This window comes from Electrona antarctica, assembly GCF_951216825.1.
Source record: "Electrona antarctica genome assembly, chromosome: 9".
In the NCBI taxonomy this organism is placed as follows: domain Eukaryota; kingdom Metazoa; phylum Chordata; class Actinopteri; order Myctophiformes; family Myctophidae; genus Electrona; species Electrona antarctica.
The window spans coordinates 44,604,018-44,748,196 of NC_136790.1; the positions used below are offsets into that span (position 1 = coordinate 44,604,018).

At 43.2% G+C, this 144,179-nt stretch overlaps 2 protein-coding genes across 2 annotated transcripts in view; one reads left to right on the top strand and one right to left on the bottom strand.

Annotated features, from left to right (window-relative positions):
- Positions 1-20,009: 20,009 nt before the first annotated feature.
- LOC306930489 (CTTNBP2 N-terminal-like protein) lies at positions 20,010-70,802 on the bottom strand. Its single transcript, XM_079511484.1, is given in 8 exon segments — positions 20,010-21,159; positions 21,161-21,595; positions 22,165-22,335; positions 25,897-26,085; positions 29,301-29,408; positions 32,396-32,644; positions 62,008-62,115; positions 70,724-70,802. Coding segments are annotated over 8 exon segments (1,968 nt in total). The 5' UTR covers positions 70,730-70,802; the 3' UTR covers positions 20,010-20,457.
- Positions 70,803-122,949: 52,147 nt separating this feature from the next.
- Positions 122,950-144,179, top strand: part of LOC306930486 (A-type voltage-gated potassium channel KCND3-like) — a 169,443-nt gene continuing 148,213 nt past the window's right edge. The window contains exons 1-2 of the mRNA XM_079511481.1: positions 122,950-123,127; positions 124,468-125,639. Coding sequence (XP_079367607.1) covers positions 124,534-125,639 — 1,106 coding nt within the window. The 5' untranslated portion in view covers positions 122,950-123,127; positions 124,468-124,533. The remainder of the gene's footprint in view (positions 123,128-124,467; positions 125,640-144,179) is intronic.

The following is a 144,179-nucleotide window of genomic DNA, read 5'->3' on the forward strand; positions in this document are numbered from 1 at the left end:
GCGGAACTGTTGCGGCTCGAGAATCCACCATTCCTGAATAAAGTGCCTGGTGCTGGGAGTCTGGTGCAACGCACAGGGCCTGACCTGGTGAGAGCAGGAGTGGACCTGGTGAGACGTAGGAGGGGCCCGGACAGGAGTCAACCCACAGAGCCTAGTCCTTCCACGCGCCAGAATGGTACCTCCCAGTCCCGGCAGAGTAGTTCAGGAAGAACGGATTGTGTGGCCCTGGTTTTTCCCTAATGGGACTGATCGAGGGTAGCTACTGGGACGTAAGTCGGGACTTGATCACCCCGGCTGGGTCACCTGAGTGAGGGGTATGATGTTGGGAGACCCGAAGATGACCTTAGGATACATCACTGAGGATACGTCCCAGGTGCATCCATGTATGTATGTATTTTGTTTAGTTATTCTATTCATATAGTGACTCATAGGAATAGACTACGTGACAACCAGGAATAGTCTGGTGACCACCGGAGAGACGGGTGGCAGCCGGAAATTAGACGGCACCCGGGAGCAGTATGGGTTGGCGCCCCAGCCTGTGTCTTCCGTGAGGAAGAAGCCCAACAAACCCATGGTGAGGCCTTTAGGAGGGCCATTCAAGCCTCAAGCGGAGCCTGCGGCACCACCAAGGGCAAGGTGGAGCCTGCGGAACTGTTGCGGCTCGAGAATCCACCATTCCTGAATAAAGTGCCTGGTGCTGGGAGTCTGGTGCAACGCACAGGGCCTGACCTGGTGAGAGCAGGAGTGGACCTAGTGAGACGTAGGAGGGGCCCGGACAGGAGTCAACCCACAGAGCCTAGTCCTTCCACGCGCCAGAATGGTACCTCCCAGTCCCGGCAGAGTAGTTCAGGAAGAACGGATTGTGTGGCCCTGGTTTTTCCCTAATGGGACTGATCGAGGGTAGCTACTGGGACGTAAGTCGGGACTTGATCACCCCGGCTGGGTCACCTGAGTGAGGGGTATGATGTTGGGAGACCCGAAACCCCGATGACCTTAGGATACATCACTGAGGATACGTCCCAGGTGCATCCATGTATGTATGTATTTTGTTTAGTTTATGAAATGTAAATGAAATAAACTGAATTAATTAGTATCATTGAAACGTTTTTATCAATCAATAATCAATTCAAATGTATTTTAAATCAAATAATCATGTTCACTGTTCCAATTGGCCATCATGTTTCCTTTAACTTCAAGTCATCACAGACAACAACAAACAATAACAAGTGTCCATGAACTGGCATGCAACTGGCATGATCTGTAAACAAATAAACAGTTCTGTCTCACCGGCTGTCTCTCCAGCTTTTATATGGCTGCACCGTTCTGCTCTGATGTTTCAGTGTGTGTTGCTCCTGTTTGGATGCACACTGTTGTTCCTCATGGAGGTTTGTGTAGGATGCCTCTTTCTTCCTCTCTTCCTGTGTTTGGCCAAAGCCCTACTCTCAGGTGCAGTGAATGCACTGACACTGATTAGTCAGGCAATTGGGGAGTGATTGAGTGACAATCAGCTGAGTGTCAGTGGCAAATCAGTGTCAGTCCAGATTTTAACCCCTTGCTCTCCATTTCTCCAAGTTGACTTCACAGACACAACATGGAGCAATCTGTACAGGTACATCAAGAACGAGGCAAACGGGGCCACGCAAACAAATCCAACTGATATTGATATATCAATATCCCCCCACTTAACCCTCCGGACAGTCAATCAACATTGATATTGCCTTGATATTGTTAACCGACTGGGAGCCGAGTCCCGCTGGTGCCTTGAGGGAAGGAGAGGCGGAGAGAGCGATGCCACTAGCTCACAGATGGAGCAGGGGCGAGTACCTGTAAAGGTGGACCAGTTGCGATACCCTTATCGTATAACACATTTTGTATACAAGCCCTTGCAGAGGCATTGGAACAGATTTTGCTGCTCATAAACAATAAACTGTAGTTAAAGATACTGTATACTCGGGCGCCCGCTGGCCTAGTGGTCTAGGCGCAGTTGCCACATACTGTATAGGCTCTGGCCTGACAGCGTGTCGTGTGTTCGAGTCCCGTTCATGACAACCTTTGCTGCGTGTCTCTCCCCCTCTCTGCCTCCCTCTTTCCTGTCAATCTCCACACAGCCAAAAACAAAAAGATACTGTATACTCTTTAATCTTTCTTTCATTTTGGGTGTTTTTGTAACCCAGGGAGGGTACATAATGGAACCAAATGGACCCGGGAACATTTACATCCCAGAGTTAAATTGACATTGGTATATTAATGTCCCTGTGTGTACATGTTCTATCTGTTGTATATATATATATATGTTGCATCTCAACAAGCCCATGAATTGGTATTTGAGTCAACAAACTGCGTTTTCTACCGACATGACATTTGGCTTGTCAATATCTGTGAGAAAGAACACGAGGACTCATGCAGGGAAAAAAATACCAAATACAATTTGTGGAAAAAGTTTGTAAATATATTGGACCCACTAGGAGAAACCCATTTTGGTTTATATATATATATGGGAAAAAAAAGTCACAATGTTTGTTCATACTGTACAATACAATGGAGACAAGGAAGCGAGGATATTTTGGATTTACTCATTTACTTGCAGGTTCTAGACTAGTCACACGAGAAAGTACAGTTTATGAACAGGTTATGAATCAAGAGAGACAGTACTGGTTCTGCAGCTGTAATTCCTGGACATAGAGTTGGATTGTGCAGTGGTTTTCAACCCGTTTCATTTCAAGGCCCATTATTTATTCGGCTTTCGAGCCACTACGGACCACCATTTGATGAGATTTAGCCTCTCAGACCCAAAACTCAAGAATATGTTGTTGTCGTTGGTTAAGATTTTGTCCACAATTCCATTCTTTTGGCAAACGTTTATCAAAATAACAATTCTTCTACATTCTCTAACTGTGTAGACTTCTTGTAAATGAAGTAATGCAGATGTTTAACCATAATTTAACTCTTGAGAGCGTTTCACACTTACAGGATCCAATCAGGGCCGTAGCCGTAGCCAGACCCCAGAAAATACAGAGGACAAATCAGCGTGGCCCCGCCAGCTTTCATTTTTTTTGGGTGTAAATTAGCGATGTAAATGCTTCAATCTGGTGGACTTTGAGATCAAAATTAAGAGGCTAGATCTATAAAGAACTACACACATCATATTAGATTATTATCATCTTTACTGTGATATTGTATACCTAGTGTTGTCACAATACTGTTTTTCTCAACTTCGATACGATATTTGGAAAAGTATTGATATTTCGATACAAAAAACAAAAAGGCTAAAGGCTGCCTTGAAAAGACACTATTCTCTCAGGCTTATGACATAGTTTTTTTTGGTGGGAGGGGGTTTGTTTGTAAAGCGACCTTCGGTTCATGAAAGGCGCTATATAAATCCAAGCTATTATTATTATCATCATCATCATCATCTTGGTTTCTATTCCTCCTACTCCTCTGTAGACCTGTCACATGATATGCAACGCTAGGTTGTCATGTTGATTAGCATGCCAATATAGCGTTAGCTGTGGCTAACAGGACAACAACAACAAAGTATTGGCTTGCAACTGTAGTTTGGCTTTCCGTGTTCATCAGATTCAAGTCCAAAGTATTACCAAACGAGCCAGGTGTCCAGCCTGATTCGCTGCGTTCCATGAATTTGTTTTGTTGTCACTTCGAAGTGACGGAACGGGTTCACAGAGTCCAGCGAATCAGGCTCGAAACCAGGATATGTCCAAAGCACTTCTACATCTAGAAATACGAGCGACGATAAGAAGTTCAGAAAATCAGAACGCAGCAGAGGAGGATAGGAGGAAACTCAGGAGAAAAGACAGCGGTGTGTGTGTGTGTGTGTGTGTGTGTGTGTGTGTGTGTGTGTGTGTGTGTGTGTGCTCTATGCGTGTGTGAGCGACAGACTGTCACAGACAGAGCGAGTAGGGGAGGGGCTGCATGCAGGGAGTCTGAGGGCAGCGCTGCTCCTGTGTACGTTTGTAATATCTTTGCCCCACCGCACACCGCACGAATATATATTTTGGGGGTCAGGAAACTATGGTAGCTACGGCCCAGGATCCAATAAGGGTCCATATGGTTATACCAACTCTCCATCATTTGGCTGGAGACCACCTGGAACCCATTCAAGGACCACTGGTGGTCCACGAACCACTGGTTGAGAACCACTGATCTAGGACACCAGCATCAAACGTAGAATCTGTCAAAGAACACGGCATGGCATCTACAGTGTTAACTAGAAAAAGTGCCCTTCTGGGCACAGGTCTCCACCAGGAGGATAGGAGTGTGTGTGATGTTTGGCAAAATGTTTAGGAGTAATATAAACTGTAAAGTGACATTTATTCCTCAGAGTGCAAAACATACTCTCTCCCCATGCCTTCGGCCTGGTGGAGACAATAACATTCTCAACATAACATGTGTCGTTAAGCGAACAGCATGTCTATCAGATTAACATTATTTATTGTGAACAACTAACCAATATCTGCATATTACTAGTAGAATTCTATTCAGACATGACCACACATTTCAGGTGTGCCCAGTGGTGGAATGTAGCTAAGTGCATTTACTTAAGTAGGCTACTGTACTGAAGTACAATTTTGAGGTACTTTTAATTAACCCTAAATATTATCAATTGTTTGTACTTTAGTTACTACTTACTTTGTGGATTTTGATTATTATTACAAAACACAAACCACTATGTCATTCTGCCATTTGAAAATAGCAGATCTACAAGCTCACAATGTGTCTTATTTAAGTAGATTTTGATGCCAATACGTTTGTACTTTTACTCAATTACATTTCGGACTTCTACTTGTAACAGAGTACCCTATATCTACATTGCGGTATTGATACTTTTTACTTTAAAACATATAGTACTTTTTCCACCACTGGCTGTGCCTGGCTACTACTCCTCATGGCTGTTTTGCTGGGGATTTGATGCAGAGGAAGTTCCTTCTCTCCATGCAGTCCCTGATCTGCCACTGGGTGCTGTGGTCTTTGGGCCGAGGAAGAAATGCCACTGGAACATTTTCAACTCAGCCTCATCACGCTATAACTGGCCGATTAGTGTTTTTACCTCTAACTGCACGGATCTGTGTAAAACTTTGTATTCACACTCCCTAGAGGCCAAGGAAAAACCTTTGCCTGGAATTTTTTACGCAAATCGGTACACATGCTCTCCATAGTCATGTTTGTTTGATTTCTCATAATCCATCCTGATTGGCTACGATTGGCTTCTAAAGTTTTCAGGAGTAGCCCGCTTTGTACCCGTTTTGTACAAATCGCCACAACTCCTTAACTCAGCGTCCGGTTGCGGTGAAACTGTGCATGCATATTTCCACTATAGGCTGAGGAAGAAATGCCACTTGACCGTTTTCAAACCAGCATCATTGTGACGCTACAACAAGCCAAGTCGCGGCACGCACGCACGCACGCACGCACGCACGCACGCACACACACACACACACACACACACACACAAAACATGTTTATATTACTCCTAAACATTTTGCCAAACATCACACACACTCCTATCCTCCCGGTGGAGACCTGTGCCTAGAACTTTTTCTAGTTGTATTTGTATCACATGATACAGATGAGATCTGTAACCTTGCGTTGTCAGTGGCCAGGCTTTCAGATGTTGGGGGCTGGAGTTGTTTTGGACGAAAATGAAGTAAATTAAAATAGTGCAAGAAAATGTATGGTGCTTGCAAGCAGTGCACATTGAGGCTGGAGGACGGGGCTGTGCGGCCTTTGCTGCATGTCTCTCCCTGTCTCTTTCCTGTCCGTCTTCACTGTAACTATCAATAAAGGCATACAAGACTAAAACAAATCTTTGAAAAAAACATGATGGTAATTCACCCAATACAGCCAAACAAGTCATTCAAAGGTTTGTCATTTAAATCTGTCCTGTCTCCATGATGCTTGGGTTGGGTAAATCAAAATAATACAAATGGAGGGATTTGAATTTATTTGGTTAACAGACGTTAACGAGACCTTCATTCTAATGTCCTTGTGCTGGCAGCCCTTTGTTACAACAACAAGAATGCCATGTGGACAACATCCATGAAGACACGTGGAGATTGAATTTGGGTATTGATGCAAAACTCACTTTGTTTATACAATACAGTCACCAGAATAACTTATGTGTGTGAGCGCTGAGCGCTGGTCACTGATGACCTATCAAGGCAATCGAGGGCATGGCACAACCTTTCGTTCAGGACATGATCCAAACACCCACCTCTTACTACACACTTATTCAGCTACACTCAATGTGTTTTCTTACATTGGTCACCTGTGGGTATACAGTATGTATTAATCATTTCTTGTTTAAACACAAGCGTGGACTGTAGATGTGATTTATTGTAAAACTCTTTAACTGTTCACAGAAAAAAAGACAATAAATTTTTTCCCACAAGCTATACCATATTAACCTGACTCGGCCAGACGGGGCAGCAGAGAGTACACTGGGTTCCCCCCTCCTGCTGCTGCCCCATCTGGCGGAGTCAGGTTAATACCATATAGCCTGTTAACCAATTGTAAAGGTGAAAATGCTCAAAATTCTTCGAAAATGAAACTTTCAGAGCTTGTGGGTTATTTTCACTTTGACATCATATTGCGACAAAGTTTAAGATAGGCCTTAAACCATTAAAGCCAGTTAATAAAGTACTATCATATCATATCATATCATATCATATCATATCATATCATATCATATCATATCATATCATATCATATCATATCATATCTAAACTAGAAAAAGTGCCCTTCCGGGCACAGGTCTCCACCAGGAGGATAGGAGTGTGTGTGATGTTTGGCAAAATGTTTAGGAGGATGTTTTTTTTTATTTGTTTTTGCAACAATTTTCTTAATTTTGTTGAGGAAATGCAGAGCCAGATCACTCATAGCATCTCTGAGGATAGAATTCTGGATGAGCAGGACATGTGCAGCATTTTGTACAAAACGGGCCACTCCTGAAAACTTTGGAAGGCAATCTTAGCCAATCAGTGTACAATCTGAGAAATCCAACAGACTCGTCTTGATCACATGACTACAGAGATCATGTGTACCGATTGCCATTTCTTCATACGCCTTTGATGGCAATTGGATGATTTGAGGCATTTTGTTCCAAAAATGTGTTTTGCAAAAATCAACCTGTTGGTGGCGCTATAACAGGCCAATATGAAAAGGGTGGGATATATTCCTCAGCCTGTGTGAAAGATTTCATGTAAATTGCATGCTGCGTTCATGATTTGAGGCTTTTGTTCAAAACGGGGCAATCTTGCAAACTGTGAAAGCCAATTATAGCCAATTAGGATGGAATATGAAATATCAGACAGATCCAACTTGAGCACATGACCATAGAGATACTGTGTAACGATTTGTGAGATTTTTGGACAGAATCTGGAGGAGTAATATCAAAAAATGTGTTTTACAAAAGTCGGCCTCCTGGTGGCGCTATAAAAGGCAGATGCGGAAAATGCAGGTCAAAGGTTTGTCCTTGGCCTCTAGGGAGTGTGCATGCAACGTTTCACGCAGATCGGTGCAGTTTTAGGTAAAAAGTGTGAAAAGCTGCCTCATGGTGGCGCTATAACAGGCCGTTCTGGAAAATGTGGGGCAGAGGTTCATCGTTGGCATCCAGGGAGTGTGTGTGCAAAGTTTGGCATCGACCGGGTTAACGGTGCCGGAGATTAGCTGGTAACGGACGGACGGAAGGACGGACGGACACACACACACACGGACGGAGTGCAAAACATACTCTCTCCCCATGCCTTCGGCCTGGTGGAGACAACTATGCAGCTTCCACCTGAGGAACCGAGACGCGAAAAATGAACTGAGCGTCACTTGGGATGGTCACAAACTCTCCAACCATACACACACCATGTAACTTGGAGTTACACTGGACAGGACTCTCCTTCAAAAAACACCTGGAGAACACAAAAGCCAAGGTCAACACCCATACCCGTGAAATAAATGTTTACACACCTCATTCAAGTTGCAGGCAGGCAGGCAGGCAGGCAGGCAGGCAGGCAGGCAGGCAGGCAGGTCCATCCCAAAGCTTCCCTCAGGGAGCCCAGCTAGCCAGCAAGCCCGCCCAGTCAGCCAACGCAGCCAGCCAGCCCCGCCAGTCAGCCAGTGTAGAAAGTCAGGCTGCCAAGCCAGCGCACATCAGCCCTTGCAACCAGCCATTGCAGCCAGCCTTGCTCAGTCAGCTCAGCCAGGCCTCTCTCGCGGCCTGGCTCTCTGACTGCCTGGCCCGGTCTGCCCCGCCTTGCCTTGCAGCAACAGAACCAGCCGGCCTGGCAAACCAGCCAGCTCAAAATGCGAGCCCAGAGAACGCAGGCAGGCAAGCACGCAGTCAGGCGAGCCAGTTTCAGACAGGCAGGCCAGGACAGACAGTTTGTGGCAGACCGAGGCAAGCAGGCAAGGCACAGTTAAGCAACAAAGTGCAGGCAGGGGGACTATCCGGCCTAAGGCTGCGCTGCAAGGGTTGGATCCTGGCTTGCTGCAAATGCTGGTCTGGGCTGGCTGGCTGTTGGCTGCACAGGCTGTCTGGGCACCCTGAGTCTGGGCTTGTAAAGTTGTTGTTTTTATGTTTATTTTTCTTCTCCTTCTTCTTCTTCAACTTCCACCAAAAATTGCAGTTCTGACTGAACGGTGCAAACGCGGTAATCTGGTAGAGGACCATGCCAAACGGTGACTATGCGAAGCCCATGACAATTGGCCAAAGGGTGGTGCTATAGCACTCAATTGAAAATGCAAACTTTGAACGTGCATATCTCATGAACCGTTTGACCGTTGGTAATGACACTTTGATACACATATGTGTCTCCTCATGCCGAACAACTTTCGTGTTCTGACTTTTGACCTCTGACCTTTAGATCACCCGCCATTTTGAATGATATGAAAAACATTTAAAATGTATCACCTCCCAGGATCTTTGATCAAAATGTACGAAAACTTCTACACATGCACTTTGGACCTATACGGACAAAAAAGTTTTTATGAGCCAATGAATATTGCTGGTTTGTGAAGATTCTTCTTCTGCCTCTAATTAATACATGCAGCATCATATGCTTATGTCACTTTAAAGTATAGTAGAGGGTCATGCCAAATAGCACTGAAAGCAGTCTTACTCCAATTGGCCAAATGGGGGCGCTATAGCAATTTTTTGAAAATGAAACCTTTGAACAGTCATAAATCATGCTTTGTTTGGTCAAAATTCATGGCACTTGTTTCCACATGTTCCTTGACTCATGGGGAACACATGTGTCACATTGACAAGTAAGCTCCGCCCTCAGATTTTCCACCATTTTGAGAAGTTTGAAAAATGCTTATACCTGACTTCCTGCCTGTTTTTTTGAGCAATTTGCGTGAAACGTTTTACACACAATGTATGGACCATTATCTGAAATACCAGTTGAAGAGAAGTTTGTACGTGAAAAGAATTGCAGCAAAACACACTGTAGTAATGGATAATGACATGCCCAAAATGAGGACACACTTTACGTTACCAAAACACTGAATGATGTTACAGTTTACAATGAAACAACTGACTGTCCAGATAGCTCAGTCGGTTGAGCTCTCACCTTCAGACCACAAGGTTGTGTGTTCAAATCCGGGTAACGACAACTCAGCCTGTGATTCTTATTTGTGCATATTGTTCTTATTGCGTATTGTCTTCTTTCTTGGTCCCGCCTTATCGCTGCTTGCAGCTATATTGTTCCAGTTCTAATTGTGTCTGTTACATTACAATCTCAGTTGTTTAATCTGTATCCTGACTGCGTTCCTGATTGGATAAAATTGCAGTTTCAGAAAATGCTTTTTCTGTTTAACAAAAAGCTGGAGAGACTGGGAGACCTCTGTTACTGAACAAACACTATACTATAGCAATGATTACTGTCACAATACAGAGCAATTTAAATTAGGTAACCAAATGGACCCCAGTAGTAGATCTTTACACTCTCAATAGTTTAATTGTTGTTAAGCTTCTGCTTAATTTCCAAAAAACTACACAATTAGAGAATGTAGAAGATTGCTACTTTTGATCCTTTGTTTGTACAATGCTGATGATATTTATATACATATATTAGTATAGTGGTTAGTGACTCTGCTTTATTAACAAAAGTGCCCGGGATCGTTTCCCGCCAATTTCAAAGAATGTTTGTTGCTTCCCGCCAATTTCACAGAATGTTTGTCCTTTTACCAACCAAACAATACCCTTTTCACCTCTAGTCGATTATTCATTCAGCATTTGAGCCACGGACCACCATTTGAGGCCATTTAGCCTCTCAGACCCATTTGAGCCACTGACCACCATTGTCACTTATGAAGTTACTTGTTATAATGTTTATATATGTTACCACTACTTTGTACATCCGGGTACTAGTAGGCACCAGCTCCGGTCCGCTTCTCATTGTCCGCTTCTCATTACAATGACGTAATTTTTCAGAATGGAAGCCATTGAGGGTTAAAATGGGCCTTAATGCTTCCAACTCGAGTAGAATTATTAACGTAACTGTACAAGTGTCTATGACAAAGAAAATATATGATGTGGAAGCTTCCTTAAGAAAGACCCGGAAGTGGCTCTGGAAAAGCGGGTTACGTCATGGCTTAAATAGTCAATACAGACACTGATCCCCATCATGACAGTGTCCTCAGTGGTCTAGTGGGCTAGATATGCGACTTTGAGTCCTAACTTCATAACTTAATTGGTTCAAACCATTCTAATGTTTTTCCAACAACCACGGATTACTTGTTTTTGTGAGGTTATGGTTAGGGCGAATTTGACATGAATTAGTCCACGGTCCACGGACCCCCATTTAATGGCATTTCTATCTCTGGGACCCCCAATTTATATTGTGAAATCAAGGTTAATTTAACTCTGAGGGTGTACAAATGGAACATTCTGGCGGATTCTTTAGCTCAACGGCTCAACTGCTGATGAACCACTACTGATCGAGGTAATGATATTTCTCAACGCGCTGTGGCGCTGTTCTGAATTTCACTGCCAACTGACTTTTGTGTTTTTTTCCTCTGCTGTTCTTCTTCGTCACCTTTTAGTTCCTTTATCACAGCCAACAATCAAACCATTAAATGCATTAACTGACTTTAAACAACATTGATTGATTGATTGATTGATTGATTGATTGATTGATTGATTGATTGATTGATTGATTGATTGATTGATTGATTGATTGAATTACAGTACATTTCAAGCACAAACTCAATACAAAGACTGTTAACTGTGAGTGGACGACCCAATTAAGCATTACACTTGTTTACAAAAGGGTCCACCTTGTTCAATTCATCAAAACATTTAGAGACGTACAAATAGACACTTCTATATAGTCAAAGAACATTAAATTAACTTTGTCACTAACTTTGCCACTCGATCTGCCATTCACTTTATGTATGCGCATACCCTCTATACAGACATAGATGCATCTTATGGCAGTGATTTCAGTGGCCTAGTGGCCTGAGCATTAGCCTTGAAAACCATACTAGATACCAGTCCAGTTCAAGTCCTGCTCATATGAATATTTTTTTTTCCAAACAACTCCAGATTACTTTTTTGTGAGATTTAGGGTTAGGGTTAGTTTGACATTTATTCTATACGGACTCCCCATTTAATGGCATTTCTGTTTCTGGGGACCCCCAATTAATATTGTAAAATCAATGTTAATTTAACTCTGAGAGGGTACAAAGAGTGTACAAATGGAACAGATCAACAAATGGAACAAATGGTACAAATTGAGAGTTACAGACCCATAAGCGTCCATTTGGTTCCCAACTATCATTTAGCTGGGGACCCCCTGGACCTCCCGGCCTAAAGGGCCCCGGACCCCTTTTTGGGAACCACTGCATTATTATGCCATATGAAACGGAACCATGGGCGCCCACACTTTGTTATACTGTAGGTCAGGGGCGCCCACACTTTGATATACTGTAGGTCAATCAGGGGTGCCCACACTTTGATATACTGTAGGTCAGGGGCGCCCACACTTTGATATACTGTAGGTCAGGGGCGCCCACACTTTGATATACTGTAGGTCAGTGGCGCCCACACTTTGATATACTGTAGGTCAGGGGCGCCCACACTTTTTTTACTTGAGAGCTACCTTCAAAATACCCAGCTAAATGAGATCTTGCTGAAAATACATTAAAACAAAATGTACCTTTGGAATAGTTGCGTGGCGTTGATGTCACATATAATAGAAGGGTGAAAATGGAATTGGTTGTTTTTTTAGTAGGCCTATATAACTTTGTAATGCTACTGAGGTACTGCTACAGGCCCTTTTTGATGTCAAAAGTCAAGTCGCCTTAATTCAAGTGGCAGATGCCTATTTTAAAGTCAAATTATATATTTTTAGGGGCATCATGTGATCTACCTGCACAGCCTTTGTGATCTACTACCTTTTGGGCACCACTGCTGTAGGTCTACACCTAACATCATCTTAGCATTATTACAAGTTTCTTGATTCAGTTCCGATTCTGTTAAAACACACCACCAAATTATTGTTGACAGACGATTGGTATTAGCTGTTCAAAATGATTCCATCTTCAACCGCTTATCCGTAGTCTGGTCACGGGGGCAACAGCTCCACCAGAGTGTTCCAGAGCAACATTAATTCAGAATTCAAAAGTTCAAAATTCTTACATTACCATATTTCCCCAAATGTGTGAAAAACAAACTTAAAAATGACAACGCATGGTATTAATATTAGATTTTATTTTGGAAAACAGGTCAAACTATTACTTTCTGAACTGTCCATGTGTCCACATGCCTCCCGAAGTCACATGGTTTGACACAACATTTTTGTTGTACGGCTTTCGGCTGTGTTTCGACTCCCCCCCTCCCCCTCATACAACAAAAATGTTATGTCAAATTACTCTGGAAATTAATTGCGAGCTTGCATCAGTAAACAAATCTCATGCATCAGTTATACAACAATCTGTTGTGACCGTGTGAGTGAAGCCTTACCGTGAAAATCTTCTCGTTGTTGTTGTTGTTCTTCCTCGTTCACAAATTATCACATCGTGTTGTTGTTGCTGCTGCTGTGTGCACAAAATTGCAGGCAGGAGCAAAATAAATATATATAGGCTATAGTTGATATACTTAGGGGTTTTCTGATTGATGTGTGTAAACAGTTTTGCAAATAAATAACACGGTGCCAACACTTTAGGGCCTAAACGGCTTCCCATACTATGGACCTCATTGAGTCCACCTCGGCTGTGCTTTCCCATTATGTGCAGAGGGACACACGTGCATCTCGCTCATGGGGGGAGACAGAGGGACACACGTGCATCTCACTCATGGGGGGAGACAGAGGGACACACGTGCATCTCACTCATGGGGGGAGACAGAGGGACACACGTGCATCTCGCTCATGGGGGGAGACAGAGGGACACACGTCCATCTCACTCATGGGGGGAGACAGAGGGACACACGTCCATCTCACTCATGGGGGGAGACAGAGGGACACACGTGCATCTCACTCATGGGGGGAGACAGAGGGACACACGTGCATCTCACTCATGGGGGGAGACAGAGGGACACACGTGCATCTCACTCATGGGGGGAGACAGAGGGACACACGTGCATCTCACTCATGGGGGGAGACAGAGGGACACACGTGCATCTCACTCATGGGGGGAGACAGAGGGACACACGTGCATCTCACTCATGGGGGGAGACAGAGGGACACACGTGCATCTCACTCATGGGGGAGACTGAAACCACATTTTAGAAAGGGAGCTTAGATATGAAATCCATCAATGAAACAAGGGTTGGGGTGCAATCATGTAAGGTCACCTTGCTTTTTTCTGCAATGGAACAATGGTGGATGATTTGAAGCCGGAGGGGCTACACACAGTCAGAAGGGGAGAGGGCAGGAAGTTGGGCAGTATGCAGTGACAAGGGAAACTAAGCATAATAGCTCACTCCTATTACATACTGACTACTGTATGTTCCTTGGCCTATAGGCTATAGAAAATAAATGTGAATAGGCCTACATGGTGGTCAACATTGTAATTCATTATGTAGATATTTAATTAAGGTATATATGCCTGTATACCTGTACATACAATACATGACAACATGATAATAGTATGCTATAGTTTTATTTTAATATTCTTTATCAGGAATAACATCCTGAATTGAAAGTATAACTGTGGTAAAAGTACAACTCAGATCCCACATTGCCATCTAGTGCCGGCACCATGTTACTGCATGCAGTACACAAACTAAATGAATGAATGAATGAATTGATACATACAAGCCTTATAATCATGATAATCAATGTATTGATTGAAATATTACTTTAACAGTAATATCCTACTTATTACTTATTACTTGAAAAAAAAAGGAATACACTACTTATTACTCCCTGAGAAAAGTAACTAGTTACTTATTACTTTACTTATTACTTTTTTCTCTCGCCTCCAGTAATTCCATATTTTGTCCCCAAAAGTCTTACTTTGCATTTTCAACATTAGCAGTCCCCCCTCCCCTATTCTGCAGTGTTTATTTAACTCTAAAAAGTGTACTGTATAGTGTACACATGATGTACGATGATGGGTCTATTTGTACACTAAGACTTTTACTGTGTATGAATTAATTAATTACAGTCTAAATGAAAACCACACCTGGGCAAAATATAATGAAACGCAATCTTTGAACAACTTCTGTTGTCACAAAAAATAAACAAAGTGCTATAGGGCAATAAAGGCCCTGCAATGCATGTCAACTTGACTGAAATAAACGACACAATGTAAAAACAGCAGCAAATGTATGCAGTAGTTTTATCCTGTAGTTTTATCATGTAGTTTTATCCTGTAGTTTTATCATGTAGTTTTATCCTGTAGTTTTATCATGTAGTTTTATCCAGTAGTTTTATCACGTAGTTTTATCCTGTAGTTTTATCACGTAGTTTTATCCTGTAGTTTTATCATGTAGTTTTATCCAGTAGTTTTATCATGTAGTTTTATCACGTAGTCTTATCCAGTAGTTTTATCATGTAGTTTTATCACGTAGTTTTATCCAGTAGTTTTATCATGTAGTTTGTAGAGCGGATCAGCAGTCTGCAAAGCAACTTGACCCCTATCCAGTCTACCATTATAAATAAACACTCAAACCCACAGTTCCACCAAGGCTCGTGAAAATAGTAATAATATTACTTTTGGGAAAAAGTAAATGTAATATTATTACTCAAAATGTGAAAGTAACTAGTTAAGTTACATATTACTGGAAAAAAGTAATAATATTACTGAAAGTAGTATATTACAACCAACACTGTATAATATAGTATATAACACTGTTGATTGAGCCACTTTCCAGCATGTAGGTACTGTATAACATTGTAAAATGATAAGATAACACACATAGTCAGTAGCCTAAAATGCTTCATCATCATACTGTAGTATAATTTAACTTTTATTCATAGTTCCTTATAAAAGACAAACATGGGTATAATTCCTCATAAGACCCTATACAAGCTGAATGAATCGTAGCGCGCCACTCGATGCTCGCTATGAGCTTGTAGATCTGCTATTTTTCAATAACATAATGCAAAAGGGGTTCCCACCCAAAAATGGGTTAAAACCAAGTGATTAACTAATATTTGGGGCATGTCATTGTAGGAAAAAAGGTTCTCAAAGTAAAAAAAAGAATCACACCTGTGTGAAGTGAGGGGCGCTCTATCATCGTACATCATCATGACGTAACATGTCGATTTGCTCGTCCACATAAGACGTACATTCTCCATTCATTGTCAATGGGGATTTAATGTTTGTGTTAAGACGAATATCAACGCTACTAGCTGACTATAGGAGGGGCTAGCGCCCCTAAATGCTTGCTGATTGGCTGCTCACAATACTAAGTATATATTATATATATATATAGGGCAGCGGTTCCCAACCTTTTCTGGATCAGGGCGGACTTGGATATCTTGAAAACAATATAGCGTAGCCCATCTGACCACAATATTCACCCGTCTCCAAAGTATTCACCCGACTGACCACTTTCAAGACCCTGCAAGACTCACCGTTGCGAATATACAACCATTTATATTTTAATTAATTCATTATTATTTTTATTTATTTCTGTTCTTTTTTCACCTAAACATCATCATTGATGTTCATTGCAATGCCAATGCCATTGGTCATGATATTTGCATATAAATACCCCCCACAGAGGCAGAAATTCACACAACTTCAAAATAGCTGGACTAACCCTAATACAAGTAAGTAAAATGCCTATATATATAGGCAAATTATGAATTTATTATTATTATTTTAATAATTATTATAAATGTGCATACAATTAGCATTTTTTTCTTTTCTTTTTTTTTTTTTTACATAATTTCCTCTACAAAGTCCTATAGTAGTACACGTAGTAGTAAGGTTGAAATCTCTTTTTTGCAAGTAGAAATATATCCGGGTCTTGCAGGGTCTGATAAGTGGTCAGATGGGTGGGCCAGTGCACTTTCAGAGCGTTCTCATTTTAATGATGAATCATTTGACTACTTGGCTATTCTCCATATGCAGACCGCGGCCATCTTTCTTACCATATAAGTTAATGGCAAGGTGCTACCTAGGTGCAACTTACATTGGCAGCCCATTCATCCAAACAGAAAAGTCCTATATAATTGTATTAAACAACGTCAAACTCATCAACATTGCAGCTGTACGGAAAGCTTGAATTATTCTCTTTCTATCCTCAAAGTGTTTATTTCATAAAAATCCACTGTATACATGTTATGAGCTACTTTGTGTCCTTGCAGGTGATTCTTTTTCTAAGTGCTGGAGTTTGGAAGTGCTCGTTAGACATCACTCAACTGCCCTGCGTACCACCTGGTTTGAATTGGCACATAATGCAGGAGGCAGCAGGACATTGCTTTACTGAAAACGAGTGCTTCCATACTCTGATGGCAAGATGGTCACGTCTGCAAATGGTCAATAGGCTACTTGGATCAATGGAACTAATAGTTCCTATTCATCGGTATGAAAATGAAAACAATGTTTTAATGTTTTTTACATATTGTTTTAACATTATTCTTTTCATATCAATGCTATATTATTATAATCTTTAATAATATAACATTGGTTTGCCAATAATTATTTAGAGGCTCACACAGGTTGGGAACCCGCTGCTCAGACTAATGCTTCGAAAGATTGGCTATTTTTATGATGCGTCATACAGAATATAAACACCAGAGGGCAGTGGTTTCCAACCCTTTTCATATCAAGGCCCATTATTTATTCTTTATGTGAGTCACGGACCACCATTTGATGGGATTTAACCCTGCAGACCCCAAAATGAAAGAATATTTTGTTATCGTTGGATACGATTTTGTCCACAATTCCATGCTGTATTGATGTTGGTACCATTAGGAGAGATAAGAGGCAAGCGTTGCTCAAAATAACAATTCTTCTACATCCTCTAATTGTGTATAGACTTCTTGTAAGTTTTGTAATGCAGATGTTTAGCAATAATTTAACTCTTGAGAGCGTAACATTTTGCACACTCAAGAGTTAAAGATCTATAAGGGTCCATTTGGTTACCAACTCTCCATCATTTAGCCTGGGGACCACCAGGAACCCCCCTCAAGGACCACTGGTTGAAAACCACTGCCGTAGGGCTTAACCCATTCAGGGACGGGGACCCCTTTTGGTGTTGTAGGCATTATGTTATACTTTAGGTGTTGAAAAATAGCAGATCTACAAGCTCATAGCGCGGCACCGAGTGCCGCGCTACGAGCTTGTAGATCTGCTATTTTTGAAAAATCGTGAAAATGTGGCGCAAATCTTTGAATAGAGGGGGGGTCCCTGGAACAACATATTTTCAGATGGGGGTCCACAGCCAAATACAGATAATTCTGGGGGTCCTTGACATAGAAAAGGTTGAGAACCACTGACAGAAAGTCAGAATCATCCTCGGGTCTAAAGGAGTTAAGTAAGTCTCTCACCTCTCCTATACTTTTAATGCATGAATGAAGCGCAGTACAAAATAATGAATGCTCTGTACAGACTATTACACACAAATCACTGAAAAAGTAGTAAAAAATAAACTATACATTCTTATAAAAAGAACAGTTGTGAGTGCATACTCATTTGTAACAATATACAAAATTGGTCCAAAGGCTATTTGGTGTAATACGAGTAATATTAAGTAAGATAAAGTAGGTGAAGAACCATATAGATTTTGGTTGTTTTTCTATTTCTTTGGAATATAATGACACCATCAAATACATGATTAGCCGTACCTGCTTTATACAACATTATTTCATATTAAACACAAATAATATGTATATATTTTTTTATATGAAGAATGGTATACATTAAAAAAAAAACATTCCATAACCCAAGGCTAAAAGGAATCAGTTTCTCAACCGTATACCAACTCAGCACAAATTACTTCAACAGTCACTTTACAAGAAAACTGCATACAAAAACAAACAAAATAAATATGAATAAGAATTAAGCGGACAGTGTTTAAGGGAACTTGTGCTCATGACGAGCATAAAGATAACACAGTACCGTAATCAACATGATGAGATATAGATCACTGTTTCTCAACCTATAGGTCTGGAGGACAACCAGGGATCCAAATGGACCCTTCTTTTTTTCTTAATATGTTTTGTCCCACGATTTTTGTAACCCATTTTTCACCCCTGTGTCAATTATCTAATGTGATCCTGGGCTCTACACACCCTCCGCCAACCTAGTCCCTATATGGGGGACATGGGGAGAGCAACGGACTTGAACTCATGCTTCCAAATGGACCCTTCTGTATCTCTCACAGCAGAGGTTCCCAAAGTGGGGTCCGGGGACCCCCAGGGGTCCTTGAGGGAGTTCCAGGGGGGGTCCCCAGCTAAATGATAGTTAGGCCCCTAATGGACCCTTATGGGTCTGTAACTCAGAGTGTACAAATGGAACCAAATGGACCGTTTGTACACTCTCAGAGTTAAACTAACAGTGATTTTACAATATAAATATTGGGGTCCCAGAGATAGAAATGCCATTAAATGGGGCGTCCGTAGACTAATGCATGTCAAACTGGGGGTCCTTGAAATTAAAATGCTAGAGCTGTAAAAACCTTCTCTTGTGGAGGTCTCTGGCATATCTCTTCAAACGGGGGTCCACGGGCTAATTAGTGTCAATTTGGGGGTCCTTGACGCGAAGAAGTTTGGGAACCATCTGTCTCACAGTTTACAAAAAGTACCACATGGTCGGTAAGGGTCCATTTGGTTCCATTTGTACAAAAATAATGTCTAATAATGAATGCATATCAAACTGGGGGGTCGTTGAAAAGAGAAGAATGTTGAGAATCACTGATATATAGATCGCATCACATTTCACAAGCAGAACAGCAGTTGGCTAATGGGCTCTATATGCACACGCGGCCATTTTGGAAAGAACTTGGGCCCCTTCCCTACTTCCTTCACAGGTGTTACCCATGATGCTAATGAAGGCTCTGTTCCATTCTGGTCAAACGGAGTCAGGGTGCTGCTATTGTGTCATGTTGGCTCACTGGAAACACTGCTACACCAGTGGGTCTTAAAATGTCCTTGAGTGGGTTCCAAATGGCCCTGGCCATACGGGTGCGTATTGTAACTAGTCTGAGGGTGTACAAATGGAACCAAATGGATCCATTTGTAAACTCTCAGAGTTATGGGGGGTCCTTGAAATTAAAAAGTTTGAGAACCACTGCACACTAAATGGAACAGAGCCTTAAAGGTGTAGGGAAACGGAAATGGTGGGCATTTTATTTTGAAGTTTCAGACGGTTTCAGCTTGAAACACTGGCTCTGAAGTTTCTGAACCAATCAGAGCGTCGCATCCCTTCAGGCGATGGGACGGTAGCTAGGGGCGGTAGCTATGCTACACACAGGACGCATGGAGTGTGTTTGTTTACAAGTCAGATAGTCAGCCAGCTGTACCAGTTTGGCTTATTTCTACCCTATAATGTTTTCAGATACATATTTTAGCGTGATGATTAAGTTGAAACCGAGTAATACACTGTCTGGATGTTATCTTGAATGGGAATAAAAACGGAGGATTTCTGTAATCAGTAGCAGCTGTGTTGGACAGTGTTGGACGGAGGCGCAGATATGGGGAATCAAACGGATGAGCTTCATTTTTATTGGCTTTTATCAATGTGGGCCTCGACACGTCATCACACAGTACGTTTTCAGGAAGTAATTAAAATTCGATTTTATGGACTTTTGATATAAAAATATACAAAAATGTACCCATTTTCTTGGCATCCATTGCTAGGTATGCTCATATGATGACCACGGATATGGTCTAAAAGTGTGAAAAACATATTTTTCATTTCACTACGCCTTTAATTAGTATCATCGCCAACACCTGTGAAGGAACTAAGGAAGTGGCCCCGGAAGTAGGAAGAGTTATTCTGTGTGCATATAGCCCATTAACTGACCCATCAGTCACTCGGTGGTCAACTCTAATTCGAGGAGACCACCATGTCCAGTTCCTTGACCGCCTCCTGGCTGGAGGTGACGAGGCCACAGCTGGCCGAGAGGGGGCCATCAGAGAAGTGACCGGCCCCGGCGGCCGACCGGGGCACTGGGGCAGGCGAGGCCGGAGCCTGGGCCTGGGCCAGGCCGGGCTTTTTGGGGGGAATGGGCGGAGGGTTGCCCCTGTCCGCCCTGGGGATGGTGGGCGACCGAACGCCCTGAGGGGGGAGAACGGACGCGGACGCCCTGCCGACCACCGGAGACAAGGGGGCTGCCAGGCTGCGGTAGTCCGTGCCGAAGGGAGAGTTGTTGGGCGTGCTGGTGGTGGCGGCGGCGGCGGTGGTGGGGAGCTTGGCCACGACGCTCTGCTGCACCGTGGTGAAGCGAGACAGGACCTGGGTGACGGTGCTGCGGGCCAGCTGCTTCACCGGGCTGGCCTCCGCTGCCGGCGAGGGGCTGGGGGGCGAGGGCGAGGGGGAGGCTTCCTTTGAGGACTGGGCAGATGATGATGATGACGCAGGCTGGCTGGCCTGCAGGGGCTGAGGCTCGCCGGGGTCCGCCACCGCCGCTGTGCCCTGGAACTTGTGCCGAGCGGCGTGGAAGCGCTGGTTGATGCCCGCCTGGTAGGAGGACTGGTAGCCTCCGGGGAGGAGGGCGGGGCTGCCGCCGCCACCCGGCGACTGCTTGTCCGGGACGGGAGAGGAGGCGCAGGGGGGGGGAGGAGGAGGGGGTCAGAGAGGAGGTGTCCGTACCGCCGGGGGAGAGCGAGGAGGTCTTGGTGTGTAGGACAGGAGTGTTCTCCGCACACGGCGGGTTCTCCGGGAGGACGCTAGTTATATCGACGTCAGCACGGTGGTGGCCGTTGGTCTCCGTCGCGGGACAGTGGTGATGACCGTTGACACCGCCGGCCGGCCAGACGGGCAGGAGGCTTCCCTCCTCCTCCTCGATGTCCTCCACTTCAACGCCGTCTGTTCTGGTCTTGGCCAGCGGGACTCTCCTGGTCAGCTCCTCCTTCCTCCCTGCTGCCTCCTCCGCTGACGCCTTCTGCTCCTCCGGCCTCACCGGTCCTCTTCCTCCTCCCCTCTCTGTATTGGCCGCCTCCAGCGTTCTCCTCAGCTCCTCTACCTGGTCGGGGGGAGAGGAGACGACACCTACGGTTAGGATAGCGACCTCCATAGATTACCTTTTCTGACGTCTGAGTCTTCATCAGGGCAAGTATGATGATACTTGCCCTGATGAAGACTCTGTTGGAGTCAAAACATGTTGGCTTCTTTTAACTTTTATAAATAAAGTACATCTATTTTTATCCACCATTTTTAACCTTTTGAGTGCTCAGGTCGCCGCCTTTTCTGTAATATTTATGTTGGTACCATTAGGAGATGCAACGGGCAAACGTTAATCAAAAATAACAATAATTTTACGTTCTCTATTTGTGTAGACTTCTTGTAAATTAAGTAATGCAGATGTAGAAGCAGATGGACCCTTACAGGTCCATTTTGGTTTCATTTTACGCTCTCAAGACTTCAAGATTTATAAGGGTCAATTTGGTTACCAACTCTCCATCATTTTTTGCTGGGGACCAGCTGGAACCCCCTCAGGGACTACTGGTCTAAGGCACACAGGCGGTTTTGTTAATGATATAAACCGACTGGTGACAGTGCGTGCTGCTGTCAACACCAACAACATATTCATACCTGCTGCTGAAGCTGGCAGCAGTGAGCCTCCTCCTTCTTTAGCCGCGAGCGGAGCTGCTCCCGCTCCGTGTCGAACTCGGCCAGCTGCTCCTCCACCCTGGCCTCCATCCGCAGGGCTCTCCTCCTCTCCTCCTCCAGCTCCCTGCGCACGGCCTGGGACGCCTCCTTCTCCTGGAAGCAAAACCACCTTGAGTTGAGTTCAGTTATCCCTTTTCGACCTGAGGACGATTCTACAAATGTCTTCTAAATCCTGACAGTTTTCTGAAGAACCCATGTTTCTATGTCAGTGGTTCTCAAACTATTTCATGTCAAGGACCCCTAGAATTATCTGTATTTGGCCGCCGACCCCCATCTCAAAATATGTAGTTCCAGGGACCCCCCAGAAGCAAAGATTTTAGTTAAAAACGTTCACTCTGTAATAATATATATTCAAAGATTTGCGCCACATTTTCATGATTTTTCAAAAATAGCAGACCTACAAGTTCATAGCGCGGGTGCCACGCTATGATCTTGTAGATCTGCTATTTTTCAACAGCTAAAGCATAACATAATGCTTAAAACACCAAAAGGGGTTCCCGCCCAAAAATATAGGCCTGGGACGCCTCCTTCTCCTGGAAGCAAAACCACATTGAGTTCAGTTATATAGGCCTGGTGGGATGCCTCCTTCTCCTGGAAGCAAAACCACATTGAGTTCAGTTATATAGGCCTGGAGGGACGCCTCCTTCTCCTGGAAGCAAAACCACATTGAGTTCAGTTATATAGGCCTGGAGGGACGCCTCCTTCTCCTGGAAGCAAAACCACATTGAGTTCAGTTATATAGGCCTGGAGGGACGCCTCCTTCTCCTGGAAGCAAAACCACATTGAGTTCAGTTATATAGGCCTGGAGGGACGCCTCCTTCTCCTGGAAGCAAAACCACATTGAGTTCAGTTATATAGGCCTGGAGGGGACGCCTCCTTCTCCTGGAAGCAAAACCACATTGAGTTCAGTTATATAGGCCTGGAGGGACGCCTCCTTCTCCTGGAAGCAAAACCACATTGAGTTCAGTTATATAGGCCTGGTGGGGACGCCTCCTTCTCCTGGAAGCAAAACCACATTGAGTTCAGTTATATAGGCCTGGAGGGACGCCTCCTTCTCCTGGAAGCAAAACCACATTGAGTTCAGTTATATAGGCCTGGAGGGACGCCTCCTTCTCCTGGAAGCAAAACCACATTGAGTTCAGTTATATAGGCCTGGAGGGACGCCTCCTTCTCCTGGAAGCAAAACCACATTGAGTTCAGTTATATAGGCCTGGTGGGGACGCCTCCTTCTCCTGCAGCAAAACCACATTGAGTTCAGTTATATAGGCCTGGAGGGACGCCTCCTTCTCCTGGAAGCAAAACCACATTGAGTTCAGTTATATAGGCCTGGTGGGGACGCCTCCTTCTCCTGGAAGCAAAACCACATTGAGTTCAGTTATATAGGCCTGGAGGGACGCCTCCTTCTCCTGGAAGCAAAACCACATTGAGTTCAGTTATATAGGCCTGGTGGGGACGCCTCCTTCTCCTGGAAGCAAAACCACATTGAGTTCAGTTATATAGGCCTGGAGGGACGCCTCCTTCTCCTGGAAGCAAAACCACATTGAGTTCAGTTATATAGGCCTGGAGGGACGCCTCCTTCTCCTGGAAGCAAAACCACATTGAGTTCAGTTACCAGAAAGAATACACAGGGTTCAGAAATCAGTGGTGCTCAAACCTTTTCATGTCAACAACCGATATTTTGTTCCAGGGACCGCCAGAAGATTTGAGTTACATTTTTGAGTGGTGTAAACCACTCCTACAACTGGCTTTGTTAGTTTACGTGTCTGTTCGTACCAAAAAATTAGCATGGTTGCTATGGTCACCCAGTTCACACGGGTGTGATTTCATTACGTCAGACATTACGTCAGACCACAGTTGATCAGTCTATATAAGACCTTACACCACAATTTACAATTTAGGCATTTAGCAGACGCTCTTAATCCAGAGCGACTTACATTAAGCAAGAACAAAAAGCATGGGAATACATCACATATGTAAAATGCATTTATCGCGAAACATGCGTAAGCTAAGAACGTGACTAGAACATATCTATATAATGACACTATACATATAAACTATAACTAGAACATATCTATATAATGACACTATACATATAAACTATACATATATGCTATACTATGCTGTACATATATACTATGAAGTGCTATGACTACATACAATGCACTTATTGTGCTGTCTACATGACATGCTATAAGTCTGTTTCAAATGCTATATAAGTCTAAGAAGTGCTGTCTAAGGGGGTAGGGTAAGTGCTATGGGCCATGATGGAGTCTGAAAAGGTGGGTTTTCAGACTACGGCGGAAGATCGGGAGTGATGCTGCAGTTCTGATTGCAACGGGAAGTGCATTCCACAGTTTTGGGGCCAGAAGGGAGAAGAGTTTGGGACGTGTGGAGCGCTGTCCCGGCGTTTTTAGTGAGGGTACTTCCAGCTTCCCTGCGTTGGCTGATCTGATTGCGCGGGAGGGTTTGTAGGGTTCAATCATGCTGGCAAGATATGGGGGAGCCATACCTTTGGTTGCTTTAAATGCCAACATCAGAGTTTTGTATTCTGTGCGGGCAGCGACCGGGAGCCAGTGCAGGGAGCGGAGCAGGTGGGAGACCTGTGAGAATTTTGGCTGGTTGAAGACCAAGCGAGCTGCGGCATTTTGGATCAGTTGGAGAGGCTTCAGTGCACAGTGCACCACTCAGTTCACACGGGTGTGATGTTTTAGCTTGTATTCAAAGATTTGCATGAATGTTCAAGATTTTTAAGATTTGTATATCTGCAATGTTTGAATTATACAATTACCCTTAAAACGAAGAGAATCGCAAAAAAAATCAATGACAGATGTGGTCACTACGACCACAAATGTCCCAAGAAACTAGCTAGCCTAGCCACAGAGTCTGCTGCGCTCTGAGAGAAAAGCACGGCTGAATTCTTTGTTTTGATTAGCCGTTCCTATATCGTGGTGTAATCACGGCTAGAAAGCCGGTTCAACCAACCAGATTGCTTCCTCAAAACGACCTGTTGTATAATAGACAAAGTGTCAAAGGTTAAAGTGGTTAAACTCTAAAAATCACACCTGTGTGAAGTGAGGGGCGCTAATATATTAAAGTCTAACTCATGTTGATTAGGTGATGTAATGGTGATGTAAAACAAACACAAACATTAAACGCACATTATGACTTAAATTTTCTCTTCATTGTCAACGGCGTTTATACAAAACAAACATTGAACTAAAGACAAACATTAAACCTGTGTATAGGAGGGGCCCTCAAAAAATGACACGGATGCTTTCCCCGGTTTTAACCCATTTAGACCTGAGGACGATTCTACAAATGTCTTCTTTCTGAAAAACCCATATTTCTATGTCAGTCCTTCTCAAACATGTTCATGTCAAGGACCCCCAAAACATATGTAATTGGCCGCTGACCCCCATCTGGAAATATGTTGTTCCAGGGACCCCCCCAGAAGCAAAGATTTGAGTTAAAAACGTTCGCTCTGAAGGAATATATATTCAAAGATTTGCACTATATTTTCACGATTTTTCTAAAATAGCAGACCTACAAGTTCGTGAGCTTGTAGATCTGCTATTTTTTCAATAGCTAAAGCATAACATAATGCTTAAAACACCAAAAGGGGTTCCCATTCAGAATGGGTTATAATTCACCAACCTTGTCAAGCTTCCGGTTGAGCTCGGCCACGCGCTGCCCTTCGTCCAGAGCCCTGGTGCTGGCCCACTTGCACTCCTTGGCCAGGGCACAGGACAGCTGCTTGTGCTGCGTCCGCTCCTCCTCCAGCTGCTCCGACACTCTCCGCTGATCCTTCTCCAAGCGCCGGACCTGGCTCCTCTCAAAGTCCAGCTGCAGAGACATAATAATAATGATAATGAATTACATTTTATAGCGCTTTTCCAAGTGCTCAAAGCGCTTTACAATGGTTCACACACATGCAAAAAAAGAATGGTGCATTTATATAGCGCCTTTATCCAAGGCGCTTTACATAGATTGTGCATTACATTCACCCATTCATACACTGATTGCGGCGGAAGCCATGCAAGGTACCAACCAGCACATCGGGAGCAATTTGGGGTTCAGTGTCTTGCCATACATTGGGAGGTGAAGCGGCGAACAGTCGGCGCCAGCGTCCTCACTTCCCACATTCACACACCGACGGTGGCGAGCTCACACCGACCGACTCATTGGAGGGAATGTAGGGTTCAGTGTCTTGCCCAAGGACACTTCCACATGTGGACGACAGGAGGAGCCGGGATCCATGACATGATGCAATGCAGCAGCATTCAACCCCCTTTCTCCTTTCAAAGACCCACAGTTATTAGGCCACGTACAGAGTCTGACCCCCATCTGATTTAGAGCTACCATCGATTCTACAAAATGTCTTCTAAAATCCTGACAGTTTCCTGAAAAACCTAATGTTTCTATGTCAGTCATTCTCAAAATATTTCATGTCAAGGACTCCCAAAAATATATGTAATTGGCCGCCGACCCCCATCTGAAAATATCTTGTTCCAGGGACCCCCCCCAGAAGCAAAGATTTGAGTAAAAAAATGTTCGCCTTGAAAGAATATATATTCCAAATTTGCGCCATATTTTCACGATTTTTCAAAAATAGCAGATCTACAAGCTCGTAGCACGGGATCTGCTATTTGTCAATAGCTAAAGCATGACATAAGGCTTAAAACACCAAAAGGGGTTCCCGTCCAGAATGGGTTCATCTCTGGGACTCCAATCAAACCTAGTATCTGTTTAGATAACGTGCTATATAAATAACATTCTTAGCCTTTGTGGTCAACAAAAACTCTAACTCTTACAAGCTGGCTCTTATTTTGAAGGAAGGAGGAAGAGGAAGTCTGTTTCAGTTGTAGCCAAGCTGCCATGACAGTCCCCATTGTTTTGGCATCCATTGTTAGGTATGCCCATGTGGTGACCACAGATATGGTCTAAAAGTGTGAAAAAGCATATTTTTCATTTCACTAGGTCACTTTAAACAATGTACACACTTTGGATGTACGTTAAACATGGAACCTCCGCAGCATTAGGTGAGTAGGCCTAGTAGTAGTTCATTGTATGAGTCTCATGCTGGCTCACACCGGTACAATCATCAATAACAACAGCTGCCCCCCCAAAAAATAGGTAGGCTACAGTACAGTACTGTTACTGTCACTGCCTGCAAGAATGTGATGTTATTAATTGAAGTTCACTTTAGCCTGCTTATATGCATGCCCTTAAATAGTGCTTGTACTTGGAACTGCTTGGCCGCCGTGCCAATTCTTAATACACATGTTGGTTCATTCATTGAAGTGGGTCCGCCATGCACTGTGGACACTTAACTCTCAAATGTTTTTTGAGTGGTGTAAACCACTCCTACAACTGGCTTTGTTAGTTCACCCTGTTCACCCGGGTGTGATTTCATTACGTCAGACATGATTTCATTACGTCAGACAGGCTATATTACACCACTCAGTTCACACGGGTGTGATTTTTTGGAATGAAATGGAATTTGTGTGAGAGAAAACTGCAGGAGCTGAGGCTTGAGGGGGGGGGGGGGGGGGAGGGGACAACTCAATACCCCACGGTATTGAGTTGTTCCGCCAGTGATAGTGGTTTTGTTGAGTCAATTGCGACAGTACGTCAATTTACGTCAATTTACCAAGAAAAGTGCTGTATGAATTGGATGCAGAGCCGGACTTACCGTTGGGCTAGGGTGGGCTGAAGCCCGGGGCCCAAAAATAAATAAAAAATATATATATATATATATATTTTTTTTAATTATAAAATTGTAAAGTGAAATCCAATTCAAGTGAAATGTGTGTATTTAATAGCCCAATTTTTGGGCTAAGGGGGGCCCTCAAATTTGCTCCAGCCCGGGGGCCCTCAGCAAGGTAAATCCGGCTCTGATTGGATGTTATTATTATTATTATTATTATTATTATTACTAGAGCGGTGCCCGTTGGGCACTGGCCTACATGGAATGATGCAAGTTGGAAATCCATGCCCCACCCAGATATTAAGTCTGTGTCCGTTTTATGCCCATATATGGAGTTCTTTGTCAGGAATGCCAAAAATATGGAGTCTATGTAGACATCAGAATGATGTCAGAAAAGGCCAGCTCCATATATTGACCCTCAGTGGGCAGGGGCCCTGTCCAGAGCCCGGGCAGAGGCCTTTTTGGGGCGGTTCTGGACAACCGTGGGTCTGACCGACTCAACACCGGGCACTGCCCCCCCTGTGGTGGTGTGGAACAGGCGTGTCGAATTTGAAGTCGGTGGGGCGAACGGTTCTCGAGTTACGTGGATTACACACGTAACGTACGTACACACACACACACACACACACACACACACACACACACACACACACACACACACACACACACACACACTTGGTGCATTTATAGTAGGGATGGGTCCGATTCATCGATTCATCGATAATCGTTAATAGGACCTGAAATCGATTATTAAAATTAATAATCGATAATCGTTATTGTTTTTTATGAAAATCTGTTGGAAAGGCAATATTGTCATCCAAACAGGACAGGGCTATAGGCCTACCAAAGTGTGCCTGGGATGTGTCTATGTAGCTGCATAACTGAGAGGAGTGTGAGTGACTGAGTGTGTGACTCCAATCAAGATACAGGTTTGGAGGATTTAGCCGTTGTTGTGAATTCACCTAATCAGGCCTAGGCTGGGGTTGCTATGGTGATCAATTGGCTCAACACTGGTCCAGGGACCACCAGTGGTCCTTGAGGGGGTTCCAGGTGGTCCTCATCCAAAAGATGGAGTTAGTAACCAAATGGACCCTTATTAACTCTCAAGAGTTAAAATTATTGTTAATCATCTACATCAGGGGTTCCCAAACCTTTTTGGCTTAGGTACCCCTTGGGGGGAAGAATTCTTTATTTGTAGGGTTCATAAAAATAAAAAAAAGTCTTAAAAAAAAGGAACCCCCCCCCCTCCTCCAAACGATGAATCGTTAATATTTAATTATACAAATCGATTTTCATTTTGGACACATTTACACATCCCTAATTTATAGTTAGATTATTATTATTATTCTACCTGTTGATGTAAGCGCTCCCGCTCCTTCTCCAGGATGTAAGTGACGTCATCGCCCTCGGCCGTGTCCTCAGCATGCCTCCTCTTCTCCTCCTCCAGATCCACAATTACCTGGTACAGACACACGGGGGCGACAGAGGCAGTGTTGAGTTTGACAGCAACATTTTGATTTTAGTTCAGCCATAGTCTCTTGAATAGATTTCATTTAGTTTTAGTCACATTTGAGTTTTTTACCTGGAATGTTTTAAGGTGCGTTCAGACTTGAATAAATATATTCGCCTCGGTTCGTCTCGTTTGTACCGCGCCAGGTCGCACCGCGCACATTCGCGCTATTCTAGTCTTTGCATTGACTTTGTATGTAATCGCACCGCTCTAGTTTTAGTCGACTAAATCTACAGTTGATTTGGTCGACTAAAATGTATTTTGGTGGGCCTTGTATTGATGCCGTCTTAATGACAACGCGTTGTGCTGTTGTGAGCTTGTGGATCGGCTATTTCCGTCCTGCAAACATGTGTAAAATGACTTGTGTCTTACTTAGACTGGATCTATAGACTGACACGAACCATGCGTCAAGCTGTGACTCCGCCCACCCCCGGGGGAAGTTGTGATTTGCTCTCGTTCACTGCAATGCAATTTGCGGCATTTTCAAAACAATATTGAGCAGAGTAGCGATTATCAAACGCATTTGCAATGCCATACGTTGAAAGATCTGTTGCCCGTGGACAAGGCACGCTACCTCCGCAAGTTAGATAGCATCGGCATAGATGTTTGTCCGTATGTGATTAAGGATTGGACCAAGTTGCATTGGCAGCCATAGAAAATATTAGAAGAAAAATTTATTCTAATATAAATAGAAATCATCTAAGCATATAGCTTGTTGCTTAGCAGAAAATAAAATACAAAAATAAAATGTAAAGATATTTTAAAATATATTTTCGTGAACGGATATGGCAGCTTCCTTACTCAGCTCATGGGGGCTATATTTCCGACTATAGCCCCAACAATATATATAGGCATTCGGAGATTGTGGAATAGTTGTCTGGCTACGCGAGACTACTGGCAGAGGCGTGATTTCTTTCTACGTCCGAGGCTAGACAGAGAGGCTAGACCCCGCGCGTCTGATTGGCCAGAGCTCGTGGTTGTCAATGTCAGAAACAGTCAGAGATGGCGGCGCCCTGTGACAGATGATGACAGATACACGCGCAGCGTTACTTTCTAATTTTCAGTGTAAATTTGTAAAATGAACAGAATGGGACAGAATGTCGTAGTATTCGAAAGGCACAGATGACGCTCCAGAATTAAAGGCAAACGAATATTGTTTATGCGGTTTGCTTTGATTGAATGAATTGTGATTCGATCTGGGTGTTCTAATATATAAAGTGTTTGTGGTGATTAGCGTATGTCCGTATTCGGTCTATGCCATAATGTGAATAGGGTGAATACTACAAAGGGCGGGTCTCTGTCTAGCCTCGGACGTAGAAAGAAATCACGCCTGGCGAAGGGACACGAATGGAATAATACATCTGCAATGACCCGATACAGACACATGGGGGTGACAGAGGGACACAAATGTAATAGTCACTCCCAGCAGCAGCACTGACTGGGTCTGTTTAGTATTATAGTTCAATTATGGTTTCTTTGAAGCAACATAATTACTGAGCGGTAAACAAAGATCGCGACAGCAATTTAGTTAAACAACCGTTTAAAGTTGAGCTAAAATGAATACTACGTCCCAAGAAGAAAAACAAAAACAAACATGGTCTGAGTTCTTTGCATTCGGACTATTTTGCTTAATGCAGGATTAATACAATTTCAAATCAGTTCCTTGAAATCAAATGGAAAATATTATAGGCTATAAGAAATGGTGGCATTTTATCATGAACCAATTGAGGACCAATATATATATATATGAAGATAGGTTGAAAAGTGGTGAAGTGGTCCAGTTTAAAGGAAGGTCTGAACTATGAAAAAAGTATTATAGCACTGTCACAGTCATTTCAACCTGACGTAAAAAAAAACTATTTCTATAATCTACAAAGGCAGCTAATCCTCTCTCTCACACACACACACACACACACACACACACACACACACACACACACACACACACACACACACACACACACACACACACACACACACAGAGAGAGAGAGAGCGAGAGTGAGACAGTGGCATTATAGGAGGTAGAACGGGCCACTTGGGAATTGGAAGGTTCCTGGTTGGATCCCTGCTCCACACTGCTTAACTATAAAAAGTGCCCCTCGGGGCACACGTCTCCACAAGGCCAGGTCAGGTTGTGGCCTCCCGGTGGCACTATAATGGTCTTACACCATTGATTTGGATTGGATGATTTGAGGCATTTTGTTCCCAAATGTGTTTTGCAAAAATCCACCTGTTGGTGGCGCTATAACAGGCCAATGTGTATAGGGTGGGATATATTCCTCAGCCGAGTAGGAAAGTCTGTGAAAGATTTCACGTAAATTGCTGTATTTGGCCGCCGACCCCCATCTGAACATATGTTGTTCCAGGGACCCCCCCAGAAGCAAAGATTTGAGTTAAAAACGTTGATATGCGCCACATTTTCACAATTTTCCAAAAATAGCAGACCTACAGCGTGCTCGGTGCCGCGCTATGAGCTTGTAGATCTGATAGCCAACCAGAGCCTTAGATATAGACAGAGTTACGCAAACTGCGTTCACTTCATGGGGCCAGTCCAATGGCGGCTCTCCTACATAGACTTCTATTGAGAATGGGGACAACCAACTGGGACAAGTCCTGGACCGGAAGTAGGCAGAAATGCATTGGACCCAGGCAACAGCCTGGATCTAATGATCTTAAATCCCTTTATTTTAAAATGTTTTGTAGTAATAGTACAACATAAACATTAAAGAGACTTAGGTTGTTACTTTACAATACTTTAAAACAGTTGTCATGTTGCACACATGCTTAAAATAGCTCTTATTTGCGCCGCCCTTGTTGAAAACAATGTATTTCCAACTCCAGCTTGTCTCAGTTCAGGCTGCATGAACAGCGCTCGAGCGCTCGGTTTCTGCCCCCTCTATATCGTAACTCTTCTATTAGATGGCTCTGACCTTACCCTCCTGTGCCTGCTCTCGGCGGCGGCCAGCTGGGCCAGCATCTTGTCCTGCATCCTCCTGCAGTGGCTCACCACCAGCCTGAGGACCACCAGAGGGTTGGAGGAGGAGGAGGAGGAGGTGGTCTCCTTGCCGCTCGGACCCCCGTCGCCGCCGCCCACCGCCTCGCCGTCCCTCTGCAGCGCCAGGAAGGGGTCACTGAGGTCGTAGCGTCCGTAGCGCTCCTGCACGTACACGTCTTTGCGCTGAGCCTGCGTGACGGGGAGGGGGAGGGGAGGGGAGGGGAGGGGGAGACGACATCACAGAGAGTTTTTATTACAGTCACCAGTAGTTTTAGCCCGTCGGCTACCGGCCTACTTGAGAACGATGAAACTTGGGAACCTAATAATACCCGTTGTCAACTTGTCATAGCACCCGTTTTAACTGTCTGTGACCCCCTTTCCACCGGTTGGTTCCCAATGGGAACCGGTTCAGTTATTTTTGGTTCTTAGTCCATGAGCCAGAGCTCCAAAATTGGTGGGACAAACTAGACCTATATTAAATTGTTTATAGGATCAATACAAGTAAATTAATACATGATAACCCTTCCACAGTAGTAGCTTTTTCATATTTTCTATTATTTTTGCATATTTTCCTACATAATGCCTCATTTGCATATTTAAAATTTGTAATACAATAAATCATTGTCTTCGTGTAAGTAATCAATTGGGGAAGTGTCATGGTGATAATCTAATATAGGTATGGTTTTGCACACTCAATTCATAATTAATGTTCCAATTTTGGAGCTCTGGCTCATGGACTAAGAACCAAAAAGAACTGAACCGGTTCCCATTGGGAACCAACCGGTGGAAAAGGGGCCCGTCATGTCCCACATGGAGATCTCCGTATCTGCCTGTGTCTGAAGAGGGCAAACTGACTGACTGTGAAAAGTGGACTGGTTAAGTAATCAATTGTCAGGTGTGGGGTTGCCATGATGGCAATACCCAGGCTAATCGCCAGAAAATTATATATTTTTAATGATTTTGGGTGTGCAACACATGCACAGCCTAGTTTTAAACCATGCTTAAAATGGCTGAAATCTTCACTGGTGCAAATTGTCCTATGTAGTCGGTTCACTGAAGCTTCATCGGACAGAAAATATCTCAGAATCTCAGAAAAGTGAGTTCCCCTCGTTTTAAATCGCAATCAAAGAGTTTTGCTTCCTGGCTGCCTTAAAGATGTGTGCCACATGAGTGCCACAATTTTTGTATTTTTCCAGTTTTTCATGTGTCTATGAGGTGACAGTACTTTATTAGACACCCTGGAGTCGTTTTATGTGCAATGGTGTATTAACTTCCTGGAGGCTGAACCCTTGACAGTCAAACGGGCCAATGAAATAAACAGTAATATAGTGACATCACACTATCAGCCCCTGCCCTAACCCCTCCCCCTTTATCATTCAACTACAGCTGTGAGTGCAGATTCAGTTCAGGTGGATCACCACCCATCAGCCATCACCACCCACCAGGCAAACCAGGCATACTTAATGAACTGGTGCATGGGTGTGCACACATAAAAACAACATTTTAACAAATACTGTACACTTTTTGGAAAAAAATATACCTCCTTATATAACAATAAGACCTGATGATCATGTTTTAGGGTGGAAAAAAATCACAGCACTCCATCTTTAAACTGTTGAACTGCGTCTGTCTCAGCTGATAACTATCATGCCAAGCCGTCATGTTCTCTGCTCCTTCAGGCTGCTGTCAACACCCCCCTCCCGTCAGCCTCACCCTCATCTAAACAGGAAATCACACACTACCAGAGCTCCAGAACGCCAATAAAGTCAGCACCGTGGGGGAGAGGAGGAGGAAAAGGTAAACAGAGACTAAGAAAAGAAAGAACGAATGGACTTTAAAAATAGGAAGTTGGCAAGAAGGACTGCAGTCAACACACACACAGCAGTGGAATCTAAAGCGGAAAAAGTTTGCTGGCAGAAGCAAGAAGCAACAGATGGGTGTCTGGCGGCTCAGCTGCTGCAGGGGGTCCTGGTCCTGGTGCCAAAACACAGACCTCTGTTCTCTGTTAGAACTCACTACAATGGAGGGCTAATGGCAGCATGTCCGGCGCGTGGGGGGGGTCATACGTTGGTTAGACCAGGGGTTCTCAACCTTTTTGGCCGGGGACCCCCGAAAATGCTTTGGCAACGTCTCGGGACCCCCGCCCCCTCCCGACCCCCAATATAAATTGACTGCTACAATAACCTTAATAATAGAGACAATACACCATAAATAAATACTGAAACCATAATCATTAGGGAAGGTGTATGCATGTACTATGTGTACTATATGTAAACTCTTCATTTCCACTTTACAGCCATTCAGTTGCAAACCCCATGGGTTAGACCAGGGGTTCTCAACGTTTTTGGCCGGGGACCCCCGAAAATGCTTTGGCAACGTCTCGGGACCCCCTCCCGACCCCCAATATAAATTGACTGCTACAATAACCTTAAACCATTTTGGGCGGGAACCCCTTTTGGTGTTTTAAGCATTGTTATAATTTAGCTATTTAAAAATAGCAGATCTACAAGCTGGCGCGCTACGAGCTTGTAGGTCTGCTATTTTTGAAAAATCCTGAAAAAAAATTAAAAAAACAAATCTTTTTTTTTTTTGAAAATAATTTGGGGACCCCCTAAAATAATTTGGAGACCCCCCCGAGGGGTCGCGACCCACGGGTTGAGAACCCCTGGGTTAGACCACGTGGTTCCCAAACTTTTTCACGTCAAGGACCCCCAAATTGACACTAATTAGTCCCATGGACCCCCATTTAAATGGCGCCTTTATCCAAGGCGCATTACATAGATTGTGCATTACATTCACCCATTCACACACACATACATTCATACACCGATGGCGGTGGAAACCATGCAAGGCACCAACCAGCACATCAGGAGCACTTAGGGGTCTTGCTCAAGGACACTTCGACACTAACTCTGGGGGAGCCCGGGATCGAACTGGGAACCTTTCGGTTGCCATCCAGCCACTCTACCCCTGAGCCACCACCACCAATGTTGTCCAGGATGCAGATACTGTATATATGGACACAGCATTATATTTGGTAACTCTTTTCAACTTCTTCCTACAGGAGTAACTCTTTTCAACTTCTTCCTACAGGAGTTTATAGTCTTTGGAATAAAACTTAATTTAGTTTTAGTCATACTTTAGTCATCTGAACTGCTTTAGTGTTAGTCTAGTTTTAGTCGACTAAATATCCTTAAGATTTTAGCCGACTAAATCTACAGTTGATATGGTCGACTAAAATGTATTTTGGCGGTCCTTGATGATGATGATAGCAGATCTACAAGCTCACAACGTGTCGCACTGCAACGCGTTGTGAGCTTGTAGATCTGCTATTTTCAGCATGCAACCTTACTTATACTTTCCACTATAGTCCCTTCCTAATATTTCTCTCTAGTTTCTATTTGTTTGGCGAAATTCAATGTTGCGCAACAGTGGGACGTCATCGAAAATGATGCAAGGGGGGAGGGGGGACGACGACGACGACTGAGAGTAAATTGACCTTGAATGACAACACATACTGAACAGGAACCCACTCATTCATATTAGACTTAATTTGAATGAATGGATCAAAACTGAATCCCATTTCTCGATCTCCTTCAAACCACCAGAGACATCAGCAGCTGTAATGAATGGCCATTCATTCAATCATAAATACTGTAGCAATTATGATTACATGATGACTCAATTCTATGACAGATCAGTGGTTTTCTGAATGTCAGCAGAGTGCAAGAGTTCATCAGTCTCAATAACCACATGATGAACCCCTAGTATGGAGGACCTTTTTTCTGGGCCATGTCAAAATAGGCGAGAATTCTGCAAAATAAGTAGTTCAGGCGTGGCTTATTGTCGGTATCAGCCGGTAACACACAGGAGTCTGTCGCCCTGTCCCGTTACAATGCGCTTAGCCTCGGAAACCCAGACGTTTTTATTTCCAGGGAGAAAAAAAAAAGTCTGGGTCCGAGTCCACTTCAATACGGCATAGAGTAGCGCAAACGTTGATCACTCTGCTGATTTCTGATCGTCTGCACCTTTGTTAAATTGACGCACACACGTACACACACACTCCTCTCATGTCGCTTTAATTAATTAGTCTCATGTCGCGCAGCTGCGTCTAGATTCTCCCGGCGGATCCTGCCGGGAGCTGCCTATGCCATAGAAAGCATAGGTGGACCGCAGGCTACAATGCGCTTGACCCCTGGGAGATGGATTGCTGAGGTGGAGCGCCACACCTACCATCAGCTCCCAGTACTCGCCGCGCCAAAGCCGTGATTGACCCCATGATCTTGTGGTCCAAGGGCAAGAGCTCTACTGACTGAGCTACCCGGACACTATTGATTCTACAAATGTCTTAAACATATGTTTTATGAAAAAGGTTATATTGCTATTATATCCAAATAATTCATGTCAAGGACCCCCACAATTATATGTAATTGGCCGCCGAACCCTATCTTAAAATATGCTGTTCCAGGGACCCGCCAGAAGCAAAGAGTTGACTTGACTTAAAAAAAGATCTATTCAAAGATTTGCACGCATTTTGCAGCGGATTCGACTCCCGATCCCGATGACCTTTTAATTGCTGCTTGTTTCTACTCCACAGAAAAAGCCCCCCAAAATATATATTAAAAAAAAGAGAGTGGTTACAAGCTCTGAACTGAAGCCCTGCTCTGGATGTAAGCCATGCACGGCACGGGGGAGAGGGATCGACAGGATGCTGGGATGAAGACGGACAGCAAAAAGGAAAGGCAGAAGTTCTCAAGAGAATAACCCGTTTAGACCCGAGGACGATTCTACAGATGTCTTCTAAATCCTGACAGTTTTCTGAAAAACCCTATGTTTCTGTCTCAGTGGTGCTCAAACCTTTTCATGTCAAGGACCCTCAGAATTATCTGTATTTGACCCCCATCTGAAAATATGTTGTTCCACTCTGAAAGAATATTCAAAGATTTGTGCCACATATCCACGATAAAAAAAAAAATAGCAGACCTACAAGTTCATAGCGCGGCACTCGGTGCCGCGCTATGAGCTTGTAGATCTGCTATTTTTCAATAGCTAAAGTAGAACATAATGCTTTAAAACACCAACAGGGGTTCCCCGTCCAGAATGGGATAAAGAAATGCCTCCCAAAAATGGGCACAGCGTGTAGCCTGACCTAAACCAGTCAGTCAGCACCTCCACTGGAATGACTATATATTACTGATGACGAGACCATAGCAATCATCATTAGAAAAGAAAGAAGAAAAACAGGAAACATTATCCGCTGTCTGGATTAAATTAAACCACGAAAACGTAACATGTTAAAGAGACCTCTCTGTCTCTGCAGTTGTAAGACTTAATTATCAATGTCTTGAACGTGGATGATAAATGGTAAAATGGTGCACGCACGCACGCACGCACGCACGCACGCACGCACGCACGCACGCACGCACACAGGACAAAGGGAGGCTGTTTACCCTGCCACAGCTCCATCATCCTCCAGTGGTGGAGGAGGAGGAAGAAGGTGGAGGGAGTGAGAAGAGAGAGAGAGATGACAGGAAGCACATTCCTGACGTGACTAATGTTTAACAGCCAGCCTCACTCCCATACATGTACACACCGTGACATGCAGCGGTACTGGAAAGTATTAACTGGAGTACATTTACTCAAGTACAATTTTGACGTATTTGTACTTTACTTCTCCAATACTCCAAATACTTTTACTTACACTACCACTACATCTCGGATCCAAATATTGTACTTTTTACTCCACTACATTTATTTGAAAACTTTTGTTTACTCGTTACTTTTTTTTATTTTTTTTTATTATTAATTTACAAAAAACTCGTTACTTTGTAGATTTTATATTATTTTTTATTATTATTACAAAACATAGATTAATCACATTAGCCCTATATATACATTTTTGGCCATTTAAAAATTAGCCAAGCTACAGGCTCACAATGCGTCGCTAATGTACTGTCTAGGTTCACTGTAGGTTCATCCTTGGTAATTCACACAGACAACAGACAAATCCAATTAATTTATTTCCCACTAGGAAGCATTCCCGTATAGGCGTGTAGTAAAATGCGTCACACGATGATTCCATTTCCAGGGGCTTGAGTTGGCGTCATTAGCGAGCAACAGTGATGACTCCCTGAATGGCGGTCACTGTTCCAACTCTCTTCAAAGGTGACCAGAGGTTCAGCTTCTTTTGGACTCACTCTAACCCATTTAGACCTGAGGACGATTCTAAAAAAATGTCTTCTAAATCATGACAGTTTTCTGAAAATCCTATGTTTCTATGTCAACCTATTTCACGTCAAGGACCCCCAGAATTATCTGTATTTGGCTGCGGACCCCCATCTGTAAATATGTTGTTACAGGGACCCCGGCCCCAGAAGCAAAGATTTGAGTTAAAAACGTTCGCTCTGAAAGAATATATTCAAAGATTTGCGCCACATTTTCAGGATTTTTCAAAAATAGCTTGTAGATCTGCTATTTTTCAATAGCTAAAGTGTAACATAATGCTTAAAACACCAAAAGGGGTTATCTGCCCAAAATGGGCTAGTGAAGCTTGAGGCCAGCGAGCGGTTTCGATTGCTCTGACCATTGTTGTCTGGTTTTAGTGCCTGTAAAGACTTTATATAGCAGCATGCCCTCATTATGACGCAATCATTTATAACAGTCTGGTTTTCAACCAGTGGTCCCCGGACCACTGGACCAACCAGTGGTGCTTGAGGGGGGTTCCAGGTGGTCCCCATGCAGCCCAAATGATGGAGAGTTGGTAACCAAATGGACCCTTATTAAGAGCTTTAACTCTTGAGAGTGTAAAATGAAACCAAAGACCTGTATGGGTCCATTTGGTTTCATTTTACGCTCTCAAGCCCGGGTAGAAAATAAAAGTAGGGCTTATTTTTGTCTTTGTTTATTAGGACAATTATTTTTGTCCTAGTCGCAAAGATGTTCATGCATAAAAAAGCACATATAGCAGATCTACAAGCTTACTGAACGTGCCGCGTTAAGCTCGTAGAGCAGATATTTCCACTATGTTTACCAAAAAGTTGATTAAAAAAAATCGGTATATTTCTGTTATTTCTTATGTGCCCTATGCACTTTTTTATTACAAAGCCTAAAAGGCTTATTTTAATGTTTGGGAGACAAGAAACACTTTCCTGGGGTTTATATGTGGGTAATTTGTGTGTGTGTGTTTTATTCATATAATAGTATTTCAAAGTGTCTGTGATGTCATAGACACTGGGCTGCATGGGCTCACTGCTGGATTACTACAATGACCATAATGCTTTGCTGCACTCACCCCACCTTGTGGAGAGGGAGAGGGCTGTATTACTGAGACAGCATGTAGTCCAGGAAGGAAGTGAGTAATCGTGACAGCTTTTAATAAGAATGAGTTTTAACAACTTGTATCTGATTAATGAAATGAATGGCCTGTAACATCAACCATTAACCCATTTAGGACGGTGAACACCTTTTGGTGTTTCAAGCAGTATGTTATACATTAGCTATTGAAAAATAGCAGACCTACAGTTGGAGGCCATCGATATTGTCCTTTTCTTTTTGCTGAGGTTTGCGTGATCTGCGCAAAAGGACAGTTAGTCAGTGCTGTGAGTGGCTGTTGTCCTAGAGTCTAGACATGCACCGGCTGTTTTATTCAGTTTTTGCCTTTTATTTCAACTGGACAGTATGTGGAGAAACGACAGTGGTGGGGGAAAAAAGTACTCAAATGTTTTACTTAAGTAAAAGTATCAATACTGCAATATAGAAACTCTGTTACAAGTAAAAGTCTGGAATTCAAAATGTACTTGAGTGAAAGTGCAAAAGTACCGGTATCAAAATGTGCTTAAAGTACTACCAAAAGTACTCATTGTTTCTCATTTCAAGTTTTCAAATGTATAATTTTTTTTTATTGAAAATAGCAAATCTACAAGCTCACAATGCATTGTACATTGGCTATTTTCAAATGGTCGAAATGTAGATAGAGCCGAAGTAGTTAAGAAAAGCTACAAACTAAACTAACGTTTTCAAATACAAGTAGTGGAGTCAAAGTACAATATTTGCCTCTGCGGAGGATTGGAAGCAAAAGTACTGCAAATTAGAAAAACTAAAGTAAAGTACAAAATTACTCCAAATTGTACTTAATTAGTTTGCTTAGTACTTAGTTACTTTCTTCCACAGAGAGAGAGAGAGAGAGAGGGGGGGGGGGGGGGGGGGGAGAGGGAGAGGTGAAATGACCTTAAAATGAACTTAGGAGGATCAGGAGTACAGTACACAACATACAGTGCGAGAGAGAGAGAGATTGAGAGAGAGAGAGAGAGAGAGAGAGCGAGAGATTGAGAGAGAGAGAAAGAGAGAGAGACCCTACGAGTGTGCTTCTAATTTTCAATTTTTTCTTTCTTGCCTTGATCTCCTAACCCCAACACCCCCCCACCCCCCACCCCCCTCTCTTCTTCCCTTTCTTTGTTTTCTCGGAAAAATAACACGATGGGAACTATGCAAAAAATAATAATAATAATAATTTCACCCATTTTTTTTACTTTACTATGTGACAATAAAGGCTGATTCAGATTCTGCCGGGTAAACAAACTGGCTCTGGATTAGACTTTGGGGTTATTTGGGGTGAGATTTATTTTTATATTCATTTTGTTTCTTTTATTTTCCTTTGCACAACAACTTCATAAACGTGTTTAAAGTAGACGTTTGCAATGCGGCCTAAAGGCTGGAAGGAACGACCACAACCTTTTCTTTTTTCTTCTCCAGTGTTATCATTTGAGGCAACAGAGGTTGTTCCTCTTATGGTTACACGCCGGCATTCCTAAAGCCCGCTAGTCCGACGCCATGCCGCGTTACGATAGCCCTGTCCCCAGCGTTGATTTTGTCGACTTAGTCGGTTCGGCGCTGTAGAGCCTACAATGTGACGTCATTTGAGGTTCGGGGGGGGGCGGGTACCGTCCTAAAGTCGGCTCTTCGGTGCTACTGAAAATTTCTGACGAGCCAAAATCATTTCGGCACTACAGCGCCGAAACAGCGGTAAAATAGGAGTATGAATCGGCCCTAATACTATGACGAAAAATGTTCGTCGACTACCTTTTTTCACTGACAAACTCAATTGAAACTAAATTAAAACGAAGCTATGACGACTAAAACTAAGACTAAATATATTGACAATTCTGTCGACAAATAAAAACTAGACGGAAATGTCAGGAAGGGACTAGTGGACAAGAGTATCCAGTATGAGTCATTTTACACTTGGTTGCATGCTGAAAATAGCAGATCGGCTATTTTAGTGTAAAATCAGTCATTACGACGGCATCAAGGCCTGTAAAAATGCATTTTTGTCGACAAAAACAACTGTAGATTTAGGCGACTAAATTTGTACGCTATTTAGTCGACTAAAACTAGACAAACACTAAAACATTTCAGATGACTAAAATATGACAGGAACAAAATGAAGTTTCATCCCAAAGACTGTGACTAAACTAAAATAGAAATTTGCTGCCAAAAACAACACTGCCTGTCCCTATAAGCCTAAACCTAACCGCACGCCGAAGCCACCAAGTCGGAATGGCGGTGCTGCGTCGGAATGCCACTCGAGGCCAACAAACGGTCTCGGTTTTGGCAGCCACGCCACGGACGTACAGTCGACATGTTAATTAAAGGCTTGTTATCGTATTTATCGCTCCCTCTTTGAAGGCATCTCTCCAAAGCCAGGAGGACGGACAGGCTGTGTCTTTATAGTGCCAAACGTGAGCACTGCCAGATATGCTCACTTCCTCTTGAAAGGCCACAGTTTGAGGAGACGTGAGCAGCTGCGAGTGAGTGAGTGAGTGAGTGAGTGAGTGAGTCACAAGGGGGGAAAAAAATGCAGTGAATGGTTAGAATGCCAATGATGCATGGTTCTCTGCGTCATTGAGTATAAACCACCAGAGAAACCGCACATCATTAACCTTATAGCCTGCACTTGATCTTAACCACTTAAGCCCCTATACGTACTTTGTTGTACAACAAATAGCCAAAATATGAGCTTTGCTTGTAGAGCAGTTATTTTCCGCAAGCAACACTGGCATGCAACTAAATTTTAAGAGAGGCAGATGTTGGTACCTGCAGGGCATTTCTGCCTGATGCACCTCCGACGGTGCCCAACTAGGGTATGAGCTGAGAGCCACCCTTTGCTTGCTCACCAGGTAGTGACCCTTGACCCAAGTGATCAGATCGGCTCTGCGTGTTCAGACTGCTTTAATCCATTTAGACCTGAAAACGATTAGATTCTAAAGGCCTTCTAAATCATGACAGTTTTCTGAAAAACCTATGTTTCTATGTCAGTGTGCAGTGGTTCTCAAACTATTTTTAGCCCCAGAATTAGGCTATTTATGTATTTGGCCGCTGACCCCCATCTCAAAATCACACTGTTTACAGTGGTTAGCTTCCCCCCCCCGTATGTGTGGAGATGATGCTGGTGTGCCTGCAGAGTACCTACTGACCGAATGTTTGCAGTGGTAAAGGTTTTACTCCAGTGAGTGGATACGCTGGTGTGACTCCAGGTGATCAGACGTACTGAAACGCTTGCTTGTTTGCAGTGGACGGGTTTGGATACGTTTCTATAAATTACTTGTGTCAATGAAACTCTTATCACACTGTTTGCAGTGGTAAGATTTTTCTAGGCAATAAGGTCTTTCTCCGGTGTGTCATCGGAATACACAACTGAGGGGAACTCATGGCACTTTGTTTACAATGGAAAGGTTTTTCTCCAGTGTGGATACGCTGGTGGCCCTTCAAGTGACCTAACTGACTGAAACTCTTGTCGCACAGTTTACAGTGGTAAGGTTTTTCTCCTGTGTGGATACGCTGGTGGTTCTTCAGGTTACCAGACGCACAGAAGCCCTTGTCACAATGTGCGCAACGGAAAGGTTTTTCTCCAGTGTGAATGCGCTGGTGTGTCTTCAGATTACTTAAAATACTGAAGCCCTTGTCACACAGTTTGCAGTGGAAGAGCTTTTCTCCAGCATGGATAATACGCTGGTGTGACTTCAGGTTACCCGACTGACTGAAACTCTTGTCACACAGTTTACAGTGGTAAGGTTTTTCTCCAGTGTGGATACGCTGGTGTTTCCTCAGGTCATTTGATGCAGAAAAACTCTTGTCACACTGTTGACAGATGTGGGTTTTCTTTCCAGTGTACCTCGGCTGATGCGTCTTCACTTCTCCTGCCAGAGATACATTCTTGGTGAACTGTTGATGTTGAGGTTCATCGGTGTCTCCTGGTTCCTGGCTGGTTACAGAGCAGTTAATTTGCTGACAGGCTGATGAAGGCACCTGTTCTTCCCTCAGCGTTTGGCAGTAGTTGTGGTCATGGTGGCTCCTCTTCATGTGTTCATGGAGGAAGGTGACGGCACAGGCATGTGGATGTTCAGAATATGAGTCCTGAGAGTCTCCTTCCATCATCAAATCTTCTGCTATGAATGGACGTTGATGAGGATTGAATATAGGATATATGATGCTTGGCTGGATGTCATGACATCAGACTGATGTCACGATAAATAGTAAATTATATCCATATATGGAGTTTTACATTGGCATGATGTCAGCACTAGATGTCTCTGCCGGCTCCCTAGATCAACCATGTCCAAATATGGAGTTTGTGATGTCAGACTCAGATAGGTTAGTTAGATATGGCGGATAGCTCCATATATGGGGTATCAATATTCAGTGGGGTAACTATGGCGACCTATCAAATAACCATATCATGTGAAGGCATGTGAAAGCCTACGTTACAGGAAAGAAAGAAAGAAAGATAGAAGGAAAGAAAGAAAGAAAGAAAGAAAGAGAACGAAATACTCAGAGAGAGCAGAGACACAGCTTCAAAGGGGGATTTGCTACTTTAAAAGTCATGATTTGAGGCCTTTTGTTCCAAAAATGTCTTTTGCAAAAGCGCACCTGCTGGTGGCGCTATAACAGTCCAATGTGAAAGGAGTGGGATTTATTCCTAGTAGGAATGTGTGCGCAAAGTTTCCATCAAATTGCACTCTGCATTCATGAATTGAGGCATTCAAAACGGGCCAATCCTGCAATCTTTGGAAGCCAATGTTGGCCAATTAGAATGGAACTAGAGCGGTGCCTGTTGGGTACTACGATGCAAGTTGGAAATTGATGCCCCACCCAGTAATTAACTAGTAGAGTTGCTGGCCGGCTCCATGCATATCTAGAATGTCAAATCATGTATGGCTATTCAGGGTTTGATGAGGTCAGTATCATGATCTTCATATATGGAGATCCAGGTGTTGATAGTCAGCTCCACATACCATGTGTCCATGTTGCCAGTCCATTATGCCTTGTGACGTAGCGACACCCTCCAAACCTTTAAAACCGCTCTCAAAACCCACCTGTTCAATATTGCTTTCCCTAGCTAACTTTTCACTGTTTTAATGTTTTTATTACTTGGCTTTTAGTGTTTTTTTCCCCTAATAAAGTTGTTTTTATTTTTTGTGACGTGTAGCTTTGCATCTTTTGCATCCACCAGTGTGAATGCAGCATTATTGTTTACAATGGAGTGGCTTTGTATTATGGACAGAAATTCTTATCACACCGTTTAAAGTGGTTAGTGCCCCCCCCCCGTCCCCCCCCATGTGTGTGGAGACGATGCTGGTGTGCCTGCAGAGTATACCTGACTGACCGGACCCCTTGTCACACTGTTTGCAGTGGACGGGTTTTTCTCCAGTGTGGATATGCAGGTGTTTCTATGAATTACGTATGTCAATGAAACTCTTGTCACACTGTTTGCAGTGGTAAGATTCTTCTAGGCAATAACGTCTTTCTGCGGTGTGTCCTCGGAATACACAACTGACAGTGGTAAGGTTTTTCTCCCGTGTGGATGTTCGCGTGGTGGTTCTTCAGGTCACCAGACACACAGAAGCCCTTCTCACAATGTGCGCAACGGAATGGTTTTTCTCCAGTGTGAATGCGCTGGTGAGCATTCAGATTACTCAACACATTGAAGCTCTTGTCACACAGTTTGCAGTGGAAGGGTTTTTCTCCAGTGTGGATACGCTGGTGTGACTCCAGGTAATCAGGCCTACCGAAACTCTTGTCACATTGTTCACAATGGAAAGGTTTTTCTCCAGTGTGGATACGCTGGTGACGGTTGAAGTGACCTAACTGACTGAAACTCTTGTCACACAGTTTACAGTGGTAAGGTTTTTCTCCAGTGTGGATACGCTGGTGTTTCCTCAGGTCACCAGACACTCTGAAGCCCTTGTCACACCGATTGCAGCGGAAAGGTTTTTCTCCAGTGTGAATGCGCTGGTGTGACTTCAGATTACTTAGCACACTGAAGCCCTTGTCACAATGTGCGCAGCGGAATGTTTTTTCTCCAGCGTGGATAATACGCTCGTGTGTCCTCAGGTTACCCGACTGGCTGAAACTCTTGTCACACTGTTTACAGCAATAGGGTCTTTCTCCAGTGTGGATACGCTGGTGTTTCCTCAGGTCATTTGATGCAGTGAAACACTTGTCACACTGTTGACAGATGTGGGTTTTCTTTCCAGTGTAACTCGGCTGATGCGTCTTCACTTCTCCTGTCAGAGATACATTCTTGGTGAACTGTTGATGACTGTTAGACGTTGGTTCAGCGGTGTCTCCAGGTTCCTGGCTGGTTACAGAGCAGTTATTTTGCTGACAGGCTGATGAAGGCACCTGTTCTTCCCTCAGCGTTTGGCAGTAGTTGTGGTCGTTGTGGCTCCTCTTCATGTGTTCATGGAGGAAGGTGACGGCACAGGCATGTGGACGGTCAGAATATGAGTCCTGAGAGTCTCCTTCCATCATCAAATCTTCTGCTATGAATGGACGTTGATGAGGATTGAAGTGGGGACTGATTGTCCGAGTCTAGAACACGCTGCAGTGGTGTCCGGTAAGAACTTAACCGAGAGGTCTAAATCCCTGTATAATGCAGAAAATACCTGGATTGTAAGGCCAGATATCCTGACTCGTACGGGAGGCGATGGAGTCTCTCCTGGTGAGAGCTGGTCAAGGAACTTGAAGGTTGAAGTCCAAGTCCCACCTGGCAAGGAGCGTAGTAAATATAGCTTGCATATGAAATGCATGTGTGATGGGTGCCCTTTATGTGATGCGTGGCTGGATGTCATGACATCACACTGATGTCACGATAAGTAAATTATATCCATATATGGAGTTTTACATTAGCATGATGTCAGCACTAGATGTCTCTGCCGGCTCCATATATGGAGCCCTAGATCAACCATGTCCAAATATGGAGTTTGTGATGTCAGACTCAGATAGGTTAGTTAGATAGGGCGGATGCTCCATATATGGGGTATCAATATTCAGTGGGGTAACTATGGCGACCTATCAAATAACCATATCATGTGAAGGCAAGTGAAAGCCTACGTTACAGGAAAGAAAGAAAGAAAGAAAGAAAGAAAGAGGGAGAGAACGAAATACTAAAATGGTAAATGGTAAATGGTGCATTTATATAGCGCCTTTATCCAAGGCGCTTTACATAGATTGTGCATTACATTCACCCATTCACACACACATTCATACACCGATTGCAGCGGAAGCCATGCAAGGTACCAACCAGCACATCGGGAGCAATTTAGGGTTCAGTGTCTTGCCCAAGGACACTTCGACATGTAGACAGGAGGAGCCGGGATTCGAACCGCCGACCCATGGATCATTGGACGACCTGCTCTACCTCCTGAGACACAGCTTCAAATGGGGATTTGCTACTTTAAAAGTCATGATTTGAGGCCTTTTGTTCCAAAAATGTCTTTTGCAAAAGCGCACCTGCTGGTGGCGCTATAACAGTCCAATGTGAAAGGAGTGGGATTTATTCCTAGTAGGAATGTGTGCGCAAAGTTTCCATCAAATTGCACTCTGCATTCATGAATTGAGGCATTCAAAACGGGCCAATCCTGCAATCTTTGGAAGCCAATGTTGGCCAATTAGAATGGAACTAGAGCGGCGCCTGTTGGGTACTACGATGCAAGTTGGAAAATCGATAACCCAGTAATTAACTAGTAGAGTTGCTGGCCGGCTCCATGCATATCTAGAATGTCAAATCATGTATGGCTATTCAGGGTTTGATGAGGTCAGTGTCATGATCTTCATATATGGAGATCCAGGTGTTGATAGTCAGCTCCACATACCATGTGTCCATGTTGCCAGTCCATTATGCCTTGTGACGTCGCGACACTCTCCAAACCTTTAAAACCGCCCTCAAAACCCACCTGTTCAATATTGCTTTCCCTAGCTAACTTTGCACTGTTTTAATGTTTTTATTACTTAGCTTTTAGTGTTTTTTGCCCTAATAAAGTTGTTTTTATTTTTTGTTGCTTCCTCTTGCTATGTAAAGCGTCTTTGGATACTCAGAAAAGCACTATAAGTTTGAGATATTACCTTATTATTATTAATATTATTATTATTCTACAACAAAAGCATTTGTTTCTCTCTCTCTCTTTCCTCCTTTCCATTTGTCAACCCTGGAACCCCTCGGAAGCAGATACAAAGCTACAAATGTGACGTGTAGCTTGTCACAATGTTTGCAGTGGTAAGGTTTTACTCCAGTGTGGATACGCTGGTGTGACTCCAGGTAATCAGACCTACTGAAACTCCTGTCACACTGTTTGCAGTGGACGAGTTTTTCTCCAGTGTGGATATGCAGGTGTTTCTATGAATTACGTATGTCAATGAAACTCTTGTCACACTGTTTGCAGTGGTAAGATTCTTCTAGGCAATGACGTCTTTCTGCGGTGTGTCCTCGGAATACACAACTGACAGTGGTAAGGTTTTTCTCCCGTGTGGATGTTCGTGTGGTGGTTCTTCAGGTCACCAGACGCACAGAAGCCCTTCTCACAATGTGCGCAACGGAATGGTTTTTCTCCAGTGTGAATGCGCTGGTGAGCATTCAGATTACTCAACACATTGAAACTCTTGTCACACAGTTTGCAGTGGAAGGGTTTTTCTCCAGTGTGGATACGCTGGTGTGACTCCAGGTAATCAGGCCTACCGAAACTCTTGTCACATTGTTCACAATGGAAAGGTTTTTCTCCAGTGTGGATACACTGGTGACGGTTGAAGTGACCTAACTGACTGAAACTCTTGTCACACAGTTTACAGTGGTAAGGTTTTTCTCCAGTGTGGATACGCTGGTGATTCCTCAGGTCACCAGACACTCTGAAGCCCTTGTCACACCGATTGCAGCGGAAAGGTTTTTCTCCAGTGTGAATGCGCTGGTGTGACTTCAGATTACTTAGCACACTGAAGCCCTTGTCACAATGTGCGCAGCAGAATGGTTTTTCTCCAGCGTGGATAATACGCTCGTGTGTCCTCAGGGTACCAGACTGACTGAAACTCTTGTCACACTGTTTACAGCAATAGGGTCTTTCTCCAGTGTGGATACGCTGGTGTTTCCTCAGGTCATTTGATGCAGTGAAAAACTTGTCACACTGTTGACAGATGTGGGTTTTCTTTCCAGTGTAACTCGGCTGATGCGTCTTCACTTCTCCTGTCAGAGATACATTCTTGGTGAACTGTTGATGACTGTTAGACGTTGATTCAGCGGTGTCTCCAGGTTCCTGGCTGGTTACAGAGCAGTTATTTTGCTGACAGGCTGATGAAGGCACCTGTTCTTCCCTCAGCGTTTGGCAGTAGTTGTGGTCGTTGTGGCTCCTCTTCATGTGTTCATGGAGGAAGGTGACGGCACAGGCATGTGGACATTCAGAATATGAGTCCTGAGAGTCTCCTTCCATCATCAAATCTTCTGCTATGAATGGACGTTGATGAGGATTGAAGTGGGGACTGGTTGTCCTATGCATGTGTGATGGGTGCCCTTTATATGATGCGTGGCTGGATGTCATGACATCACACTGATGTCACGATAAGTAAATTATATCCATATATGGAGTTTTACATTAGCATGATGTCAGCACTAGATGTCTCTGCCGGCTCCATATATGGAGCCCTAGATCAACCATGTCCAAATATGGAGTTTGTGATGTCAGACTCAGATAGGTTAGTTAGATACGGTGGATTGCTCCATATATGGGGTATCAATATTCTGGTAACTATGGCGACCTATCAATAACCCTATGTACGTGAAGTCAAGTGAAAACTTACAGCAAAGAAAGAAAGAAAGAAAGAAAGAAAGAAAGAAAGAAAGAAATGCTCAGAGAGAGCAGAGACACAGCAGCTAGGGGGAATCTGCTACTTTAAAAGTCATGATTTGAGGCATTTTGTTCCAAAAATGTGTTTTGCAAAAGTGCACCTGCTGGTGGCGCTATAACAGGCCAATGTGAAAAGGGTGGAATTTATTCCTCAGCCTAGTAGGAATGTGCGTGCAAAATTTCCATCAAATTTCACTCTGCGTTCATGATTTGAGGTATTTGTTCGAAACAGGCCAATCCTGCAATGTTGGCCAATTAGAATGGAACTAGAGCGGTACCTGTTGGGCACTGACCTACTTGGAACGATGCAAGTTGGAAATGAATGCCCCACCTAGTTATTATGTCTGTGTCCCTTTTATGCCCATATATGGAGTTCTTTGTCAGGCAAGCCCAAATATGGAGTCTATGCAGATGTCAGAACATCATTGTGATGTCAGAACAGGCCAGCTCCATTTATGGAGATATAGGGATTGATCAGGTGTGATCAATTGGCTAATTTGGGCCGTGTCCAGAACCTGGGCCAGGGCAGGAGTTATTTAATCAGTGAGGTCAGATGTAGAGTTTCTGGCCGGCTCCATATATGCAGATCTAGTATGTCAAACCATGTATGGGTTTGATGAGGTCAGTATCGTGATCTTCATATATGGAGATCCAGATGATGATAGTCAGCTGCACATATGGAGATCCATGTGTTGTACCAACTTGGTCATTTGCAAGTGTTACTCGCGTCGCGGCAACCACACTGGTTATCATGAGACTGTCACAATATGGCCATAAATTGACATCCCCATATATGGGCTTAATATTGATGACATCAGGGATCTCCATATATGGGCATAACAGGGATTGTAATAGGGCATCGTCTGGAAATGCTCATATATGGACCTTTTTTATTCATTTATTTTTTCATTGACGTTTTCAGGCCAGAAACAACAGAGCAATGTTCCGTCTTTTGATTAATCTCCGTCCTGGGCGATGGGCGTAATTATTTGATAGGGTGGAGATCTCCGTCTTGGCCGCTCAGAGTGTTCATTTGTGACTGTTTCTGACCGAGGAGGCTATGTCATTGAATGTTTTTAAAATATTCGTTTATTCATGTCACATGAAAGCATCATAGCTTCAAATTAACATATTGGTTGTTCAGTTTGACCCACCAGTTTTGGAGATATGGCTTATAGCAATGTCTTGCAGAAAACAGGCTTGAAAGGTTCACTTCCGTGGACTCTTACCATTACACCTAGCTACATGTTTAAGCATTTATTTCATATTTACATCTGTGCTATTAACTCATTTTGGATAAAAAAATAAAAAATAAAATCAGTTTTTCTCCTCTCCTGAACAGTTAAGTATTGCCGCCATAACTATCTCTGTATCATAAAGAGTCACATTTGGTTTAATGGTTTCCCTCATTCATGTAGGTTGATCTACAGCCAAAAATGCATTGGCATTATGATTTAGTTTCCTCATAAGTCTACTGTGGCAGTGCCAGTATAAGTTGTTTTCCTTCTTTCAAAAGGAATTGCAATTGTTTGTTTATAACATGATGATGCCTGCTGTTATCGCTGTAGTGCATGCATGCATGCGTATAAAGTTCTAATTGACTACTTCTAACTTCTATGGTTTGAAGAATTCATGCGAAAAAATCACTCCATAAATGATCCTTGTGTTTATAGGACCTGTACAGCTAGGCCTTTTAATATTTATTGTCTCCACCAGGCCGAAGGCATGGGGAGAGACAGAGTATGTTTTGCACTCCGTCCGTGTGTGTGTGCGTCCGTCCTTCCTTCCTTCCTTCCGTCCGTCTGTTACCAGCTAATCTCCGGCACCGTTGGCCCGATCCATGCCAAACTTTGCACACACACTCCCTGGATGCCAACGACGAACCTCTGCCCCAAATATTCCTCAATGACCTGTTATAGCGCCACCATGAGGCCGATTTAGGCAAAACACATTTCTGTAGATTACTCGTACACATTTTATCCATACATCACACAATTCGGTATACACTATCTCCATAGTCATGTGATCAACACGAATCTGCACCATTTCCCATCTTCCTTCCTGATTGGCTAAGATTCGCTTCCAAAGCTCACATGATTGGTCCGTTTCGAACAAAATGCCACAAATCACAAACACAGTGTGCAATTTCCGTCAAATTATACACGCACATTTCCATTAGGCTGAGGACGACATGACACAATTTATTTTCCAAACCAGCCTCATGGTGGCGCTATAACAGGGCAATTCCTGTTTTTACCTATAACTTCATCGTTCTGTGTACAACTTTGTATGCGCACTCCCTAGAGGCATGGAAAAACATTTTCCCTGCATCCCTCCACATCTGCCGGTTATAGCGCCACCATGAGGCCGATTTCTGCAAAACACATTGTTTATATTATTCGCAATGATTTCATCCAAATCTCATGCAAATCGGTATACATTATCTCTGTAGTCATGTGATCAAGACGAGTCTGTTTGATTTCTCAGATTCTACACTGATTGGCTAAGATTGCCCGTTTTGTACAAAATGCTGCACATGTCCTGCTCATCCAGAATTCTATCCTCAGAGATGCTATGAGTGATCTGACTCTGCATTTCAACACAATGAAGAAAATTGTTGCAAAAAACAAACAAACATGTTTATATCACTCCTAAACATTTTGCCAAACATCACACACTCCTATCCTCCTGGTGGAGACCTGTGCCCAGAAGGGCACTTTTTCTAGTTTTATATATTTTTCAGATAGACAGAGCTGTGTTTAAGATTGTTTATCGTTTAAGATTGTTTACATTACAGACAGCCTTATTTTATTTATTTTCTATATATGTCTCAGAAAGACATATGAAAGAGCGTATATCTGTAAACAGTATACCGTATGTTTAGGCTATTTAGAGAGAAATAACACATTCTCAGAAAAATGTCAAACGTCTTTTGCTGTCATTAAAGAACTCTACTTTGAACAACATGCTTGTTCATTCACCATGACAATATTGTGCTATATAGACCTTTATGTAAAGCAACTTTGGGTACTTAGAAGAGCACTATATATAAGTCTGAGCTATTATAACGATGCTTATCTACTTTTCTTTAATTGCAGGGCGGGCGGGTCGTTGATTAAAATATTGTTTTTCGGGACGGATTTGTCCCGCGGCGGGATGGGACGGGCGGGTTATGGAAAAAAAACGGCCCGCGCATCACTACTAGCTACTGTAACTCTTTTCACTGTTTTATGTTTTTATTTCTTAGCTTTTAGTGTTTTTTTTCCCTAATAAAGTTGTTTTTAATTTTTGTTGCTTCCTCTTGCCATGTAAAGCGTCTTTGGATACTCCAAAAAGTGCTATATAAGTTTGATATATTACCCTATTGGCCTGAATATAAGAAGTATAATATGGGACTACTAGACTATGTGACATTCAATGTTCTTTTTCATCAAATGAGTCTTGGAAAAACTCTTGTCACACTGTTTGCAGTTAAAGGGTTTTTCTCCAGTGTGGATATGCAGGCGTTTCTGTAAAATTACTGTCAATGACACTCATGTCACACTGTTTGCAGTAAGATTTTTCTAGGAAATAAGGTCTTTCTCCGGTGTGTCCTCAGAATACACAACTGAGAGGAACTCATGCCACTTTGTTTACATTGGAAAACAAACACTGGTTTGTCTCCAGTGTGGATACGCTGGTGTCCCTTCAAGTGACCTAACTGACTGAAACTCTTGTCGCACAGTTTACAGTGGTAAGGTTTTTCTCCTGTGTGGATACGCTGGTGGTTCTTCAGGTTACCAGACGCACAGAAGCCCTTGTCACAATGTGCGCAACGGAAAGGTTTTTCTCCAGTGTGAATGCGCTGGTGTGTCTTCAGATTACTTAGCACACTGAAGCCCTTGTCACACAGTTTGCAGTGGAAGAGCTTTTCTCCAGCGTGGATAATACGCTGGTGTGACTTCAGGTTACCCGACTGACTGAAACTCTTGCCACACTGTTTACAGCAATAAGGTCTTTCTCCAGTGTGGATATGCTGGTGTTTCCTCAGGTCATTTGATGCAGTGAAACTCTTGTCGCACTGTTGACAGATGTGGGTTTTCTTTCCAGTGTAACTCGGCTGATGCGTCTTCACTTCTCCAGTGTGGATACGCTTGTGGCCCTTCAAGTGACCTAAGTGACTAAAACTCTTGTCACACAGTTTACAGTGGTAAGGTTTGTCTCTAGTGTGGATACGCTGGTGCCCCTTCAAATGACTTAACTGATTGAAACTCTTGTCACACAGTTTACAGTGGTAAGGTTTTTCTCCAGTGTGGATACGCTGGTGGTTCTTCAGGTCACCAGAAACACTGAAGCCCTTGTCACAATGTGCGCAACGGAAAGGTTTTTCTCCAGTGTGAATGCGCTGGTGTGTCTTCAGGTTACCCGACTGACTGAAACTCTTGTCACACAGTTTACAGTGGTACGGTTTTTCTCCAGTATGGATACGCTGGTGTTTCCTCAGGTCATTTGATGCAGTGAAACTCTTGTCACACTGTTGACAGATGTGGGTTTTCTTTCCAGTGTAACTCGGCTGATGCGTCTTCACTTCTCCTGCCAGAGATACATTCTTGGTGAACTGTTGATGACTGTTAGATGTTGGTTCATCGGTGTCTCTAGGTTCCTGGCTGGTTAGAGAGCAGTTATTTTGCTGACAGGCTCCTGAAGGCACCTGTTCTTCCCTCAGCGTTTGGCAGTAGTTGTGGTCGTTGTGGCATTCAGAATATGAGACCTGAGTCTGAGAGTCTCCTTCCATCATCAAAGCTTCTGCTATGAATGGACGTTGATGAGGATTGAAGTTGGTTGTCCGAGTCTAGAACACGCTGCGGTGGTGTCCGGTAAGAACTTAACAGAGAGGTCTAAATCCCTGTATAATGCAGAATATATCTGGGTTGTAAGGATAAAATCAACGTGTGATGCCCACCCTTTATATGATGCTTGGCTGGATGTTGTGACATCACACTGATGTAAAGATAAGTCAATTATATCCATATATGGAGTTTTACATTAGCATGATGTCAGCACTCCATATATGGAGCCCTAGATCAACCATGTCCAAATATGAAGTCTGTGATGACAGACTCAGATAGTATATATTTGGGGTGTCAATATTCAGTGGGGTAACTATGGTGACCTATCAAATAACCATATGACGTGAAGGCAAGTGAAAGCCTACATTACAGCAAAGAAAGAAAGAAAGAAATGCTCAGAGAGAGCAAAGACAGCAGCAGCTAGGGTGGATCTGCTACTTTAAAAGTCATGATTTGAGGCATTTTGTTCCAAAAATGGGTTTTGCAAAAGTGCACCTGCTGGTGGCGCTATAACAGGCAATGTGAAAAGGGTGGGATTAATTCCTCTGCCTAGTAGGAATGTGCGTGCGAAATTTCCATCAAATTGCACTCTGCGTTCATGATTTGAGGCATTTGTTCAAAACGGGCCAATCCTGCAATCTTTGGAAGCCAATTAGAATGGAACTAGAGCGTTCCCTGTTGGGCACTGGCCTACTTGGAACGATGCAAGTTGGAAATGCATGCCCCACCCAGTTATTATGTCTCTAGGTCGTCCTCCTGTCTGTGTCCCTTTTATGCCCATATATGGGTTGCCCTGGCAGATTATTTCGTGGCGGTTCTGGACAACCATGACCGGGCACTGCAGTTCCTGCGGTGGTGTGGAATGTGTGTGTCAAATTTGAAGTTGGCGGGCAAACGGTTTTCGAGTTACGTGGATTACAGACGTACACACAGAGACTTGGTGCATTTATAGATATGGGGAATCGGACAGATCCATATTGATCACATGACTATAGAGATAGTGTGTACCAATTTGTGTGATGTATGGATGCAATGTGTACGAGTAATATAAACAAATGTGTTTTGCAAAAATCGGCCTCATCGTGGCGCTATAACGGGCCGCTCTGGAACATTTGGGACAGAGGTTCGTCGTTGGCATCCAGAGAGTGTGTGTGTGTAACGTTTGGCATCCACCCGGGCCAACGGTGCCGGAGATTAGCTGTACACAGACGGACGGACACACGGACTGAGTGCAAGACATACTCTCATGCCTTCGGCCTGGTGGAGACAAAAATCGAGTCTTGCAAATTGCGGCCTAGATTCTGATTGTTATGCAGTGCTGTGTTATTATATTGTATATTAATACTCTAATTGTACAGATTGATTAAAATAACATTAGGCGCTAAAAATGGTTATGGATTAAAAGGCAAAGCAAGTAAGGAAATGCAGATAACAAATTCATCATGATGCTTATCATCACAATGACGTTGACGACATGTCTCACATGACAGGGTAGTGTTGCTGACACATGATTAGTGTGACTGCCTTGAGCAATATGACTGGGCCTCTTTGCCTAATTAGTGTGCCTTCAACAGGCAATCTGATTGCTGGGAAAGAAGAGAAGAGAAAAAAAAGGTTGTGGTGGGAGACGAGACGCTCCACTGATAATGCTCTACTTTCATGTGAGGGCAAGACCCAAGATTCCAGATAACCGATGTCTTCCATGACATAACTTAAAGGGATAGTTCAGATTTTTTCAGATTTCACCAAAACCAGAGCAGAACTCCCACCACGGGACTCGGGCAATCAATTAATACAGTTGCAACCATTATATTAATGGCAAGTATTTCATACAGCTTAAATAAAAAAAAAATCTGAAATATCCCTTTAAACAGCATGACTGTTGCTGTAAACAGCATTTTACTGCCTTTACAACGCAGTAAAATGCTTCATTGGACTGTGATTTCACTCAGGATTGCGCTGGGTTTCAGCCTCGCTATACAGTACCTTGCTTAGGAAATGTTGGTTTGTAAAAGTAGACTGTATGATGATGTACACCAGAGTAATCTAGTAAGAGAGTAATGACACTCCCGTTGACTCTCATTGTAACAATGGAATGTGGAAGTGCTCATTCTATCTCAATGGAATAGTTCCAGCCATAGGAGCAATGTTTGGAACTATCGCCCATAGGCACCCGCTTTGCGGTGAGATCAAAGCGTGTCACCACTCTCTTACTACATTACTCTGATGTACACTACAGTACATAACACAGGCGATGAGGCTAGCACCAGTTTTACTACAGCATTGGGTTTTCAACCCTTTTCATTATTTATCCTGCATTTTAGCTACGGACCACCATTTGATGACATTCAGCATCCCAGACCCAATCACCCAACACTTAGAATATTGTGTTGTCATTGGATAAGATTTCGTCCACAATTCCATGTATTGATGTTTGTTCCATAGGAGAGACTACAGGCAGACGTTGATCAAAAATAACAACTCTTCTACATTCTCTAATTGTGTAGACTTCTTGTAAATTAACTTAAGTAATGCAGATGTTTAACAATAATGTAACTCTTGACAGTTAAGATCTCTATAAGAGTCCATTTGGTTACCAAATGTCCATCATTTGATGTTTGAGACTGTAGAGAACCACAGCTGCTCTACAGTGAGTAAAAGGTAGGACAGGTTTGTTTTGTGCATTTCAAGCTCTTCACACGATCAGTGACTTGGCTTGCCTATACCTACACTGGCCGTTTCATTGTCCTTTAACTCACTGGTTCTCAACCTGTGGACCCCGCCCCCCTAAAAAAAAGAAAATAATAATATGGGGACCTGCCTTCGGGGCCGCATAACCCCCAGTTTGGGAACCACTGCTTTAACTGGTCTACGGGGGTGACATATAAACAAGTCCACCTTGGTCTCCCGACAAGGAGGATTTGTCCCAACAGGGCAGAGTATTGTACTTGTACGCACATTGACAGCATTGAGACAGATTGTTAAACAACACTGCGCCATTGAAGCCGCGATGCGTCATGAATGGGTTAACAGTGTGTGTGCTGCTGGTAGAGTCCTGAAAGCAGCGTGGCTATACTCCCCCGGAGCCCCAGTTAAGGCCAATGTTTATTTGCTCACTTCTGGTCTCCCTTACATTGAGTCATCAGGCGCCCCAGCATGCTCTAACTCCTCTTGCCTTAGATGGCCAGATCCCAGGAGAGGTGTAGGAATGTGGGCCAGGCAGACACAACACAGCGAGCCAGCAGGGACTTTAAACTCGATGGTTGTTGGCTGGCTGGCTGGCTGGCTGGCTGGCCTAACTACCTCTCCAGTTTGTCCTTTGCTTTTTCAATGGTGCATTTTATATCAGGAAACGGAATATCTTTCCATAAACTAGGCTGCCTGCTATTAAACAGGCGGGTCATTAGATGGTATGTGGTGAATGTAACATTCTGTGTGCGGTATGTATGACTAGGGCTAAATGATTACTAGTGATGCACGATTAATCGGTAGCATAATCGGAATCGCCATATCGGCCATAAAAATGCCATATCGCTATCGGAACGGTCTCAAATTAATACAGATTTTTTTATCGGTTTTCACCAGCAAAAACAATGAACAAATACAAATAAATCTATATTTAATTTGTGTACTCATCTCATTCAGTTATGGAAAAGAGTATATGCTATTTATTGATTGATTACTTTATTAACAGGCTTTGGGGCAAGCCCCAATAGAGCGTCGCAGTCTCACCCTCTGTCATGACGACGCCAGGCCCAGGAAATGATTCCCAATGCATTTTTCCCATAGACATTTCAGACGGTTACGCCGCGGACAAAGCCAACTCGAGTTGTGACAAATCATGACAATAAACACAATATTTTGGACCAAACAAGTAATTACAAAGAAGAAAAACAACAAAAAATTGTGTTTGTCATGATTTGTCACGACGAGAGTTGGCTTTGTACGAGGCTTAAAAGATCTTTAAATAAATACTTTTTGAAAAGTCTATGAGGAAAATAAACGGAGAATCATTTCCTGGGCCCTGGTAGGGGGCGGGACTGCGACGCTCTATAGGGCCTAGGCTTATAGAGCAAAGAGGAGATCCGGGCACACTTAATGTTTAAAAGGAGGAAAACTTTATTGAACCTAGGCTTGTTTCCATTGTAAGTAGAAGTAAGTAGCCTTGCCGAGCCATGAGGCCCATAGGGCAGGAGCCTATCTCCTGTTTCTGTAGCGTGAGGCAGCTTGATGTACAAGTACACCCCCTGGACATGACGCTAGTATGTCGCAGGGACTTACCCCCAATCCAAACCCTTGAGGCTGAGTGTCAAGCAGGGAGGCACTGGGTCCCATTTTTTAGAGTCTTTGGTATGACCCGGCCGGGGATTGAACCCCGACCTCCCAGTCTCAGGGCGGACACTCTAACCACAAGGCCACTGAGCTGGTCCACTGTTTCCATTGTGGTCCTCTGTATAATATTGGAATCGGTCAGAATCGGTATCGGCAGATATGACCCATGCAAATAATGGGTCATATTATTTCGGTCATAATTTCAAATTACCTTTATTTATGTTGAACCTTCAAACTGCTCAAAGGATATTGACACATTTATGGGCACTTTAACGGCAAGGGCGGGTTCAATTAAGCGATGTGGGAATAATCATATCGTATTCCTTGCCGATAATCGTATCGTACCATATCGATACGGCAGGAAATGCAGAGCGGGACACGGGCTTTAAAACAAACAAATATCAGAATAATTTTCTGTCTGACAGTTATGATATATAAATATTTGTATGTATCCATCAAAACATTTTAACATTTGTTTTGTTTAAATGTTATCCACTAAGTTTTTCAAATTGATTTGGAAACTCACATTTCTGGCAATATATTTGTCAAAACATCGGCAATCAGTGGTCTAGGACTATCATCATACGGATGGATCCTGAGGTGGTTGGCAATAGCCAGCCCTAATGGACATTATTTGTAATTAACGTATAATCTCTGATTCTCTATATATGGATATACATGGTATCGTGGCCACTGTATCGTGACACATATCTATCGTGAGGTTGCAGGCAATAACCACCACTATTTAACGCTCCTCTGTGGTTGGTGCTATGATGGTGCACTGCTGTTGTAAGCATTGTCAGAAGATGTTCCTGTTAAATGACATTACATCCTGACGTCCTGACAACCACACAAACAGTAACACAAAGCATGGCTGTGTGAGGAAAATAGCCTGAAATAAGGAACTGAAATAAGGGAACTAATCCCATCAGTGTGAGACACTCACCACTTTTAGACAAGTAATGTGGCTAGATTCTGTGTTATCCACCACAATGTTATCCACATTGTGGTTATATTCATATTTGGTCATGTGGAATGTTCACGCTAAGCTTGCTTCTGTACGGAAATGGCTTCTATCACCACGGTTGTACAGGACGCATCTCAACAGCCTACTAAACGTGTTTGGTCTACTGTACGACTGCTGTGTAAACTGCTGTGGGTGAAAATGATGTATTGCACGTTTTGCAATTAAAGTATTATGATAATACATAATATAGTTTACAGTACACAATTTAAAATGCAAGCATTTAGCCGACGCTCTTCTGAACCAGAAAGACAGTGTAGTGCCTCATGTAAACTAGGGTCGCAACAAGTGAACCAGGAACCTAGCATCAGTTTTTAACAAACTCCTCCATAAACTCCCAACTAGTCCAGAACGCTGCTGCCCTTATCGTCACCAGAACCCCTGTCATCAGTCACATCACCCCTGTTTTACACCAACTCCACTGGCTCCCCATCAAATACCGTATCAACTTCAAGATCCTTCTCCATACATTCAAGGCCATTCATAACCTCGCCCCCCCGGTCCTTCATTGCCATCCCCAGTTCCAGCTTACTGATGCATGTGTCCCGACTCCCTAGCGATGACATCAGGGAACGACAGTTTTCTACCTCTGGTCTGCTTTGAGGCAGGACTCCAGAGAAGAAGGGAAGATATAACCTCATTGTCAGCTCTGTAGCAGTGGCCAGCAAACTGTGTTCTTCTGGATCAGACTAGTGAAGAAACACGGGGAAGGTTGCCGTATATTACATTAGTCGATGGGTGGTTCTTCCAAGACAGATTTTGCAGTCTCATTAGAAGGCAGGTGTACTGTACTAGTCCCTACTGACTCCTCTTGGGATTTCTTTTTTCACAGTTTCTATTCATTCCATACATGGGTGCACCTACTGTATGTAAGAATAAGCAAGTAGAAAAGGTGTCAGGTGCCAGCTAGGTGCAGGGCAGAAGCAAACAGCAATGGAAACTAGAGTCTGCACCATGCTTCAAAAAGCCTTGTGTGTCTGAGGTAGACCCTTTTACAGTATAAGCCAGTGTACAGACTATTTTTCATTGCACATACTGTAGGCTATGACCTTGGCAACCTAATACCTAAAGTAAGATAATGTACAGTATGACCAAGTTGATACTCCTGAAAGTAGCAAGCCTGAAGGTAACACAGGCTTTCAGTCCTCAAGGAAGATCTATAACATGTACTGTGTCTGTACCTTGAAGTCATTTTATGCTCGGTAGCAGGCTGAAAATAGACGATCTTCATCGATGATTATTATTATTACAAAATTAACCACTTCAGGCCTGTTTATACTCATATATTCAGATATTTGAAAATAGCAGATCTACAAGGTCACAATGCATCGTGACGTGACACATTGTGAGCTTGTAGATCTGCTATTTTCAAAAGATTTGTATACATTTGGACACTTGTGAAATGGGACATTTTGCATAATGAGTACTTTCTACTTTTGGTAGCTACCATTTTTTACCAATCCTTTTGCACTTGAGTCAATATTTTGAATTCCTGACCTTTACTTGTAAGTGTAACAGACTATTTCTACATAACATTTGAGTACTTTTTCCACCACTGCTGAAAAGTAACGGTTATGGATACATGTATGAGGTTTCCACCCGACAGCAAGCAACCATGTAAGGGATAATGTATGGCTAGGTGGTCATTGTTAATAGATACATCACAGACAGGGTGATTTATCAACACTGACCACCTAGCCATACATTATCCCTCTTATTACACGGCTACATAATACATAAATTAATAAATTGACCCAAAAGTGACAACAAAACAAAGTATTCCCTTGCTTACGGTAATGAAAGTATTCCAAGTTGGCCCCGCAGAGCGCAACGAGTCCCCTCGGAAACAAGGAAGTGAGTGTTGATCAAATGGAATCAATTTTCGGGGTATCTGCATCGTCTATTACTCGCTGTTTTTTACATGGCTGTCATGTTGGGTACAGCATAAAGTCCAAGCAGCGCAGACAGGTGCTCCGAGCCTTTGATTAGGCAGCGGTCTGTTATCAAGAAATATAAAACACTGCTGAATTTGGCGACTGACCAATCAGAATCAAGAAGTCAACCAAGCCGTGTAATAAATAATAACATATATAGCTAAATGATAAGCAGATCCATTAAGGCATTTGGGCAACCACCGGTTCATTCATTACCCATTATTTACACTATTACTACTTAATAAATAGCATAATTGATCCTTACCTTGAGTGCGTCAATGACCAGATCCCGCGCCTCCAGCTCCCCCTCCAGGATACTGAAGAGCATCAGCAACTCTGGCTTGCTTAAACTCTCCATGTTCAGCTTGGACTGCTATGGCAAGAGGCAAATAAGACACATTAAGCCACCACTTCACCACCTTTCAACTTATCTTCATATAATTGCTCCTCATTAATTTATGTTAAATAGTAAATACCACAATTTTTGAGCGGTGCCTAACCGCTCCATTACGTAGCATGTGTGTATGTATGTATGTCCCCGTGTCTGTCCCTGTGTCTGTATGTCCGAGCACGGAAAGCTGCAACACGGTAACTCTGTCATTTCTCGACCCGCGAGAAGGCTCGCCGGAACCGGGCCGGCCCCCTGGGCGTGTTCCTAGGGGTCTGGATGTTCCGGGGACCCCCACAGGTAACTCTGTCATTTCTCGACGGTTTCGGATACAGGGCGGCTTGTCGGAACCGGGCCGTCCCCCTTCTGGGGCTCTGGATATTGTGGCGACCCCCCGGGGACCCCCACACGGTACAGTTGCACCGCTCACTTCACACAGGTGTGATTTTTTCATACTCAGTCTGTGTCTCATAGGAGGGCTGTGGGCAGTTCAGAAGACCCGTCCACCAGTGACATCATCGCTATATATGTTTTTAACGATGGCTTCTATTTCCATGTGTACTGTATGTTAATCCATTGGTTCCCAAAGTGGGGTCCGGGGACCCCTAGGGGTACTTGAGGGAGTTCCAGGGGGTACCTAGCTCAATTAGAGACAGTTAGGAAACAAATAGACCCTTATTGGTCTGTAACTCAGAGAGTTAAATTAACAGTGGTTTTACAATATAAATTGGGGTACCAGAGATAGAAATGCCATTAAATCGGGGGTCCGTAGCATAATGCGTGTGAAACTGGGGATCCATGAAATTAATGTTTCAGAATCAGAGCCGTAAAAATCCCCCTTATCGGGGTCACTGGCATATGTTTTCAAATGGGGGGTCCGTGGCCCAATAAATTTTGATTTGGGGGTCCTTGACACGAAAATGTTTGGGAAACACTGTGTTAATCTATTGGAATACCATAGTGGGAATGCGTTTACGTGTATTTGCTTAGTAAATACACATAACGGCGATACGATATCATATGTATCACGATACATGGTTGACGATACGACACATGGACGATATTGCCTCATTATGGCGATACGATACGATTCAGTGATTTCAAATCGATACTGTAACTATTTCGCAAATACATTTAATCTGTGTGAAACATGTGGATAGTGCAGGTTATTTAAGGGACAATGTATGAATATGGATATAAATAAGCATTCTCTGGCAAATACATAGACATTATATCTGAACATTATGGACAAACCCATACCTTGACATGAACACAGAGAATACACACATTTATCGATAGACCAAGTATAGCGATATTGAATGGAAAAGTAATTAAACCCCTCTTGTTTTCTTTCTCTTCTTAAAATTGCTAAATACAATGCACAAGTACTTGATACAATCGAGCATATGCATTGAAAAACGATTCGATACCGATTATTTGCATTGCAAAGATACGATACAAAGTCAACGTTGCTGTTTACATTTCCATATTAAAATATATTTTTTAATTTATTGTTACGTCCCCTACATATTGGGATAGATAGGTCAATACTCATCATTATGCATAATAATTATTTTGCAAATATCCCTTGTTGTGTAGATATTGTCAGAAACCAAGACACGCATGCATCCCATGAATAGCCAAATCAACCTTGCGAGTATTTTGAGGAAGTTGTTATAAGTAATAAGTCCTACTGTAAATCTGTACTAATCTAGATAAGGGAGCTTGGCCTATACAGTCTTTCTTTCACAGGCAAAATTACTATTTTCTCAAGCCAGAATAACTAAAGAATGAAGAACAAAACTAGTAAATGCTTTACCAGGCATCATATAAGTCTGAGTCTTACATGAACATTAATAAAGTCAACTTGAGAAAGTGGCTCCTGGATTTTCCATTAAAATGGTTTGGGGTTTTGTGTGAGTAGCTTTTGGATATTTCCGCTCAGTGAGGCGTTTGGAAGCCTGGCAACAACAACACAGGCTGACATGTGGTGACCAGACAGATATTGATCGGTCATAACAGATGGTTCAGCTTCCAGCATTCAAAGGGTTCATAATACTTCCTATAAGATATTAAGTCCAGGGGTGATAATGCAGGGGTTTTTTTCTCTTTTTTTCTAACTCCATTCTCAAGTTCATACAGCCTCACACTTCAAAGCGTTTTCCCCTCTCCATTATGCGTTGCTAGTGCATACTCGACTCAGCGAGGGACTTCTGGTTGATGCTGATTTCTTTCTTTCTTTTTTTTGCCTTTATACGAAAGAAATGTTTGAAATGCCGCTGCTGTGGTCTCTTTGTAGTACAGTCCCTGCACCCTAATCTCACAGCTGTGTTGGGTCTGCTGACAAGGTCTGCGGAGTCCGCACCTCAAGCATGCAACCGCGTTCTGACCAATGAACATATGCAGCCCCCACCTCCCCTCTTTGAAATAAGATCAGAGCCTGTTGATCCTGTATGCAGTGAGAGCATCCGTTGTGGAGAAAGATCCATCATGCACTGTACGTCGGAGCTATATGGGGGGAAACTCCACTGGGCTTGGAACCGCGGTCGGCCCCAGCACTCATCGCGTCGCCTATGAAAGCCAGCTGTAAATGGGGTGCCTGCGGTCGGTCGAACGAAAAGCAATTTTGCCTAAAGCATCTCATACTTGCATGTTCTATTTAACCCATTTAAACCTGAGGACGAAATGTATGTCTTCTAAATCGTGTCAATTTTCTGAAAAACCTCATGTTTCTATATCAGTGGTTCTCAATATTTCATGTCAAGGACCCCAAAAATTATATGTATTTGGTCGCCGACCCCATCTGATTTTTAACTGTGCCATGATATGTTGTACCCCCCCAGAAGCAAAAATAGCAGACCTACAAGCTCGTAGCGCTTGTAGATCTGCTATTTTTCAATAGCTAAAGTAGAACATAATGCTTAAAACACCAAAAGGGGTTCCCGCCAAGAATGGGATAATGTCCTTATAACTTCATCTCCTTCGTTTCAGTAACCATGGGCTTGTGATCCACGCTTGAACCACCAGTCATTCAACAGCGCTCCGCTCTAAAGCTCCCTGTGGTCGCCGCAAGTTTCCACATCATGAAGTCATCAGGGGGAGGGGAGTGTGTGTGTGTGTGTGTGGGGGGGGGGGGGGGGGGGGGACCGCACTCCTGGAGAACTGGTTGCATAATGAGAGAAGGCAGCTATGGTCCTTTCATATCTGAGCTAGGAGCTACTGTACCGAAAAACCTTTTTTCTTTCCCAGACAGCTACCAGTCCATTACCAAGTGGATTACAACTAGTAGTGATGTTTAGAACTACATAGGCTAGTAATATTTTGACCTGAGGACAATTCTACAAATGTCTTCTAAATCATGACAGTTTTCAGAAAAACCCATGTTTCTATGTCGTTCTCGAACTATTTCATGTCAAGGAGCCCCATAATGATATGTATTTGGAGCTGGCCTGTTCTGATCACAATGGTTATTCCTATGGTGTTCTGACATCTGCATAGACTCCATACTTGGGCATGCCTGGCAAAGAACTCCATATATGGGCATAAGAGGGACACAGACATAATAACCGCATGCATTTCCAACATGCATCGTTCCAAGTTGGCCAGTGCCCAATAGGCACCGCTCTGATCTTATCGTATATATCTATAAATGCACCATGTCTCTGTACGTCTGTCTGTACGTCTGTACGTCTGTCTGTACGCCTGTCTGTACGTCTGTCTGTACTTCCATCGTTACCGACTCGGTGTTCTAACAGCCGGGCACCGGTCTAGTACCTAATAATTTGCCTAAACGCTGTCCTACAACCGTGACATTCATGATAATTGGTTATTTGGTCCTATACATTTACATTGCCTTTGCCGAATCTCCCCTACAGCAGCCTCCACTCAGAATGAAGCCGAGCGATTTTTAACTGTGCCTTCTTTACCACGGTTCATGGTCTGTGGCTTAACCACATGCGCAGAATGCAAATTAAATTACAGCGCACTCACACCTCCCTCGGTTGCAGTTTACAACCTTGCTAATTTCACCGGCCACCATAATCACTGTTAGGGTGTTCTGTTGTGTTATTAGGTGCACGGTTCAGCACAGCATCGACCGACAGCAGGCCGACATATGTGTGTCAACACTCTTCTTGTTAACAGCTCCATCGTGTCCGTATACTTTCACCTCATTTCTGGGTTAGACCCTATAAGCTTGGGTGCATTCAAAGGCAGAGCTGGAAATCCAAATATTCCCACGTTAGCTCCACTTCCGACGCGAGAACCATGTGCCTCCGTAATCCCCTGATCTGTGTTTGTTTTAAGCCTGGTCAGCCATGTGCCATGAACTGCAATGCTGTAAACTCATTAAACACACCGCGGCGTGCATAAAGCCTTGACTTAGAATACATCTACAGGCAAGAGTGACTGCAAGCTGCTTGCAATCTGTGTATACAACATGTACTGTGTTTGTTGCTAACAGTACGCCTAACTACCGTCTACCGGCACTCGTTTTAGCCTATTTTTGAGCGGCGCCTCCGCTCCATTACGCAGCTATGTGTGTCCCTATACGTACGTGTATGTCTGTCTCTCTGTCCGAGCACGGAAAGGTGCAACACGGTAACTCATTTCTCGACCGTTTCGGACGCGGGAAGGCTCGTCGGAAGCGGGCCGGCCCCCAGGGGGTCTGGATGTTGTTGCGGGGACCCCCACACGGTACAGTTGCACCGCTCACTTCACACAGGTGTGATTTTTGTCTCCTATATCTATATCCTTGGACATGCTCTGAAGTCTGAAGGTACTCTATAGATCAGGTTTCGAGGTAAAGTCTTAAGTAACGGATCATAGAATAAGTAATAAAACATGCATTATTATAGCGATAGCCTATTCTGTAGGGCCTACACTACAGTGTAGGCTACTTATGTCAGTGTAGGCTACTTATGTCACCTCACCTAACAGCTACTTTAGTCTACTACTTTTGTCTCCTCACTGGTCGACAAAAACACCTTGAAGACCTTAACAGGAGCCCTTGTACAAGGCTTCTTTGACTATGCATGCACCTCCTGGTACCACAGCACCTCAAAGGCCCTTAAAACTAGGCTCCAGACCTCCCAAAATAAACTGGTCAGGCTCCTACTTGGCCTCACCCCCCGAACCCACCTCACCCCTGCCCACTTTGACAGACTGGCATTACATTACATTACATTACAGTCATTTAGCAGACGCTTTTATCCAAAGCGACTTACAATAAGTGTATTCAACATAGGTAGGGAACAAAAACTACTAATCACCAGAAGTCTTTAGTGCATTTTCTGCAAAAACAAGCAACCAAGAGTATACCTAGCGCTAAGGTAAAAGTGCAATATATCACCTACCTATTTCCTTAAACAGATGAGACAAAATAGCTAAATCAAATGAGCATGAGCTAAAACAATTAAGTGTATCGACTAAACAAGATCCAATAAACAATACAACAATAGAAAACAAGCGTTCGTACAACTAGTTAACAACAAGTAGGTCAGGCAGAGAGGAAGGGTAGTGTTTCCTGAAGAGGTGGGTTTTCAACCTGCGGCGAAATATGGGCAGTGACTCTGCTGTCCTAACATCAGTGGGAAGTTCATTCCACCACTGTGGGGCCAGAACAGAAAAGAGTCGTGACCGTGTGGATCGGCCAGAAGGACCCTTGAGTGACGAGGCAATCAGTCGCCCCGAGGTGGCAGACCGAAGTGGTCGGGCAGGGGTGTAGGCATCGACCATAGCCCGGAGGTAGGAAGGAGCTGTTCCTTTCACTGCCCTATAGGCTAACACCAGGGTTTTGAACTGGATGCGAGCCGCTACGGGGAGCCAGTGTAGAGAACGGAGAAGGATGGTTGTGTGGGAGAGGCATGGCTTAGGGTCGGCGACAGAGTACAGCATCTTGCAATGGGTCTGGTCCACAAGATTCGATACTCCACCAAGATACCCATGTACCTGTGTAGATACTTCCTTAATGTTAACGAAGTCCACACCCACAACACCAGAGGGAGTGCAACGAACCATGTTCAACCCAGATTCGGCACAAACAAGGGACTAAATTCTTTTCGCTCCTATGCCACCAAAATGTGGAACGCCCTACCAACAGTCATTAAGACATGCGAATCCCTTGACTCCTTCAAAACCGCTCTCAAAGGGCACCTACGGATGGCTGCAATTCGAAACTGGCCCCCGTAAAATCTGAATCCCCCCCCACCGCCCCCCCCCCCCTTTTTCCCCTCACTATATGTGTTTCTTTTCCCTTTTTACCTCCATTATGATGAATTCCTGTACTGTTCTTTGTCTATATAGAAGTGTCTATATGTACGTCTCTAAATGTTTTGATGAATTGAACATGGCGGACCCTGTTGTAAACAAGTGTAATGCTTAATTGGGTCGTCCACTCACAGTTAACAGCCTTTGTATTGAGTTTGTGCTTGAAATGTACTGTAATTCTGCAAACTGTTAATAAATATTTCAATCAATCACTATAAACGGTACAAGAACGGCGGCAAGGCCTGATCTACTCGACGATTTTCTTCAAAGCTGCCACTGTCATACGGTAGTTATGCCACTTCAAATTATTACGTTATAGACGTTTAGAATTCTTGTGTGATGTCAATCCCAATCATTTCAAAACTCTCACAATTGAACCACCTTGAGGCCACCATTCAATGTAATGGGGCGACCGAAAAGAACAGGGTGGACACGCCATTGAGTTCAATGGAGAAGGAAGGAAGTCAGTCAGTCACCCATTTTGGGCGGGAACCCCTTTTGGTGTTTTAAAGCATTATGTTATACTTTAGCTATTGAAACATAGCAGATCTACAAGCTCATAGTTATGAACTTGTAGGTCTGCTATTTATCATGAAAATGTGCATCAAATCTTTGAATATATATTATTACAGAGTGATTTTAACTCAAATCTTAGCTTCTGGGGAGGTCCCTGGAACAACATATTTTCAGATGGGGGGGCGGAGGCATATTACATAGTTTTTGGGGTCCTTGACATGAAATATTGAGCACCACTGATACAGAAACAAGGTTTTTCAGAAAACTGTCAGGGTTTTGAAGAGATTTTTTTTTAATTTCGACGTCAGGCCTAAATGGGTTAATTTGTCAAGCTATAAAATCAACACACCTTTTGCTCAGTCAGTCAGTCAGTCAAACCATGATGGCATAATAAATATGTCACAGAGAGTCATGATCACAGACTGTAAAATGTCATCCAGGCAGACCGGGCTGATATAATGCTGATTGTATCAGTCAGGACATGTTGACATAATGCCAGACTGGGCCTGCCCTGCATGTGGTCAGACTATCACACCGAATCACGGTCAAACGGAGGGATCAAGTATAGCTCCAACTGTCTGATGACCGGTCCTTCCTTCAATCCTTCCTGCCGTTAATCATAAAGGGGTGGTCAGGTGGTCACAGATGCGTGTCTCAGAGTGGCCACTGTAGTGATTTATTAGCCTATATATACTCACTGACTCTACCCATGTCTTCCGTGTTATCTTAAACGAGGACAACAACATACAGTACAGTGTTGGCTCAGGGGTAGAGTGGCTGGATGGTAACCGCATGGTTGCTAGTTCGAACCTGCAGGCTCCCCGACCCCCAGAGTTAGTGTCGAAGTGTCCTTGAGCAAGACACTGAACCCCTAATTGCTCCTGATGTGCTGGTTGGTGCCTTGCATGGTTTCCGCTGCCGTCGGTGTATGAATGTGTGGGTGAATTGATGCACAATCTATGTAAAGCGCCTTGGATAAATGCGCTATATAAATGCACCATTTACCATTTAGTAGTACATGAATAATGACAAATAAATAATAATAAATGACAAAATAAGGCAATGTATATCAGACTACTGTGCCTATACGTCACTCAAACGCAGTGTTTAAGGAGCTATAGGCCTACCAGTGTATTTCACATGTAGGCCTACGTGTTATCTAGAATTATTTAAATAAATAAAATGTAATAATGCATACATTTTGTATAAATTGTATTTAAAAAGTGTGTGTGTGTGTGTGTGTGTGTGTGTGTGTGTGTGTGTGTGTGTGTGTGTGTGTGTGTGTGTGTGTGTGTGTGTGTGTGTGTGCGTGCGCGCGTGCGCGTGCTTGTTTACGTATGTAGCGCGGCGCCCATATGTGTTTGTATTTATATTTATCTGCTATATAGAATTCCATGCAATGCAGCCTGGGATGCCGGCATCATGTCACTAATACGAGAGAGGTCCGGAGTGACCGTCCCATATGATGGAACAAAGTAAAGTGACGCCGGTCTTACAAACATTGGCTTTTTTTGTTACACTTTAAGGAACATTTTTAATCTTATAATGTCACTTGGACTTCTAAAGAGATATGGCCTATAACTTTAACATGAAACGGTTGTTCATTATTCGCATTATATAGTCTCTTACGGCTTCACATCTATTTTTTCTCTCTTTTTTTTGGTGGACCAAAGTGGATGAGAGACTATACATCTGTGCGGATTGTATTGTAATGTATTATTGTAATGTGTACTAACTGGTCTCGCTTCTCGTTGCAAACACTACAGACATTAATGTAGTTTTTATACATCACTATATATCGCTCACTCACCTTCATGTGTCCGTCTGAATTCTTTAGAAACTCCAACATTAACTTTTTTCCTTCAGTGAGACGATTTGCTTGACTTGATTCGGGTCCACTCCACACACACAGTCTACACACACACATACATACACACACACAGAGTAACACACAGTCACACACCGTCTACACATTCACATACACAGAGACAGAATAACCTACTCAAAGCCTCTCGTTTATGCTCCGTCGCTCGGCGAAAATAGCAGACCTGCAAGCTCACCACGCGTCGCCTCACTACGCGTGGTGAGCTTGTAGGTCTACTATTTTTTTGTCGCGCGACGCCGTCGTGCGGAGAATTGTACACACAGCGGAACAACTGGGGCTTTGATATGCTGTGATTGACAGATGAACTGGCCAATAGGCGAAGCCAATCCCGAAGCACTGACCAATAGGAAGGTTTTCTTGCAGAGAAATGGGGCGGAGAAAAGAAACTGTCCCGTAGCTGGATTTGGATGGATTTCTTTGTTTGGGTTTCTTTCTTTCTTTTAAACCCCAGTTTCTTTCTAAAGAATGTTTTAGTGGTATGTAGGGATTAGTTAGTAGGCTTTTAGGTAATTCAATAACATTGCCAGACAGATACAGGAATGTTAATATTATATAACAATGCTTAGTTGAAGTAATCTGTACAGTTTCAGTTTCCTTTGCTAAAAGGCAGCTGGAATGTGAATGTTATTCTACCTACAGTTTCAATTTAAGAAGTGTGATTCTAGCCGTATTAACTTTATTGGCGTATCACTCACATTCTTTACATAGCTATATTGACTGCCACCTGGTGGCTAATCACCAGGAGCTCAGAAGTGAAGACTCAGAGTTTATAGGCCTACAGTACTGCACTTAATAGATTTTAAAGTAATAGATCTCAAACGTTTTAGAGCGCACAAATGGAACCAAATATGTCTACTTATCCATACGATTCCATTTGTACACTCTCAGAGAGTTACAGACCGGTAAGGGTCCTTTCGGACCCCCTTAAGGACCCTGATGGTACCCTGGAGTCCTGGACTTTGAGAACCACTAGACCTACTGTGGTGTATTAGTCCAGGGGGTTCTCAACCCGTGGCTCGCGACCCCTAGGGGGGTCCCCAAATGATTTTGGTGGGTCCCCAAATTATTTTGGTGGGTCCCCAAATTATTATTTTTATTATTTATTTTTTTGTGCAACTGAATGGCTAGAAAATGGAAATGAAGAGTTTACATAGTACACATAGTACATGCATAAACTTTCCTTAATGATTATATCTGGTTTCAGTATTCATTTATGATATATTTTCTGGGGTGGGGTGGGGCGGGGCGGGGGTCGTGAGACATGGCCAAAGCGGTGGCAGCGGTGGCGAACGGATTGCGGAGCGGTCTTGATACCGGAATTTCGCCAGTTCGAATCAGCGGTCCGACACGTTAAAATTACCACCGCTGAAGTGCCCTTGAACAAGGCATTGAACCACTACGATGAAATGTTCTATGAGCAGGGCCTGGCTGGAAACAAGTTCTTGAGCTTAGCCCAGATACCCTGGGTAAATATAGTAATCATTTCATTTCATTTCATTTCAAGCATTTCCGGGGGTTCCCAGCCAAAAATGTTGAGTAGATTCTCTGCTGTCGGGAGGAAACCTCTGTAACTCCAAAATGTTCATTTTTCAGGAAATGAAAAATATATATTTTTCAGGAAATAAGAAAACCTTATATAACCTTATATACTCATCAAAGTTGGTGTTGCTTTATATATTGTCAATGACTTCCATGAGAGGGGGAGAGGTGGTGGAGTTATAGTTGCTTTAGCAGACATTTTGAGGGTCCAATGGAGTTAAGAGGTTTTGTCCAAAGCACTTTTTACTACTTTACTTTCCATTGGTTCAATATTTTCAAAACAACACACAGACGTGGTGTTCAATAGCACTCAAAAACCTCAAAAATTGAGTTATGAGGTTTCCTCCCGACAGCAACATATCCCTATGGTCAGTTTGGTCACAGAGTCATAATTGGATCTCTCATCTAGTTGTGGTGTGGTGCCAAATACCAGCCCTTCTTTCTTGCCTGCTGCCACTGCAGCAGTGCTGCTGTGCCACACAGAATGATGTTCTCATCAGAGCAGAGTGAGATGCAGGCATTGACTTGCCCAGTGTTTTGTTTTCCCATGTAACACCAGGGAGACAGAGAGATGGCTCAGCCTCATATAATACCTTTCATCAATCATCATAGTCAGTCAGCTGTGTGTGAAGGTTCAGCTGGTTGCAACAGCCTCTGAAACAGCCAAGCAGTGATGGCGGGAGATGTACTTGCATGTTTGACTTAAGGAGAAGTATAGCCTGCTGCAAATACTCATACTTGCAAGTACAATTCCAGTGTTCAAAATGCACTTGAGTAAAAGTGCAAAAGTATTGACATCAAAATATATACCAGAAGTAAAAGTACTCATTGTGCAGAATGTCCCATTTCACAAGTTGAAAATGTAAAAAGAAAAATTACAAGCTCACAATGCATCACATCGTGGTGCATTTTGAGATTTTACACCGGCTATTTTCAAATGGCTATAGGGTTGAAGTGGTTTGTATTTTGGGATAATAATCTAAATCGGCAAAGTAACCAGTAACTAAAGTTTTCAAATAATTGTAGTGGAGTACAAACTAAAAAGTACAATATGTGCCACTGAGATGTAGTGGAGTAGAAGTAAAAGTATTGGAAATACTAAAATATATTTATATACATCAAAATTGTACATATGGTACAGTACTTGAAATGAGGCTTGTTTCTATTGATTACTTGGAATTCATTGTCAGTCACAAGAGAACATGTGTTTAAAAAATGACACTCAGACCAAACAATTTTATGATGTTTTCAAAGCACTCGACTGTCTCAGAGCACTGCAAACCTGGGGGGGGGGGGGGGGGGAGCGGGAGCTCCATTTATTTTTTCATGAGCTGCTAATGTTGTAATATATCATTGCTGCCAGCAGAGAGCAATGCTTACACAATACAATACATGTTACCTTAAATGACTAGTTTCTTCATACCTGCCAGTGCACAAATTAAATTCTATTCATTAAAACAGATATGGCTGGCTATAACTGGTTATAAGTATCATAGTGAGACATTCACCCTATTATTTATTTAGCTTAGTGGTTCTCAGACTTCTTTTTCATTTCAAGTTCAAGGATCCCTGTAATTCTGCGAGTCTACAAATTGTTCTAAGGGTCTTAGAACACCCTCTCTCATGGAATGCCTGGAGAGCCACTGATTTAACTATACGAGGCCTATTTGTTGCTAATTATAGAGATGCATTCATTGCATGAAATGCAATTCTAAATGTAAATGTATGGTCTTATTGAGATGAAGAAAAAAACAAAAACACGTTTGCAGCATCTTTGTTCCATTTGATAATTGTGTCCCTTTGCATCTTGTATCCGGAGGATATAGAGAGATCAGCAAGAAGGAGAGTGGGAGAGAGAGAGAGAGAGAGAGAGAGAGAGAGAGAGAGAGAGAGAGAGAGAGAGAGAGCGAGAGAGTTCATGATAGGCACTAATAGAGTCTCTATTTCAGGCTCTTCAATTAAACTGTGCCCGTATTCCTGCCCACTGACTGGCTACTGCAGTGGAGAATCTGTGTCCTCAGTCAGAACATGTCCTCACCTGCCTCTCCCAAATATTATAGAACAGTAGCAATAATAGGTGTTGTGGGTGCCTGGTCAGACATGACCAATGATATTCTCCAGACAATCCGCTTGATTATAACTTATTGACATAATGGAATGAGTGTGGAAATCTGACATGGGAACATTCTGTGGTTTGTTTTAGAGATTGAAAGGTAAAATCACTATATCACTATGCTTCTTCCATGTTGGGTATTTGATTTAACAGTATCGTCATTCTCACAACTATGCTATAAACTGTAAAGGCAAGCTTTGCGCTTGTGCTGTCTCTCTTATCCCCGCACTGACGTAACTGCTGACTGAGGTGTTTTTGATAAGCCCTTGACCTTCCACGAGGCCCAAAATCGAACTCTGAATAGAACATTGACATTTACCCCAGTACAGTTGGACACTGATGGGAACAGTGCCCCCCCTGATAATAAATAAATAACCCTATATGAGATGATCTGGAGATCTGTTTCTTCTCAAAGTTGCAGTGGTATAGGCTGGAGACTGCAGTGAAGCTGTGGCAATGGCAGGATCACCTCTAGCAATTCCAGGACCCATGAAAATATAATATTATCAAGGGACCCTTTGTTTAACGTATGCCTGTAAGCCCAGATATTTTGTGCTCCTTGTGAATGAGTGTATCACTGAGCAACAAAATCTCCTTCACTTCTCTCACTTCACAAGGTCTCACTTCACTTCTTAAAGATGGAGTGCCGTGATTTTAAGTGTACAGTATTTGTGGAAATGTTGTTTTTATGTGGACACGCCCACCAGTTCATTAAGTATGCCTGGTTTCCTGGTGGGTGGTGATCCACCTGAACTGAAGCTGCACCCACAGCTGTGGTTGTATGATAAAGGGAGAGGGGTTGGGGGAGGGGATAATATTGTGATGTCACTGTATTACAGTTTTTAAACTGTCAAGGTTTCATCCTCCAGGAAGAAATCCTAAATACAAAGGGAAGACATCATTGCACATAACCACACCAAGGGGTCTAATGAAGTACTGTCACCTCATAAACACATGAAAAAAGAATCCCAAATCACGGCACTCTATTTTTAAACAATGAGTGCCGCCTGCTGGATGAAAGTGGTATGGAGCTTGGGTGCCGGTGATTTCAGGCTATGATGCGCATCCGCTTGTGGCTTCCATCTTGGATGCTAAAGCATAGCATCAATGCTAGTGAGGTAAAATGAGGTCCATCCTTGCTCTAGAAAACACCACCTCTGAACATCACAGATTAGTTCAAAACCACGGACAGCACAGTAGTTTCCGAGAAAAAAGCGTTCAAAGGCCACGACTAAAACAGAAGCTAATGTGGTTGGTCATACAGAAAGGGTGAGGACGGGGCCCTAGCAACGGTGCACAGCAACCAGAGAGTTCTAAAAATAAAAATAAAAAAAATAGCAAGGCTGTGTTATAGCGATAAAATGCCTCAAGACAAGCCTACTCGTCAAAAGCGACCCACGCATTGCGCAAAATTAATTAATCAGGGCGAGTATACCTGTCAACGGGATTAAATGTGTTAATAGAAAGAGTGCATTCATAGAGCTCTTCTCTTGTCTCGTCTGTCTGCATGGATGCATTTTGTTGTATTTTTGGTATATTGTATGCCTTGTTCATTTGTGCTAAGAACCCCCTCAAAAATGACATGCATTTCGAGGGGTTTAACGTTTTTAGTAAAGGTACTACTACTTTTCCCATAGACATTTCAAAAATAATTAATTTAAAGATCTTTAAACAAATAATTAGAAGAAAAAAACGGAAGGTTACAACACTTTTCTTTGTTGTTTTTATTCTTTGTAATTATTTGTTTGGTCCAAAATATTGTGTTTGTTGTCATGATTTGTCACAACTTGAGTTGGCTTTGTACGACGCTTAAAAGGTCTTATAATAAATACTTTTGTGAAATCACGGCGGTGCAGACTGCAGACAGCACCATGCAGGGTGCCACTGCATGGGGATGCGGAGCTGTAAATAGCCTATAGCATCGGCATCTTGGCGGGAGCCAGACACCAATCTAGGGCCTAATCTGAGGCTGTTATCGGCAGCATCTGTTGCCTGGCACTGCATGGGATCTGGATCTCTGGGGGGGTTTAGTTATTCATCTAGCACTCTGTCTGTCACCTTTTTTTCCCTGCATTGGACAAAAGGTATGCAACCGTGTGGGAGAGTGTAACCTCCACACAACCCTTTTGTGTCCATCAATATGCGGACGTCTGTTCTTTAGTGAATCCATGCTGTCTGTCACTGTGAAGGCTGGTGCCGGTTCATTTAGTCGACTAAAATTTATTTTGGCGGGCCTTGATGCCGTCCTAATGGCTCACTTGTTGAAAATAGCCGATCTACAAGCTCACAACGTGTCGCAGCGCTACACGTTTGTTGACGAAATTGTCAATATATTTAGTCTTAGTTTTAGTCATCATAGCTTTAATTAAAGGACCACTTCACCACTTTTCAACATCTCTTCATATAATTGGTCCTCACTAATGTTCATGATAAAACACAACCATTTTTTTCTACTAGGAGGGCTGTGGGCAGTACAGACACCCGTCCACCAGTGACATCATCGTTAGGCAGATTTTTTTTTAAACAATATTTGTTTTAAAATATATTAAGATTTTTATTATCGTGAGACCGATGGCTTCCATTATCGCATTGCAACTTTTCAGGAAAAGAAAGTCTGCGGTTTCTATTAGCATGGATTCCCCATCGATGATGTCACTGGTGGACGGGTGTCCGAACTGCCCAAAGCCCTCCTATGAGACACAGACTGAGTAGGAAAAGATGGTGGTGTTTTATCATGAACATTAGTGAGGACCAATTATATGAAGAGATGTTGAAAAGTGGTGAAGTGGTCCTTAGTTTTAATTTCGTTTTCATTTAGTTTTCGTCAGTGAAAAAAGGTAGCCGACGAACATTTTTCGTCTTAGTTTTAGTCGACAAAAACAACACTGGTGCCCGAAATTGATTTGTCTCGGCAATGGTCATGCACAATGTCCTCAATGGTCATGCACAATGTCCTCAAATGTCCTCAATGGTCATGCACAATGTCCTCAATGGTCATGCACAATGTCCTCAAATGTCCTCAATGGTCATGCACAATGTCCTCAATGGTCATGCACAATGTCCTCAAATGTCCTCAATGGTCATTAGTAGAGGACCTGGCTAAGATATGTATGCACTTCATTTAGGAGAGAATATCTCAACTGTTCTTGGCTAATATGACTCCCGCGAACAACTTGGGAACTGTGAAAAATTCTCTATCCGGGGCGAAATAACCGGAAATGACCACGCCCTTTCTTAAATGACCACTACTTCGAACATGACTCTATCTTCTAAACCGTTGGAGCTACAGATTTTCTGAGGTGCTCAACATTTAAAGAATACTCATGTTTGTTGAATCCGTGCCGAAGCCAGCAACCCTCCAGGTCATCATAGTGGCCAAATCAAATATGGCCGCCAGTCCGCCACCTGAAAAAGGTTTTATCTAGAACGTTTGAACCACATGAGCTATGAATGCAAATGTGGTGTCTAAATCATGTTTTTTGACAATTAGAAACATTTTGGAATGATCATCTTTATGACTGGGTGTGGCTGAACCTCTATTTTGCATATTTCAAAGATGGCGACTATCTGACAATTAGTTTTACTTCCTTTAACTTTGTCCTTTTTGTATGATCAGGACAAAAAAGGTCTTCTCCGTGAGGAATCTAAAGGACGGAGCGTGTGTGTGTGTGTGTGTGTGTGTGCGCGCGCTCGCACGTGTTTCCAATTTAAACATACCTTTGACTAATGCTCAGCATAAATTATTAAGCTATTATGCTCTTATGCTATTATTCTCTTGTTTCAATAAAATTACATCTGTAGTTTACACATTTATGTTTTAGAGATAGTCAGAAAGACAGGAAGCAGAGCTGGAGGTAGCAGAGACTAAAATGTTGAGGTTCTCTCTGGGAGTAACAAGGATGGATAGGATCATTAATGAGTACATCAGAGGGACAGCACATGTCAGATGTTTTGGAGATAAAGAAGAAGAAGTAGAAGGACGGCAGGACGCTGAGGTTGGAACTGCCAGGCAGGAGGCCTAGAGGAAGACCAAAGAGAAGATGTATGGATGTAGTGAAAGAGCCCTTTCAATGAAGCCCTTTGAATTGAATTGAATTGAATTGAAATATTGGAGGCAGGGTGACATGTTCGTATTAAGGAATAGTATTTTTTTCCTTTCTCCCCCCTAAGCATCCAGCTTATAAGAGCGCTCTTATGATGTGCTTCATTATAATCAATAATGGAGAGAAAAGGTAATAAGCTATAAGGTAATAAGCTAATGGATGTAGAAACTAGCTAATGGATGTAGAAGGAGAATTCTTTCTTTGGTCTATGGACAGCAGCCACTCAAAACTCAGAAATAGCTACAAAAACAGCTGAAGTACCGGTACTTGAAAACTGCATTATTCTGAAAGGAAAGAGAAGTACACAACATGTCTGGCTGTTTCTTTTCTTTGTACCATAAAAAGGTCTGTGTGCGTGCGTGCGTGCGTGGACAGGGTAAAAAAGGAAAAGGAATGGATGGAGCGGCCCATTCATTGGGTAGCCTTTGTACCAAAATATCAGCAATAATGCCCAACTTTATATTCATGTTCAATACAGTTATGGGTAGGGATGGAGCTCGTTCATTTTTATTGATAACGATCACCTTATCGAGCCGGGTCCTTATCAAGCCCACTATCAAGCATTTGCTATTAATTTGTGGAAAGCTGGGAGATAATACATTCTGAACACCTTATTTTTATTGCCATGACACACACACACACACACACACACACACACACACACACACACACACTATGCATATCTTTTCTATAATCTTTTTTATTTTAACCATCCCTTGCACTACATTTTACTAGGGCCTTGGCTTGAAATACAGTACTTTTCTAACAGACAGTTAGAAAAGTTAATATTGTGTACCGTCACTTTAAAAGCCCAATGTATACGTCATCGTACAACGGTGTCACGCACCAAAAATAGCCAATCTACAAGCTCACACTGCGTCTGGTTGCACCGCGTTGTGAGCTTGTAGATCTGCCTTATGATAGACAGCTCCGTCAGTCAGTCAGACAGACAACAAAGCCCAAACGCATCAATGAATGAAGAAGCCGCTTATATCGCTTTTGCTCCGTGGATGGAACATTGACATTTAAAAGCTATCGGATGGACGCGTGGATAACAGCATGGTTGTGTGCATAATCCTTATGACCAACGTTAGCTTCCATGCTAGCTGCTTCAGCTTAACATGTCTCACAGAGGACACCGGAGGCTGGCGGTGATTTCACCACAGCACGAAGCTGTCAAGCTGTCTTCGATGCGAAGCAGAAAGTGTGGAAGTCCGTGGTCAGACAATGGTCTGCCCCAACCCCATGTGAAATGCACTCCCCAGCTAGTTCATTATTGCATTTAGCTCCCCTCTTGTCTTTTTAAACATGTAACCAAAACTTTTTCAGCCGTTCCACCATACGGCGCAACCATAACGCAACCACCCGTCGCGTCTCGGCCCCCTTACCAACGTGGCCCAGTCAAGAGCTTGCCCAGTTTAACTTCGAAGAGAGGGGGCAAAAAAACAGCAAAAGACTTACTTTGGCAGCCCTCGTGCATGGAAATGTCTGTTAGTAGCAAACTACAGCATGTAATCCGCCTTTGTTTTAAATTGTCCCCCATTCGCACGTCGGCAAAAAACGTTCACACCTCGGTCGGATGTGCGCTGCCACCACCCATCAATAATTTAATCCACGCTACGCGCCTGCCCCTTATAGCGAGTTGCCCATGACGTCAGCTGCTGCGGCTATACCCGATAAGAGGCTCGACAAGCCAAAAGCTTATTGATACTCGGGTCTCGATAAATGCCGAACCGGGTTTGTAATGGACCCGATTTTCAGGCTCCTTCCCTAGTTATAGGGCTTAAAATCAATGCATTTCAAGTTTCGGACATCTTGGATTTTTGGGGTCGCCGTCTTGAAATTTTGCGTGGCTACCGATATTTTTGAAAAGAGTGGGTATATGTACCAAATGTCATGCTTGTATCACCATTTGAACGATTCTTGCTATATTTTGCAATTATCTGCTGCACTATATGCAACAGGTCGTATTTGTACTCAAGTACTGGGGTCGAGTACACCTCTGGTAAAATAGAGGTTCAGCCACACCCACTCATACAGATAAGCATTCCAAAATGTTTCTAATTGTCAAAAAACATGATTTAGACACCAAGTTTGCATTCATAGCTCATCTGGTTCAAAAGTTGTTGTCAAAACCTTTTTCAGGTGGCGGACTGGCGGCCATATTGGATTTGGACACAATGATGACCTGGAGGGTTGCTGCCTCGGGCACGGATTCAACAAACATTTTGAGCACCTCAGAACATCTGTAGCTCCAACAGTTTCGAAAATAGAGCCATGTTTGAACTAGCGGTCATTTTAAAAAGGGCGTGGTCATTTTCGGGTATTTCGCCCCGGATAGAGAATGTTTCACAGTTCCCAAGTTGTTCGCGGGGGTCATACTAGCCAAGAACAATTGAGATATTCTCTCCTAAATGAAGTGCGTACATATCTTAGCCAGGTCCTAGACTACATGCACAATGTCCTCAATGGTCATGCACAATGTCCTCAATGGTCATGCACAATGTCCTCAAATGTTCAAAGTGTCTGGCCTTGCAACAGCACAGATGAATCATTTACGTGTAGGCCAATGTAGGCCTTAATTGTGGAGGGAAGTTTGATGAAACATGTGAAATCACATAACTGATTTCACATTTTCCATTGATTTATTCAACCTATATTTACCGGTAACTGCTCAGACAGACATTCCATTTTCTGAGGTGCTCAAAATTTAAAGAATACTCATGTTTGTTGAATCCGTGCCGAAGCCAGCAACCCTCCAGGTCATCATAGTGGCCAAATCAAATATGGCCGCCAGTCCGCCACCTGAAAAAGGTTTTATCTAGAACGTTTGAACCACATGAGCTATGAATGCAAATGTGGTGTCTAAATCATGTTTTTTGACAATTAGAAACATTTTGGAATGATCATCTTTATGACTGGGTGTGGCTGAACCTCTATTTTGCATATTTCAAAGATGGCGACTATCTGACAATTAGTTTTACTTCCTTTAACTTTGTCCTTTTTGTATGATCAGGACAAAAAAGGTCTTCTCCGTGAGGAATCTAAAGGACGGAGCGTGTGTGTGTGTGTGTGTGCGTTTTTGAGGAATCAAAAACTAACACCAAGACCAAGCAAATAATAATAATAATCGCAATCACTGCAATATGCATACATGCGCATGCTGTCTTGACTCTTCAATAATAAAACATTATATGCTTCTAAAATCTGTAAAAAACAAAAACTTGCATGTGGCTCACCCAGACACTTTTAAAACTGTCTTTTACCATGACCTGACAAATAAACTGACTCCATGAGTTTGGATTGATTGGATTGATTGATTGATTGATTGATTGATTGATTGATTGATTGATTGAGTAGGCTACATCCCATCACGTTTATCGGCCAGCTATGCAGATGGCATTGCCCTAGTCTCGGACACAGGCAGCAGAGAAAGGAAGAGAAATAGGCCTATATCAGTGCCTGGACTGCTTCGACGAAATGGGATCTGAAGTTCGGGAGGGCGATTTATTTCCTGGAATGCCGTTGCAACTTGCATGGGATTAGGAGAGTGGAAATGGGAGATATGACCTCAAGAGGCGGCTGCTCACGGCTTAAGTAATTTTATATATATTTTATATATATATAATATATATATTATATTATATATATTATATTATGCATATAAATGCACCACCAGCCATGGTGGCACTGGCAAGATCTGCACTGTTTTCGGGACTCAAAGGTTGCTGCCAGCAGACGATTTTCACCCCTGCTATTTTACTTGACATATTTGCTGTCTTGGCTATCCTCTTTTTGTTGTTTACAGATAATAAGGGAGTACCAAGCCACAAAGCAAAAGTAAGGACGATCTCTGTGTGCTGAAGCCCAACATGGCATTTGTGAGATGGATGATTGGGTTTTAACTTTTTTCCCCCCCCAAAGGTAAACTAACCCATTCAGTACGGCCCAGGAACCCCTTTTGGTGTTTTTAAGCATTACAGTATGTTATACTTTAGCTATAGAAAAATAGCAGATCTACAAGCTCATAGCTCATAGAGCTTGTAGATCTGCTATTTTTGAAAAATCGTGAAAATGTGGCACAAATCTTTGAATATATTCTTTCAGAACGATTTTAACTCAAATCTTTGCTTCTGGTGGGTTCCTGGAACAACATATTTTCAGATGGGGGTCGCGGGCCACATACACATCATTCTGGGGGTCCTTGACATGAAAAGGTTGAGAACCACTGACATAGAAACATAGGTTTTTCAGAAAACTTTTAGGATCTAGAAGACATTTCTTTAGGTCTAAACGGGCTAAACACCCACAAAAGTTTTGACTTAAATCAAAGTATTAATACTGCAATATAGAAATACTCTGTTACAAGTAAAAGTCCGTATTTCAAAATGTACTTGAGTAAAAGTACAAAAGTATTGGCATCAAAATGTACTTAAAGTGCTAAAAGTACTCATTATGCAGAATGTGCCATTTCAAGTTTTCAAATGTATAAACATCTTTTGAAAAAGGACGATCTACAAGCTCACAATGTGTCGCATCGAGACGCATTGTGAGCTTGTAGATCGGCTATTTTAAAATGGCCAAAATGTACTGTATATGGGCCGAAGTGGTTAATGTATTAATAATCAAAATCTACAAAGAACTAAAGTTGTAAAATAAATGTGAAAAAGTACAATATTTGGATCCGAGATGTAGTAGAATAGAAGTAAAATAATTGGAAAAGTAAAGTACTAATACCTCAAAATTGTACAGTACGTAAATGTAATAGGCAGAACATTGGGATTCTTTACAGAAATAAAGCTAACTTCCCAATGATCTGTAGGAAAAGAGTCGTTGATGCTGTTTTCATGTCGGTTCTGGACTACGGTGATGTAATTTATAGAAATGCTGCCCTTACCACTCTTCTACCCCTAGATACAGTTTATCACTCAGCACTAAGGTTTATCACAGGTGAAAATTACAGCACTCACCATTGCACCCTTTACGATAAAGTAGGCTGGTCTTCCCTCTCTGAGAGGAGAACCATGCACTGGCACTAGTTTATCTTTAAAGCCATTGATGGAAAGCTACCATCATACGTTGCTGTTAAAATGGAAAATAAATATTCGCCAGACCCGTTTAAGTGAATGTCTTAAACTAGAGGTCCCATCCGTACAATCTGAACTAGGAAAATCAGCTTTTTGCTTCGATGCCCCCACCACATGGAACACTTTACAGCAAACATTGAAAATGAATACCCCAATATCTTATGGTCAATTTAATAACCTGCTTTTGAACCTCCCTACCTCAATATGTAACTGTTTTTAACTTGTGTTTTGTCTCACTGTCTGTATAATGTCTCTATGCCTTACATGAAGATTTGATTTGTGTTCTGTTTTATACCTGCATGTCTTAAATTGTTTCATATACTGTATGTAATCTCGTCAGCATTGAAAATGAGGGAGAACCTCAATTGCTCTTTCGAGAATAAATAAAGGTTTCAATCAATCAATCAATAGATATGAGGGTACTGTGTGTGGGCCTGTGGGATTTGCCACCAATGAGAAATGTTTGCTAGCTTAAAATCAAATACTCCTTTATAGCCAGAGTAGGTTTAGTTTGAAATATGATTTATTGAGTAGTGCCGGACTCCTTAATGCTGTATGGACAAAGACGAAAGGGATCATTACTTTTCCACCTGAAAACAGCTGAGAACCGAGTTATTTGGCTGCTCCAGTAGTTAAGTTCAACATGCACTTGACCCAACTCTGTGACGCTAAGAAATGGTGCAGTACCATGAAATAAAAGACATCTCTCTGCCGTTGGATCACCACAGATGATCTGTTCCTGCAAGCACAGTCTACTCTAAAACACTGATTAGCTGAGTGCAGGGGACCTGGTGGTGTCCTTACATATCAGATACAGGTGATGGTATTCCTGCTGGGCATAGCTGCCTGACGCACCTCCTCCACTGCCTTTTGAACAGCTGTGCTGTGACACCTCACTGAACACCTCTGTGGGCCTAAACGGGTCATCAGCTGGGGACCACCGCAATTCATCAACGTTTCGCTCCTTATTCTGGGCGGGAACCCATTTAGGTGTTTTAAGGATTATGTTATACTTTAGCTATTGAAAAATAGCAGATCTACAAGCTCATAGCGCGGCACCAAGTGCCCTGCTACGAGCTTGTAGGTCTGCTATTTTTGAAAAATCATGAAATATCGAGCACAACTGATACAGAAACATAGGTATTTCAGAAAACTGTCAGGATTTATAGAAGTCATTTTTTAAATTTTGACGTCAGGCCTAAATGGTTTAACCCCAGTACGTCTCATGGTGGCGGAGCGATGGCAGGGATCTCTCCCTGACACCCCCTGCTGATGCCCTCCTAGGTGTTTATTGTCCCCCAACTCTTATGCTTCCTCCTTAGCCAGAAGCTGCCTTTCTCCGCCTCCTCCGCCAGCTCTTTCATGGTTTCCCGATGCCCCGCTCCTGTGCATCCCATGTCGCGGAGCCTAGGCGAGCAGTTGAGGAACCTAGGAAGCCCCTACACCCCACTTCCACAGGGCAGATAACAGCATTCCAGCCAGCCTCCCTGCACTCTGCCGCCAGGTCTGAGTACTTGGCTAAATCAGTAACATGTGGGTGGTAAAATTCTCTCTACATTTTTTATTTTTGTATTATTCCTATCCAGAGCTATTTAGCAGCTATATCTGCAGAGATACAGTATATGCCAATTTCACCTAATGTGTGGAATATAAAGTGTGTGTGTGTGTGTGTGTGTGTGTGTGTGTGTGTGTGTGTGTGTGTGTGTGTGTGTGTGTGTGTGTGTGTGTGTGTGTGTGTGTGTGTGTGTGTGTGTGTGTGTGTGTGTGTGTGTGTGTGTGTGTGTGTGTGTGTGTGGCTGTGCACGGGGCTGTGCACGTGTGTGGCTGTGCACGTGTGTGATAAGATCACACACATCATTGCATATCGCCTCTTTGACCACAATGCTGTATCCCACAGGACAGATCATGGCAGGTTTCCAGCCATTATTATTGTGAAAGCCACACATGGGCACTGAGTTGACTGCCGACTCAGATCGCAAAATGATGAGAGTTTTCAAAATGCATATCCCGCTGCTTCTACATCAAAGATCTGTTTGAAGGGGATTCGAAGATGTATTTCTCAGTCAGAAGGACGCATTTCTTGTCAGAAAACCAAAAACAGAATGTAGCTCCCCGAGATATTGATGTAGGCCTGTGGTGCACACTAAAGTTATTTCATTAGAGACGGATGAAGAGAAGGTTGGAGGAAGACAAGATAGAAAGGAAGGCTAACAAGGACTTGTGTATTGCTATAGGGAGAGAATGCAAGCCCAAAAGGTTGTTTTTGTTTGTTTGTTAGCTATGCAGGCTGCATTAAGTTTGATATCTGCATGCAGCCATACATGGGTGACGGCCAAGATTGTACAAACAACATATAACCCAGGGGTTCTCAACCCGTGGGTCGCGACCCCTCGGGGGGTCGCCAAATTATTTTAGGGGGTCCCCAAATTATTTTCAAAAAAAATAAATAAAAAAAATTTTTATTTTATTTTCACGATTTTTCAAAAATAGCAGACCTACAAGCTCGTAGCGCGCCACTCGGTGGCGCGCTATGAGCTTGTAGATCTGCTATTTTTCAATAGCTAAATTATAACAATGCTTAAAACACCAAAAGGGGTTCCCGCCCAAAATGGTTTAAGGTTATTGTAGCAGTCAATTTATATTGGGGGTCGGGAGGGGGCGGGGCGGGGGTCCCGAGACATTGCCAAAGCATTTCCGGGGGTCCCCGGCCAAAAACGTTGAGAACCCCTGATATAACCTATAGTAGAACTGTGCATAATGCAGAGAGGTCTGTCATTTCTGCTCTGTGGTGTGAGGAGCCGAGTGTGACTTTTCATATAATGCCTGTGTTTACCTCACCGCTTTCTCATTATCTCTCACTCAGCAGACAGATTGATTTGTAGGTCCAAATGCTGAAATAGATTGCATGCTGTTTGTTTGGCGGCTAAAGGGGCAGCAGTGGCTCAGGGATATAGAGCAGGGGTTCTCAACGTTTTTGGCCGGGGACCCCCGGAAATGCTTTGGCAACGTCTCGGGACCCCCGCCCCGCCCCCTCCCGACCCCCAATATAAATTGACTGCTACAATAACCTTAAACCATTTTGGGCGGGAACCCCTTTTGGTGTTTTAAGCATTGTTATAATTTAGCTATTTAAAAATAGCAGATCTACAAGCTCATAGCGCCACCGAGTGGCGCGCTACGAGCTTGTAGGTCTGCTATTTTTGAAAAATCGTGAAAATAATTTGGGGACCCCCTAAAATAATTTGGCGACCCCCCGAGGGGTCGCGACCCACGGGTTGAGAACCCCTGGTATAGAGTGCATGGCCGGTAGAGCGGCTGGATGGGAAGCACGAGGTTCCCTATACCCGTTCGATCCCGGGCTCCCCCAGAGTTACTGTCGAAGTGTCCTTGAGCAAGACCCTGAACCCCCGATTTTCTCCCGATTTTCAGCTTGGTGCCTTGCGTGGTTTCGTCCGCCATTGGTGTGTGTGTGTGAATGTAATGCACAATATGCGATTGGATAAATGAACCATTTAGTCTACCATTTGCTTATTTGTTTCTCTGGCATACGTTTTGAAACGGTCATTTTCAGTGAATCTACCATTTGTGTGTGTTTCTGTAGTTTCTGTAGTGTTAGTCTACAAACCGTTTTAGTCGACTAAATATAACATTTTAGTCGACTAAATCTACAGTTGATTTAGTCGACTAAATGTATTTTGGCGGGCCTTGATGCCGTCATAATGACACTTGCTGAAAATAGCCGATCTACAAGCAACGCGTCGCAACGCGAGCTTGTAGATCGGCTATTTTCAGCATGCAACCAAGTGTAAAATGACTTATACTGGATCTTTTTGTCCACTAGTCCCTTGCTAACATTTTAGTCTAGTTTTTATTTGTTGACGAAATGGTCAATATATTTAGTCTTAGTTTTAGTCATAATAGCGTAGTTTTCATTTAGTTTCCATTTAGTTTTCGTCAGTGAAAAAAGGTACAGTCGACAAACATTGTTTGGCATAGTATTAGTCGATGAAATCAACACTCATGGTGTCATCAAACTGCACTCATTTTTATGAATGGAGAGTTTAATTGTGACTTATAGGTCATCTTTAAAAAATCACTATCAACGCCAAATGGACAGTATTTTTCGTTTACCACAGCAGAGAGAGAGGTCTAAATCTTTCCCCTCCTGCAAAAGGTCGTACTTCTCTCTAATCTAATTGAGTTGGAAATTAAAGCCCCAGAATAAGGTTAGTGACAGAGCTTTTATAAATGAGGTATAATAATAGCCAAGGAAAATTGGATGTAAATGATATCATCATCCTGTCAGTTTTACGATTAGCCACCAAGTCTGAGGTAAAACACCAGAGTGAGTGGCTGGGTGAGTGAGAGAGATTAGTTGGCATTTTTATTTGGAAAACAAAATAACCACTTTGTGTTTGTGTGCTAAAAGAGTGGCTTTGTGTCACCACCGTGCAATGTACTGTAAGTCGGTAGTGAAAATATTTTGCATATCAGTTTTTTGAGTGCAACCACTCCTATGCGGAGCTATGGGTGTCCCTGCAGGCGGTGTCCGTCCCTGGCTGGCTGGGTCCATCCGAACACGAAAATAGCGTTTGGTTGGTTTTCACCACCAAGTGTCACTGTTGCGCACCCTAACACACATACACACACATACACACACACATATATTTACTGAATAAGATTTCGGGTGTGACAGTACAGTACAGTACAGTAGAGGGACCCCCTGGGGATAACTCTGTCATTTCCCGACCGTTTCTGACACGGGGACCCCCACACGGAGTTGCACCACTCAGTTCACACGGGTGTGATTTTAGCCTATCTATCTCTAAATGCACCATGTCTCTGTCTGTGTGTACTGTACTGTACTGTAATGCACGTAACTCGAGAGCCGTTAGCCCCACCGTGGCATCGACACACACATTCGACACACACATTCCACATTCCACGCCCACAGGGACCTGTATCCCGAGAGAAGACGCACACTAGCACCACACTATGCACCCACTGCACACAAAATTAAGTGGAAACCGAGCTACTGTACACTTCCTAACCATCTGTCCATTGTACCAAGACATCAGAGACACATACTATCCACAGATTACAACCACACACAGATGTTTTGAAAACATGACTAATGACAAAAAACTCCCATATCTGCTGGGCGGAGTACGACAATGTGCAGACACAGCAGCAAGATTCGTGAGTTGCTGTGATAGGAGAAGGATATCAAATGGAACACAACCACCCTAAAGACTAATCATTGTGTATATTCCTGCACTATACCTGCATCGAGTGATCTTGGTACATAGAAATTGATCTATTGAAGATTCTGACTCACAAATGTATATTGTTGTATTGTTGTATTTGTGCTTTCTGCTTTGGCAATGTAAACGTATGTTTTCTCATGCCAATAAAGCCCTTTGAATTGAATTGAGTGCAGTGCCCGGTGTCGAGTCGGTCGGACCCACGGTTGTCCAGATTAATTTACATTTAGATGATTCAATTTAGAAGTGTAAGATGAAGTAATGATTTTGACTACAAAGAAACTAAACTTCAATTTCAATTTCAGCCTGATTCAATTGTGAAAATGGCTTTCGGATTAAAGCAGGATCAGAGCACTATCCTGACGTGTATTAGTCATTTAGGCTTAGCCAATCAGAATACTCCTTGTTGTTGTGTGCAGTTCACCTGCAGATCAATAGGACTGATTGGTGGTCAGTCGGGGTCGTCCCAAAAGTCGCAGCGGGATGAAATCAGCCCTCAACTGCTTCTGACAGACATATACGATAGGGGCGAGGCTTCCCTCACTTTACATTTACAATTTACAATTTAGGCATTTAGCAGACGCTCTTAATCCAGAGCGATTTACATTAAGCAAGAACAAAAAGCATGGCAATACATCATATATATAAAAAGTAGTTCATGAAACATGCGTAAGCTAAGAACGTCAAGGGAAAAGGCCCGCTCAACTCAGACAGTCTTATAAAGGTTCAGGCGTGTGCTGGGTGCAGATTCAAAGAGAACATATAGAAAATGAATAAAATCCGCACTCTCAGTCGAGTAAGGGTCTTTGTTTAATAATGATAGTGCTCCGCAGCAGCAGTCATACCAGACAGACAAACACGTTTCGCCGCGCAGGCCTTCGTCAGTGTCAAAATACTTTATTCAAATATTTTGACACTGACGAAGGCCTGCGTGCCGAAACGTGTTTGTCTGTCTGGTATGACTGCTGCTGCGGAGCACTATCATTATTAAACAAAGACCCTTACTCGACTGAGAGTGCGGATTTTATTCATTTTCTATAAGCTAAGAACGTATAACAGTGGAGTATCTATAATGAAACTATACATATAAACTATACATACTATACTATACATATACTATAAAGTGCTATGACTACATAAAATGCAATTCTAGTGCTGTCTACGTAACATGCTATAAGTTTGTATAAAATGCTATCTAAGTCTACATAAAGTGCTATCTAAGGGGCTAGGACAGTCACCGAACGCAGAAGCCACAGGTGTCTTTCTGACACAATTACTAGTCTAGTAACTGCCTTTCTGACATAATTACCATCTGATTAATGCATTTCTGATAGAAATACAGTGTGATAAATGTCTTTCTGACAAGAATTATACGAGAGCTTTACAACAGAAAGCCAACTATTAGGGTATTTGAACACTGATCAGTCACACCATGCAGTCACAATGTGGGACACGGTCTCAATGTGTGGGACGCCTGTAAAGTCTTGGAAAGGAAGGGACTGTCACACGCAAAGGGGGACATCTGGGACAATGAACGCCATGGTCGTCGTTGCCCCTCAGTTTGGCCTTGTGCCCTTCAAAATAATTGGCATGCCCCGAGGCCACAGTGGCCTTAACCCATTTTGGGCGGGAACCCCTTTTGGTGTTTTAAACATTATGTTATAATTTAGCTATTGAAAAATAGCGTGGCGCGCTACGAGCTTGTAGGTCTGCTATTTTTGAATTTTTTTTGAAAAAATGTGGCGCAAATCTTTGAATATATATTCTTTCAAAGTGAAGGTTTTTAACTCAGGTCTAAATGGGTTGCACCACCCACACTGCCCCAGCTGACTGTACTACTTTCTCTTATGTCTTTTTCCTGTCAATGTGCCAGTGTATGTTTGAGGGGCACTAGCCCCTCCTATATACAGCTTTTTGTCCTGAACTTGTGTCACATTTGCCATTGACAATGATTGGAGATTGACAGTTGACAGTTCTCGTTTTTGCAACTATGCCTAAACCTAACCTATGAACCTAACCTCTGTAAAACTATGCCTAAACCTAACCCATGAACCTAACCTCAGTAAAACTATGCCTAAACCTAACCCTGACCCTTAACCTAACCTGAGTAAAACTATGCCTAACCCTGACCCTAAACCTATACCTGAGTAAAACTATACCTAAACCCAACCTTAACCTCAGTAAAACTATGCCTGCCCGGGAGCCAATCAGACACATGGTAAAGCAGGTCTATCCTAGAATGTTGGTGGGCAACCCCACAGTAAGTGTTGGCCTGACCCACTCCTGCTAAGATGCCGCCAGCCATGTGCTTATTATAGGCAAGTCCTCGGGGATAGAATTAAGTATCTCTGCGCTCCCTTATTGTATAGGGTGGTGGACATGAGTCTATCTGGGGGTTCTGCTATCACTGGGGAAGTAGACAACATGCCTCTGTGGAATCTCCCCCACAGCCAGGTGGTGAAAGACCATCTTGTGACTTAATGTTTGTAATGTAATGTTTTTTTGTTGGTGACAGTGTTGTTGTTTTTTTTAACATACTTTCTTTCCTTTCTTTCCTGCACTTTGTTTTAATCTTGCTGGTCAAACAGTGTCTCTCTCTAGGTCGAGAGTTAGACTGGAACTCACCTATGCTTTCTATGGCATAGGCAGCTCCTGGCAGGATCCGCCGGGAGAAACTAGACACAGCTGCATGACATGAGACTAATTAATTAGAGCGACAGAGAGAGAGAGAGAGAGAGAGGAGCTGTGTGTGTACGTGTGTGCGTGTCTGCGTCAATTGAACAAAGGTGCAGAAGATCAGAAATCAGCAGAGAGTGAGCGACGTTTGCGCTACTGTATGCCGAATTGAAGTGGACTCGGCCCCAGACTTTTTTTTTTCTCTCTCTGGAAATGAAAACGTCTGTGTTTCCGAGGCTAGGTTGAGAGAGACAGTGTGGCCTCCACTACTGGGGAGTGATTTAAGTGGCCATGCTGTTAGCCTTGTGTCTGGGTGTCTGGGTGTCTGGGTGTCTGGATGTCTGTGCCTTGTGTCTGTCTGCTACTCTACATCATCATCATCATCATAAACCTTGAATTATGATGCCATTGGGCATCATAATTCTGGTCTTTCTCATCATGAAGGTATTGAGATATACATTACTAAAAAGGTACCCATGATGAACCTACCAGGATCATTTACAATTTGGTGAGTGCGGTGCATTGTTGCTTCCCCTGCAAATAATAAGCTGCTAGCTTCCTTCTATCCAGGGGTCATCATTATGTCCCATTGTCCGTGGCAAAGACATTATAATGTTATTATTTTTTAGTTTTCTTGAATATGTATGACACCGATTTACTATGACACTATGGCATAGTAGGAGTCCAACTAATACTAGTAGTTCTCAAATGTTTTATTTGCAAGGAATGCCCTTAACTCTGAGAACACTCAGAGTTACAGACCTGTTATGTTCATTCAGGGCTAGCTTTTTGTGTTTCTGGTGATATTATTATCCACTAATTCTGTATTGAATTTTGAGGAAAATGTCCACCACAAGACATTATGGCAATGACCCCTCAACAGTGGCGTGCACAGATAGACACTAGGGCCCTTTTCCCTCTGGACAAATGTGTACACTGTACAGTACAGTATGTCTGTGGACCATGGTGACATTGATCAATTCTTGATAAAAAGCTTCTAATATATTATTTAGGCCCCAAAATCTATAAATCTCACACTATTAAGGCAACCGGCCGGTTCCACGCGCTGCACAAGGTGCCCTTCTTTTCACTTGAGCACCTGCCCCTCTAAATGACTGTGCACGCCACTGCCCCTCATTCTATCCCTGTGTGTCTGCATCCCGACTGACACTTGGTTTCAGACATTGCGAGTGCCTAGTGTGCGACTGTGCGCGAGCTATACGCGTAATTAGAAAGAAGAAAAACAAACAAAAGTGCTGTACCCCTTTTTCTCACTATATGTTTCAGCTTCAATTCAGACCTTGTTTTAATTCTGCAATCCAAAAATGTTATGTCTGCAATTTGAACCCAGGTCTGTTCTCATCTGCTTGGCCAGGGGAGATATGTGAACCTGTGTGTGTGTGTGTGTGTGTGTGTGTGTGTGTGTGTGTGTGTGTGTGTGTGTGTGTGTGTGTGTGTGTGTGTGTGTGTGTGTGTGTGTGTGTGTGTGTGTGTGTGTGTGTGTGTGTGTGTGTGTGTGTGTGTGTGTGTGTGTGTGTGTGTGTGTGTGTGTGTGTGTGTGTGTGTGTGTGTGTGTGTGTGTGTGTGTGTGTGTGTGTGTGTGTGTGATGAGGTAGTTTGTTACTGGGCATAGTACTGACTGCGGCTTTCAGTCTAGGGCCCAATCCCAACCTCCTCCTGAGCCCTGAACCCTCATTGACTTTAGTGACGTCAGCTGTAAGTGCTTGAGGGTGAGAGGCTGCAAGGGCTCCAAATTGTTGTGAAGGAAATGGGACAGCACTTTGAAGATGAGTCCGCCATTCATGACACTTTGCATCACTTTATAAAAACTGTCCTTATTCACAGCCAGTGCCTATATGCTTGGCCTATTTATGTCTATCATGTCTATTTTAGTATTTAAGCTGATAGTTTTATTATTAGTTTTATAAATACACTTTCCTGTGTGATAGGGGTTGTAATATTAATATATAATATTCCTAATATTCATTATAAATTGCATTTCCATATTCTTTTACTTTGCTCATTAGTCATTTCTCATCATGTTTCCCTTATTATTATTGTTATATATCCTATCCTTCCATTCCGTCTCCCTTTGAGAACGGTGCACTATTGTGTTTGTTGACATTCTAACCGCGATACATAACTAATTTGCATACTTAAATGATTGACGTTCGGAGGATCCCCCTCATTCCCCTGGTAACACTATGAACTGTGGGTAATTTCTTTGCCAGTCAGCCAAAGGCCCAATCCCAATTGCCTCCCTTAAGCCCTGAGCCCTGAACCCTCATTGACTTTAGTGACGTCAGCTGTAAGTGCTTGAGGGTGAGAGGCTGCAAGGGCTCCAAATTGTTTTGAAAGGAATGGGACAGCACTTTGAAGATGAGTCCGCCATTCATGACACTTTGCATCACTTTATAAAAACTGTCCTTATTCACAGCCAGTGCCTACATGCTTTGCCTATTTATACATGTCTATCATGTCTATTTTAGTATTTAAGCTGATCGTTTTATTATTAGTTTCATAAATACACTTTCCTGTGTGATAGGGGTTGTAATATTCATATATAATAATATTCATTATAAATTGCATTTCCATATTCTTGTACTTTGCTCATTAGTCATTTCTCATCATGTTTCCCTTATTATTATTATTGTTATTAAATATATAGCCTATCCTTCCATTCCGTCTCCCGTGTTTGTTGACATTCTAACAATACATATCTAATTTGCATACTTAAATGATTGACGTTCGGCTCATTCCCCATGTAACGCTATGAACTGTGGGTAATTTCTTTGCCAAAGTCAGCATCGATGCTGACTTTGGCAAAGGGCACATAAAGGGGCGGGGCTGAGCCCTCACTGACTTACCGATTTCAAATGGGACATCCCTCCCAAGCCCTCGCAGACTTCACATGAACGCGTAGCTAAGTCAGTGAGGGCTCATTGAGTCAGCAAGGGAGCGGATTGGGATTGGGCCTTGGTCCTGCTGTGGGTATGTGGGAGGAGACCTACCTGCTGCTTTGCCTCACCTCCAATCAGGACTGGACCAATAATCAGCAGAGGGCTGCCCATCAGTCCACTACTAGAAGTGTTCTCACCTGTGCTCCTTGGCACTGTGTAACAGTTTGCTGTAGCTGTGTGCATGCTGTCCAGAGCATTTGGGTTGTTTGTGTCAATACTTTGTGCCACTAAAACGGTTGGTGTGTCCTCAGTAAAATCCCTTTTGATTCAGTGTTTGAACACATGTCATGCTTAAGCAGTGAGAGCTTGTAAGAGTACTTCTAACACAGCTAAATAGAATATGGGAGCCTGCTTACTGTAAATGCCACCTTTTGATAGGTACGTTAGTGTAGCCAGTGTGTGCTTTTATTTCCTGAGTTTGCTAGGCAAGCCAGTGTTTTCTTATGTTTAAAGGTATGAGGTTGAGACCATTTTGATTGTTTCTTTGAGTTGCCCCATATTATTTTATTGTTAGGAGATACTTTTAATTTAGGTTTGAAATCCTTTAAAATTCATGTGAACAGTTTCATGTAAACTTGTACTTGAAGTTGACCTTGAAAGGAGCCTATAAAAGGCCAATGATAAAACAACTTCACTTGCCATCTATAATATATTGCATCCTTTACCACCCCTAGACTGTGTGTCTAGGGGTGGTAGGGGCTCGCACGCACGCATGTGTGTGCGTGCCAGTGTGAGAAGAGCGAGGAGGAGTGCATGCCAAGCTCTTTGTAGAGAGAGTGCTTCAAATCTGCTGTGGGTCAATGGACATGATGAACAATCAAAGAAATACACAGGTGTGACATTGCAATGACATTAAGATGTCTTTGAACTTGAATGCATTTCAAAAGTCACATGCACGGCAGGACATGAAATATAGCAAATGCCCTTTTCCCCACCGACATACACGAGGCACTACAATGATTGTCAACGTGGGACATTTTATAATAGGAGGGAGGGTCGGAGGGAGAGTCATGGTTTGTGTAGCAGAGACTGCTACCTTTTACTGGACAAATCAATGTGGCAATCTTACGGGGTTCACGTGTTAAATCACAGGGAATCAATCATCTGCCTGTGTGGACAGTTTCATGAAAAATCTCTCGAAAAATGGCTGTAGCACTCTTTGGAAATGTTCCAACACATGTCCTCTTCTGCCGTGCATGAGACTGTGTCGCAGTGTCGGCGTGTCCAAATACTCTAAAAGCACGCTCTGGCAAGATGGATATAGCTATAGGCTATAGTGCTAATCGTGATCTTACCACGATTCTATCATGTATCACGTGTGTGATATGATTCTAAAAAAGTTATAAATTGTGAAAATGTTAAAAGGATCCTTGGCTAATAAGACAAATATGCCTTAAAACATTATACTTTCCCTCTACAACTAAAGCTGCCTATGTAAATTGTGCAGCCTTTTATGGCAATAAATGACTTGTGTTTTTTCCTCGTCCAGATAATTTTATTATCAAATTAACTCAGTTATTTTGACAGCCCTAATATATATATATATATATATCTTATTAATATATCTATTTATTTTTCAAGGTTTTTGAAAAGTAGCCTATTTTACCATTTAGAAAAATCTATAATAACATGCCCAAAATAGGGACACCAGGTTGAAAAGTGGCTAGACGGGGGGAGTTTGGCGTTTATTGGCTCTGCAGCTTTCAGAGCTGGCTGGAGAGGTGCCAAGAAGAGTCAAGGTAATTTTCATTTGAGTGACAGCCAACCAGAGCTCATGCAGTATTTAACCCAATCAACAACACAAAGGACAGCGAGGAGTGACCAAGAGTGATAGCGTGAGTGAGTGCCCATCAAAACCGCTGCACAGGCTTAGCAGCGCAATTGCATTTACACTGAGTTATAAATGTCATTAATACGTTGAACTAAGCTTCAGTTCCATTAAAAAACTACCGAGACCTGTCTAGTGTCACACTGTCCACAAATACTCAATACACTGCATCAAACATCGCAAGTTCACAGCACAAAGCTATGAAACGTGATATCACATCCCTACTTCAAAACTGAGTGACATTATGGTGCAATTATGGGCACTGACGTCACGTGAGCCTGACTCAACTACGCATCTCTAGGTTGCTCTTGTTTTATCAGTTTATCGAGCTATCACTGTCTGTCTGTCTGTCTGTCTGTCTGTCTGCATTCTGCCCCCTTTGCCTACTTATCTTTCTGGCATCTCAACGATTCAGTCTGAAGGTCTACTATGTTTTCACAGGTAAGACTACAAGATGTAGTCTTACCTGTATGCTCTCTACCTCACTCTGTGTTCCTGCTTCTTCTGGAAGAAAGTATGCAATACAGCAAATTCCATCCTCTTTGCAAAGTCTACCACCATCCGTCCTTCTGCGTTCCTATCCTGGATACCAAACTTGCCCATCACTTCCTCATGATACACTGACACCACGCTAGACAGGAACGCCCAAAAACGTCACATCCGGTTTTAGCCTGGGGTAAGAATGTTCTATGGCTGCCAATGCAAGTTGGTCCAATCCTTAATCACATACGGACAAACATCTATGCCGATGCTATCTAACTTGCGGAGGTAGCGTGCCTTGTCCATGGGCAACATATCTTTCAACGTATGGCATTGCAAATACGTTTGATAATCGCTACTCTGCTCAATATTGTTTTGAAAATGCTGCAAATTGCATTGCAGTGAACGAGCGCAAATCACAACTTCCCCCGGTGGTGGGCGGAGTCAGTTTGAGGCGCTGTTTACGCGCCGTGGTGTCAGTGTATCACCTCTGTTGCCTTCACCAACATGTCCATTGAAGTCTGCACCAATCACCACCTACTCTCACTTCTGGGGATACTCTGTATCACTTCATCTAACTCACTCCTGAATTTCTCCTTCTCTTCTAACTCACACCCTACCTGTGGTGCATGTAAAAGTATCAATGCTGCAATGTAGAAATACCCAAGGTCCGGACTTAAAAATGTACTAGAATACAAGTACAAAAGTATTGGTATGAAAATGTACTTAAAGTACAGTACCACACGTATAATGTAGGCTACTCATTATGCAGAAGGTTCCATTTCCCAAGTTTTAAAATGTATAGAAATGTATAAAGATCTTTTGAAAATAGCAGATCTACAAGCTCACGGTGCGTCATACCCCTCACTCGGGTGACCCAGTCGGGGTGATCAAGTCCCGACTTACGTCCCAGTAGCTACCCTCGATCAGAACCACAGGGCCACTCAATCCGTTGGATCCACTCCGGACCTACTCTGCCGGGACTGGGAGGTACAATTCTGGCATGTGGAGGGACTAGGCTCTGTGGGTTGACTCCTGTCCGCGCCCCTCCTACGTCTCACCAGGTCCACTCCTGCTCTCACCAGTGCAGCCAAGACCTGTGTGTTGCACCAGACTCCCAGCACCAGACACTTGATTCAGGAGTGGTGGTTTCTTGAGCCGCAATGGTTCTGCAGGCTCCACCTAGGCAACGGTGGTACTGCAGGCTCCGCTTGCGGCTCGAATGGCCCTCCTAAAGGCCTCATCGAAGGTTTTTGGGCTTCCTCCCGGAGGACGCAGGCTGGGGCACCAACCCATACTGCTCCCGGTGTGCCGTCTACATTCCGGCTGTCACCCGTCTCTCCGGTGGTCACCAGACTATACCTGGTTGTCTTGTCACATAGTCTATTCCTTTTTTTCTTCTTTTTTTTTTACGCTTTTGTAACCCATTTTTTCACCCAGTGTCAATTATCTAATGTAATCCTGGGCGCTACACTTCCTCTGCCAACCTGGGGAGGCAGCGGACTACCTACCCTAGGGGACACGGGGAGAACATGCAAACTCCACACAGAAAGGCCCTTTCGCCAACCCCACCTCGGGTATGGGCACTGATGACACGGAGGAGAGAACACGCCCCCAGTGCCCACACATAGTCTATTCCTATGAGTCACTATAAATAGAATACCTCAGAACGAAAATACATCGCTTGGATGCACCTGCATGGGACGTATCCTCAGTGATGTATCCCATAATATAAATGTAGCAGAGTAAGTACAAAATTGGCCTCCACCATTTTCCAAGTACGGTAACGGTACCTTATGTACTTAGTCACTTTAGTGCTTTTCTGTCTCTGCGCGGCTGCTCCTGTAGTCCCGCGGATAGTCCATATCTTCAAAATATTCATAATAATGATTCAACCACGTTTCTGATGTTCATTCAACTACTGTGTGACCTCTAGAGCTTCCCATGGCACCCCATTGTCTCAAAGTTCCTTAAGGCTTGGTGAGGTGTGGGACAAAATTACCATTCTATTGTCTTAAGGAGACTCCAAATGTTCCTTTCACTCTGTATGTAAATGAAATGAAATGAAATGATTACTATATTTACCCAGGGTATCTGGGCTAAGCTCAATAACTTGTTTCCAGCCAGGCCCTGCTCATAGAACATTTCATCGTAGTGGTTCAATGCCTTGTTCAAGGGCACTTCAGCGGTGGTAATTTTAACGTGTCGGACCGCTGATTCGAACTGGCGACCTATCAAGACCGCTCCGCAATCCGTTCGGCCACCGCTGCCACGAGTAAAGTCTGTAACTCCACCCTTCCTGTATTCAACTCTTTTTGATGCAAAAGGTATATCTGGTCTTAGTAAATGCAATGATTCAGTAGTCTTAGCTGGCCGCTCCTGCGGTCAGTGGTAGAACATGGGGACCTGAGCTCAGGCCCACGGCGAAGCTCTGCTGTTTTGTCTTCAACTTTGGATAAATGGTCAATTCAACACTCGAGGAAAAACCTCTCTCTGCCTTTTTCATCTGATGCCGTCCTGTTTTTGAGAACTCCATTCTTCTCTTGTTTGTTCAGTCTGTATAGAGAATACACGACACTCCTCCTCTCACTCACGTCCTGTGATTCGTCCTGTGGTGGACTACTGTACATGTCCGTGTCATCACGTTCTGTTCCTCCTGTGATTCGTCCTGTGGTGGACTAATGTCGTGTCATCACGTTCTGTTCCTCCTGTGATTCGTCCTGTGGTGGACTAATGTCCGTGTCATCACGGAAATAATGTTGTATAGTAGGATGGTCCGTGTCTGTCTATCTGACTGTTGACTGTCTGCCTTTTTGTTTGTCTGTTGTTAAGACCCTATAGCTGGCATAGAGGTGCCAGAATCACGACCAAGTAAAAAAAGTAAAAATGAATAGGCCTATATTTATGAATGAACTAAAATACAGCAAACAAACAAAAAGTTAACTGATATGTGAGGATCAGTAAAGTCAGTAATGTAGTGCAGGGGTTCTCAACCCGTGGGTCGCGACCCCTCGATTTTTCAAAAATAGCAGACCTACAAGCTCGTAGCGCGCCACTCGGTGGCGCGCTATGAGCTTGTAGATCTGCTATTTTTCAATAGCTAAATTATAACAATGCTTAAAACACCAAAAGGGGTTCCCGCCCAAAATGGTTTAAGGTTATTGTAGCAGTCAATTTATATTGGGGGGAGGGAGGGGGCGGGGCGGGGGTCCCGAGACATTGCCAAAGCATTTCCGGGGGTCCCCGGCCACAAACGTTGCTATGTATGGTGGTGTTGTATGTATTAACCAAAATGTTGAGGTGAAAAAGGAATGGGGCAGGAGGGCAGGGCTTTGAAGCAGTGTTGATTTCGTCAACTAAAACCAAGACGAAAAATGTTCGTCGACTACCTTTTTCCACTGACAAAAACTATTGGAAACTAAATGAAAACTAAGCTATGACTAAATATAAGACTAAATATACTGACAATTTCGTCAACAAATAAAAATTAGACAAAAATGTTAGGAAGGGACTAGTGGACAAGAGATCCAGCATAAGTAAAAGACACAAGTGACTGTGGCTCAAGAGGTAGAGCAGGTCGTCCAATGATCCATGGGTCGGCGGTTCGAATCCAGGCTCCTCCTGTCTACATGTCGAAGTGTCCTTGGGCAAGACACTGAACCCCAAATTGCTCCCGATGTGCTGGTTGGTACCTTGCATGGCTTCCGCTGCAATCGGTGTATGAATGTGTGTGTGAATGGGTGAATGTAATGCACAATCTATGTAAAGCGCCTTGGATAAAGGCGCTATATAAATGCACCATTTACCATTTTACACTTGGTTGCATGCTGAAAATAGCCAATCTACAAGCTCACAACGCGTTGCAGCGCGACGCGTTGTGAGCTTGTAGACCGGCTATTTTCAGCAAGTTTGAAATCAGCCATTACGACGGCATCAAGGCCTTCCAAAACACATTTTAGTCGACTAAATCACCTGTAGATTTATTCGACTAAAATCCTGCAAACCAATTAGAAACACCAATGAGAGGGCCAAAGAAAATGTTTCACAAACACATGAGGTATGACTGACGGGTGTAGGCTGATTCTTACCAGATGGAGATGAGCATTAGAACCACACTACTCCCTCCTGTGGGATCATTATTCTGCCCATGCACATGGATGAGGATGATGGACAGATGGAGCTTGGCAGCAAGACAACCGCAGCATGGGGCACTTTGGTATTTTACAATCATCACTAAACACAATGGCATTATGACAATGAATGTGGCTCATTTATAGTGCCAGCATTGTTTCAGTCTGTGTCCCTATACTCCCTCCCCCTGCTGCAGTGGCTACTTTTATTTTGAAGACCCCAAAATTCACCCCTAAAATTATCAGGAAGCAAAATCGGCGAAAGCTCATTTGGCCACAGTCTTTTTTTTAAAAAGTAATCCGAAGCATTAATATTGTAACTGTGAGGTGCCTCCGTTCCATTACGGAGCTATATCCGTCCGTCCATCCGTATGTCCGTATGTCCGTATATATAGTCTCTGTGTCTGTATGTCTGAGCATGGAGAGCTGCAACACCTAAAGTGGCCAGTAGAGTACAGCACAGAGTAGACTACAGTACGAGCCCCGCTCCATTACGGAGCTATGTTTCTGTCTGTCTTGTATGTCTCTGTGTCTGTATGTCTGAGCACGGAAAGCTGCAACACGGTAACTCTGTCATTTCTCAACTGTTTCGGACGCGGACGCGGCTCGCCGGAACCGGGCCACCCCCAAGGGGGTGTTCTTGGGGTGTCTGGATGTTGCGGGGACCCCCCAGGGACCCCCACACGGTACAGTTGCACCACTCACTTCACACAGGTGTGATTTTTATCAAACACCTCAATCTGAGAAAGTATTCTGAGAAAGAAATGTTTGTTAGATCGCAGTCATCGGGGCGCCCGCTGGCCTAATGGTCCAGGCACATGCCACATACATGTATAGGGTCTGGCCTGACAGCACGTCATGTGTTCGAGTCCCGTTCATGACGACCTTTGCTGCGTGTCTCTCCCCTTCTCTCTCTCCCTCTTTCCTGCCTATCTTCACTGTAACTATCAATAAAGGCACAAAAGCCAAAAAACTAATCTAAAAAAAAAATAGTCTATGACTAGAAATAAAAGAATGACGAGAATATCGTCATTGGCACAGATGGGTAAAGTACCAATCTACAAGAAATCTCAGCTTTGGCACAAAATACTGATAGTGGCCTCATAACATGTTTATGAATGACGTTCCCTTTTTAGACTTAAAAACAATACTTGGCTTGGATAGAAGAGGAGTCTACATTGTGAGATACTGCATTTGTAAATGAAAAATCAAAGCATTGCTCTCTAAATCCACTTCTTATTGAATTAAAATCCTTCAAATGTATCAGGGGTACATTTGAATACCAAAATGTGCTGTGCTGCTTGCAGTATTCAATGAAACTGTTTGATGCTAGCAAATGTGATGGCGAATATTTCATATTTCAGAGAGGCAAAAGTGAATGTTGTGCTGTGCTATAGTGTGCATATTTCACGAAGGGTTGCAAACATATTGACAGAGGTAGTGTGAATTTATTTATTCATTTCCTAGGTGAAGTCGTGCAGCTTTTTACAACTCTGGTCTCAAAAAGTCTAGAAAGCCTTTCAGGCTGTTGACTTGAGTGCATTTTTCTCTTGGTTTTGGCGTCTTAGACGAACCATGTAAATGATGAAAAGGGTTCTGAAAAGATTACCTTGGATAATGTTTTATATAATATAATGACCAACAGGAATGAATAATGTAATAGAAAAAGTGAAATGAAAATTTCAATCACTGATTAATAATGTGAAGGATATGAAGGGCGGTGTGGGCATTGCTCTCTGTATATAGTATGTTTACTCAATGTCCTTGGGCCAGGAGTCAATAATTCATTCATTCACAGCAGCATAGCAACAACACTAGTGTTGTCTTTCTTCTGTCCAACAGCCCCATGTCTGGGCCAGCCAGAGGCTTTGAATCATGTGATGAATTGCTAGACATCCCTGCCTGTTGCTTGGCACAGATCACTACAAATGCACAATTGAATGTGTGGCAAATGATTGAATCATGAACTTATTACTACATTCTGGTGTCTGAAACTTTCTGTGCACACTTCCACGTGACTAGCTATAGGCCAAGGAGGCCATAATATGTTTCACATATTGTGTATAATAATGGATTGAAAATGTATAGTGCTTTTCTATGCACAGAGTGCTAACTCAAAGCGTGGAAGGAGGAGTGGCCAAAGTGCATATATAGGGGACATTTTCTTAACTTATACGCACATAAACACTTACGATATAGAGCACCTTGAACAAGGTGGACCCTCTTGTAAACAAGTGTAATGCTTAATTGGGTCGTCCACTCACAGTTAACAGTCTTTGTATTGAGTTTGTGCTTGAAATGTACTGTAATTCTGCAAACTGTTAATACATTTCTCAATCAATCAATCAAATCGAAGTCTGACGTCAATATCCCCTTGGAACCAAGGGATGAGCGAGTGACGTCAGGACTTGGCACACAGCGCTCTAGCCTATATATTTCTTCGTAAAATTAATAATGAAAATAGCTGATCTAAGCTCACAACAACTGCATACTTAGTCGTATGATGAATAGCCAATCTACAAGCTCACAACGTGCCACATTCAACTGTCACAAACTCACAATTATTACATTATTATATTGTGAGCTGGTACATCGGCTATTTTCAAAAGATGTTTATACATTTACTGTTGGTACTTTAACCCATTTAGACCTGAGACAATTCTACAAATGTCTTTTGAATACTGACAGTTTTCTGAAAAACCCATGTTTCTATGCCAGTGGTTCTCAAACATTTTCATGTCAAGGACCTCCAAAAATATATGTAATTGGCCCCCAAACCCCATCTGAAAATATGTTGTTCCAGGGACCCCCCCAGAAGCAAAGATTTGAGTTAAAAACGTTCGCTCTGAAAGAACATATATTCAAAGATTTGCACTACATTTTCACGATTTTTCAAAAATAGCAGACCTACAAGCTTGTAGCGCTGCACTCGGTGCCACGCTACGAGCTTGTAGATCTGCTATTTTTCAATAGCTAAAGTATAACATAGGCCTAATGCTTAAAACACCAAAAGGGGTTCCCGTCCAAAATGGGTCAATGCCGGCTTTAATTTGAGAAGACAACATTCTGGGAGTGTTTACAGAGTCCGGGTTGTGACAGCAAAAACTTCTTTATTTGCTCCTTTATCCCATTCAGACCTGAGGACGATTCTACAAATGCCTTCTAAGACAGTTTTCAGAAAAACCCATGTTTCTATGTCAGTGGTTCTCAAACCTTTTCATGTCAAGACCCCCAAAAATATATGTAATTGGCCACCGATCTGAAAACATTTGTTTCATTGTTCCAGGGTGAAAATATGTTGTTCCAGGGAGGGACCCCCAGAAGCAAAGATTTGAGTTAAAAACGTTGTCTCTGAAAGAATAGATATTCAATGATTTCACCCGATGATGATTTGCACTATATTTTCACGATTAAAAAAAAAAAGCAGACCTACAAGCTTGTAGCGTGGCACTATGAGCTTGTAGATCTGCTATTTTTCTTTTCTTTTTTTTTTTTTTTTTTAAGATGTTTTTTTTGCAGCTTACGCCTTTTATTGGTTTTTGAAGGGACAGACAGTAGGCTGACAGGAAACGGGAGAGAGATGGGGGAAGACATGCAGTAAAGGCCGTGTCGGGCTCGGGAGTCGAACCCGCGGCACACTGCTGGATTACCAGTCGGGTGCCCAGACGGTTACGCCACCGCCTGGGCCGATCTGCTATTTTTCAATAGCTATAATATAATTGTAGTGGCACTCCGTCTTAAAAATGTACCACTTGGTGGAGTAGACCTCACAAAAACACAAAACAGTACTTGTACGCAAACGACAAGACAAAAATAACTTTTCTTAAAAAGGGTTTACTGGGAAAAAACACAAAAAGTTACAGAGTCCATGTATGGTCAAACAACTGTGTTGCTTCCTTCTATGTCTGACTCCAACTTCCTAAAAGACTGTGACATCAACAGAAATACACACAGGTGCCTCAAACTGGTCCAAATTGGCTCCAATTATCATCAAAGGACAATTAGGTCACACTCTTAATCTTAATCTTAATCATGAATTTACTGTTCATGTCCATAAACAATCAAAAACTTAAACATGTTCTTTTTAATCAAATCTTCATTTTTGCTTTCCTCACAGTTCCTTCTGGCCTGGCTTCTTGCAACAGAGAGCAGAGCTTGTTTATAAGTCTATAGGTCTTGGATTATATCTTCGTCCTTTGCTTTGCAGGGTCTTTTTAAATGTCACTAATCTTCACGCCCTGATTGTTTGATACTCTTTCTTTTCTCTTTCAGTTGCTGCAAAGTTTTCTTCAGCCTTAGAATCCAGGCGAGCTTGTGCCAGTCGGAGTAGTACTCGATCAGTTTGTTCCTTGGCTCCATGTTATCTTTGACTTTGATCTCAGGATCATGTTGAAGGGTTTCTTTCAGTTGAACAGGTTGAAACGAGTCTGTGCAGTCGGAGACCACTCGTATCCTTTTCCTTTTAGGGTGATGCACACCTTGGTGCGGTATGTAGATCATGGTGCAGTCATCACGACTCGGTTGATCTGTTGGAACTTGCTAATAATGGTGTCCTTGAAGCCGTTGCCGTGAGACTTTTTCTTGAACTTCCTAAGCAAACTGACTGTACACTGCACCACATGGTTAGTAGGCTTTGCGTTCTTCTTGAGTGGCAATTCAATGCTGCAATGTCCGTTCTCAAAGATTGTGGTTTTCTGCACAGCCTGTTTGTCCTCTTGGGACAGCTCTTTGTCGTCATAGTTGCACTCTGGAAAATCTTGAACCAGTAGCTTCTCAATCTCCACCACAGAGTTTGTTCAATGAATATGAGGACGTTTTATCTCTGTGTTGCTCATTTCCTTCCTTATAGGTCCATTCACAACCCAGCCGATGGCAGTCTTCACAGCATACAGTCCTCTATTTTGACCATTGATAACGTGCCATGGCTCCATTGCTCTTGGACAGTTTGCTCCAATAAGTAGGCCAACGTCTGCTTCTAATTCTGGCAGGCGTACTTCGCTGAGATACGGCCACTTCTGGATATCAGATTGCTTCGGTATGTTTTCAGGGTGAACAGGTATGTAGCTGTGGGTGTACACCTACTTTTTCTCTTCTAGCCCACACATTTCAAGATCCAATATCACACAACTGCTCAGGAGTTTCTGTTCTTCAGGCGTGTCTTGGCCCATGGTGCTGAGAAGTACTTGGGTTGGCTTTCCCTTAACATTCAGTTTCTTTTGCAGAGCTTCCGTGCAGAACGTTCCGGTGCTTCCCGGATCCATGAACGTGTACGTTTCCACATACTTGTCACTCTTTCTTGACTTGACCTTCACTGGTACTATTGACAGAACACATTCAAGCTCTCCAGCCCCTGTGACGTTACAGGATTCTTGTGTGACAGAAACTTGAGCACAAACTTCACTCCCCTGTGCACTGTCATTCCTTTCAGGTGAAGCTTCACGTGAGACAGAAACTTCTCTTTCCGTGTGAAGAATGTCTGGATGCTTTAATTTGCATTAATTTGATACATTCAATCTTTTTTTTGCAGAACTTGCTCAGATGGCCATGAGTTAAGCACCCGAAACATAAGCCCTTTGACTTCAAGAACTCCACACGTTCTGTGTGTGGCTGCTTCTTGATCTTGTTGCATGAAGCTAGTGTGTGACCTTCCTGGCAGTACAAACACGGCTTCTCAAAAGCATTCACTGTTTTGCATGTTCTTTCTGGCTTCGTAGATGTTGCTTGAGGCTCCTCATTGTCATGTCATCTGAAACGTTGGTTGCGAAACTACTTCCACAAACTTCTCTCTTCACAGGACGTCTTTTTCTTTGATCATTCTGTCCAGCTGTGACATTCTGTCCAGAGCTGTGACACCTCTGGTGTCCTGATTGAAACTGTGATGATCTCCTTGTGAAATTTGTGACTGCAACGTTTGTGACTGCCCGAAAGTGTACACTGGTTACGGGTTGAGCACTGCTGGCTCTGTCCTGCTTCATACTCCCAAGCCGTGGCCTTTGTGATTCCACATAGCTATTCATACCATCTTTCATGTTCTTTGAGTACTTTTATTTTTGCACTGCTTGCAGCTAATGCAGCTTACATATCGAGCTCCTCTTTTTTAGCTTTAATTTCGGCCTCTGATTCCTCAAACTTAGCTTTAAGTTCCGCTTCTTCTTTTGCAAGCTGTTGTTTTTTCTTGAGTGCCGCGGAAAGTTCAAGCAGTGCTGCGTGCTCGTCCTCTTGTCTAACATGTGTTGACGACACTCTTGACACTGTTGAAGTGTGGCGAGGTGGAAATGGTAAAGTTATAGAGCATGTAGCCAACTACGCCACCTGGAGGCCAATAGAGCCCAGGAACTCTAATAAACACTTGTAGTTGCAACAGGTTCGTATACCAAGGTTGAGCAGAGTAAAACTGGAGAGCAAGGGTGCAATAACAGATTGCTATTAAAATGATTAAACATAAAATGGTACTGTATCAGTTTAAGGGAGTAAGACAATGTTCATTCCATTCTTTCTCCTGGGGTAGGGATCAGTCCATATATTCAATATAGCAGCCTTCCGTCTTTAGTTCTTCTGGGGGGGTCCTTAAGGGTCAAACAAACAACTCACATCAGTTGGTTTTGTCTATTATGGCACAGCACACGAAACAATAAGAACTTAAATAATAAAAACATGCACAAAAGACCAATACAAGATTCCAAACACAGTGACTTAATTAATTGTCCCAAAAGGCATGCAGTGGCTGACAAACAAAAGATAAAACGGCTTCCTTTCTGAAAAATAACGTCATTGTAAAAGGATTCACGCGTTTGCACAGTGCACATGCTGTCAAGTTCAACTTCAAGGGCTATAGAGGGGTACTTAGCTTTGAAGAGGGGCTAATCGAGACTCGGCCCCTCTGCTGCGTTGAACTGGCGTTCCCTCTTTCACAGCCTGCCGCCTCGGTGGAGAAACGTGCACGCCGACACCGCCGATCCACAACCTGGACGTCCAAACTGGCTGCTCCGTGGCACGTATTGTTGTTCGGCTGTCCACTGTTCCTCCGTATTTCCCCGGTGTTTAATCCGTATGCTGTAGCGTTCTCGTGCTGCGTGTCCTTAGCGTCTCTCCGCTTGTTTGTCTCACTCGGGCACCTGTGTCTGTGTACTAATGTCTTCCGTGATTGCGTGATCCGCCCTTGTTGCCATGGGAACTGTTCTTGGGGCAGTAACAGAGCATACATTGTGCACAAGCAACTACTGTCACACTGTACTGAAACAATTTACACACCTAACTTGTAAAATAAATGATAAAACATACAGTGGCAAAACTGACCCCATCACAGAAGCACGACTTACTTGAGACCCACCTTTGCGGACACCTCCTGTGTCCTTGACACTAACCTGTGATACACTATCACTTGGTTTAACTCCATCTTCCATGTTACTTTCATCATCACAACCTTTCATCATTGTTAACTGATCCTGCCTTGCAATCCAATTTGTAACTGTGTTCATTAACTGGTGTAGATTTGCCTTTTTGGGTTCTAACCACATATATTGATCCCTTATTCTTTCATCCTCAGACAAAAAACAAGAGATTTTACTTGTCAGAGCTCCCAATCTCTGTCTCCTTAATACAATGCTTTTTTGCAATTTCTCTTCTACTGCTTTCTCAGTCTGTCTGCGAGACTGTCTGCGTGACCTTCCTCCCTCCACACCTTCAGGTTCATTTTCTTTTTCTTCAGCCATCTTATCAATAGGCCTATCTCACACTATCTCCAAAAGGGGGCGGGGAAATGCTGTGAGATAGGCCTATTGCAGAGTAGAATGCTCAGGTTGCATGCAATTCTGTATTTAAGTCCAACGTCATTTTGTAGTCCTACGTTACGTCCGGGTCCAAGTGGCACCAGCTCCCGTCCGCATCTCATTGTAAATAGAATATCTAAACGCGTGAATCTTTTTACAATGACGTTATTTTTCAGAAAGGAAGCCATTGAGGGTTAAAATGGGTCTTTCTTTGTCAAGTGTCCATGACAAAGAAAATATATGATGTGGAGACAATAAAGACTATTATTATCATTGAAGGTGGTAACAGTCCATTTGCTCACTTATACAATATTTCGGGGGCATATTTAGAATGTGTGCAGGGTTGAGTATGTTGAATCTAGTTTGCATTAATGAGGATTTAGTTGACACAATGAAATAAAATGGCGATAGTATTCAGTGTGGGGCAGACAGCCTGTCACAGCCAGATTTGGGAGACCAGTAGCTTTGTTGTTGCAAGGAAAGCGGTAAAAGGGGGCTTCGTACATATCAGACGAACATGCTCTGTGCTGTCCGTGTTTCATGGCCGCCTCAATGCTTTTCCAATGGAAGTCACGTGGTTTGACCAAACAGTTGTGTGTGATGGGGGGAGGGGGGCAATCAAACACAAGTGTTTGGTCAAACCACGTGACTTCCATTGGAAAGTTTTCGTCTCAGATTTAGTCCGACGGAGGGACACAGTATAACTCTATGGGGACACAAAAGCGACACAAAAGTAGGACCCAGAAGTATCTCTGGAGGGGGCGCTCACGTCACGGCTAAAATACTGAATAGCTTAAAAGCACTTTGTGGCACTCTTCTTAATCAAACAAGTGCAAAACAACATCTCAAGTGATGCAAAACTCCACATAGGTTGTGTAGAAGCCATCCTCACTGTTTTGTATGTCTATTTATTATTATTATTGTCACTGTTGTTGTAGTTATTATTTGGCATTATTGGGTATTGGTTTGATGGGTTATTATGTATTTGAATCACTGTTTGGACACCAAGGGCACGCCTCCCCAGGCCTAATTGATTGATGGAGAGCATATGTAGGCCTGGGTGATTGGGGAGCGGCATGCACCTGGTGGACAAACCAGTTTTTACCAGACAGACAGAGAGAAAGACAGCACAGCACAGAGATCATGCCATAAGGAAGAGAGAATGTGCCTGTTTGTAATGTATCACTGCACTTCGAAAGGAAAGTAAATGCAACCAAAAATGCCATTGAACCTGTGGACAATCTTTATTTGATCTGCGTACATTCAAAGTCTCTGGGTGCATCAGTGGAAATGTGGAAATGTGGAAATGTTTGGAACCAACAAAAGAGCCACCACAGGTTGAATAAAATATTGAAATTATGCTCACATGGAGAGAGCCACAGTCAATTAAGCATAAAAGAGAAATCCAATCCAATCCACTTAGTATCTTTGTGTCACAATTAAAGCACATAGTAAATGGGAATATTTGAATACCTTGTCTTGGGAATCACTGTCGCTGTTCTGCCTTTCATTCAGGTGAACTTGTTTTCCTCCAAAAATGTCCAGGCAAGTTCCAACTGTTGCTCGTTAGCTAAGTTTTTGAGTGGTTACGGAGCTATGTGTGTGGCTGGCTGGCTGGGTAGCTGGCTGGGTATGAGCATGAAAATAGCATGGTTGTTTTTCACCACCTGTGTGCAACCTAACACACACACAAACACAGACGCACATATTAACTGTATATATGATGATTTCAGGTGTGCCAGTACAGTACAGTACAGTACAGTACAGTACAGTACAGTACAGTACAGTACAGGGTACAGTAGAGGGACCCCCACACAGTAACTGTCATTTCTCAACCGTTTCGGACGTGGGGCGGCTCGCCGGAACATGGTAACTCTCATTTCTCTGCCGGTCCAAATTGGCTCCAATTAACATCAAAGGACAATTAGGTCACACTCAGGTCAGGTCAGCTAGACCTTTTTAAACACACATGACACTCATGAAATGCAATCAAATAAACAGCATTTTAACATTTTTTAACCAAACTAATTATTAATCTTAATCATGATCATGAATCGTGAACTTAAACATAAAACATAAAACATTGACAATTGCCTCCTACAATAATGCTTAAAACACCAAAAGGGGTTCCTGCCCAAAATGGGTTATCAGAGGAGAGTGACATGATAAGTATCAGACAGCTGTGAAATTTGAACGTAAGTGCAGTTACCCACACAGAGATGGATGGACACTGTGTTTGTCTCTGTGGGGAAATTGCCTTGCACACACAATCACAAGGCTTTTCATCACAAAATAAAAAGGTCACCATTAGACATATTGCACATATACCCATGCATACATATTAGGGGTGTAACGATATAGTAACTCGAAAAATCGATTTTAATTTCATGAATCGAAGTATATCGACATGAAAACAGCAACATTGATTATGTATCGTATCGTTTTGCAATGCAAATAATCGGTATTGAATCGTTTTGCTATGCAAAAAAGTAATTGTATTTTAAATAGTTACTGTATCGATTTCAAATCATTGAATCGTATCGTATCGCCATAATGAACCAATATCGTCCATGTATCGTATCGTCAACCATGTATCGTGAATGTTAAAATGTATCGTTACACCCCTAATACATATACATCGCATCTTGCAACAAATTAGGTGTATTTAGTGTGTGTGTGTGTGTGTGTGTGTGTGTGTGTGTGTGTGTGTGTGTGTGTGTGTGTGTGTGTGTGTGTGTGTGTGTGTGTGTGTGTGTGTGTGTGTGTGTGTGTGTGTGTGTGTGTGTGTGTGTGTGTGTGTGTGTGTGTGTGTGTGTGTGTGTGTGTGTAAGGGGAGACGGGCAGATCCCAGGGGGTCAAAGCCCTCATAGGGGGAGAGTTTTCCTGAGTCCGGGCTTATCTGGGGAAGTCAGAATAAGGAGACGATGGTTATAGGTAGGTTAGGTTGTGGGTTAGACTGAGCGCTGATAACCTGTCAACAAAAAACAACAACATTGTGACAGAAACCAGAACCTATTTTAGTCATCTGAAATTGTTTAGTCTTAATCTAGGCTTATAGTCGACTAAATATCACAATATTAAGGCCTATATTCATACTCCAGTTTGAGGTGATAACCGCGGTGTAGTTTTCTAAAGGTTAGAACATTACGTCACCCTGACACATCTCTCCTTTCACTCTGGAGCTATATCACCTCATTCACTGATTGGTCTAGAAGTTGGGTGGGCGGTCCCCTTGGTTTTGCAGTAGTAAAAACAGAGAGATGTGTTTGGGTGAGCAGTGAGTCGAGTATGAATAGGCCTTTAGTCTTTTAGTGTTAGTATTTAGTCAACAAAATGAACAGGTATGACTCCTTGTGCCCAGGAAGGAGCGGCCAAAGTGCAAAGGGGCCTTAACTTATGCCCACTTAAATCACTTAGAGTTGTGATTTTCTTTGGTTAAAATAAGTGTTAAAAAATAAAAGCTCTATATTGTGATACCTACTCTAAAGTGTTTGTTCAGTAACAGGAGTCTCCATGTCTCTCCAGCTTTGTATTAAACAGAAAATGCATTTTCAGGTCGGGATACCAATTTAGTCCAATCAGGATAGAGAACGCAGTCAGGATACAGATTAAACAAGTGGAATTGTATAGTGATGACACAAAGAAATGAGCAGACAAAATTGGAACTGGAACACTATACACATTAAGGACCTTTCAACGGGAAGCGAGGAATGCAGGCGTTGTTGCCTGGATCAACACAGGTCTCCTCCAGGTCTGCTCAAGAGGGGCGCAACAACGCAAGCGTAAAAAAAGCTAAACATTATCCAGGTCTGGTGAGTCGCGGGCGTGTGTACGAAACGAGCACGCGCGCAACAAATTCACGGGACCGCGCTCACGTAAATACGCTTGTGTTGTCGCACCGCGACTGTTCCCCAGTGCTCCGCGCAAAACCGCAGGTCTCATTGAAAATGTACTATAGGCGGGTTATATCGCTTCACGTTTGAAAGGCCCTTTAAGCTGATAAATGGCTACTTTCTCCTGATTGGCTGAAATTGTCACCTACAGTATACCTGAAAATGTATTTTCTGTTTATTAAAGAGCTGCAGAGACATGGACACCCGCATGTTACTGAACAAACACTCTATTGAAATGATTTCTATCAGAATATAGTGATTTAACCTTATAACAAAAATCACACCCGTGTGAAGTGAGTGGTGCAACTCCGTGTTGCGCCGACCCCGTGTTGCGCCGGCCCGATTCCGGCGAGCCACCCCGCGTCCGAAACGGTTGAGAAATGACAGAGTTACCGTGTGGGGGTCCCTCTACTGTACCCTCTACTGTACTGTACTGTCACTGTACTGACCCACAGGAACGCACCCAGGGTGACGGCCCGATTCCGGCGAGCCGCCCCACGTCCGAAACGGTTGAGTAATGACAGAGTTACCGTGTGGGGGTCCCTCTACTGTACTGTACTGTCACTGTACTGACCCACAGGAACGCACCCAGGGTGCCGGCCCGATTCCGGCGAGCCGCCCCGCGTCCGAAACGGTTGAGAAATGAGTTACCGTGTGGGGGTCCCTGTACTGTACTGTACTGTACTGTACTGTACTGTACTGTACTGTACTGTACTGTACTGTACTGTACTGTACTGTACTGGCACCCAAAATCAATACAGTTAATATGTGTGTGTGTTTGTGTGTGTGTTAGGTTGCGCACAGGTGGTGAAAAACAACCATGCTGTTTTCGTGCTCAGACGCACCCACCCAGCCAGCCACCCAGCGTTATCTCTGCATTGGATCGGCAAAATCATCCGTTATCAGCACCTTCGAATAGGGCCAGTATGGCCATACTGGCATACTCACCGTTTCAGTATGTTATTATCACCTATTATTATCACCCTTGGCTGAACGTGTCATTTCCAACTCTATTGTCGGCGCATGGAAACTAGGGGCTACTAATACAGTATATACTATTCTCTGCCTATCGGGACGTAACTCGGACGACGCTGAGTCGGGTCTGGTGGCCTTCGCAACGCTCGGCACGGCGACTTGCTCGGCTAGCGCCTCGCTCGGCGGTGCCTCGCGTGGCTCAAGGCCACCAGACACGGCTCTCCTCCGTCATTGACATCAGTGACATTATCACCCGTCACAATAGGTGATAATGACATACTGAAACACTGAGTATGCCAGTATGGCCATACTGGCCCTATTCGAAGGTGCTGATAACGGATGATTTCGCCGATCCAGTGCAGAGATACCGGTCGAATGGGGTGCCCCCACACATAGCTCCGTAAGGGAGTGGTTGCACCACTCAAAAAAACGTTTTGTTTAAACAAACAAAAAAATCACCTGTGTGAAGTAAGGGGCGCTCTCATCATCATACATCAATATGACGTAAAATAGACACTGATGTAAAATTGTCCATTCATTGTCAATGGGAATTTAATGTTTGTGTAGGACAAAGTTTGTTGAACATACACTAAAAGCTGGACATAGGAGGGGCTATAGCGCCCCTCAAAAATATCACTTACTCTACCTTTACGTCATGTCTGTCCTGTGCAATTTGACTGGAAGCGACGATGGAAGGCTCGTCTGAGGACGACCTAGACTAGAGAGAAGCCTAAAAAAGGCAGATCGCAACAACACTCCAATGTTCAATCACAATTATTTGTGTGACAATAAATCGCCAACTTAAATTTGTAGCCTAATCGTGACAGCCCTATTGTAAGTACAGTATGTAGATCTGCTTTTATTGCTAAAATCAAGCAAATGCCTTGTGGAACAAATGAAAACTTGGATGTGTTTTTTGTGAATAGAGGAGGGGGTGCATCGTCACCCAGAAGGCAACAAATCAAACAAGGCAGCAATGGGGGTGTTTTCTTTATTCACTCTGACTCACCCACAATGTTGTTCTGTCTCTGTAGATGCATTCCATATAGTTGCTAATGGAATCCCTAGCATTTTACCCTAGTTTTTATGTTGACAGTTTTTCTGACAGTCTTTTATTCTCTCCATGCCTCAGTAGCATTGCCAAACCAGCATATGATGCACTTTCAATAAAAAGCATGTTAACACATTTGGAGCATTTTGAATGGATGAACGGCACCCCAAAATGTTTGGTATTCTTTTAATGCCAAAGCAAAATACTGCTGGAGATAAAGTTGCCACGCGTCGCTGTCAAAATCCCTGATGGATTACCATTGAGGATTTAGGGAAATATCCTGTTTGCAATAAACATAATCACATTACATTGAAAGGTGCTGCATTTGAATGATGGTTGCTATAGTAACTTGATTCCAAAACACCACTGCTTCTCTCCTTCGAGGGCATTTTATCCTGTCTGACTCTCCCCCCCCACCCCATTCAATTCCATATTCCTGTAAGCTATCCTCCTGCCATGAATATCTGAAAGATGTCTCCTCCTGTCATTGTCTTCTGCAAAGAATGGAAACATTACAAAGAATGTGTTCCTCAGAGTTCATCCGCCAGGATTGATCCTGTCACTAGGAAACGTGGTAGTAACACGCTGAAATGCAGTGGCGGAGGAAGTATTCAACCCCAGTACTTGAGTCAAAGTATAGATACTCCCATGGTCAAATATTACTCAAGTACATTTTGAATTCCGGACATTTACTTCTTGTAACAGAGTACTTCTACATTGCAGTAGCCTATTGACGATTTTTCCACCGATGATCAGATATATACTGATATGAGGATCTAAATTTAATGGATGGGATATTCCTGGGTGGAAACAATTTGGAGATTTAAAAAATAGCATCACAGCAAATACTTTTAGCCTGGTCCTTCCTATTGGGATGGTACTGTCATCGGATTCAGGGTTGATTTTCAAAGCAGTAGGCAGAGGTTTACTTAGCACTGGCTTTCTGCGCTCAATGAATTTATAGATTTCCCTTCAGATGTACAGTATATATTTGTTGCAATCCTGAGTCAGGTTGTAACAGTAGAGAGATCTCTGATCACACTATGGGTAAATTAGCATAGGGTTAAATGGCACGCATATGTTTTTCTTCCGTTGATTTACAGAATGGAGCAGGAATTGTGGGAATAGATCATCCTTTGTAGCTTCATGTCAATGGCTTCCATTGGAATGACTTGTAGACTTGTAGCCTGTCGCTTTTTCGCCACGAGTGCACTGTGAACACATGCAGCATTACCCTTGTACATGCTTTTTGACCAGCGAAGAGGCTATAGGGCCTTACTGTAATCTAATCTTCTGAAGATTAGTGCATGGTCCCATTTTAAGAGAAAGCTTCTGATGATAAAAAGCTGTTCAAGTGCTGATGTGACTAAGGGCCGATTCATACTCCTATTTTACCGCTGTAGTGCCGAAATGATTTCGGCGCGTCAGAAATTTTCAGTAGCACCGAAGAGCCGACTTTAGGACAGTACCCGCCCCCCCCGAACCTCAAATGACGTCACATTGTAGGCTCTACAGAGCCGAACCGACTTTTATTCGGCTCTAAAATAGGAGTATGAATCGCGCCTTAGAGCTGTTCAAGTCGTGATGAGATTTAGAAAAATACATGATTGATTGATTGATTGATTCTTTATTTAAGCGTCATGCTTCCGAAGAAGCCCAGCCCATATGGACTTACAGGACACTTTTTACAGTTTACATGAACAATTACAATAAACCGACATGACGGTTTGCAAACAATGATCAATAGAGAGTATGCGCATGCTTAAAGTGAATGGCACATCGAGTGGCAAATCGAGTGGCAAAGCAACATGCAAAGTGAGTTTAATGTTGTTTAATGCAATCAGATAGGACTTTTCTGTGTGGATGCCTGGGCTGTCAAGGCCAGAAAGTAGTTTTTTGCCACTCAGTAGGCGTTCCTGCATAACTTCCTGGTTTGATGATGATGTCACACGCATACCCTCTATAGAATACCAATACAATTGGCAACCGTGATATTCCAACAGATACGTTTTTTATGCTTTTCCATATTGTCCCTTTCTATCTCTCGTTGGCTGCCTCTGTCTATCTCTCTCTTCCGGTCTCACTTTTTCACATACCCTGCCTGTATCCCTCCCATCTCTTTCTCTCTCTCTCTCTCTGTCCTCTGAAGGTCCACACTCAGCGTGCAGCTGCAGGCAGCATGCAGTCCCTAAGGTGCCCACACACACAGACTGTGCTGAGTGGGACTGAAGTGGGAGATGTGAAGCAGAGATGGTGATGCTTTCTCCTTCTGATGACAACGCTCATAAGGCCTCGCGTTGACATATACTCTCTGCTTCCCAAGGGGGTTTGATTGTTGTGTTACAGCAAAAACAATGGATGAGTATGAGGAGTTTAAAGGTGAAGTGCGTGTGACGTGTGACGTGTGCGTGTGCGTGCGTGTGTGTGTGTGTGTGTGTGTGTGTGTGTGTGTGTGTGTGTGTGTGTGTGTGTGCGTGCGTGTGTTACAAGACAGAAATCTGTTTTTCTCACTCACAATTTTTCATTTAATGAGATACTAATAAAAGTGACAATTCTTTCATTTTATTAGTTTGAGACATGTAGTGTGCTCAGTGAGCATTCAGGGATGGCAATGTATGTAAAAGTATCTTGTTGCAAAATGTGAATACCAATTAATACCAATCAATTGTATTTTCTAAATATAGAAAATACAAATTTCAGACATCTCTACAGTATCTTCAATGAACAGCAAGACTGGTATGGGAAATCTGGGAAATATTAATGTTCTAACATTTTTATGAACAAAATGTACCTGATAGATGGGGGCACTAAGACTTAAAAAGCCTCTTATTTACAGGGCACGGGTACAAACGACAACGTTTTTCGATGTCAATGCTTCTCTTGTCAGGCCATGACAGAAACATTGCCTTAATACAGGGGTTCTCAACGCTTTTGGCCGGGGACCCCCGAAAATGCTTTGGCAACGTCTCGGGACCCCCGCCCCGCCCCCTCCCGAAATTGACTGCTACAATAACCTTAAACCATTTTGGGCGGGAACCCCTTTTGGTGTTTTAAGCATTGTTATAATTTAGCTATTGAAAAATAGCAGATCTACAAGCTCATAGCGCGCCACCGAGTGGCGCGCTACGAGCTTGTAGGTCTGCTATTTTTGAAAAATTGTGAAAATAAAATTGTATTTATTTATTTATTTTTTAATAATTTGGGGACCCCCTAAAATAATTTGGCGACCCCCCAAGGGGTCGCGACCCACGGGTTGAGAACCCCTGCCTTAATATACCAGTCCTGTTCCCGTCCTGAGATGCACCGCACCAGCCTAAAATTAAATCGTCTTGAGGCCCGGTGGAACCCCGTTGTGCATGACTTACATTTTGGCCTCTCCACTCCTACAGAGATGAAAGTGAAGTTTAATAACTCCATTTTCCGGTGGCTCAGCCAGTTGTGCATGCGTCGTACCATTAATATGCTCTTATTGCCTTATGTGTGTGAGGACCTGGTATTTGAATCTGACCCCTGTCTTCTCTTGCACATAAATCCTCTCTCTGCCCTTGGTTATACTGTAATGTACTGCACTGACCTAAATCTTAAATAAAGCAGGGAAATGCCACACAACATCACCAACAACAACAACTATACTACTACTACAATGGGCTATTATGCATACACACCATTTTGGAAAGAACTTGGGCCACTTTCCTACTTCCCTACCAATGAACAAAGGTCCATTCTGGTCAAACGGCGTCAGGGTGCTGCTGTGATGGCTCACTGGAAAATGGTAAATGGTAAATGGCGCATTTATATAGCGCCTTTATCCAAGGCGCTTTACATAGATTGTGCATTACATTCACCCATTCACAGACACATTCATACACCGATGGCGACGGAGGCCATGCAAGGTACCAACCAGCACATCGGGAGCAATTTGGGGTTCAGTGTCTTGCCCAAGGACACTTCGACATGTAGACAGGAGGAGCCGGGATTCGAACCGCCGACCCATGGATCATTGGACGACCTGCTCTACCTCCTGAGCCACAGTCGCCCTACACCAGTGCATGGGTCTCAAAGTTTCCTTGAGTGGGTTCCAAATGGCCCCGTACGGTTGTGTAACTCTGAGAGTGTACAAATGGTTGAATGTTTACACTCTCAGAGATATGGGGGTCCTTCAAGTTAAAAACGTTTGAGAACCACTGCACACTAAATGGACAGGTCTCCACCAGGGCAGGTCAGGTTGTGGCCCCCTGGTGGCGCTATAATAAGCCAATGTGAAAAGGGTGGCATTTCTTCTTACGCCTTGGATGGCAATAGGCCTATCTCACAGCATTTCCCCGCCCCCTTTCGGAGTTAGTGGTGTTATTTTCTTTGCGGTCCATAGGCTTCCATGTTAAAAGAGGTATTTTCACAAGCCACAAACTACCGTTTTGTAAAGGTAAGGTTTATTCTACTTATTTGAGTTGTTATACCATTGTGTTTTCTTCATATTATTATCGGTCTTTGACATTTTAACATTAGGAAATGTACTTAGATTCTCCAGAGAAAAAAAGTGTAAATGCCTAATGTTAAATGACACCACTATCTACCGGAAGTGGGCGTGGAAAGGGGGCTGTGAGATAGGCCTATTGTTCGAAAAACGGAGTGCAAAACATACTCTCTCTCCATGCCTTCGGCCTGGTGTAGACAATTAGTATCATCGGTACCACCTAAGGAAGTAGGGAAGCGGCCGGAAGTAGCAAAATAGTTATTCTGTGTGCATATAGACGCCTTATCAGACGACGTCACACTGATAAGAAACAGCATGCGTGCGCATAAGGGCTGCAGAAGAACAACACCTCTCATAAGATGCAATGGAAAAGTTCTAACTGCAAACTTTCAGATGCTGTTTTTCTCCCAGTGTGGAGGAAGAATGATTAGGATTTTTATTGTGATCTCTCGCCCTTGAAATATATAATCCTTGGTTTCTGTTGTGTTTGAACAATAATAGCAATTCAAAACAGTTGTCCTCAAAACCACACCTACAGTCGCTGTCATACGAACGGGAGGTGCGCTCATGAACACGGCAGCAGAGCCTGTTTGTGCACGGCTGCACGCGCACCTGCAGCCCATCAAGTATAATTTATGCTTCGTCCCGCGATGGTGTCGCGCACGCAGACCTCTACGCTCACAACAGTCGAGCTTGTATATCAGCTGTTCTCTGTGCGCAATACTGTTGGGCTTTGAAGTATAAATGTCTCCTAGGGTGCATCTCACTAGCCAACTCACAAGAGGAGGTTGAATGGACTGAAAGAAACCAGCGCTCCCCAAAACAACAGGTTTGGAGATCTGTTGGGAATTGATTAAATTAAACAGTCACCCGTGCGCCCAGTCCCATTGTTTGTAAACAAATAATTGGTCTATATAGTACATTGTGTGCAAAATAGAACGCCATGCAGGCTAAAGTGGAGTGCCTCCTCCTGCTGTGGCCCTCATGCAGGTGCAGTCGTCATGGTCTGCACCAGTGTTGTTTTGGCAGCAAATTTAGATTTTAGTTTTAGTCATAGTCTCTTGAATAGTTTTCATTTTTATTCAGTCACATTTTAGTCACCTGGAATGTTTTAGTGTTAGTCTAGTTTTAGTTGACTAAATATCAGAAGATTTTAGTCGACTAAATCTACAGGTGATTTAGTCGAATACCGGACATGTCACCCCGGTGAGTTGTCTTCACTTTTTGACATGTCGGGGTGAGTTGTCTGTACTTTCCGCTGGGGCGAGTTGGGCGAGAAAGTACGGACAGCTCACCCCGGAAAGTGAAGACATCTCACCCCGGTGAGATGTCTTCACTTTCCGGGGTGAGCTGTCCGTACTTTCTGACATTGCGGGGTGAGTTGTCTGTACTTTCCGTGGCACCCATTACAGTAGGCATAATTAAATTTCGGATCTAACTATCGGTTCCTACAGACGTGCGCAGTCACGGCTAATTATTTATTTATTTAACAGTAAAATCCGGTGAAACACTTGTAAGGAGTAGAGCGTCTCTCTCTCTCTCTATGCAGCATTGAGGGGGGGGGTCGTTTGTGGATAATGTTTGCGCTTCAAAGGCAGAGTCTCACGGCTGTACAAAGTTGCTAATTAGACGCACAACGGACGCATGATCAATCAATCACAGTTCTAATAGGCCTATACTGACTGAATTACATCTGAATAGCAAAGCAATATCGATGATGATCTGGCTACTGCTAGTTACATTAGCATGTGAGAAAAGTGACAGCCATCTGGAGTAGCAGACCAAGGCTACACAGGGCAATCTGGCCCAGTTGTGGAAGGACTTGGAAAGGAACGATCTGACCATCATGGACATGCTAACAATTGCTTCTGAAGTGAATGCCCCAGTGTGGAGATGAGCACACTGCACTGCACACAGCACAACTTTTGACCAAAATGGGACAGCACACTGCACAACTTTAGCACAACTTTTGACCAAAATGGGACAGCACACTGCACACAGCACAACTTTTTTCTTCTATCACTGAAACAGTGTTTTTGTAGATATGACAACTTTTTAGTGTTTTTGTAGCAAACTGATGTTTTTAGATATGACAACTTTTTACTATATTTTACATAGTTTACATTTTTTCTATACTTAACTTTTTTCTATATTTTTTTGTTGAAACTGCTGTTTGAACTTTGTTTACAATGTTTCTATATTTAAATAAACTACATTACATTTGACCGTACATTTGACTCTTGTGTTATATTCTTGTGAAATATTCAGTAAAGTATAGCTCAAAGGCTACATATTCAGTCAGACTTTTGGTGAGTTGTCCTGACAACTCACCCCTAAACGTGAAGACATCTCACCCCGAAAGTGGCCAAAAGTGAAGACATCTCACCCCGGAAAGTGAAGACATCTCACCCCTGGAAAAGCAGGGGTGAGATGTCTTCACGTTTAGGGGTGAGTTGTCTTGTTACCATTTAGTCGACTAAAATGTATTTTGGCAGGCCTTGATGCCGTCGTAATGACTGTCACTCCAAGGAACAGCAATGTCTGTGACCTGTGACTATGTGACTGTGTTAACCTATGTTTGTGTGTGACTCATGTGTGACCCATGAGTACCAGTTGTACGCTGTTGTGCCAGAAACAGAGACAGATAGATAGTATTGCACTGTTGCCTGCTAATGAGAGAGAGAGGGGGGGGAGTGGAGGGGATTTGCACCACTCAGTTCACATGGGTGTGATTTTTTTTCTTACACTTGCTGAAAATAGCCCATCTACAAGCTCACAACGCGTCGCAGCGCGACGTGTTGTGCGCTTGTAGATCCGCTATTTTCAGCATGCAACCAAGTGTAAAATGACTTAATACTGGATCTCTGGTACACTAGTCCCTTCCTAACATTTTAGTGTAGTTTTTATTTGTTGACGAAATTGTCAGTATATTTAGTCATAGTTTTAGTCATCATGGCTTAGTTTTTATTTAGTTTTTATGTAGTTTTTGTCAGTGAAAAAAGGTAGTCGACGAACATTTTCCGTCATAGTATTAGTCGACGAAACCAACACTGGTGACTTGTCTGCACCAGTAGCATCTGCGGACTCTCAGTGGCGCATTAATATTGCTAAGCAATTATTCAATAATGAACCAAATATGGGTCCATTTATTTGTATGTGTACACTATGTGTGGCCTAATGCATACCTAACTAGGGGTCCTTGAAATAAAACAAAAGTTTGAGAATCACTCCTGGATTTACGCCACTGTCACTGGTATTTGTGGCAGTTCACCCTAGCCCACTGATGCTATATTTAACAAACTTTCAATAAGTTTCCTGTGTTATTTTGCCCATACCCTAGGCCAGTGGTTCCCAAAGTGGGGTCCAGGGAACTCCAGGGGTACCTGAGGGAGTTCCAGGGGGTCCCCAGCTAAATGACAGTTTGGAACCAAATGGACCCTTATGGGTCTGTAACTCAGAGAGTGTACAAATCGAATCAAATGGACCCTAATGGGTCCATTTGGTTCCATTTGATATACAAGGAGCACTACCTGTGTTTTGTAATAATAATCAAAATCAACAAAGTACCGGTAACTGTTCTCAAATAAATGTAGTGGAGTAAAAGTACAATATCATTTGGATCCGAAATTTATATTTAACTTAAAAGTAAAATTAGGCCTATTGGGAAATGTTAATACTTATAAGAAGCCTGCAGTACTTAAGTACATGTACTTAGTTACTTTCCAGTTTCCACCACTGGGTTAGGGCTCGCGGAAGGGAGGGGAGGGGAGGGGAGGGAAGGGAAGGGAAGGGAAGGGTAACAGACTAGAGTGAGATGGATGTTAGCTGCTGAGGCTGAGATGAGGAGTGACTTTAAATGTGTGGTGGAGAGCTCTCTCTCTCTCATCATAATATGCACTTCTTTGAAACAAGCGCACAAGCCAGAATGTAGAAATCCGGAGAGGATGTCACCCTCACCGCAGCTCGGAAAAGATCGACGCTTGTCAGGTTTGTAAACATATACTCCTTCAGTTTGACTTCATACAATGTAGACGAACTGGGATAGGGCTACTGTCTGTAATATATGCGTTTTAGGTTGTCGTGAGAGAAAGGTGTAGGCTGTAATGTACAGCCTATAGTAGACTATCTGTCTTATTTCGCGGAATGGCTCCGGTTGTTTCTCCTGACGCGCAGCGCACTTTTTTTGATTGGAGACTCTTTAAAGCTTGCTTTCTTTCGGTCCCGGCCGTTCAAACACGTGGGGTTTTATCGGTGAGTGTAATTCTATTTTAATGTAGGGTTATATTTAATACAGCCTACTTTTATAGTGTAAAACTTTGTTCTCGTGTTTCACACAGGGCAACGACTAAGCCATTTCCATTTTAAAAATAACCACCTGCAGTTGGCAATTAGGGTTATTAGCACATGATTCGCAATTCAATAAGCATCTTGTTTAGATAAATTCAAGCTCCTTCTTGAATTGCGAATCAACAGGTTTCAATTCAAGGCAATCCGTGCCTCCTACAGCCACTGACTGTGACTCTGCAAATTGCTTTGAGACTGATTGTCTTGAAGTGTTTATAGCCACTGAACTGGATGTTTTAAGACCAATGATCAAATCATGTGCACAAAACAAATTTCCGAAAGGACAAATAAAGTATCTATCTATCTATCTTAATCAGTTTATCACAACGCCCCCTCCCCTTTTTGTATGCCAAACGTTCTGACTTTTATGAGACCAAATTGGTTTCAACCTACGTATATAGCTGTCAGATATTTATGGTCGCATAACTTAAGGAACATGTTCAACTTCAGGCTACCCCCCCCCCCCCCACACACACACACACACACACACACACACCTTTCTCCCCATACTGTACATGTTTTTTCCCCTTTGTTACTTTCTTTATGATGATTTCATGTTTTTATGTATATTTGTACATCTCTAAATGTTCTGATGAATTGCAAATGGTGCACCCTGTTTAATGTTTTATCATGGATCGTCCACAAAGTAACAGTTTTAGTATTGACTTGTGCTTTCGTTTGAAATGTACCCATTCTGCATACTGTGAAATAAAAACTTCAATCAATCAATCAATCACCTTTCCATTGCTCTTTTGTGCTTTTTTCTGGCACAAATGGCTTGACCTGCATGGAAGTAGGATAGTTCTACTGTATTGGACAGTACAGTAGCCTATAATGGAGAATGGTACGATAGAAAACGTTAAGTCAATGTCAGAGTTGAGTTTACATTACTGTGTGTGTGTGTCAGAGCATTGGCACAGTGCATAACTCCTATTCACTATATTTCCCTGTTTTTTTTTACCGTTTAATTTCTATCCTAATAGATGATTGATTTTGAGGAAGTCTGAAGGGCAGAGGAGGTAGACCACTTCTTCTAAGACTGTGAAATCATGGCCGGGGGAGGAGCAGCCGCCTGGCTGCCCTTTGCCAGGGCAGCCGCGATCGGCTGGATGCCGTTAGCCAACTGCCCGATGCCCGTCGCCCCGATAAGGGACCACAGCAAGAGGGACGAGCTCATCGTCCTCAACGTCAGCGGTCGACGTTACCAGACCTGGCGAAACACCCTGGACCGTTACCCGGACACCTTGCTGGGCAGCAACGAGAAGGAGTTCTTCTACAACGAGGAAACCAAGGAATACTTCTTCGACCGGGACCCCGAAACCTTCCGGAGTGTGCTCAACTTCTACCGGACGGGGAAGCTCCACTACCCGCGCTGCGAGTGCATCTCGGCCTACGACGACGAGCTGGCCTTCTTCGGCATCATCCCCGAGATCATCGGCGACTGCTGCTACGAAGAGTACAAGGACCGCAAGCGGGAGAACGCAGAGCGGCTCCAGGACGACCAGGAGGAGAACCGCGACGTCAAGCCGCCCAACATGACCTTCCGTGAGGCCATGTGGCGGGCCTTCGAGAACCCGCACACCTCCACCATGGCGCTGGTCTTCTACTACGTCACGGGCTTCTTCATCGCCATCTCGGTCATCACCAACGTGGTGGAGACGGTGCCGTGCGGCGCCACGGAATCGCAGAAGGACGTGCCGTGCGGCGTGCGCTACAAGGTGGCGTTCTTCTGCATGGACACGGCGTGCGTCATGATCTTCACCGTGGAGTACCTGATGCGGCTGTTCGCCGCACCCAGCCGCTACCTCTTCATGCGCTCGGTGATGAGCATCATCGACGTGGTCGCCATCCTGCCGTACTACATCGGCCTGGTGATGACGGACAACGAGGACGTGAGCGGCGCCTTCGTGACGCTGCGCGTCTTCCGCGTCTTCCGCATCTTCAAGTTCTCCCGGCACTCGCAAGGGCTGCGCATCCTGGGCTACACGCTCAAGAGCTGCGCCTCGGAGCTGGGCTTCCTGCTCTTCTCGCTCACCATGGCCATCATCATCTTCGCCACGGTCATGTTCTACGCCGAGAAGGGCTCCTCCTCCACCAAGTTCACCAGCATCCCCGCCTCCTTCTGGTACACCATCGTCACCATGACCACGCTGGGGTGAGCACAAAAAATATATATATATATGCACGCACACACTCACGCTACACGTGTACACAGAGAACACACACCCAACCCTGTATGTGCATTAGAGAGAGAGGAGGTGATTAGAAAAGGCCAGCACTATAGTACCTCTCTCTCTCTCTCTCTCTCACACACACACACACACACAGACACACAGGGTGCATACGTTGGTTAGACAGGCTGACAGTCCGACAGGCATTAGTCCGACAACACCGTCACTCCCGACATGCGTGGCAGGTTAAAACTAACCCAGTGGCTTCCTGGGAGGTTAGGGTTTGGGGACTGTTGGTATACTCGGACCGAACACATGCACACACTCTGTCCCTATACTGTCATTGTGTTTGCATGCATTGCAGGATATTGTAGAAACTGTGTGTGTGTGTGTGTGTGTGTGTGTGTGTGTGTGTGTGTGTGTGCAATAATGAAAACCACTTTAAATTTTAAAGTAGCGTAGCCCTATACTGTACTTCACTCCTCAACAGCTTATGCGAGACTGCCAGAGTGAGTAATGGGAGCCACTGTTGCATTTATCTACCAGTGTGTAAACTCATGACGCTCTTGGTTTTTGCCTGAGTTAGAGCTGGCCAAATAAGGACATGGCTACAGAAGATGTGCTGGAGCAGAGCTAGTGCTTAAACAGATTTTAAGTGTTTTGACTCTGCCTATTGAAAAGATGGAAGCTTTCTCTGTGCGCTGAGGACGTGATTAGTATGATGCTAGTTCTAGTGGGTTTTTATTAAGGGACCAAGAAGTCACAAAAGTGACTTTGGTCACTTATTGTTTTTGTGTTGTTTTTTTTTCTTCTTCTCCTTCTCCTCCTTCTTCTTCCGCCAAAAATAGCTGTTCTGGCTGAACGCAGGAATCTGTTAGAGGGCTATGCCAAACGGTGACTATGCGAAGCCCATGACCATTGGCCAAAAGGTGGCGCTATATCACTGAATTGAAAATGCAAACTTTGAACGTGCATATCTCATGAACCGTTTGACAGTTGGCAATGACACTTTGATACACATGTGTCTCCTCATGCCGAACAACTTTCGTGTTCTGACCTTTGACTTCTGACCTTTAGATCACCTGCCATTTTGAATTATATGAAAAACAGTTAAAATGTATCTCCGCCCAGGATCTTTGATCAAAATGCACGAAAACTTCTACACGTGAACTTTGGACCTATACAGACAAGAAATCGTAGTACATTTGTTTTAAGTGGAAAAAATTATGTTTTTATGAGCCAATGAAAATTGCTGGTTTGTGAAAATTCTTCTTTTGTCCCTAATGCATACATGCAGCGTCATATGCTTTTGCAACTGTACAGTATAATAGAGGGTCATGCCAAATAGCACTGAAAGCAGTCTTACTCCAATTGGCCAAAGGGGGGTGCTATAGCAATTTTTTGAAAATGAAACAGTCATTACTCATGCCTCGTTTGGCCAAAATTCATGGCACTTGTTTCCACATGTTCCTTGACTCATGGGGAACATCTTATCTTGTCAAAGTGACTCATCTGTCACTTTGACAAGTAAGCTCCGCCCTCAGATTTTCCGCCATTTTGAGCAGTTTGAAAAATGCTTATACCTGATTTTCTACCCTGATTTTTGAGCGACTTGCGTGAAACGTTCTACACAATCTATGGACCATTAACTGAAATTCCAGTTGAAGAGAAGTTTATACGTGAACACATGAACAGCACACACACTGTAACGAGGACACATACTTGTTACCAAAAACACTGAATGATGTTACTGTTTACAATGAGAAAATTGACTGTGTCTGTATAGCTCAGTCAGTAGAGCTCTTGCCCTTGGACCATAAGGTCGTTGGTTCAAATCCGGGCACTGCCAACTCAGCCCATGAGTCTTATTTGTGCATATTGTTCATATTGCGTTTTCCTTTTTGACAAGATTGATTTTCATTTACTCATTAACCTTCGCTTCCTGTTGAAACTTTTGTTTATTCACAACTTCCAATCCAAAACAGATTTTATTTGAGAGAAATGCTGGCATAAAGGCCTATTCATACTCTTAATGGACTCACCGCTCACCCAGACATCTCTCTGTTTTTACTAACCATCGTTTCAGTGGTCACCTTATCACCTAAAACTTGAGTATGAATAGGCCTTAACTGCTCCTGTTTTGTGCTGTGCTCTAGAACTCCCACACTGTACACACACAGCTGGTCACAAACTGAACTCTGTAATGGCAGCTTTTAATTCACTAAAGATCGTGTGGGTGTGTACTTTACCTTTGTTGAAAGCTGCAATAGGAGAATGGAACAGAAACGCACTGTATGCTCTTCAGAAGATGTTTTCGTAAACAGAATATATTCTCAGTGTGTTTTCCATCACATTCAAAAGATGTTCAAAGGCAGGCCTGCAAGGCTGCTGCCATGGTAAATGTATTCACATCATCGACTCTTTTCCTCCCATCTGCTTTCATGATCAATTGCGAACTGGCGTAATACTACTTCTTTATGTGCATATTTGAGGTGGACAGTAGGGCTGTCACGATTACAAATTAACAGATTCCATGCCACCACTAGAGGCGGTATTGTGTGGCCAATGCCAGTGAAATGCGCGAAAAACCAAAGAAGAAGAAGACCCCCTTGGGGGTCACAACAGATATATATTAAAAAAGAATTAGATGCCTCATTGGCCGCTGCAGTTCGCCATGTGTGTTGAAGGAGGGTCGGAACAATTTACACTGTAGGGGAGGAAGTACGCCGGAAGTGTGGAAGGCACGCTACGTCACACTGACTGCCACTCAAGTGATTACTGGCCAATCACAGCGCATCTTTTGCAGGACTTATCAGACCCGAACATGCGCTCTGTGACGCACGCTCATGCTTCCGCGGTGCTTCGCAAGGAATCTCGGGAACGTTTTGCAAAAATAATTGCGATTATCTCAAATGATTGCGTTTAGACGATTATGTAGGCCTAGTGACAAGTTGGTCATGAGTCAATAACATCTAAATGAGATCATGCTTTAGAAACATAATGAATGACTCGGGGACTTCAAAAGTGTCTGAGTCATTCATTTCAAAGGTGTCCCGTTGCTAATTGGGCTTCCGTTTTTACCTTTTTTAGTGTCTCAAGGGGTCTCTCTGAACTTGCTCTCATCTCGTCTGCCTGTGTCGTGTTCATTAGTGAGAACGATCACCCAAAAGTACACCAGATAGAAAAAAGAAATGTGGGTTGTTACTGTATAACATGAAGAAAAAGTGGAATGTCCAACGTTTCGCCCCTCCGGGCTTCTTCCATATTGTTACTGTATAAAAACAACTAATTTGTAAAAAAAGGACTTGAGGACTTCTATCTGACCAACTGTAGCATCCGGAGTGGAATTCAATGTTTATTGGCAATTTGCGGCGTGCAATGCGAGAGTGCGGACTAGCTGACGCCAAGTCTGTAATAGTATAACATAAACATTAAAGAGACTTTAGTTGTTACTGTACAATACTTTAAAACAGTTGTCATGTTGCACACATGCTTACAATAGCTCTTGTTTTGTTTGCGCCGCCCTCGTTGAAAACAATGTATTTCCAACTCCAGCTTGGCTCAGTTCAGGCTGCATGAACAGCGCTCGAGCGCTCTGTTTCTGCCCCCTCTACATCGTAACTCTTCTATTAGATGGCTCTGCTCCTGTCTAGCATCAGGGTCTTGAGCTCTGCAGTGTTGTTACTGTCGCGCAGCTGTCTACGTACTGTAGGTGGTGATTAGCCTCTTTCTAGAAGAGCTCCGATCAGGTTTTTTGGGGGCCGATCACAATTGTTTTTCCCACAATCGGCCGATGTCATAACCCACGCTAAAACTGTGTGTGTGTGTGTGTGTGTGTGTGTGTGTGTGTGTGTGTGTGTGTGTGTGTGTGTGTGTGTGTGTGTGTGTGTGTGTGTGTGTGTGTGTGTGTGTGTGTGTGTGTGTGTGTGTGTGTGTGTGTGTGTGTGTGTGTGTGTGTGTGTGTGTGTGTGTGTGTGTGTGTGTGTGTGTGTGTGTGTGTGGGGAAGGGGAGAATGCCTGTCACAAAGATGCAAAACGATATTATACTATATAATATCTGATTGACTTTTATACCACTTCATGGTATAAAATATCGGTTTCGATCGAGTCGTTTCGAGTGAAAATCGTTGGATCACCGATCGGTGACCGACCGATCGATCGGAGCACCCTCTATACCGGCTGTGCCTCGGGTCGGCTCCCGTCGGTTTGCTTGCCCGACACAGTGGCCAGCCATCCTCATCGTTCACTCTCTGACCATCTCTTTGATCCGTGGGAGGTCACCGTCGACTGGGCCACGTTTCTTTCTGATGTACAGTCCGCACATGTGACCCGACCCAAGGGCAGCATTCTTCTGTAGGCGTCGTTTAGACTTGCAGGGGTTTTCAACAGGTGGTCCGTAGACCACTGGTGGTCCTTGAAGGTACTATTGCATGTGGTCCCTGACCATGCATTTAGTAATGTAGGATTTGTTAATGTTTCTATATCAGTGGTGCTCAATATTTCATGTCAAGGACCCCAACAATTATATGTAATATGCCTCTGCCCCCCCCCCCCCCCCCCCCATCTGAAAATATGTTATTCCAGGGACCTCCCCAGAAACAAAGATTTTAGTTAAAATTTTCACTCTGTAACAATATATATTAGATTTGAGGCATATTTTCAGCTTGTAGAGCTTGTAGATCTGCTATTTTTCAATAGCTAAATTATAACGTGATGCTTAAAACACCAAAAGGGGTTCCCACCCAGATTGGGTTAAAACAAAAAAATCCTTCCAACAGTGAACTGAATGACCTGGTGACCTAGATGATGACTGTCCATGTAGTCATTTACTGACAAAGGGAGTTGGAATCTCAAGAAGGGGAAGTGCACCGGATTGTCTGGTTGAGTCATTATTATTATTATTATTAGGAAAGTATTAGTAGTCAATGGACCATTGGTTGAGAAACAGTGGGATGTACAGTATATAATGTATACACATGGGATCCGATGCATAGCGAGTGTTTTATAAAAGCACTAATCTTAGAACATGTCCAACACACCAGTGGTCCCCAGGTTGATTCTAAGTCAGGGTGGTGCATGGTCCCTCATTCACAATCAGTTGAAAACCCACCAGCCTTTTCCTGCTGTACCGTGAGCTTCCATGTCTTGGCCCCATACATGCAGTATAATAGTACTGACTCCACTTAGCTATGCACAGCCACCTCTTGAGGCCTCCTCCCGATGTCAGATTTCCACACTCTCCTCATCTCATGCAAGGCATTCCAGGCAACTTGCCTGGAATGCCTTGCCTTGAGATGAAGAGCGTGTGGAAGTTGCCTGAGGCAAGTGCCCTCTGGACCGATCAGATCCTGTTCCGTCGAAGCAGTCCAGGCACTGACATATTTGAAGTCCATATTATTATTCATCATCTTATTCACCAGTTTTCTGAGGTTGTGAACCAGAGTCACCCCTCTGGAGACACAGCGCTCTTGTCCTTGACCTACAGTATGCAGCATAGAAAATGTTGGCTGAATCTACTTGTGTTTATGTGTGTTGGAGTATTGTCCCATTTCATTTATTGAGTTTCTTAAGTAATAATCCAGTTTGAATGAATGAATGAATGCCTTTATTGCAGACTCAGGGTCCATAGAAAAACATACAAAACACGAAATACAATATACATCCAATCAGGGCTCGACAGTGCGACTAGGTGCTCGCATTTGCTACTAAAAGTAGCACCGTGCGAGTTGTAAAATTCAATTTGTAGCACAGGTGCGACTACAGAATTTGACCATTCAATCGTGATCAAGACGAGGCTCTACAGCAAGTGCACATTCTATAGTCGCGGTTCTATACCTAAATTTATATTTCTGAATGGCTGTCGTTCGCCAAAAAGAGCAGAGCTACAAGCTAACAACGTGTCGAGGCTCAATGCGGTGTTCATTTGAAGATCTGCTTAGCACCTCGCTTTCAAAAGCGTGTGCGCAGCGCAATACAAATGACCGACCTGGCTGGATACATATTAGTCAGTGGCTAGCTCAGGTCCATGGCTCTAAATGCAACGCATTAGACTAGAGCTATGGACCAGAGCTAGTCAGTGGCCTGCATAACGAGCAACGGAAAAAAGGCAAAGATCCCCCCCACCACCTCCTTCCACCACGCCGAGGTGTAGCCTATATGTCCGATGTTCTGTCTGAACTGAAGCAGTCAAAGCCAAGCGGGAGAATGTTACAATACTAATTCACCATCGAGTAGCCTCTGCACTCACAGCAGGATAAAAACGGATAGTCTGTCTGTCCATCCATGAGCAACATAAAATGAATTGATTATCTATCTATCTATCTATCTATCTATCTATCTATCTATCTATCTATCTATCTATCTATCTATCTATCTATCTATCTATCTATCTGCATACAAAACTAATAGTCTATCAGCATAAAACAAATTGATTATATAGATTATATAAAAACAAACAAACATGATATCCAGATGAATATCAATATTGTGATATAATATTTTGCCATATTGCCCGCCCCTACCTCATATCACTTTATTAAAGAAAAATCACACCTGTGTGAAGTGAGGGGCACTCTTATCACCATACATCATCATGAATCATCTCATACTGGCCAATCAGAATGCCTGTTGCCTGTGATTGGTTAGCTGATTTGCTCGTTTACATATGACGTAAATTGTCCTTTCAATGTCGATGGCTTTTAATGTTTTGATGTTTAATTTACGTCATGTTTAGTGGAATTTTGACCTAATTTCTCCGTTCATTGTCAATGGCAAATATTAAGACGTGTGGGGACTAAAGCTGTATATAGGAGGGGCTAGCGCCGATCAAGTCCGACCGAGATCCGATTATTTCCGACATTCTGAGAGACCCGACCCAGCCAGGCAGACATACATGTGTACTATATAGAAATAATATAACGTATTGACCAATTACCATTTTATGATTAAAGCGCGAAAGAGAGAGACACAGACAGAGAGAGAGCAGGCTGTGTAGAGGGTGAGAGAGAAAAAAAAAAGTCTTGTCTCTTCTCGTCTCCTCAGCGTGCGTGCATTTAAAATTAACCAAACTGATCATTTGTTTTTTACACACAACCCTCCAACTACCGGTCTTGGCTGAATGGAATATTAAGGCGCGACACTCAATGCACTTATAAACAGCTCCTACTCTCTCTTCTTTATCCACGTGTGGGGAATGGGATACACAGGAGAGTTGTCATGGTTGCTTTAAACCTTCTTATTAATTTGATTTGAGCTTGCTAGTAGTTTGCTTTCACCTCGTTGAGGTCAACACTGTTGTCGGGCTCCGTATATAAAGTATAATTGCACGCCGGTGTTTTCATTCAAATCAGCGACACTGATTAGCTCAGGGAGAGGTCTCAGGTTACCGGGTATTTTCCAATGGCTGGGAGGGTAGAAGACCCTCCGCTGCGCGTCAGGTCTGCCTACGCCTCCCAGCCATTGTAAAATACCCGGTAACCTGAGACCTTTCGTAGCTTATTGCTTTACTCTACAAGCAACATAAATGTGTACAATGTACATGCTCAAATGTAAGAATTTGAGAATGTATTCATTATGATTAACAAACAATTAAGCCACTTTCAATCTCTCTCTCCCTCTTCAGGTTATTGCGTGGGTGTAATATATGCTCTGTCCCTTTGTGTCTCTCTCTTTCTCTCTGTCTCTGCCTCGCTGATCTATCTCTCATTTGATGTCATACACGACAGAAACTGTTGCCTAATGGTACCGATTGTTGCGTCCTACTAGTGTTGGTGTTAAGTGGCCCCCCTATAGCACAGCCAGAGAGGCACATCTATTATTCTCAGAGGCGAAGTGAGAGACACAGCCTTTATGGTGGTCACTACCCTTGGTGTCAAATTGGACAGTCGCTTTTATGTTTGACAAACAGATTAAGCCTGTTGTTAAATCCTGCTTTTATCAGCTGAGGCTTTTAGCCAAAGTCAAGTCTGCTGTAACCGTTTCTGATATTGAATGGTAGGGCTGTGAATCTTTGGGTCTCGATTCGATTCCGATTATTGGGGTCACGATTCGATTCATTTTCTTTTTAAATTCAAAAGCATTTTTTTTCCAGATTCAAAACGATTTTCTATTCAAAATGATTCTCGATTCAATACATAGGATTTCATCACAATCTACTCCAGTCTTGAACTGAAGTGACTACAGTAACTTGAAAATGACTGAAGACATGATGTTTACTGCGATTAGGGTGAGCTTACATTTCATATCACAAACACCATGTAGTGAAAACTCCTGTAACTGTAACCAGAAAAATTAATCTGAAAAAAAAGATTTTTGGAAATTATGAATCGATTTTGAATCGTTCATAACGGAATCGCGATTCTAATTCGAATCGATTTTTTGACACCCCTATTGAACGTACTGTAATGCAGGGCTTCCCAAACGTTTTTGGCCCAGGTACCCCTTGGGGGGGGGAAGACATTTTTTCAGGTACCCCCTCATCCTCGTAACACCGATAAGCATATTTGCAACCTTACATTTAGATGCCATTGGAACTATTTGTATTAAAACTTTTCAATCAAAGTCACAACACGTTTTCACAACATTTATTTAAGATGCTATCTTAGAATAGATAGACCTATTTGACAGTGCAGAAACATAATTGTCTTCCTTGATCCATCAATTAAGCGTCAACGACCATAAGCTGGACACACTCGGCCTCTGCAGCACTCTAACTGAAAGTGACTGCGGCCCCTTTTCCACCGGTTGGTTCCCAATGGGTACCGGTTCAGTTCTTTTTGGTTCTTAGTCCATGAGCCAGAGCTCCAAAATTGGAGCGTTAATTATGAATTGAGTGGGCAAAACCATACCTATATTGGATTGTTATCACCATGGAACTTCCCCAATTGATTACTTACACGAAGACAATGATTTATTCTATTACAAATTTTATATTTTTAAATATGCAAACGAGGCATTATGTAGGAAAATATGCAAAATAATTGAAAATATGAAAAAACTACTACTGTGGAAGGGTTATCATGTATTAGTTTACTTGTATTGATCATATAAACATTTTAACATATTTAATATAGGTCTAGTTTTTCCCACCAATTTTGGAGCTCTGGCTCATGGACTAAAAACCAAAAAGAACTGAACCGGTTCCACCAACTGGTGGAAAGGGGGTCCTTTCTATCCAAAGGCCTTTGAATGATGGAATATGATTAAGGATTACTGTGATTATGGTAAGCTCACATATCACACATACCATAATTCACTGGCAAAGAATTATTTTGCGGACCCCCTGGCTATGCGTCACGGACCCCACTTAGGGAACCACTGCTGTAATGCACTTTATGTTGGCGTTACCCAAGCCTGCCTCTCACGACTACAGTTAGTCCAAAACGCGTCCGCTCGCCTCGTATCAGGGGCAGACAAAACAAACACAGCACCTCTGCCTGTGCCTTGTGGTTTAACGCATTCTTTACTCTAGTCTAATCATCATATGCATAATTGTGTAGTGTGCTTAACACTTTTCAGATAATCAGAATTTGTCTTGCATTTATTATTCATATTAAATCGTTGACTTATTCTTTGTTTTGTATAATTTGAATTCGATTCGATTAGTGCCTATAATAACACGTTTATCACTGTCTGGCGATGGTAGATCTCGACAGCCTTGGAAAAAGAATATTATGCCTAAAAAAGAAAAAAGGATGCCCACCCCTGCCTTATTTAGACCCAAGTTCGATTCTACAAATGTCTTCTAAATCATGACAGTTTTCTGAAAAACCTATGTTCCTATGTCAGTCGTTCTCAAACACTTCAAGTTTATACGTAATTGGCCGCATATTGGCTCACATATCACATACCATAATTCACTGGCAAAAAAAAGAAAATTATTTTAGTAATTAGTCCAAAACGCGTCCGCTCGCCTCATATCAGGGGCACGGAATCAGGGAGATCACATCTCCCCAATCCTCGTTGGAAATTAAGCTTTATCATTTTGAGAGGCGCTAGCCCATCCTATTATTCAGCTATTAGTGTAGATATTCGTCCTACACAAACATAAAATTCCCATTGACAATGAATGGAGAATTGTACGTCATAGTGTCTGAGCAAATCGGCTTAGTCTTTATTTTTGTCCTACACAAACATTGAACTCCCATTGACAATGAATGGAGAATTTTAACGTGCTTAGAAACTATTTGCTTAGACAATGTCTAAGCAAATGGGCATAGTGTCATAGTGTCTGATGATAAGCACGCCCCTCAATTCACATGGGTGTGATTTTTCTGTCCAGTGGTTTGGGGAGGGGGGAGGGGGGTTCTCTGTGCTTTCTCTTCTCAGTCTGCCTGTCATGCTCATTAGTGAGAAAGTACATTGGTGGAGGATTAAGGTCGCTTATATTGAAATGTTTGATTTGCAAATTGCTGCATGAAAAGGTTGGCTGAACCTACTTGGCTGAATGTTGGAGGAGCATTGTTCCATTCAGGCTCCAAAAGGGGGCTACAGAACCTGCTTCTTTATCCGTATGTAAGAAAAACTGCCCTCTCCAGACCATACATGCGAATGCCCCCCTTTCCATGCAATATTCAGGATAATTGCCTTTTCCCGAACTCTCCTGAACTTGAATGCAGCATTTTGCGTTGATATAATTTGTCCTATGTGTAGAAATCTGTGTCGTACGCCACATCAGTATGAGTGCAGGGTCATGCCCCGAAAATAGCTGATCTACAAGCTCTGTGTGTGAGCTTTACTTGTAGCTCCGCTATTTCATTGCCAAAAGTGCCCATTTACGGGGAATTTCAGCCCCTGCCTTGCTAACATTCTCTGCAAGTCTCTGGTTTCCATTCAATTGACTGGATATCTCTTTTTGAGCGGTGCCAAACCTCTCCAATGACTGTTCACGTCTGTATGTCTGCCTGTCGGTTTGGAGTACGGCCTCAACAGCTGAAGCTGAACCGCTATAGGTTCACACAGGTGTGATTTTTGTTTACACTTATCTAGTAGTCTGAAGTTAATGCAAATACAGCAATGTTGTTCAGTTTGAAAGTCAACCTTCAATTACCTATCTAAGGTCTCAGTTAACCTCTGTGTTTGAGCATTACTTGTAATACAGTACACAGTATCTCTATAGTCATGTGATGAAGACAGATCTGTCCTAATTGGTCCGCTTTGAACCAAATGCCTCAAATCATGAACGCAGCGTGCGATTTCCGTGAACTTTTTCACACACATTCCCATTTCCCACTAGGCCGAGGATGAAATGCCGCCCTTTTCACATTGGCCTATTATAGCGCCACCACCACCAGGAGGCCACAACCTGACCTGGCGGAGAGTAGACCTGTGCTCCGAAGAGCACCTTTTCTAGTTGTTTTCTCTGATTTTAGGTGATGCCACATTTTGTTAGTTCATGATTGAGTTTGAGCATCAGGACAATCATTGCTCATTATGTGGGGCGGCGGTGGCTCAGGGGTAGAGTGGCTGGATGGTAACCGCAAGGTTGCCAGTTCGAACCCGGGCTCCCCCAGTGTTAGTGTTGAATTGTCCTTGAGCAAGACACTGAATCCCTAATTGCTCCTGATGTGCAGGTTGGTGCCTTGCATGGTTTCCGTCGCCATCGGTGTGTGAATGGGTGAATTGATGCACAATCTATGTAAAGGCGCTATATAAATGCACCTTTTACCATTATCGTGATGCTCACTATTTCAGTTTGATTTTACTGGATTTGTTCAACATTCTAAAGAATGCGTTAAACCACAAGGCACAGACGGAGGTGCTGTGTTTGTTTTGTCTGCCACACTCAAAACCAAACAACAAATGGACAGGGTGAAAATAAAACGGCTCTACACATAACGCTGCTGGTAAGTGGCCCACCTATTTATGTGTAATTAGAGGTAAGTGATAAACACAGCTTTTATACATCTCTCACAACAAAGTGGAGAGTGTTATTTTACTACGAGTGTGTAAAAGTAGGCCAGTAAGGGTCTTACTTACTTAACAGGGATTCTACCGGAACCCCTCACGTCATTCAGTTCACCTGCTGAAGTGGCATAATACTCAGGTGATGAGGTTTCCAATATAGCCCATCTGTCCTTTACGTAAACGCCACAGGTAGTCATCGTCATTGTCAATACAAACACATTCACATAATCATAAATGTATTCAACCATTGATTACATTTGACATGTAATTCGCTCTCTCTAGCTGAGCTTTGGCTCCAATATGTTTTTGGTAATTAATCTATCTCACTCCAGATTGCTTAACCTTTAAAAAAATCACATCTATAGTATTTGTATTTCTGCAATAGACGGCAACAGATATCTTCTTTCTTTCTTTCTTTCTTTCTTTCTTTCTTTGAAATCCAGTAATACCTGCAGTGCAATATATTCTGTGGTGTCATGTTGTAATAATATAAACAACTTGATAACTAAGAAGACTTTATTTTGTAATCTTGATTTTTTTTTTTTAGCCAAGAATATATATTGTATATAAAGGAGGATCATGCGCCATCCATCATATGCATAATTGTGTAGCGTGCTTAACACTTTTCAGATAATCAGAATTTGTCTTACATTTATTATTCATATTAAATCGTTGACTTTAGTATAATTTGAATTCGATTAGTGCCTATATTAACACGTTTGTCACTGTCTGGCGATGGTAGATCTCGACAGCCTTGGAAAAAGAATATTATGCAAAAAAAAAAGAAAAAGAAGGATGCCCACCCCTGCCTTATTTAGACCTATGTAAGTTCGATTCTACAAATGTCTTCTAAATCATGACAGTTTTCTGAAAAACTTATGTTCCTATGTCAGTCGTTCTCAAACACTTCATGTCAAGGACCCCAAGTTTATACGTAATTGGCCGCAGACCCCATCTGAAAATATGTTTTCTTAGGTTCCACACAATCTTTGCTTCTGGGGGTCTGTATGTAAAAACGTTGAAAAAGAAAGAAAAGATTTGCACTACACTTTCACGATTTTTCAAAAATAGAGCTTGTAGATTGTGTAAATCGTGAAAATGTGGCGCAAATCTTTGAATATATTCTTTCAGAGCGAATGTTTTAAACTCAAATCTTCACTTCTGGGGGGGGGGGGGGGGGGGGGTCCCTGGAACAACATATTTTCAGATGGGGGTTCAGTGGCCAATTTCGTATAATTTTGGGGTACTTGATATGAAATAGTTTGAGCACCACTGTAGAAACAGGTTTTTTCAGAAAACTGTCGTGATTTAGAAGACATTTTCTTAATTTCGATGTCAGGCCTAAATGGATTAACATAAATAACATAAAATGATACATACATAAAATGGTCTACTGGGAGGACGGGCGGGCACTCTGACTGCCATCACTCTGACTCAGCTAAGGTGATCCCAATGCAGCACTACGCCCAAATATGGAGCGTGTTGTCTAAACCGCAATGCGTTGTCATGGCATCAGCCACAAACAAAGCATAAAAGTATGATGGATACGATCTGGTTGTCCAGCGAGCCACAGACCCAACCGCTATGCCCATACAGTATATGGTCATGTGCATATATGGGACCTTAACCCACTTCAAACTCTACACACTACACAACCGGAACCTCTATATGTTGGCATTTATAAACTAGCTGTCTGACCATTATCCGTCGGATAATAAATAGATAATGTACAAGCTCACAGACAGTATAGGGCATTCACTTCTAGTCATTTTTACTAGTTGACTAGTTGCCTAGTTTACTAGTCGACTAGTTGTTTAACACAATCGGTGCCGGGATTCCTTCAAAATAGGAGCTCTGGGGTGCCGGAAAGACATGGCCGCTTTTACTCTGAAACCCGGGAACAATCCGCAAAAAAAAAGTTTGCTTTACATTGCTAGCTTACATTGCTATCGTTTTAATTAATACGATATATGATCCAAAAAACGTTCATATTTTGCGGGAGAGACGGATGAGGAGCAGAAATGAAGCGCTAGTATATCGATCAGTTCAAAACCACGGAGAGCACCCCGGATTAGGAGAGACGAGTCATTCTTTCTGCCGCGCTAACATGAGCCCAGAGCGTAGCATACGGTAGCCGAAAGGCGAACTGAAAAATAAAAAAAAGGAAAAAATTCAGAATATTCCTCTCTCGCCCGGTATCATTGAGGATGCGCTAGGATGTCCAAAGACGTCCTAGCGCATGCACGCACGCACGCACGCACGCACGCAGCCACGCACGCACGCAGCCACGCACGCACGCACACAGGTCGTCGACTAATGTCTGATTTAACCTATACTTGCTTGGTTTCTCCCAATACATCATGATACTGTATACTTATTTTTGGCAAACTTTTTAGATAATTAATATAACAAATCAGGTGCCGTTGTTTGCCCCCTTTTTCGACTAGGAGATTGCCAGTCGAACTGGGACTCCCTTGATCGATTAGTCGCATTTTTGCAGGGTTTGATGGTTATTGCCAGCGCGTACGTACGCAGACTCGCACAGGAACATGCACGTCCATTTCCCTTTTTATCTTGTCTGGGTCGCGTGACCTTTCAGCGTCCCCTCCGTCTCTGCGTGAGCCCAGACAGCGCCACAGCGGGTGTGGGTAATGGGCTAGACTAGAGCCACAAGGCCACGGAGAAGGTGTGTGTGTGTGTGTAGTGGGGGTGAGTTATCTTGTCTGGGTTGCGTGACCTTTCAGCGATTCAGTGGAATCGCATGGAACCCATAATTCATTTTTGCTCATAATTTGTCATAAATCAGATACAAGTAATGTGTGTTCTTGTGTTAATTACATAGTCTATTCAGAGGCTCAGCTTATTGTTTTCACCTGGGGTGTTGGCTGGGGCTTGTTTCACTTCAGGCTCCCACCATGGTGAGTGCCATTTATACTACCTACTGTCCTGAGCTATTTGTATGCCAAAGAAGTTTGTTGACGGGCAGGGACAGACTGTAGGATGAAAAGGAATTATCTCTCAACTGTGTGCATTTGTACCAGAATACGAATACTTTGGTCAGTTGGGCGGTCAGCCCTGTGTGGGAACACGTCGGCCACTTTGCTGGCTGGCGACAGTGTGAGCCTTTGCTTCTGTACCTTGATAATAAATGACCACCACCTGAGAAACGTCACTCTTATCTGCCGTCTGCTGTGTCTCAAACTCGTCTCCGTGCTCTCCAGTTTGAAATATTCTATTCTAAGTCTATATGGTAGGACTAGGGTGTCCTTAAATTAATATACGACAGTTTCACATTTGCTGTGAAAGAGTATGTATTCAAATATTTGCACATCGTTTTCACGATAAAAAAATTAAATAAAAAATCAACAGCTAAAGTTTAAAATAACGGTTAAAGTGGTCCATCAAACGATGTTAAACTCACTGTGTGTGTGTGTGTGTGTGTGTGTGTGTGTGTGTGTGTGTGTGTGTGTGTGTGTGTGTGTGTGTGTGTGTGTGTGTGTGTGTGTGTGTGTGTGTGTGTGTGTGTGTGTGTGTGTGTGTGTGTGTGTGTGTGTGTGTGTGTGTGTGTGGTTTCCAGGCTACTTTCCTTTACCCCCCCCCCTCTTTCTCTCTCTAAACACACCTCTTTCTAATATCTCTCTGTGCACTCTCCCTCCTCCCCTGTATGTCCTACAGGGGATTGGGGGGTGGGGGGCGGCAGTTATTTTGAGGACATAAACGGGTCTCTGTGTGTGATTTATGTGAATTATTTGTTTCAAATGCAAACTGATTGGCACAGTATAGAGGCACGATGGAGAGCAGCAAGCCTAGTATTTATACCTGCGTGTGCCCCCCCCCACACACACACGCACGCACGCACACACACGCACGCACGCGCACACGCACAAATAAACCATTCGCTTGGCTCTCCCGTGTCTCCGAATCTAAGAAAACCATTATTAACCCATTAAAGAAAGAGACGTATTAACACCCCGAACGCCCGGGCTTATTTAATCCATTAAATCATAGCGCCCATCGATTTATAGCAGCGGAGCACATGTAGCGACGGACCGGATGTGGCTGAAGTAGCTTGATGTAGACAAAACACTCTTGAGGCGATCGACAACGGGAGGCATGATTCATTCTAACGCGACTAGCGACGGGACCGCGGTGGGCCGTCTTAACACATAATCTTTTCTTAGAATTGGACGGAATGATTTAGATCAAGAGTTGTTCACGTTTTACGATCTCGTCTAAAATGGGGAGGGGGCATTTTCGATGACGTCCCACCGGAAAATAACATTGAGTGTTGCGCAACAGACGCTCCCAGCCTGTGGAGCGATGCGATCGGTTTTGATATCAATAATCTCCGACCCGTCCATTATGATCAATCTCCGTCCTGAGCGCTGGGCGTTAGTAATTGATAGGGCGGAGAACTCCGTCCTGTGCGCCCAGGGTGTTAATGAGGTGTGCAATGGAATTCTAACTCGGGTGTTGTTATAATTAGAGTGATATCTCCCAGTTGTGGAGTCCTGGTCCTGGACGGAGCAGAAAGTGAGTGAAAAAAGTAACGTCATTATGCATGTAGGTCATGTTCCCGTCCCTGCCTTAATCAGTGGCTATATATAATCTGCTCCTTCCTTCTGAGAGATGTTAAGCCATTTAGACCTGAGGCCCATTTTTCTTTTTTAAATGGCTTCTACAGTTTTCTGAAAAACCTGTTTCTATGTCGGTTGCGCTCAACCTTTTTCACGTCAAGGACCCCCAGAATTATCTGTATTTGGCCGCGGGACCCCATCTGAAAATATGTAGTTCCAGCCAGGGACCCCCCTGGTTAAAAAGTTAGCTCTGAAAGAATATATATATATATATTCAAAGATTTGTGGCACATTTTCACGATTTTTCAAAAAATAGCAGACCTACAAGCTCGTAGCGCAGCACTCTGTGCCGCGCTATGAGCTTGTACATCTGCTAGTTTTCAATAGATAGAGTGTAACATAATGCTTAATAAAAAAACACCAAAAGGGGTTCCCATTCAGAATGTGTTAAGGCCGCTCTCCACTCTGTGTTCTCTGTGCTCGCCATCTCTATCAGACCGAGCGTGCGCTCGAGGCTGGGTACGTGTATGGGCTGCATGCGCGCAGGCGGCCTGCAGGAGAGAGGTTAGAGGGGAAGGCAGGGTGCTGCTGTGAGTCTGCTGGAGGTTTCTTTCATGCCCACTTTGATGAACCGAGTGACTTTTATACCAGTGAAGGCGGTCAACGCAAACAAACACATGTTGGGTGGTCGGGTGAAAGGAAGCCAGGCTTTACACACGTTCAGTCATTCATTCATTCACTTAATATTTCAAGATTTGGCAACTTTGCAATTGCACAAAAATACATACGCATGCAAATGTGTTGTGTACACTTGATCTGCCATCATTCATTCACTCACTCGCCACCAGTGTTGTTTTTGGCAGCAAATTTAGATTTTAGTTTTAGTCATAGTCTCTTGAATAGTTTCTATAGTCTCAAGTGTAGTTTCAGTCACAAGTCTAGTTTTAGTCGACTAAATATCATACGATTTTAGTCTACTAAATCTACACTTGATTTAGTCGAACAAAATGTATTTTGGCGGGCCTGGACGTCGTCGTAATGACTTTTTTTCACTTGCTGAAAATAGCCGATCTACAAGCCCACAACGCGTCGCAGCGCTTGTAGATCGTCTATTTTCAGCATGCAACTAATTGTAAAATGAGTTATACTGGATCTCTTGTCCACTAGTCCCTTCCTACGATTTTAGTCTAGTTTTTATTTTTTGATGAAATTGTCAGTATATTTAGTCTTAGTTTTAGATCACTATTTTGATAGAAGATCATGTGGAAAGTAAACTCTATGGCAGAAGATTATGTGGAAAGTAAACTCTATGGCACATTCTTTTAAAGGATAAGGTGTCATTTTAACGTAGGCTGTGAGGTATGATGCTGTCACCCTTGAATGGTAAACTAGACCACAGTTAGCCATTTATGTCATTGTTCATTCATGCTTTGAGCCGTTCAACTTGCCTAAAGCTGTGTTTTTCCTGGCTTTGGCGTGTGCCCATTATTATAATATGCTGAACATGAATGATACATGAAAGTGTAGGGGAAGTGATGGAGAGTTTGGACGGTGTTAGTGGTAAATGGCTATCAATTCCTGAACGGCATACATCATTTAGTAAATAATGCAGGATCAGTGTGCCTAGATGAAAGAGAACCGAGCTGTATTGCTGCATGTTTTATAAGCAACAGGGGAGAGGCTGTCTCACCCAAATCACCGAGGGGTTCCAGAATGTGTATATGGTGAGTGTGACTTGTCAGTGAAAGGCCTGCTTCCAAATGGAATAAATGGGATATTCTGTTGGCCATGCAAGCCCGCACCATGGGGTCACAATGAACATAGAAATATTCCTCCCTGTGCAAGGCCGAGTGTAGCTCTCGGAGCCAATTTCCCAATACAGGCCTCCATAATCCATTTAGGCCCGACGGCGACATTTTAAAAATGTCTTCTGAATCCTAAATCCTCCTCAATGTCAGTGGTGCTCAATATTTCATGTCAAGGACCCCAAACATTATATGTAATTGGCCGCCGACCCCCATCTGAAAATATGTAGTTCCAGGG